Genomic DNA, 132,159 nt, shown 5'->3' on the forward strand with positions numbered 1-132,159 from the left:
ACATATATTTATATGCAATTATATATTGATTGTCCCTTGAACAACATGGGTTTGAATGGCATGGGTCCACTTACATAAGGATTCTTTTTTTTTTTTAAGTTGGGGACATCTTTATTTATCTATAGGCAATTAGTGTATCAAGTGACTAATTAATGTATCAAGTGACTCCCAGGTGCCAAGTCCCATGTGAAACTCCAGAATAGTCCTACTCAATGTCACTTATGTCTTTGTGGGAGAGAACTGATGATCAAAACTGTAGGAATGGAATGAATATCAATGCTTCCTTTCCCCCCCTTTTTTTCAATTATGAAGTCTCAACCTCATTATCTGTTTCTTTGATTTTCTTTCAGTTTCTTTCAGTTTGAATATGATATACTTAAAGTTTAGGACTTGTTTTGGGGTGTTTTGGGTATTCATTTTTTATTGAGGTATAAGTGACATATCACATTATATTAGTTTCAGATGTTTTTCTCTAAAACTTTTTCCCCTTTATTTCTTTCTCTGTGACTTGGTTGCATCTTTTCACACCCACCCTTACTGCAGAGTCTGTATGGTACAGAAGAACTGGTCTTCCAGGCCTCTTCCCGGACCGACCCACACTGCTGTCCATCGAACTCTCAGGCCTCATTAACGTTGGCAACACCATCCCTCAGAGTTTCCTATATCAGAGTCAGTCTTTTCTAGTTGCGTGTGATCTCCTTTTTCTGGGGGAGGAGGAAAATTTCCCTCAGTTCTTCTATTTTAGATGTGTGTGTGTAGTCAGTGGTGTCCGACTCTCTGACCCGGTGGACTGCAGCCCGCCAGGCTCCTCTGTCCATGGGATTCTCCAGGCAGGAATACTGGAGGGGGTTGCTCTGCCCTCCTCCAGGGGATCTTCCCCACCCAGGGATCGAACCCGCGCCTCCTGTGTCTCCTGCGTTGCAGGCGGATTCTTTCCGCGCTGAACCATCGGGGAAGCCCTGTGGCAGATAAGCAGGTCTTTGTGGAGAGCCGGTCTCCCACATCTTCGCGGCCGGAAGATCACGGCTGGAAACCCGCAGGTAACCACGCCCGGCCCGGGCGCCGTGGGGAGGGTGGAGGGGCAGCGTCTCCGTGTTGCACAAGCAACGCTTCCCCTTCTGCCGGGAAAGCGATGCTGGCACTCCGCGGCGGGAGGTCTCGGGCCCGGGCGGCTGGGTCGGCGGGGCAGCCGTGCTGGGCGGGCTGCGCGCGCGGGCGGTGCGGGCCGGGCATCGCCATGGCCCCGAGCGTCCCTCTTCTGCTCGGGCTCGGTGAGCGGGCGGCGGGCGGTCGTGTGGGAGGCTGGGGAGGGAAGAAGGCGCCGAGGAGCGGTTCGTAAGCGGGCTCCTCTGCTGGGACTCCCCTCTGTGAGGCCCCGGGACAGGGGACTGCAGTGTCGTCACCCGCGGGCCGCGTCTCTCCAGTTCGCTGAGCTCCAGGCGTCTGGGAGCCCACTGTGTTACTGGCCGACTTCTCTGACCACGTGTTTCTCCCTTGCAGTGTTCTGCCGGGACCCAGGGATTTGGGCGCAGACTGGTGAGTGGTACCTCCCTTTTTCTCCCAGAGAACTCCGAGTTGGGCCGCGGGGACGTGGGGGTGAACCTGTGCAGCCTTGACCGAACCTCAGCCTTTCACCTGCACCATCCCTTCCTCCACAGGCTTCGCTTCATTAATTTAAATGGTTTATTTACTATTTACTTTTTGGCTGCACCGGGTCTTCGTGGCTGGGCGTGGCCCTTCTCTAGCTGCGGTGAGCAGGGGCTCCTCTCTCGCTGGGATGCTCGGCGTCCCACCGCGGCGGCTTCCCTTGTTGCCCGAGCACTGGCCTTGGCTGCCTGGCTTCAGTGGATGCGGCTCCTGGGCTCTAGAAGGCGGGCTCTATTTGCGGCGCACGGGCTTAGGTGCTCCTTGGCAAGTGGGATCTTTCCGGACCAGGGATGGAACCGACGATGTCTACTGAATTGGCGGGCAGATTCTTTACCACGGAGCACCAGTTGTTGTTCAGTCGCTCGGTGGTGTCCAACTCTTTGCGACCCCATGGACTGCGGCACGCCAGGCCTCCCTGTCCTTCACTGTCTCCTGGAACTTATTCAAACTCACGTCTATTGAGTCAGTGATGCCATCCAACCATCTCATCCTCTGTCTTCCCTTTCTCCTGCGTTCAATCTTACCCAGCATCAGGGTCTTTTCTAATGAGTTGGCTCTTCGCATCAGGTGGCCAAAGTATTGGAGTTTCAGCCTCAGCATCAGTCCTTCCAATGAATATTCAGGACCAATTTCCTTTAGGATGGACTGGTTTGACCTCCTTGCTGGCCAAGGGACTCTCAAGAGTCTTCTCCAACACCACAGTTCAAAAGAACCAATTCTTTGGTGCTCAGCTTTCTTTATGGTCCAACTCTTACATCCATACATCACTACTGAGCCACCAGGGAAGACCTTAATTTATTTTTTGTATTTTAATTCTTCAGCATTTTGCCAATCTTTGGTAGAAAACCTCTTCCCCTCTCTAGAAAGCTTCCCAATCTCCAGCTATTCCCCATCGGCACAGGTGAGTCAAGGAGGAAATGCTTAGGTTTTCGTTTAATGCAGAAAGAGAACACAGCTGAGGTCGACATTCACAACGCAGACGCAGAGAACCGGGGACATCCGTACGGGCCCCAGGTCCCCCTGTGGGTTCGGGAGTGTCACTTGTTGGGGGTGCTGTGTGTCCTCTCCATTTGCGGTCACCTCACCTGCCTCCAGGTGGCTCAGTGGTAAACAATCTGCCTGCAAAGCAGGAGATGTGGGTTCGATCCCTGGGTCGGGAAGATCCCCTGGAGGAGGAAAAGGCAGCCCACTTCAGTGTTCTTGCCTGAGAATCCCATAGACAGAGGAGCCTGGTGGGCTACAGTCCATGGGGTCACAAAGAGTCGGACATGATTTAGTGACTAAAGAACAACAGTGATTGCCTCCAGCTCACTCAGCTATGGAAGTTCTGTTCAGAAGGAAGGCACTCTTGACTAGGAGACAGACTTGAAGTAAAATGAAGACATCAAGATTTGCTGGTTCTGTGACCTTTTGCAAGCAGTTTCCTCATTTGAGCCCCAGGTTCCTTCTTTCTAAAGTGAAATTATAGGAGTTCTCTGGAGGTCCAGTGGTTAGGTGCCATTGCCATGGCCAGGCTTCAATCTCTGATTGAGGAACTGAGATCCTATAAGCGGTGCAGCACAGCCAAAACAAAACAAAACAAAACAGAGTGTTGCATCAGGTAAGATACGATTCTGTCAAGCTCAGACAACAAGCTTTTGCTCAAAGTAGGCATTATTGTTTAATGTTAATAGTTGCTAGGTAACATGTGTTGAGGTTTTCTCATCTACCAAGTACTATTCTCAACATTTGTACATATGATTTTGTTTTAATCTTATGAATCTATCAGGAGGTAAGTTAGTTTTTTCATATTCCAGATATATTGAGCCCTGGTTGTGACCTCAACATTGTACTGTTTGGCATAGGTTTTTAGTAAGTTAATTGAAATATAGTTGAAGTACAATATTATAGCAATTTCAGGTGTCCCTGGTGGCTCAGGTGGTAAAGAATTGGCCTGCAATGCAGGAGACCTGGGTTCGATCCCTGGGTTGGGAAGATGGGAAGATCCCTTGGAGAAGGGGCCAGCTACCCACTCTAGTACTCTGGCCTAAAGAATTCCATGGACCACTGTCCATGGGGTTGGAAAGAGTTGGACACGACCGAGCGACTTTCACTTTCACACTGTATAATGACCTTATGAAATGATGACCAGGATACGTCTGGGAACCATCTGTTCTCGTGTAAAGTTATTATGTTATTATTGAGCACCTTCCCTGCACTGTGTATTTCATGTCTGTATTTTTTTATTCTATAACTTACGATTAGTACTTCTTAATTCCTTTGGTCATTTTGGCAGCCTCCTGGTTATTCTCTGGTTCTGTAGGTCTGCCCTTGTTCTGTTTTGTTCTTTAGATTCCACATGTGGGAGCCGATGGCATTTTCTTTCTCTGACTTATTTCACTTAGCCACACGCCCTCTGGATCCACTCGTGGTGTCACAGATGTGCAAAATTTTATCTTTAAAAAATTAACTGATTAATTTTGGCAGCGTTGGGTCTCTGTTGCTGTGTGCAGGCTCTCTCTTGTCGTGGAGCACGGGCTCTTCATAGTTGCAGCTCGCAGGCTCAGTTGTTGTGGCGTGTGGGTTTAGCCGTTGCGAGGCATGTGGGATCTTCCCGGACTGCGGATGGAATCCATGTCTCCCGATTGGCAGGTGGATTCTCAACCACTGAGCCACCGGGGAAGCCCAGGGTTGTTGTTTAGTCGCTCAGTCGCGTCTCACTTTGTGACCTCATGGACTGCAGCACGCAGGCCTCCTTGTCCTTCACTATCTCCCGGAGTTTGCTGAAACTCATGTCCATCGAGTTGGTGAAGCCGATCCAACCGTCTCATCCTCTGTCGTCTCCTTCTCCTCCTGCCTTCAATTTTTCCCAGCATCAGGGTCTTTTCCAGTGAGCCAGCTCTTCACAATAGGTGGCCAAATTATTGGAGTTTCAGCTTCAGCATCAGTCCTTCCAATGAACACCCAGGACTGATCTCCTTTAGGAAGGACTGGTTGGATCTCCTTGCGGTCCAAGGGACTCTCAAGAGTCTTCTACAACACCACAGTTCAAAAACATCAATTCTTTGATGCTCAGCCTTCTTTACGGTCCAACACTCTCATCCATACGTGACCACTGGAAAATACAGTAGATAGTTTTGTTGTATAATTTATCTCAATACGCAGAAGAGTAACAACTTCTGTGCGTTGGCTGATGCGTCTAGATTCTGTTATTGCATAGGTTCACCAGTTTCCAAAATATCCACCAACTTGCTCATATATGGAAGGTGACCAGTACATATACAGTAAATACAATACATATGTACTGAAAGGATGACTTGGTCCAGCCGGAGACCAGCCACAGATCTGTACTGTTCCCCAACTCCTAGACCTACCTGAAGTCTACCAAAACCCTCTTGAAGAAACAGCCCTTCCCGTCGTGTCTGGGAGTTCCGCCATCGGGCTCCTCCCTCTCCTCTTCGTCCTCCTCTTTATCCTCTGCCTGTGCTGCTGTGGAGGCCAACACGGTACGTTCTGGAAGGGGAAGGGTTCCTGGAAGGGGAAGGGGTCACCTGGGTGGGGGGAGCGTGGGGAGGGGCTTGGGGGGTCCCCTACCAGGAAGGGCTCTCAGCATTGCCTCTCTGTAGGTTCCGCTGATAATGAGACCAAGAGCCAACTGGATTTTAACAGGTAGGAAAATCCGGACTCTTCCCAGTAGAAAACACTGTTTCTGCCTCATTCCTCAGACCTGCCTTAATGCATCTATCTCCTTTCCCTCAGCTCCAACCCTGGCATGGACTTCTCAGAAGAAAATCCGCGTAAGAGGAGTGAGGAGGTGGGGGAGCCGGGCTGGGGGAAGGATGCCTTCAGGGGCAGATAGACGGCATCCTGGAAGAAGCTGAGACGCTGGGGGCAGGCCTTACCACATGTGATGTCACTGCCCTTCCCTGCTTCCAGTCGTCCGTCTGAAAGCGACTGGTGTCATTCCTGGGGGCTCTGAAGAGCTCTGTACCACAGCCCTTCCTGTCTCGGTGCAGAGAAGAAGTCAGTGAGAGCCAAGTGGTAGATGAGAAGTGATTTACTAGAGAAGGATGCTTGCGAGGCTTACAAGCGGGCAGATCTGAGAATTTACTGGGCTACAGTTTTATAATCACAGGAAAAGTGGGGAGGGGGAGAAGACCTTCTTTGAATTTCTTGAGTAGACATCACAGTTCCATCATCAGCTCCTCCTCCAGGTTGAGCAGGTTCCCCCGGCCCCTCCCCCAGGTGTCCCTACATGGTCAAGCAAGGTCCACAAATGATTGTTTTTTTTTTTTTTTTAATGTGTGTAGAGAGCATGTCCCATGGGTCATTAAATCTCAGGGCTCCCTGGGCAGGATGTGGGGCTCAGGCCACCGCTGTTTCCTTGTTGGGGGCAGGTCTCCTGCTTCTGTTGCTAAGCAAACCTGCTTTCTGGAGTCATCCACTTACAAGGGTCTCCCATACTGTCTGTACCTACCATTCCCTGGGGGACTAACTATTCAATCACCTCCTTGGTCCACTCACTCCACCCCGTCATGGCTCCGAAATACTGACGGCAGGACTGGGTGACCAGAAGGCCTTTCCTGGAAGCCTGTCCTCTCCTCTTTCCTTGCAGATGACGTCTCGGTGCACCTCCTGTTGGAGGAGGACAGACAGACGGACATGCACGTGAGTCTCCCCCCCTCCCCAGCTCCCCCGGCCCCTCCCCCAGGCGCTCACCCCTCACTTTGTGTCTTCCCAGGCCCACCCCGAGGAATGCCCATGGGGGTCTTCTGAGTCCTCCGCTGAGCCGCACCAGGACTCCTTCACGCAGAGTGAGCTTTCACTGCCGTCTTGCAGCCCTGAAGAGTCCTCAGTATAGCCCCACGTGGACCCACCTTCCCCTCATCTGGAGCGCGGAGCGGGAGCTGGCTGTGTGCACTCCATGGCGCAAATGCCCCTTAAGGAGCGTGGGGTTCCATGGGGTGAGCTGCTCACACGCCCACAGCAGCCGTCATCTTGTGTGTAAGTGAGTGTGTGTGTGTGTGCACGCACGCACCTGCCCAGTCATGTCTGACTCTCTGTGACCCCATGGACTATAGCCCACCAGGCTCCCTGTCCACGGGATTCTCCAGGCAGGAATACTGGAGTGGGCAGCTATTCCCTTCTCCATTTCCTTCTCCAGGAGATCTTCCCGACCCAGGGATCGAACCCAAGTCTGTTGCCTTGCAGGTGGATTCTTTTACCACTGCGCCACCTGGGAAGCCCCAGGCCTCATTTTGGAGCTCCCCGCAGACTCAAGAATACAGAAGCCTTGTCAGTCCTCAAGAAATTCTGGGATATGAGAGATGGAATATTTCCTGCCGTATCAGTGAACAAAGGATATCACAGTCACAAGCAATGACGGCCACCGCGGATGGTGAGCTGGTGAGCCCCGAGGGCACTCAGGAAGGAAAGAGCACGGCCATCTAGCAGTCGTCAGACTGTAGCCACCACTGAGGGTGAACCCGGAGGGACCTCAGGACATGAAAACAACAGGATCCTGGCCCCAGACAGCTGAGGCGTGCATCAAAGCAATGATTTCAGCGAGCCCAGACTTTTCCATCTTCCCATACGTAGAAAAGCGCTAAATTCCTTAACTTGGGATAGCTGGTTTTCTTTAATTGGCAGTAGCATTTGAGGTTCAGATTATCCACCTTTTGTTGTGAAGCTTCTATATAACCTGGCTTCTCCCCTTTTTTCCTTCAAGCAGTTCTCTTGGGGTTACTTGAGATGCTGCCTCCTGGGCTTGAGTCCTAAGAATATCTGACGAATAAAACATAACTCTCAACGTTTAGGTTGCGTGTATATTTTTGGCAGACAGATGCATCACACAACTCTCAGCAGATTCCTGGTTCTCACTAGAACGGGACTAAAGAACACCTGCTTCTCAGACTCCACTGAGGGTCAAATGAGGGAATGCTTGAACAGTGAGAAGCAGTGGTGTGGTGGTGGTGTTCAGTTGCTCAGTCATGTCTGACTCTTTGCGACCCCATGGACTGCAGAACGCCAGGACTCCCTGTTCTCCACTATCTCCCAGAGTTTGCTCAAACTCATGTCCATTGAGTCGGTGATACCATCCATTCAAGTTGGTGAAGCTGATTCAACCATCTCATCCTCTTTGTCCCCTTCTCCTCCTGCCCTCAATCTTTCCCAGCATCAGGGTCTTTTCCAATGAGTCAGCTCTTCACATCAGGTGGCCAAAGTATTGGAGCTTCAGCTTTAGCATCAGTCCTTCCAATGAATATTCAGGGTTTATTTCCTTCAGGACTGACTGGTCTGATCTCCTTGCTGTCCAAGGGATGCTGCTAAACCTCTAATGCACAGGAAAGTTCTCTTCTTGCCTCTCTTCTCCAACTCCAGCAAATAATCACCTGGTCCAAATGAACTTATTTACAGAACAGAAATACACACATAGAAAACAAACGTATGGTTACCAAAGGGGATAGCAAGTGGTGGGGGGAGATGAGCTGGGAGTTTGGGATTAACATATACTTACTGCCATCTATAAGACAGGCAAACAGGGACCTCCCTGGCGGTCCAGTGGTTAGGACACCACGCTTCCACTGCAAGTGGCACAGGTTGGATCGGGGAGCTGAGATCCCGCATGCCACACAGTGCAGCCAGAAAAAAAGGGAGGAATTACAATAAAAAATAGGTGAACAAGAAGGAGCTACTGGACAGCACTGGGGACTCGACTCAATGTCTTGTGTTAACAATAACCTAAAGGGAAAAGAGGCTGGAAAACAATAGATATATGTGTATAGAAGAATATGCATATATATGCATAACTGAACTGCTGTGCATACACCTGAAACTAACAACATTGTAAATGAACTATGCAAAAAGACAGAGTGAAAGTGTTAGTCACTCAGTCGTGTCCGAAACTTTTTAATCCCATGGACTGTAGATGCCAGGCTTCTCTGTCCGTGGGATTCTCCAGGCAAGAATACTGGAGTCAGGAAGGGTGGTTGCAGGGGTTGTCAGGAAAAGGAACTCAACCGCAAAGAAAAAAAGAACACTGGGGTGGGTTGCCGTGCCCTTCTCCAGGAGAGCTTCCTGATCTAGGGATTGATCCCTGGTCTCCTTCATTGCAGGCAGATTGTTTAGCACTGAGCCACCAGGATCCTTCAACTACACACACACACATATATATACTTCATATGTTTAATTATATACATCTATAATTATAACTGAAAGTAAAGAATTGCCCCCCAAGGCTGGTGCGTCCTGGCCCCGGCCCTACAGTCTGCAGTCAGGGCCCTGCCGGCTCATTCCAGCCACGCCCATCTTTCCTGCTCACACTTTCTGGGTGAAATGCAGGCTCTTTCCCTCATCAGGGCTTCAGGGCTGAGAGTGCTGCTTTTGCTCTGTTCTGATTTCTGACCCACGTCACTGCTCCAAAGAGAAGTTCACCGAAACCACCCATCACAGAGATTTGTCAGGTGATACTCCGTATGAGCACCTTGTTCAAACACGTCTCCAGATGTCCATGCGTTTTACCCTGTAGAGACACTAACTTGGTAATAACGCCCCGTTCTGCCTTCCTGAAGCCCTGATAACTTCCACTGAACTTTCTGTCTCTATGAACTGGCCTGTTCTTTTTTGTTTTTTTAATTTTTTAATTATTATTTTTTATGTTTTAATTGGAGGCTAATTACTTTACAATATTGTAGTGGTTTTTGCCATACATTGACATGAATCAGCCATGGGTGTACATGTGTTCCCCATCCTGAACCCCCCTCCCACCGCCCTCCCCATCCCATCCCTCAGAGTCATCCCAGTGCACCAGCCCTGAGCACCCTGTCTCATGCATCGAACCTGGACTGGTGATCTGTTTCACATATGGTAATATACATGTTTCAATGCTATTCTCTCAAATCATCCCACCCTCGCCTTCTCCCAGAGTCCAAAAGTCTGTTCTTTACATCTGTGTCTCTTTTGCTGTCTCTTATATAGGGTCATTGTTACCATCTTTCTAAATTCCATATATATGCATTAATATACTGTATTGGTGTTTTTCTTTCTGACTTACTTTGCTCTGTATAATAGGCTCCAGTTTCATCCACCTCATTAGAACTGATTCAAATGCATTATTTTTAATGGCTGAGTAATATTCCATTGTGTATATATACCACAGCTTTCTTATCCATTCATCTGCTGATGGATATCTAGGTTGCTTCCATGTCCTGGCTATTGTAAACAGTGCTGCGATGAACATTGGGGGTACAAGTGTCTCTTTCAATTCTGGTTTCCTCGGTGTGTATGCCGAGAAGTGGGATTGCTGGGTCATATGGCAGTTCTATTTCCAGTTTTTTAAGGAATCTCCACACTGTTCTCCATAGTGGCTGTACTAGTTTGCCTTCCACCAACAGTGTAAGATGGTTCCTTTTTCGCCACACCCTCTCCAGCATTTATTGTTTGTAGACTTTTTGATAGCAGCCATTCTGACCAGTGTGAGATGGTACCTCATTGTGGGTTTGATTTGCATTTCTCTGATAATGAGTGATGTTGAGCATCTTTTCATGTGTTTGTTAGCCATCTGTATGTCTTCTTTGGAGAAATGTCTGTTTAGTTCTTTGGCCCATTTTTTGATTGAGTCACTTATTTTTCTGGAATTGAGCTGCAGGAGTTGTTTGGATATTTTTGAGATTAATTCTTTGTCAGTTGCTTCATTTGCTATTATTTTCTCCCTTTCTGAAGGCTGTCTTTTCACTTTGCTTACAGTTTCCTTCGTTGTGCAAAAGGTTTTAAGTTTATTAGGTCCTGTTTGTTTATTTTTGCTTTTATTTCCATTACTCTGGGAGGTGGGTCATAGAGGATCCTGCTGTGATTTTTGTTGGAGAGTGTTTTGCCTATGTTTTCCTCTAGGAGTTTTATAGTTTCTGGTCTTACATTTAGATCTTTAATCCACTTTGAGTTTATTTTTGTGTATGGTGTTAGAAAGTGTTCCAGTTTCATTCTTTTACAAGTGGTTGACCAGTTTTCCCAGCACCACTATTAAAGAGATTGTCTTTTCTCCATTGTATATTCTTGCCTCCTTTGTGAAAGATAAGGTGTCCATAGGTTCGTGGATTTATCTCTGGGCTTTCTATTCTGTTCCATTGATCTATATTTCTGTTTTTGTGCCAATACCATACTGTCTTGATGACTGTTGCTTTGTAGTATAACCTGAAGTCAGGCAGGTTGATTTCTCCAGTTCCATTCTTCTTTCTCAAGATTGCTTTGGCTATTCAGGTTTTTTTGTATTTCCATACATATTGTGAAATTATTTGTTCTAGTTCTCTGAAAAATACTGTTGGTATCTTGATAGGGATTGCATTGAATCTATAGATTGATTTGGGTAGTATACTCATTTTCACTATATTGATTCTTCTGATCCATGAACATGGTATATTTCTCCATCTATTTGTGTCATCTTTGATTTCTTTCATCAGTGTTTTATAGCTTTGTATATATAGGTCTTTTGTTTCTTTAGGTAGATTTATTCCTAAGTATTTTATTCTTTTCATTGCAATGGTGAATGGAATTGTTTCTTTAATTTCTCTTTCTGTTTTCTCATTGTTAGTATATAGGAATGCAAGGGATATCCATATGTTAATTTTATATCCTGCAACTTTAGTATATTCATTGATTAGCTCTAGTAATTTTCTGGTGGAGTCTTTAGGGTTTTCTATATAGAGGATCATGTCATCTGAAAACAGTGAGAGTTTTACTTCTTTTCCAATCTGGATTCCTTTTATTTCTTTTCCTGCTCTGATTGCATGGGTATTTCTTTTCTTTTCTTTTCTTTTTTTTGATTGCATGGGTATTTCTTATAATTGGAATCGTAGTATGTATGTGTGATCTTTTGTGTCTGCTTATGTTACTTCCCTGGTGGCTCAGATGGTAAAGAATCTGCCTGCAATGCAAGAGACCTGGATTTGATCCCTGGGTCGGGAAGATCCTCTGGAGCAGGAAATGACATTCACCCCAATATTCCTGCTTGGAGAATCGCATGGACAGAGGAGCCTCATGGGCTACAGTCCATGGGGACACAGAGAGTTGGACACAAGTGAGCATATCTTTCTATCTAGGCGATTTCTTGTTGTAGTTTTGATTTGTATTTCAATAAGATTTCAGGATGTGGAGGCTTTTCATGTGATTTTTAAAAGAACAATGTGAGTAAAACTGACCTCTGGAGATTGGCCTCCTGACCCTCTGCACTGTTTTGAATTCTTTTTCCAGGACCTGCCCGAGGACATCTATTGAGGAAAGATGATTTTTTTCTTACATCCCCACAGGCCTGGTGATGACGTGTCCATCAGCACAGGTTTTCCTGTTGCTGTTACAAAATTGGAAGGATGTAGCATTTCTTCACGCTCCACTGGTGGTTTTCGTTTCTGGTTTTGGTAATTGATGTCCTCTTCATTATAGGAAACTGGAATGCAAAAGTAGGAAGTCAAGAAACACCTGGAGTAATAGGTAAATTTGGCCATGGAGTACAGAATGAAGCAGGGCAAAGGCTAAAAGCGTTTTAGTAAGAGAACGTACTGGTCATAGCAAACACCCTCTTCCAACAACATAAGAGAAGACTCTACACATGGACATCAACAGAAGGTCAACACTGAAATCAGATTGATTATATTCTTTGCAGCCAAAGATGGAGAAGCTCTATACAGTCAGCAAAAACAAGACCAGGAGCTGACTGTGGCTTAGATCATGAACTCCTTATTGCCAAATTCAGACTTATATTGAAGAAAGTAGGGAAAACCACTAGACCATTCAGATATGACCTAAATCAAATCCCTAATGATTATACAGTGAAAGTGAGAAATAGATTTAAGGCACTAGGTCTGATAGACAGAGTGCCTGATGAACTATGGATGGAGGTTCATGACATTGTACAGGAGACAGGGAGCAAGACCATCCCCAAGAAAAAGAAATGTAAAAAAACCAAAATGGCTGTCTGAGGAGGCCTTACAAATAGCTGTGAAAAGAAGAGAAGCTAAAAGCAAAGGAGAAAAGGAAAGATATTCCCATTTGAATGCAGATTTCCAAAGAATAGCAAGGAGAGATAAAAAAGCCTTCTTCAGTGATCAATGCAAAGAAATAGCGGGAAACAACAGAATGGGAAAGACTAGAGAGCTCTTCAAAAAAATTAGAGATATCAAGGGAACATTTCATGCAAAGATGGGCTCAATAAAGGACAGAAATAGTAGGGACCTAACAGAAGCAGAAGATATTCAGAAGAGATGGCAAGAATACACAGAAGAACTATACTAAAATACCTTCACAACCCAGATAATCATGATGGTGTGATCACTCACCTAGAGCCAGACATCCTGCAATGTGAAGTCAAGTGGGCCTTAGGAATCATCACTACAAACAAAGCTAGTGGAGGTGATGGAATTCCCAGTTGAGCTATTTCTAATCCTAAAAGATGATGCTGTGAAAGTGCTGCCTTCAATATGCCAGAAAATTTGGAAAACTCAGCAGTGGTCACAGGACTGGAAAAGGTCAGTTTTCATTCCAATCCCAAAGAAAGGTAATGCCAAAGAATGCTCAAACTACCGCACAATTGCACTCATCTCACACACTAGTAAAGTAAAGCTCAAAATTCTCCAAGCCAGGCTTCAGTAATACGTGAACCGTGAACTTCCAGATGTTCAAGCTGTTTTTAGAAAAGGCAGAGGAACCAGAGATCAAATTGCCAACATCTGCTGGACCATTGAAAAAGCAAGAGAGTTCCAGAAAAATATCTATTTTTGCTTTACTGACTATGCCAAAGCCTCTGACTGTGTGGATCACAGTAAACTGTGGAAAATTCTGAAAGAGATGGGAATACCAGATCACCTGACCTGCCTCCTGTGCAATCTGTATGCAGGTCAGGAAGCAACAGTTAGAACTGGACATGGAAAAACAGACTGGCTCCAAGTAGGAAAAGGAGTATAGTCAAGGCTGTATATTGTCACCCTGCTTATTTAACTTATATGCAGAGTACATCATGAGAAACTCTGGGTGGGATGAAGCACAAGCTGGAATCAAGATTGCTGGGAGAAATATCAATAACCTCAGATATGCAGATGACACCATCCTTATGGCAGAAAGTGAAGAAGAACTAAAGAGCCTCTTGATGAAAGTAAAAGAGGAGAGTGAAAAAGTTGGCTTAAAACTCAACATTCAGAAAACTAAGATCATGGCATCTGGTCTCATCACTTCATGGCAAATAGATGGGGAAACCGTGGAAACAGTGGCTGACTTTATTTTCCTGGGCTCCAAAATCAGATGGTGACTGGAGCCATGAAATTAAAAGACGCTTACTCCTCGAAGGAAAGTTACGACCAACCTAGACAGCATTTTAAAAAGCAGAGACATTACTTTGCCAACAAAGATCTGTCTAGTCAAGGCTATGGTTTTTCCAGTAGTCATGTATGGATGTGAGAGTTGGACTATAAAGAAAGCTGAGTGCTGAAGAATTGAAGCTTTTGAGCTGTGGTGTTGCAGAAGACTCTTGAGAGACCCTTGGACTGCAAGGAGATCCAACCAGTCCATCCTAAAGGAGATGAGTCCTGGTTGTTCAATGGAAGGACTGATATTGAAGCTGAAACTCCAATACTTTGGCCAGCTGATGTGAAGAACTGACTCATTGGAAAAGACCCTGATGCTGGGAGGGATTGGGGGCAGGAGGAGAAGGGGACGACAGAGGATGAGATGGTTGGATGGCATCACTGACTCGATGGACATGAGTTTGGGTGAACTCTGGGAGTTGGTGATGGACAGGAGGGCCTGGCTTGCTGCGTTCCATGGGGTCGCAAAGAGTCGGACACGACTGAGCGACTGAACTCAACTGAATAAGTGGAATCTCTACATTCATTCAAATGAACTGATGTGTAAAGAGAGACAGACTCACAGGCTCAGAAAACCAACTTATGATTATTAAAATCAAAAGACAGGAGAAGGAAGACATTAACAGGTTGAGATTAACAGATACACACTACCTGTTATCAGATGGATAATCCACAAGGACCTGCTGCTAGCCCGGGGACGTCTACTGAACATACTGAAAGAACCTGTGTGGGAAAAGACCCCGAAGAAGAATAGATCCACGTCTGTGTATAACTGAATCAAGTTCCTGTTGCCCTAAAACAAACTCAAGTTCAGAAATCAAATCTACCTCAACAGGAAATAAAAAATGTTACAAAAAAAAAAGAAATGGCTCGCAGGAATATGCTGCCTCCTTGTGTCGCCTTTGGTGACAACAACTGTAAAACCTGGGCTGATGGACATTTAAAATTCCCCAGGCCTGAGGCTGTAAGAAAACCACGTGTCCTCAGCAGAAGTCCTCCGGTAGGTCTGGGGAAAAGAAAGGAAAACAGGGTAGACGGTCAAGAGGTCACTCTGCAGAGGTCAGTTTTACTCACACTTAAAAAAAAAAAATCACATGGAAACCTTTCACCAAGGAGTAATTTTAGAGAAACGCGAATCAAAAGTAGAACTATGTCTGAGCTCACACCGGTCAGAATGATTTTTGCCAAAACTCTACAAAGAGGAAATGGTGGATAGGTTTTGGAGAAAAATAAACTCTCCTACACTGATGCTGGCAATGTCAGCCAGAACACAGAACAGAGTGGAGTTTCCTTAAACAAGCGAAACATTAACGAATTACGTCTCTCCCTAACCTTATACAGAAAAGAAATGCCAAATATATTAAAGAGCTAAATGAAGGGATGGATACTCTAAACTTCTCGAGGAAAATATGGGCAGAACAGGTTTTGAAATTAATCACAGCAACTTCTTCTTGGTTTCACTCTTAGAAAAATGAAAAATAAAATAAAACTCCACAAAACTAACCTCATGAACCTCAAAAGCTTCTGCACAGCAAGGGAAGCTCTAATGAAAGAAAAAACCCTTAAAATTGGGGGAAAAATGGTTACAATCAAATTTAAAAACAATTTATTCATCTCCAAACAAGCAAATAGTTCATTCAGCTCAATATCAAAAAGCAATCAACTCAATAGAAAAACAGGGCCAGAGATCTAAATAGACCTTTGTCTTCAGATGGCATCCAGATGGCCAAAAAGCACATGAAAGATGCTCCGTGTCACTGTTACAGAAATGCCGATCAAAACTGCAAGGCGGTATCACCTCTCACCCCTCAGAACGACCATCCTCCAAAAGACCTACAAAGATTCAATGCTGCCAAGGGCGAGGGGGACAGGGAAGCCTCCAACAGTGTGGGTGAGGATGGAAATGTGTGGGTGCAGCCACAAAGGAAAACAGTAAGGAGATTCCTTAAAACACTAAATATAGTTACCACCTGATGAGGCAAGCCCACCCACCTTGCCTTAGATCAGGAGAAAATAATAATTTAAAATGATAAAATGATACTTGTTCCCTTATTTTCGTGGCAGCATTATTCACAAATTCCAAGACACAGCGTCAACCAAATTGTCCATCAACAGAGGAATGAAGAGTAAGTGTTCCAACTAGACACTGGAATACACAGAGCCATCAAATAGAACCAAAAAAATGCCATCCACAGCAGCATGGGTGGGCTGAGAGCTTTATCCTACTGCAAGAAGTCAGTAAGAGAGGGAAAGAGAAATAGCATATCACTCACAGCCGGAATCTATAAATTCTTTCAAATGAACAAATTTGAAAGAGACTCATAGACTAATAAAACCCACCTATGATTATTTAAAAAAAGGTAGGAGAAGAGAGACATTTAGAGGTTGGATTAACATATACACACTACTAGATAATTATATAATAGAAAATCCAAAAAACCTTACTGACTAGCACAGCAAAGTCTACTGAAAATACTGAAAGAACCAATATGGGAAAAGACCCCTACAAAGAACAGAATAGATATACCTCTATGTACAAATGAATCAAGTTCTTGTCAACCTAAAACAAACAGCAACAGACATCGACTCTACTCCAAAGGAAAATGAAAGTGGGGCGCATGAAGGAATGCTGCCGCCTTGTGGCCACTTTTGGTAACAACAATGGGAAAACGTGTGCGGATGGGCACTTAATTCACCAGGCAGGTCTGCGCAGATACAAAGAAAGAACACCTGTCCTCAATAATGCCCTCGTTTAGGTCCTGGAAAGGGGCTTCCCAGGTGGCTCAGCGGTAAAAAAAAATCTGCCTGCAATGCAGAGACGAAGGTTCGATCCCTGGTCGGGAAGACCCCCCGACAGAGGGCATGCAACCCACCCCAGGATTCTTGCCGGGAGAATCCCATGGACAGAGGAGCCTGGCGCGCTACAGCCCATGGGGTCACACAGAGTTGGGAACGACTGTGGCTACTGAGCACGCACCCATGCAGGTCCTGGAAAAAGAATTCAAATCAGAGCAGTGAGCCCAGAGGCCAGCCTCGAGAGGTCAGTTTTATTCACACTGTTTAAAACACACACACACATGAACAGCCTCCACACCACGAAATCGTAGAGAAACCCAAATCAAAACTACAAGGAGACATCACCTCATACGAGTTAAATGGCCTCTGTCAAAAAGTCTACAAACAATAAATGCTGGAGAGGGTGTAGAGACAATGGAACCCTCCTACACTGATGCTGGGAAGGTAAGTTGTTAACAGCCCCGGTGCAGGGCAGGGAGGAGGTTCCTTAAACACCGAAAAGAGAATCAAATCAGCATACTGCCTAATACACATAGAAAAAAGAAACTCCAAATTGATTAAAGAGCTAAACATAATAATGATGACTCTCTAACTCTTGATGAAAATACAGGCAGAATGCCGTTTGACATAAATTGCAGCAGTTTCTTTTTGGATCAATTCCTATTAGAGTAATGAAAAATAAAACACAGGTCCACAGAAGAGACCTCATGGACTCTAAAAGCATTTGCACAGAAGGGAAAACTGAAACCAAAAGATAACCCTCAGAATGGGAAATAAATGTTTGCAAACGAAGATTCCCATGACAAATTTGTCTCCCAAACAGCTAATGCAGCTCATTATTAAAGCTACAAACAATCAATAGAAAAATGGGCCAAAATTCTAAATGATATTTCTCCAGAGAAGGCATACATGTGGCCATAAAGCACATAAAAATAACAACAAAACCTAGGCATCACTAATTATTAGAGAAATGCAAATGAAAACTGCAAGGAGCTATCAGCTCATAAGGGTGAGAAAGGCCTTTGTCTAAAAGTCTACGAACAATAAAGAGTGGAGAGGTTTTGAAGAAAAGGGATCCTTTCTGCAGTGATGCTGCCAAGGTAATTTGTGAACAGTCAGGATGGAGGGCAGGGTGGGGTTCCTTAGCAGGTGAAAGGTGAATGAAATGATGATGCCTACTCACTCAATACAGAAAAAGAAACTGCAAACCCATTAAAGAGCTAACTTGAGGGATGATGACTCTAACCCTCTTAGGGAAACTACAGAGAACACCATTTGACATAAATTGGAACAAATTCTTTTTGGATCCACACTTAGAAAAACGAAAAAGGAAATTAAACTGAACAAAAGGGACCTCATTAACTTCAAAAGCTTTTGCACAGCAAGAGAAGCTCGAATGAAACAAACAAAAAACAAACCCCCGAAAATCAGGAAAAAAAAATGTTTGCAACCAAATTTAAAAATAACATATTAAACTCCAAGACATGCAAACAGCTCCTGCAGGTTAATATCAAAACATGATCCGCCCAACAGAAGTACAGGCCAAGATTGAAAGGGATATATGTCCAAAGAAGCCATTAATATGGCCATAAAGCACATGAAAGGATGCTCAGCATCACTCTTATAGAGAAATGCCAATAAAACTGCAACGAGGTTATCTGTTCAACGACCTCAGAAAGGCCATCTTCCAAAAGATCTACGAAGATTAAATGCTGCTGAGGGTATGGGGAATGGGGAATCCTCCGACACTGCGGGGCAGGGATATAACTGGGTGGGTGGAGCCAGGAAGGAAAACAGTGTGGAGATGCCTTAAAGCAGTAAGTATAGTTACCACCTGATGAGGCAAGCCCACCCCTTGCCTTAGATCCTGATAAAATCAGAATTTAAAATAACACTTGCTCCCTTATTTCATGGCAGCCCAATTCACAAATTCCAAGACATAGCATCAACCACATGTCCAATAGAGAGAGTAACTGGTCCATCTAGACGCTGGAATACACTCAGCCATCAAAGACAACAACAAAAAGGCCATTGAGGGCAGCATGGATGGGCCCAGAGATTTACCCTACTGAGAAAAGTCAGAGAGAGAGAGAAATATTATGTTACTTAATGTGGAACCTATAAATTCTTTCAAATGAACAAATTCATAACCAGAAGGAGACTCACAGACTAATAAAGCCCACCAGTGATTATTTCAACAAAGGGAAGGGAAGGGAGCCATTTAGAGGCGGGGTTAACATACACGCTGTGCTGTGGTCAGCCGTGGCCGACGCTGCGACCCCGAGGACTGCAGCCCACCAGGCTCCGCAGTCCATGGACTCTCCAGGCAAGAACACCGGAGCGGCCGCCATGCCCTCCTCAACATACACACTCTACTAGATAGCAAGGAGATAATCCAAAAACCCCGCTGAATAGCACAGGGCAGTCTACTGAACACTCTCAAAGAGCCGGTCTGGGAAAGACTCCTAAAAAGAACAGAACAGATGCACCTCTATATAGAACTGGATCAAGTTCCTGCCAACCTAAAACAAACAGAGCAACAGACACCGACTGTAATCCAAAGGAAAAGAAAAACTTAATTCCCCCAAAGCGTGAAGCATGAGGGCGCCTGCTCTCGCCCTGAGCCGCGGCCGGTGGTTGGGCCGCCTCCCTCGACGTGAGCCTTGGGGTCGGACTCGATGGGGGCCGATCTGCCGGGGACGGTGGCCGGGCCCCTCCGCTGCGCGCGGGCCGGGCGGCGGGGCCGGGGCGTGGGGGCTCCGGGGTGGCCGGCGTCCCGGGAGCGCCACCGCGTGTGGCGGTGGGGCCCGCGCTTGCTGTCCTGCCGCCCCCGGGCGTGTCGCTCTCTCGGGGCCCTGTCCTCGGCCCTCGCTGCCCGTCGGGTGCCCACCTGTCCGGGGCCGTGGGTGTCGTCCCCGGCCTCCGTGCCGCTGGCATCCCCGGGCTGGGGGCCGCGGGGAGCTTGACTCGGCGGGAGAGCGTTCTCCCCGGCCCCCGCAGCGCTGCGGGTTGGGGCGGCGGGCGCGAGCCCCGCGAGCGGCCCGGGTCTGGGGAGGCCGGCCGGAGTCCTGGGCGCCGCGGGAGCTGGGGCCGCCTGCCGACTCGCGTCCGGGTGGTTTCCAACGGCCCGGGGGCCCCTCGCGGTGGCGCGCGCCACCTCTCGGTCCGTCCGTCCGTCCGCCCCATCCGCCGATCCGGGCCGCGCCCGGGTGCGTCTCGCTTCCCCGCCCGCCCGGCCCCGCTGGGTTGCCCGTCGCCGCGGTCTGTCCGCCGCCGTTGCTGAGCGCGGGGAGTGCGGGTGCCCCCGCCGCAGCCCGCGCCGGTGCGCTCGCCCGAGCGCGGGTCGGGTCCCCGGGCCGGTGGACGCGAGGGCACCGGCCGGTGTACCCGGTCCCGCTCCCGGGCGGCCAGGAGGGCGGGCCCGCGACGGGGGTCGCCCCCTCGTTCGACCATGCCGCCGCGGCGCGCTGCGCCCCTCGTGGACCGACGTGCGCGGGCGGGGCGGTCGGCCCAGGTGACCGCTTTCCCCCTTCCTCACTTCGTGGGTTTCCGCTGCCGCGCATCGCCCCGCGCCCGGCTCCTTGTGCTCGCTTCTCTGGAGAAGCGAACGGCAACCTACTGCAGTATTCTTGCCTGGAGGACCCCACGGACAGAGGAGCTTGGCGGGCTGCAGTCCGTGGGGTCGCTGAGAGTCGGACACTACTGGGTGACTAACTTTCATCCCTTTCACGTGGAGCATGGAGAAATTCTTCCGCCTTGTGGCCACTTTTGGTAACAACAACGGGAAAACATCCGCTGCGGGGCACTTGATACCAGGCAGGCCTGGGTCAGTCAATTCAGTCGCTCAGTCGTGTCCGATTTTTTGCGACCCCATGGACTGCAGCACGCCAGGCCTCCCTGTCCATCACCAACTCCCGGAGTTTACCCAAACTCATGTCCATAGAGTCGGTGATGCCATCCAACCATCTCATCCTCTGTCATCCCCTTCTCCTCCTGCCTTCAATCTTTCCCAGCATCAGGGTCTTTTCCAGTGAGGCAGTTCTTCCCATCAGGTGCCAAAGTATTGGAGTTTCAGCTTCAGCATCAGTCCTTCCAATGAACACCCAGGACTGATCTCCTTTAGGATGGACTGGTTGGATCTCCTTGCAGTCCAACGGACTCTCAAGAGTCTTCTCCAACTCCACAGCTCAAAAGCATCAATTCCCTGGCGCTCAGCTTTCTTTATAGTCCAACTCTCACATCCATACATGACTACTGGAAAAACCATAGCTTTGACTAGACGGACCTTTGTTGACAAAGGCCTGCGCGAATGTAAGGAAAAAACACCCGTCCTCAAATAATGCCCTCGGTTAGGTCATGGAAAAAGAATTTAAAACAGAGCAGACAGTCCGGAGGCCAATCTCCAGAGGTCAGTTTTATTCACACCGTTAAAAAAAAAAAAATCACATGAACAGCCTCCACATCATGAAATCTTAGAGAAACCGAAATCAAAACTGCAATAAGGCATTGCCTCACACGGGTTAAATGGCCTTTGTCAGAAAGTGTACAAACAATAAGTGCTGGAGAGATTGTGGAGAAAGGGGATCCCTCCTACACTGATGCTGGGAATGTAAATTGTGAACAGTCAGGATAGAGGACAGAGTGGGGTTCCTTAACAGGTGAAAAGTGAATGAAGTTACCCCACTCCCTAACCAATTACAGAAAAAGAAACTCCAGACCGGTTAAAGAGCTAGATGGAGGGACAATTATTCTAACCCTCTTGAGGAAAATATATTAATAGCAGAACAGGCTTTGATAAAAATCACAACAAGTTCTTTCTGGATCCACTCTTAGAATAATGAAAAATAAAACTGAACGAAAGGACCCTTATTATCATCAAAAGCTTTAGCATGGCAATGGAAACCCTAAATGAAAGGAAAAGACAACCCTCAAAGTGGGGGAAAATGTTTGCAAATGAACTTAAAAAGCAAGCAGTTCATCTCCAAAACATGCAGACAGTTCATGTGCTGGTGGTGGTTTAGTCGCTAAGTCTTGTCCGACCCTTGTGACCCTGTGGACTATAAAGCCCGCCAGGCTGCTCTGTCCATGGGATTCTCCAGGCAAGAATACTGGAGTGGGTTGCCATTTCCTTCTCCAGGGGATCTTCCCAACCCACGAAGCAATCAACCTAATACAAAAATGGGCCAAAGGCCTAAGTGGACGTTTGTCCAAAGAAGGCATCGAGATGGCCATAAAGCCCATGAAGAGGTGCTCAGGATGACTGTTAGAGAAATGTCAACCCAAACGGCAACGAGGTATCTGCTGACAGCCCTTAGAATGGCCGTCTTCCAGAAGATCTACAAAGATAAAGTGCTGCGCAGGGTGGGCGGAAAGAGTCCTCCCACTCTGTGGGTGGGGATGTAAATGGGTGGGTGCCCGCATGAAGGAGACGGTATGGAGACCCCATAAGACATGAAGTACTGAGTTACCACCTTCAGGGACAAACCCGCCTCTTGCCTCAGTTCTGGAGAAATTCATAACTTAAAGGGATACATGCACTGCTATTTTTAGGACAGCACTAGTCACAATATTTAAGACAGAGCATCAAACCAAAGTGTCCATCAACAGAGAAAAAGAGAGTAACTGGTCCGTCCAGTCGTGGGCATGCACTCAGCCATCCAAAAGAGGGAAGAAATGGTTTGGAAGCAGCGTGGCTGGACTGAGAGATTATCACGCTGCGTGACATCAGTTAGAAAGGGAAGGAGAAATGACATGTCACTTAAACATGGAATTTATTAATTCATCCAAATAAACTAATATGTAGATAGACTCAGACTTAGAAAACCAATTTATGATTATTAAAAAAATGGTAGGGGAAGGGGGACATTAAGAGGGTGGGATTAAGTAAATACACACTAATTATTGTCCGATCATCCAAAAGAACCTACAGGGGTAGCACAGGGAACTCTTGAACACACTGACATTACCTATTTCAGAAAAGACCCCCTTCCCCCCAAAATAGATATATGTTTGTGTATAACTAAACCAAGTTCTTGTACATCTAAAACAAACACCTTGGAAATCAACTCTACTTCAATAGAAAATAAATGTTCAATTACCAAAACCAAAACAAAAAACACCAGTGGAGCGTGAAGACATGCTGTCGCCTTCTGGTGGCTTTTGTAACAGCAAAAACCTATGTGTCCTCACCAGGCCTGTGGGGATGTAAGGGAAAACCCCTGTCCTCAACAGATGTCCTTGGGCAGGTCCTGGAAGAAGCGTTCAAAACAGGGCACATGGTCAAGAGGCCAAGCTCCAGAAGTCACTTTTACTCACACTGTTTTTTAAAAAATCACATGAAAAGCCTCCACATTCTGACATCTTATTGAAATGCAAATCAAAACTACAACGAGGAATCACCTAGATAGATAGATAGAGAGATATGCTCAGTTCTGTCCGACTCTCTGTGTCCCCACGGACTGTAGCCCACCAGGTTCCTCTGTCCATGGGATTCTCCAGGCAGGAATATTGGGGTGGGTTGTCATTTCCTGCTCCAGGGGATCTTCCCGACCCAGGAATCAAACCCAGATCTCTTGCGTTGCAGGCAGACTCTTTACCATCTGCACCACCAGGGAAGTAACATAAGCAAACACTAAAGACCACACACACATAGTATGATTCCAATTGTAAGAAATACCCAGAACAGGCCAGTTTATAGAGACGGAAACTACACTGGGAGTTATCAGGGCTTCAGGAAGGGAGAATGGGGCGTTATTACCAAGTTAGATTCTCTACAGGGTAAAATGCATGGACATCTGGAGACGTGTTTTGAACAAGGTGCTCATACGGAGTATCACCTGACAGATCTCTGTGATGGGTGGTTTCGGTGAACTTTTCTTTGGAGCAGTGACATGGGTCAGAAATCAGAACAGAGCAAAAGCAGCACTCTCAGCCCTGAAGCCCTGATGAGGGAAAGAGCCTGCATTTCACCCAGAAAGTGTGAGCAGGAAAGATGGGCGTGGCTGGAATGAGCCGGCAGGGCCCTGACTGCAGACTGTAGGGGCGGGGCCAGGACGCACCAGCCTTGGGGGGCGATTCTTTACTTTCAGTTATAATTGTAGATGCATATAATTAAACATATGAAGTATATATATATGTGTGTGTGTGTAGTTGAAGGATCCTGGTGGCTCAGTGCTAAACAATCTGCCTGCAATGAAGGAGACCAGGGTTCAATCCCTGATCAGGAAGCTCTCCTGGAGAAGGGCATGGCAACCCACCCCAGTGTTCTTTTTCTCTTTGCAGTTGAGTTCCTTTTCCTGACAACCCCCGCAACCACCCTTCCTGACTCCAGTATTCTTGCCTGGAGAATCCCACGGACAGAGGAGTCTGGCACCTACAGTCCATGGGATTGAAAAGTTTCGGACACGACTGAGTGACTAACACTTTCACTCTCTCTTTTTGCATAGTTCATTTACAATGTTGTTAGTTTCAGGTGTATGCACAGCAGTTCAGTTATGCATATATATACATATTCTTCTATACACGTATATCTATTCTTTTCCAGCCTCTTTTCCCTTTAGGTTATTGTTAATACAAGACATTGAGTCGGGTCCCCGGTGCTGTCCAGTAGCTCCTTCTTGTTTACCTATTTTTTATTGTAATTCCTCCCTTTTTCTGGCTGCACTGTGCGACATGCGGGATCTTAGCTCCCCGATCCAACCTGTGCCGCCTGCAGTGGAAGCGTGGCGTCCTAACCACTGGACCGCCAGGGAGGTCCCTGTTTGCCTGTCTTATAGATGGCAGTAAGTATATGTTAATCCCAAACTCCCAGCTCATCCCACCCCCCCCCGCCCCCCACCTGCTATCCCCTTTGGTAACCGCATGTTTGGTTTCTATGTGAGTATTTCCGTTCTGTAAATAGGTTCATTTGGACCAAGTGATTCTTTGCTGAAGTGGGGGAGGAGAGAGCTGTCCTACGCATTAACCACTAGATGTCACTAGCATGATGCTCCATCCAATTGTGGGACAACCAGAAAATGTCTTCCGACGTTGCCGGATGCCCCTGGGGAGGGGACAGAATCACTCCCAGTCAACAACTGTTGGGTTATATCATTCAGGGACTAAGAGGGAAAGATAGACTTGGGTGCACAGATACCTCTTTTTTTTTTTTTTTTTTAAATTTATTTATTTGGCTGTGTAGGGTCTTGCTTGCAGCACATGGGCTCTTTTGTTGCTCCTCATAGTACATGGACTTCCTTGCTCTGGGGCATGTAGGATCTTACTTCCCCAACCAGGGATTGAACCCACATCCTCTGCATTGCAAGGCAGATTCTTAACCACTGGGCCACCAGGGAAGTCCCAGATACCTCTTTATAATGCTGGAGAAGACTCTTGAGAGTCCCTTGGACAGCAAGATCAAACCAGTCAGTCCTCAAGGAAATCAGTTCATTGGAAGGACTGATGCTGAAGCTGAAGCTCCAATACTTTGGCCACCTGATGTGCAGAACTGACTCGTTAGAAAAGACCCTGATGCTGGGAAAGATTGAAGGCAGGAGGAGAAGGGGACGACAGAGGATGAGATGGTTGTATGGCATCACCGACTCAATGGACATGACTCTGAGCAAACTCTGGGAGGTAGTGAAGGACAGGGAAGCCTGATGTGCTACAGTTCATGGGGTTGCAGAGAGTCTGATATGACTGAAGCAACTTAGCATGCACACAAAATGAGCGCAGGACTTAAGACAGCCCAATTAGATGAACGAAAGAGAAGCACTTTTCTCTCCCTCACTGGAAAACTCACACACACACACACAGATGAAAACAAGTGGCCCAAACTGGCTGTGGTAGCCATCTCCTGACCCTCCACCAAAGAGATTGCATTAGGTTCCTCCAACCTCTGTAACAAATACCATCACCTTGATGACTTGTTCAGTCGCTAAGTCGTTTCCAACTCTTTGTGATCCCATGGACTGCGGCACAGCAGGCCTCCCTGTCCTTCACCAACTCCCAGAGTTTTCTCAAACTCATGTCCATTGTGTTGGTGATGCCATCCAACCATCTCATCCTCTGTCGTCCCCTTCTCTTCCCGCCTTCAATCTTTACCAGCATCAGGGTCTCTTCCAATGAGTCAGCTCTTCGCATCAGGTGGCCAAAGTATTGGAGCTTCAGCATCAGTCCTTCCAAAGAATATCCGGAGTTGATTTCCTTAGGACTGACTTGAGGCTGGAAGTCCAAATTCAAGTTGTCAGAGCCGGGGGCGGGGGTGAGGTGGGGGAACACACCCTCAGAGGCTTGTGTCTTTTGCAGCTTCTGGGGCTCCAGCCGCTCCTCAGTTGGGGCGGCGTGGTCCGTGTCTCTGCCCGCATACACTCCTCTCCTCCTCTGCTCTCTGTCTTCTCTTTTGAGGACACTTGTTGGAGCTAGGCTCCGCCCAAATAATCTAGGACAGTCTCATCTCGAGATCCTTAATTACATCTGCAAAAGCCTTTTTCCGGGGACTCCCCTGGCGTCCAGTGGTTAGGACTTCACCTTCCAATGCAGGGGGTGGGGGTTTGATCCCTGGTCAGGGAGCCAAGACCCCACATACCTTGGGGCCAAAAAACCAGAACACAAAAAACAGGAGCAATATCGTAACAAACTTAATAAAGACTTTAAAAGTGCTCCACATCAAAAACAATCTTAAAAAAACTCTTTTTCTGAATAGGCTCCATTCACAGGTACGGGGGGAGGGCCGGACGTACTTTTTAGGGGTAGCACCTCTGTTCAACCGGCCACAGAGCCCTGCCTCGGGGTGATGTTAGTAATTGTCGACTCCCGCCTTGCAGGAGGAATCCTCAGGATGTTGCTGAACCCAAAGCCTGCCACACCCCTGGGCTTGTACTTCCGTGAAATGGAATTCCTTCTTGCTTTTGCCCAGGGTGAAGGTCAGCTCAGCTTAAACCCTTTTTAAAAAATTGGAATATAATTGCTTTACAATGGGGTGTTAGTTTGTGCCAGACAGCAACGTGAATCAGATATACATATATTCCATCCCTCCAGAGCCTCCCTCCACCCCCATCCCGCCCTCTGGGTCGTCACAGAGCGCTGAGCTGAGCTCCCTGTCTACACAGCGGCTTCCCACTAGCCATCTACTTTACAGATGGTCGTGTGCACACGTCAGTTCAGTTTAAACCCTTCGTGTCCCGTGATCGGCAGTCCAAACCATCCCAACACAGCTCCCGAGCCCCAAAGGGCAGCATGAAGGATGTGACCCCGGCCTGGTCTCCCGTGGTGAAGAGCCCACCCGAGCACCCCGTCCACGGCGGGTCCATGCACGACTTTGCCACAGTCTGCTCTCTGGGCTCCTTCTGCAGGTTTGGGTTTTGTTTTGCCCCGTCTTGTTGTAGATCGGTTTGATTGTCTTCCGTCTGTCTGAAGGCGGTAGCTGGGTTTGTGAACCACCTCAAAGCCTTCAGAGAAGCAGCCGAGGGTGAAGCTGACGTGTGACTCAACACTTGTGGCCTTCGGGGTTTCTCAGTTTCAGAAAGGAAGTGGATGTTGGTTGTGAAGGTTTGTGGTTAGCATCAGCTGTGAGCCGCAGGTTGCTTGCATGTATGTAACAGACAAATCTCTGTGCGGTCAGAGGTTCTCATGGACATTTGGACCTATAACCCTCTCCCAGAAAGAGAGTGGGCTGTGGATTCAGACTCTGAATTCCAACCCCTCTTCTTGCTAACACAGCCCATTTTTTTTTTTTTTTTTTTTTGAAAACAGGGGACTTTAGTATAAATAAGAGGTCCCGGGGGACAGGGAGGGCCCCAAGGGGCTTCCATAATTTAACACTCTTCAAAAGCACAAGGAATAGCAGGGGCAGGGCTGGGGCCTGGGGAGGGGTGGGCCACCCCGTGCCCCGCGCACAGGTTGGAGGGGCACACTGCAGAGCTTTTTTTTTTTTTGAAAGCAGATAGTGGGGAGTTTGTGCTTTTAAAAATCTGTTCTTTTCAGTTGATTTGCTTGCCAACAACCTTGGTGAAGCTGATTCTTCTTAATTTAAGCAGAAAGGATTTTTGCTTAAGGATTTTGAAAAGAACAGTGTGGTCAGCAGAAAAGTGGGTGCCCCCCAAGGTGTTCCTAATCCACAGAAACTTCTACTTTATATGGCAAAGGGGGAGTGAGGTGGATGATGGGTTCAAGGTCCTAACAGCTGACTTCAAAGGAGGAAGACCATCCTAGATTGTCTGGATGGGCCAAGCGATAACAAGAGTCCCGGAGAAGACTCTTGAGAGTCCCTCGGACTGCAAGGAGATCAAACCAGTCAATCCTCAAGGAAGTCAACTTTGAGTATTTATTGGAAGGACTGATGCTGAAGCTGAAGCTCCGATACTTTGGCCACCTGATAGAAACAGCCAACTCATTGGAAAAGACCCTGATGCTGGGAAAGATTGAGGGCAGGAGGAGAAGGGGACGATAGAGGGTGAGATGGTTGTGTTGCAGGAAGGGGGACCCCTTCCAGGGCCCGAAACTGGGCTCTTGTCTAACACTCAGAAATCAATTGTCCGAGGAGACACATGCTGACAAAGCAAGAGGTTTTATTGGGAAAGGGCACCCGGTTGGAGAGCAGTAGGTAAGGGAACCCAGGAGAACTGCTCTGTCGTGTGGCTGGCAGTCTTGGGTTTTATGGTGATGGGATTAGTTTCTGGGTGGTCTTTGGCCAATCATTCTAATTCAGAGTCTTTCCTGGTGGCGTACGCATCGCTCAGCCAAGATGGATGCTAGCAAGAGGGATTCTGGGAAGTGGACGGATACGCGGTGTCTCCTCTTGACCTTTCCCGAGCTCTTCCGGCTGGTGGTGGCTTATTAGTTCCGTATTCCTTATCAGGATCGCCTGTCATAAACCAACTCATGCAAATGGTTACTATGGTGCCTGGCCAGGGAGGGCGGTTTCAATCAGTGTGCTTCCCCTAACAATTGGATGGCATCACCGACTCAACGGACATGAGTTTGAGCAAGCTCTGGGAGATAGGGAAGGACAGGGAAGCCTGGGTGCTGCAGTCCATGGGGTCGCAAAGAGTCGGACACGGCTGATTGACTGAACAACAACTTCTGCACTGGCAGGCAGATTCTTTCCCACTGAGCCAGCAGGGAAGCCCTACCAATGTACTTTTCCCTGTTCTTTTTAAGACGTTAATTTTTTTGGCCGTATCAGGTCTTGGTTGCGGCACGTGGGGTCTAGTTTCCTGATCAGGGGTGGAACCAGGGGTTCTGCATTGGGAGCTCAGAGTCTTAGCCATTGGACCACCAGGGAAGTCCCGACGTACTTTCTGACTCTATGGATTTCACTCACCCATTGGGGTGTTGATCTGTGAGCCCCTAATGAATGTAGGGGCTGCCGGAAGCAGCAGATGATGCCTCACGAGGCAGACTCGCTGGGACCTTGGGCTGGCGGCAGGAGATAAGCCAGGCTCCTCGGAGCTTGTGTGCAAGTCACACTACGGAGGGAACGGCTCCGGCTCGATGAGTGCCACCTAGGGAAAGCCAGGCTGACGCGGGAGGGCGGAGCGGGCCCTTCACCCCTGCCATCGCATCCTGTGTCCGGCTCCCGCCCCCACCCAAGGCGTCCCTCCTGGGCTGCAGGGCTCAGGGCAGGCGAGGAACCATGGCCCCAGCCCTGGCTGCCCTCTTCTGCCTTGGTGAGTCATTCTGGAAAATGCTGAGGGACAGGCAGTGGGCTAGGAGACAAAGAATTTTTTTTTTTAAAATTGCACCAGGGCAAGAGGTAGCTTTCAGGGCAAGAGGTGACCTACAAGCATCACCTCACTTATCTGTTGGGTGGGAAAACTGGGACCCAGGGGGAAGCTGCTTGTATGAATTATTCTAGTTTATTCGTGGCTGGGTCGAGAAATGAATACAGGTCTCAGAGTGTTGGGCTGCAACCTTCTTCCGCTACGCCATATTGTTTGTTTCTAATTAACTAATTAATTAAAGTCTAGTTGATTTACAATGTTGTGTTAGTTTCATATCTACAGCAAAGTGAATCACACATATATTGTATATATCATACATATAACCACACACACATATAATATCTCATATATATAACCACACACATATATAATATATCTCACATATATAACCACACACATATATAATATATATTCAGGTTCTTTTCCCTTAGAGGTTATTACCAAATATTGAGTAGCGTTTCCTGTACTCTATTACTATAGAGTATTATAATTTTTAATTTTGTTTGAGGTGTATTTGATATCAGTGCTAGATTATAGATTTAGCTTGTCAATATCCCTTATGGTTCTGGTGCCAACAATTTTGCTGTTTGTGACAATGTGATTGGACCTTGAGGGTATTATGCTAAGCGATATAAGCCAGATAAACGAATATTGCAGGATCTTACTTATACATGGAGTCTCAAAAAGTTGAACCCACAAAAGCAGAGAGTAGCTTGGTGATTGCCCAGTTGGGGACAGGTGGTTAAGGGTGGAGGTGGGGGTAATGGAGAGGTAGATGATGTGGGTCAAAAGGTATAAACTTCCACTTATAAGATGAAATCAGTCTTGGGGGTTTAAGTCATAACATGATGACAACAGCTAACCATTCTATAGCACGTACCTGAAATTTGCCAAAAGAGTAGATTTAGATTTCTCACCAAAAAAAATACCACCAAAGATATTTAATTATGTGAGGTGACGGATGTGTTAACTAGCTTGATTGTGGTAATTATTTCACAGGTCATCACGCCATACACCTTGGATATGTAAGATTTTTATTTGTCAGTCATCTCAACAATGCCGGAGTAAGGGTCTCCTGTAATAGGACTGGTGTGGAGGCTCAGATGCATTTTTTTACAGTCTCCTCCTTATCAAGCTCTATTCTGGGCACGCCTGCACATGATTTCCTTATTTCTTCAAAGGAATTTTATCACGGAAAAGGACAGAGGCTCCCGGGGCTAAGCAGGAAGGCAGAGCAGTTGTGTTATCGGGGATAAGAGTGCATTCTGTGAACACAAGCTGCCCTCAGTCACTCATGCCTTTATCCATCCTTGAGAGAGCTCATGGAGCTCTCACACATGCATCTTCTGTGCTTTTATTTCATTTTTGGCTGTGCGGGGTCTTTGCTGCTGCGTGCGGGCTTTCTCTAGCTGTGGTGATGGGGGCTCCTCCCTGGTTGCAGTGCAGAGGCTCCTCATTTCGGTGGCATCCTGTGGTGGGGCACACGCTAGGGGTCCGCAGGCTTCAGTAGTCGCAGCTCCTGGGCTCAGCAGTTGCAGCTCCTGGGCTCTAGAGCGCGGGCTCGGTAGTTGTTGAGCTCCGACTCAGTTGCTCCTGGGCACGTGGGATCTTCCCACATCAGGGATCGAACCCGTGTCTCCTGCACTGGCAGGCGGATTCTTTACCTCTGAGCCACCAGGGAAGCCCTCCTCTGTGTTTCTAAAAAGACACTCATTTAATCCCCATGATGGCCTGATGAAGCAGGGCCTCCTATTATTTCCATCTCACAGGTGAGAACACAGGCCCAGAGGGGTTAAGTAACTTGTTCAAGGTCACACAGCGCCAGGCTCAAATACCAACTAAGCAATGTTTGCACCAAATCCACATGCTTTACTGCAAAAATGTGCTGCCAGTGTTTAAATCTGCCTCCTGCCAGTTGCAGGACTATGGACCTCATGGGATCTACTGTGCAAAAAAAAATTATTTGTTGTTTATCTGAAATTCAAATTTAACTGGGAGCCCTGTGTTTGTTTTTTTAATTTTTACTAACTGGCCATGCCACAGGGCTTGTGGGATCTTAGTTCCCTGAGCAGGGATCGAAGTTCGGCCCCTGCACTGGGAGGGCAGAGTCCCGGTCACTGGACCACCAGAGACGCCCCAGGTTGCCTTCTTTCACTTCAATCACGTGCTTGTGTATCTTTGAAAAAAAAAATGACACACACACAATAAAGACTAAAGAAGGGGAACACTTGAAACTAACACAAAGTTGTTAATCAACTATCAGTTCTGTTTCGTTCAGTTGTTCCGGCGAGTCCGACTCTTTAGGACCCCAGGGACTGCAGCACACCAGGCCTCCCTGTCCATCACCAGCTCCTGGAGTTTACCCAAACTCATGTCCATTGAGTCAGTGATGCCATCCAGCCATCTCATCCTCTGTCGTCCCCTACTCCTCCTGCCTTCAATCTTTCCAGGCATCAGGGTCTTTTCAAATGAGTCAGTTCTTCGCATCTGATGGCCAAACTATTCAGCTTCAGCATCAGTTCTTCCAGTGAATATTCAGGACTGATTTCCTTTAGGAGGGACTGGTTGGATCTCCTCGCTGTCCAAGGGACTCTCAACTATATCCCCAATTAAAAAAAAAAAAAAGCACGCAAGTTTGCCTTCTCAGTGTGCAGCACGCAGGAGGTGTGGGTTCACACGAGGTCCTGGTGACTGGTCCCTTGCTCTTTCCCCAGGGCTGTGTCTGGGCCAGGTGATATGCGCTCAGGAAGGTGAGTCCAGATCCGTCTTCCGGTTCAGCCAGCGAGAGGGCAGGAGCTGGCGGTGGGCCCAGGACGGCAAGGCTCTGTCGGAAGCTGAGCTCCGCTGGATGTGCTTCGCTTCCAGGTCCTCTGTCCAAGCCCTCCCTCCAGGCCCTGCCCAGCGCCCTCGTGCCCCTGGGGAAGCCGGTGACCATTCGCTGCCAGGGGCCTCCGGGTGCAGAGCTGTACCGCCTGGAGAAGCTGAAATCCGGGAGGTATTTTGACCAGGCGGAGATCTTCATCTCGGCGATGGAAAGAGGCCAAGCCGGCCGCTACCGTTGCTCCTATCAAATAGGGATGCACTGGTCCCCTCCCAGTAGCCAGCTGGAGCTGGTTGCTACTGGTAACTGGGGGTGGGCTTGGCTAGACATTTAGGCTCAGGGCTCTGTGGTCCTCTGTTCCCGGGGGCCAAGAGGGTGAGAGTAGGGGGTGATGAAGACCCTAAACCCAAAGTCCTGGGATGAGGGCGGGAGGGGGGGGGGATGTTGGGATTAGGGTGGGGCAAGCAAGATGTGGGCCTTGAGTGCCAAATTTAGGGAAAGTGCCCAAAACTCAGTAACCCACATAAATAATATGTTAATGCAATATTAAAAAAAAAAAACCAAATCAATGCAAAAAATCCAGATGTTCACAATAGTACAATTTTAAATAAAGACAAATTCCTAGATTGTCATTCCAAGTCACATCCAAGCCTGACACGAGAGGAAAAAATGTGCACCCCTCTAGCCACGTTTATGCCTTAAAAAATATTTATTTTGTGGCCACATCCTTGAGGCATGTGGGATCTTAGTTTTTCATTCAGGGGTCCAACCACCTGGCTCCTTCAATGGAAAGGTGGAGTCTTAACCACCTTCTCTCGCTCTCCCCCCCTCCCCCAGTTTTAGTATTTTTCAATTGAAATATAGTTGATTTACAATGCTGTTAATTTCTGCTGTGCAACAAAGTGCTCCAGTTATATATATATATATTTTTTTTTTTTTAGAAAAATATTTTTCCATTATGGTTTATCATAGGGTATCAAATATAGTTCTCTGTGCTATACAGTGGTAGAACCTTGCTGTTTATCCACCCTACATATACACACTTATACCTGATAACCCTGACCTCCCACTCCATGCCTCCCCCAACCCTCTCCCTCTTGGCAACCACCAGTCTGTGCTCTGCGTCCATGAGTCTGTTTCTATTTCACAGATGGGTTCATTTGTGTCATATTTTAGATCCCACATATAACTGATATCATATGTGATTTGTCTTTCTCTGTCTGACTGACTTCACTTAGTATGATCATCTCTAGTTGCCCATGGCATGTTGTTGCAATGGCATTATTTCATTCTTTTTGGTGGCTATGTGGTATTCCATCATATATATGGACCACATCTTCTTTATCTGTTCCTCTGTTGATGCACATTTAGGTTGTCTCCATGTCTTAGCTCTTATGAATATTGTTGCTGTGAACACAGGGGTGCATGTATCTTTTCGAGTTAGAGTTTTGTCTGGATATGTGTCCAGGAGAGGGATTGCTGGATCATACAGTAATTCTAGTTTTAGTTTTCTGAGGAACCTCCATACTGTTTTCCACAGTGGCCACCATCTTTAATACTAAATTTCTCTCCTTTCCCAGGAACTTCCCCCAAGCCTTCGCTGTCAGCTCAGCCCAGCACGGCGGTGGCCGCAGGAGTGACCGTGACTCTACGCTGTCAGAGCCAGTATGGTTTTGACCAATTTGCTCTCTACAAGGAGGGGGACACCAGGCCCTTCAAGACACCAGAGAGGTGGTACCGGGCAGACTTCCCCATCGTCACGGTGACTGCCGCCCACAGTGGAATCTACCGATGCTATAGCTTTTCCAGCGCATATCCATACCTGTGGTCAGCCCCCAGCGACCCCCTGGAGCTTGTGGTCACAGGTCAGGGGTAGAGACAAAACCTTTTCTCCAGCCTTGGCAGTCCCTGATGGAAGTTTCCAGGGGAGGGAGCATGGGAAGTTGGAGGCTTTGGAGGGTGTTTGAGTGTCTGGGTGCTGCTGTAACAAGTGACCACAAGTTCGCTGGCTTAAATTTCACAAATGTATTACCTTACAGTTTTGGAAGTCAGAAGTCTGAAATGGGTCCTGTGGGGATAAAACCAAGGTGTCAGCCAGCCTTCCTTCTGGAAGAATTCATTTCTGGTGCCTTTTCCAGCTTCTAGAATCACCTGTATTTCTTGGCTCCCACGGTCCCTTCCTTCATCATCAAAGCCAGTTTCATAGCATTTTCTAATCTTTCTCTTTCTCTCTGACTTTTCCACCTTCCTGCTTCACTCTTAGGCTTTTAAGGACCCTTGTAATTGGACCCACCCAGATCATCCAGGATGGTCTCCCCAGCCCAAGATTTTCTTTTAAAAAAATTTGTATTGGAGTATAGTTGATTTACAGGTATTCTCAGCTAGTGTGGTGCTAGTGGTAAAGAACCTGCCTACTAATACAGGAGATATAAGAGACTCAGGTTCGATCCCTGGGTTGGGAAGATCCCCTGGAGTGGGGCATGGCAACCCACTCCAGTATTCTTGCTTGGAGAATCCCCATGGACACAGAAGCCTGGTGGACTACAGTCCACTGGGTTGCAAAGAGATGGACACAACTGAAGTGACTTAGCACACACGCACATGGTTGATTTACAATATGGTGTTAACTTTGGGTGTACAGCAAAGTGAATGAGTTATACACACACACACATACATATATCCACTTTTTTACATTAATTAATTAATCATTTTTATTTAAAAATTTTAGTTTATGTATTTTTTCTTTATTTTTTGCTGCACCTCTTGGCATGTGGGATCTTGGTTCCCTAATCAGGGACTGAGCTTGCATCCCCTGCAGTGGAAGCTTGGAGAAAGTGAAAGCCAGGAAAAAGAAATTTTTAATATTGTTTTAATTTGAATGCCATGAAGAATGCCTTGTGATTGGTCTGGGTAAACAAGCAGATAGCAGGGGTAGTGGGAGAAGGAGGGGGCTGATTTGTTCCCTAGGCAGTTCCCATTTCTCCCCACATAGGATGCCTGTCCTTCTCCGGACCTAGTCCATGGTTTCTGCCTCCTTGTCTGGTGCTCAGGAGACAAAAGCCACTTTTGTTCCCAGTATCTGTAAGATGGCAGGTCACAGGGATCCAGAAGAAGGCACAGGACTGAAGCTTGGAAAGCAGGGAAGGCAGCTACAGGGATCGTCATTAATTAGCCCCAGAATGTGCTAGGTGTGCCTTTCAAATGCTGTCTAAGACTCACCACAGTCCAGTGATGGAAGCATCTGTATTTTTATTTTCTAGGTGAGGAAACTGGGTTTGCTCAGGAACCACACCTAACAGTGCACAGATTTCTCTCTCTTATTTTTCTGATTTCTCAGGGACCTCTGTGACCCCCAGCTGGCTACCCACGGAGCCACCTTCCACCATAACAGGTAGGTTTTGGAACATTCACCCTGTGTCTGTGGCATAAAGGCACAGGAACCCCGTTATCCTTCTATTTGTCTAGATTTCTCAATTTACTTGGATACTGGAGTGGGTTCCCTTTCCTCCTCCAGGGGATCTTCTTACATAATTACAGTACAACAGAAAAAACAGAAATCTGACATTGGCACAATATATATGTATAGTTCTATGTTGATTTATCACACAGATTCCTATAACTACCACTGTATTCAAAATACTATTCCAAGAGAAAAAAACAAAAAATGATATTTCATCCTCACAAGGATATTTCTCAGGGTCCCCCCTTTATAGACACCCCTCCTCTCACATGATCCCTAACCCCTGGCTAATTTGTTCTTCCTAGATTTAATTTCGTCATTTTGAGACTGTTACATATAAATGGAATCATGCAGCATGGGACTTTTTGAGGTTGTCTTTCCGCCCCCCCCTCCTTATCATAATACTCCATGGACATGAGTTTGAGCAAGCTCTGAGAGTTGGTGATGGACAGGGAAGCCTGGCATGCTGCAGTCCATGGGGTCGCAAAGAGTTGGATTCGACTGAGTGACTGAACTGAACTGATCATAATACCCTTGAGATTTTTCCAAGTTGTTGCATGAATCAATAGTGCTTCCTTTTTAAAAAAAAATTAAAAAAATTATTTGTTCTTGGCTGTGCTGGGTCTTCATTATTGAATGGGCTTTTTTTCTAGTTGTGGAGAGCAGAGGCTACCCTCTAGTCGTGATACATGGTCTTCTTATTGTGGTGGCTTCTCTTGTTTCAGAGCACAGGCTCTAGAACATGTGGGCTTCAGTAGTTGCTGCTCCTGGGCTCCAGAGCACAGGCTCAATAGTTGTAGCACACAGGCTTAGTTGCTCGACAGTATGTGTGATCTTTCTGGACCAGGGATCGAACCCAGGTCTCCTGCATTGCAGGCAGATTCTTTACAACTGAACCAACAGGAAAGCCCCTACCCTCAGTATATACACTCAAGAAAATTAAAAAAAAAAAAAAAAAGTGTATTCACACAGAAGCTTGTATGTGAATGTTCATACAGTAACAGAATTCACAATAGCCCCAATGTGGAAATAACCCAATGTCCATCAGCGGATGAATGGAGCCATTTCTCAGGAAGCCACTCAGAAACTGAAGATGGCCGATCTTAGGCTTTCTGAGTTTGTCTTTCCTCTGTGTGTGTGCAGTGTGTGGTAGAGAAATGAGTTCCAGGGAGATGGGATAGCTCAGAAGGGGTCAGGGGAGTAGGGACTCACTGAACAGACCTGACTTTCTTATAATCCTCTGCTTAGAATTCACAGAGGCTTCCAGGAAACTGAACCACTCCGTTGTGAATGAAGCCGCCACAACCGGTGAGTAACCAGGCACTCAGAGCTCGCGCTTCCGTCATCTGAGGCTGTCAGCTTTCAGTCTGCTTCTCAAAACCACCTGACTCTTCCCACCAAAGTCCTCGGTTTGAGGGCGAGGGTGGGGTGGAGATGGGCTCTGAGCTTGGGGGCAGAGGAGCATTCTGGGTAAGTGGCTGCTTCCAAGATGGCGGCACCGAGGCTACCATGGGGACACCATTACTAATCCCTACACGCTGCTCTTCTTCTCCCTTTCTAAATTTACTTTTCATTGAGGGACAATTGCTTTAGAATGACCTGTTGGTTTCTTCTGTACAACAACGTGAATCAGATATACGTATGTCCCCCCCTCTCGAGCTCCCCTCCCATCCCCAGCAGTGTGATGTTCTTCTTTTTCTTTTGGACTTTCTGTCACTTGCTGTATTGCCACAAGAACTTTTCTACGCGGGTAGTAAGTTCTGAGTTTTTTTTTTTTTTTTTTTTTTTTAATTTGTTGGCTATGCTGCATGGGATCAAACGGGGATCAAACTTGCGGCCTCTGCATTGGAAGTGCAGAGTCGAAACCACTGGACCCCCAGGGAAATCCCTTTCGTGTGCTCGTCCAACTTGGGTCTGATCCATGTGTGTAGGCTTGTTCCCATTGCTTCCAGGCCCATGCTTCAACCCCACACAGATCATAGTTTTCTGGACACAGTACATCCTCCAGTCCAGTGCAGTTATGTTTCCCTCATGCTGTTGTGCTGTTTGCCCTTGGCTTCCCCAGGGAGAGTCTCCTTTTCCTTCAAGACAGAAAACCTTGGCAGATTCCCTGAGGATTCGTTAGCGCTCTCCATGGGGTCCACACACTTTCTTTAGGTTCCTGATGCTGGCAGGTTCTTTCTAAGACTCTGAGGAGATTCTTCCCCATCCTATGTTTAAAACCCTTCTTGGTTCCCAGTCACTCTCAGGAGGATTGGTAAAACTGACCCATAGGTATTAAGTCATTTGCCAGATGGTAAAGAATCTACTTGTAATGCAGGAGACCTGAGTTCAATCCCTGGCTTGGGAAGATCCCCTGGAGAAGGCAATGGCAACCCACTCCAGTATTCTTGCCTGGAGAATTCCATGGACAGAGGAGCCTCATGAGCTACAGTCCATGGGGTCGCAAAGAGTCAGACATGGCTGAGTGACTAACATTATCACTCTATCCGTATCTAATAAGTGATCAGGCTGAGGTTCAAATCCAAACACTCTGACTTTGCAGTTCATGTTGTTTACTCGCTCAGTCACGTCTGACTCTTTGCAACCCCATGGACTGTAGCTGGCCAGGCTCCACTGTCCATGGGATTTCTCAGGCGAGAATACTGGTATGGGTTGGCATTTCCCCCTCCAGGGGATCTTTCCAACCCAGGAATTGAACTCGTGTCTCCTGCATTGGCAGGCATTTTTTTTTTTTTTTTAACCACTGAGCTATCAGGGAAGTCCATTGTAGTTCACACTCTTCTTATAAACCTGGAATTCTGCCTCTCAGTGCAGCTGTTCAGAATTGGGGGTAGAAACAGGGGTAGAAGAGATGGTTCCACCTCTTTACACTTATCCTTTTTGGTTCCCAGAAGCTTCTAGGAATATCACTGTCCTTCCAAAGGAGTCAGACCCTCCAACTGGTGAGTAAGTGTCCTTCTCTGGACCAACTTCCTTCCCCCTCTAGCCCATGTCTTTACCCCAAACTGGCTGCTTTCCCTGCAAAGAAGCTGCGTCTCTCTGGTCTTGGGTTCTAATATGTCAGCTAAGAAGGGGAGGGGTAATGTTAGCATATGGAGCTCAGAATTGGGCAAAGACCAGTGTGAAGGTGGAGATTATCTCAAAGGTCAGAGGAAGGGAAATTTCATCTCTGTCCCACCCCTTATGACAGTCTCCTCTTCCACAATCAGCCAAACAACCAGGGAGTGTGTGTGTGTGGGGAGAAGTTGTATCAGAGGCCTGTGAGGGGGTGAGTGGAAGACGTGCTACTCAAAGAATGGGGCTTATCTAGTCCTGATGCTTGGTGAGAACGAGAGGAATCCTCGAGGAAGGAGGCTGGCATCCTAGCTTGTTATTCTTAGTTGTGTCTGACTCTTTGCAACCCCATGGACTGCAGCATGCCAGGCTTCACTGTCCTTCACCATCTCCTGGAGTTTGCTCAAACTCGTGTCCATGGGGTTGGTGATGCCATCCAACCGTCTTGTCCTCTGTTGTTCCCTTCTCCTCTTGCCCTCAATCTTTCCCAGCATCAGGATCTTTTCTAATGAGTTAGTTCTTTGCATCAGGTGGCCAAAGTATTGGAGTTTCAGTTTCAGCATCAGTCCTCCCAGTGAATATTCAGGGTTGATTTCCTTTAGGATTGACTGGTTTGATCTTCTTGCAGTCCAAGGACTCTCAAGAGTCTTCTCCAACACCACAGTTCAAAAGGATCAGTTCTTCAGCACTCAGCTTTCTTTATGGTCCAACTCTCACATCCATACATGACTACTGGAAAAACCATAGATTTGACTAGACAAACCTTTGTTGGCAAAGTAATGTCTCTGCTTTTTAATATGCTGTCTAGGTTTGTCATAGCTTTTCTGGCTAGCAGAGAGTAATAGGTTTTCAGATGAAAAGTTTGGCTATAACAACTCAATATGTGGCTTGGAATGGGTCCTGGAGATGAGCTTTTTCTTTTTTAAAGTTTTTTAAAACTATTTATTTATAATTTTTATTTTTGACTGGGCTGGGTCTTAGTTGCAGCTTGAGGTATCTTTGGTGTGGCACGTGGTTTTCTCTCTACTTGTGGTGCTTGGGCTCAGTAGTCAAGCCTTACAGGCTTGTGACATGTGGGACCTTAGTCCCCTGACCAGGGATCCAGCCTGCGTCCCCTGCATTGGAAGGCAGATTTTTAACCACTGGACCACCAGGGAAGTCCCAAGATCATTACCTGTTGGTCCTTTAATGGACAGGAACCTGGTGGTCCGGAGTCAACAATAAGAAAGTAAGAGAGAGAAAGAGGCTGACATCCCCTGGTTTATGCGGAAAGCCCATAGAGTCCTGTTTTAGGGCTCGCGCTGCTGCACGGAGGCACCAGGCGCCCTCTCGAGTGGGTGAAGGCGCAGTGCGCCTTCTCGAGAGGGTCTTAGAAGCCTGGGCAAGAAAGTGAGCTCAGCGGGCCTCCGTGCTCCAAGGAATTAGCCAGAAATAGAGAGATAGAGAGAGAAAGAAAGACACGGGGACCCAAGCTCTGATGGAGCAAAGGTGTTTTAATCAACAAGGTGTGGGCATATATAAGGTAGTTATTCTCAGCAAAGATAAAGATTAAAATTCCAGACTTAGAAAACATAAGATGATCCCTATCAAAGAGAGAGTTGCAATCACCTTTTACCATTTGGCTCTTTAAAAGGAGGAGGGTACTTATCACCGTAATGAGAAATGCCTGGATTCCTCAGCCCCGGGAAAGGCGTGCGTCTCCTCTTAATTCCTGAATATTCAGGAATTGATAAGGGCCAGAGGGTTCCTGACAGATCCAAAACAGCACACAGGAAGCCTCTTGTTAAATGCTTCCTGACAATTATCATTATTTTTTTGGATATGGACCACTTTTAAAGTCTTCACTGCATTGCTTCTGCTTTACGTTTTGGTTTTTTGGCTTCGAGGGATTGTAGGTCCCCAACCAGGGATCAAACCTGCACCCCTGGTGATGGAAGGTGAAGTCTTAACCCCTGGACCACCAGGGAAGTCCCCTTGGAGCTGGGCTTTTATCATTTACTCCTGTCTCTTCTTGTTCCTCCAGGTCTTGCCCTCCAGCGCTACACCAAGGGCAATCTGGCCCGGATATGCCTTGGAGCTGTGCTTCTAATTCTCCTGGTGGGGCTTCTGGCAGAAGACTGGCACAGCCGGAGGAAACCTCCGATGATGCACCGGGTCAGAGCTGCACACAGGCCGCTCCCACCCCTCCCGCAGACCCAGAAACCACAGGGGCGGCAGGAGAGGGGTCGACCAGATGGTCACAACAGAGGCTTCCATCACTAGGATCCCAGGCTTGGTTGCATTTAAGAGATTGGGCGTGCAAGTTGGGAGGGGACCTAGAGAGAGTGGACTGTGAGAGCCACAGTCTACTCACTGTTGTCTTGCTCATTGCCTTTTTTTTTTTTTTTTTTTTTTGGGTGGACTGTGAGGCATACGGGGATTATAGTTCTTTTTTTTGGGGGGGATTATAGTTTTATAACCAGGGATTGAACCCATGCCCCCTGCATTGGAAGGAAGAGTCTTAACCACTAGACTACCAGGGAAGTCCCTCCAGATGGACTAATTTTTTAAATTTTTATTTATTTTTAATTGGAGGATAATTGCTTTACAACGTTGTGTTGGTCTCTGCCATACATCAGCATGAATCAGCCATAGGTGTACACATGTCCCCTCCCTCTTGAACCCCCCTCCCACCTCCCACGCCTCTAGCTGTCACAGAGCACCAGTTTGAGCTCCCTGCATCACACAGCAAATTCCCACTGGCTATCTATTTTACACGTGGTAGGATGTGTGTTTCAGGGTTGCTCTCTCAATTTGTCCCACCCTCTCTTTTCCCCACTGAGGGCTGACTTCTGACATCAGCCCCTCTAGCAGCTGACCCAACCCATTCTCTGCCCCAAACTCTCCCATGTGTCCCCCTTGCCCACCTTCCTTGTGCTTTTTTTTTTAAAATTCTATTGACATATAGTTAATTTACAGTGTTGTGTTAGTTTCTGGTATGCAGCAAAGTCAATCAGTTCCTGAGGATTTTTCCCTTTCTGGTTATCCCCAAACAACTAACACTGTCTTAAGCTACAGTCTGAAAAAAATCTCTTTTTGTTTCTTGGGTTGTACCTGACTCTTTCAGGCTCTTGGGTACTCTATTCTTTCCCCTTCGAATATAATAATAATTATAACCAACATGTTAATGACTTGCCTTTATATTAGAAAAAAAGTCCAAAGTCCTAAGCTTATCCTGAAGGTTTGGATAGGTAAATCCATAGAGACGAGACAGACTGGTGGTTGACAGGGGTTGAGGCAAGGAAGATTCTTGTTGGTCAGTTGCTAAGTCGTGTCTGACTCTTTGCAACCCCATGGACTGCAGCACACCAGGCTTCCCTGTCCTTCACTATCTCCCGGAGTTTGCTTGGATTCATGTTCATTGAGTTGGTGATGCCATCCAACCATCTCATCCTCTGGTACCCACCTTCTCCTTGTGCCTTCAACCTTTCCTAGCAACAGGGCAATTACTGAATTGATGATTTTTTTCTTTTCTAATTTTGCAGTGATGAAAATGTTTTGCAACTAGGTAGAGGTGGTGGTTTCATAACAAAGTGTACTAAATGCCACTGAGTTGTTCACCTTAAAATGGTAAAATTTTATGTTACATGAATTTCACCTTTATAAAAAGAAAACAAAAAACCCCCAGCCTTGCTCCCTGACATCCATCCCTGTCTGTGTGGGGTCACTTGTCCTAGGGAGGTAAGTGACATAAGTCAGAAATACTTCCCTTTTCTTGTTGCCAGACTGCGGCATCTAGCTGGGCGCCCTCCTGTTAAACCGAAGCCACTCACAGTCTTCAGACGAAGTCCAGTCTGACTCTCCCATGAATATGACTCTGGTACACATCTGGGGTTCTAGCTCCTACCAGAGTGAACCCCAGACCCTGACTTTGTTAGGGAACTCTCTGCCAGGAGCTGTGAAGAAGATTGGCAAGATCTGGCCCCTCCCCCAACACTGCCAGCCCCCAGGTTGCCTGCCTTCCTGGCGACTCTGAGCTCAGAGTCCTCCCCCAGTGCGCCCTCTGTGCCACTTGGGCTAGAGGAACTATCTAGAAGGAAGTTAAGGTTAGGAAGAAAAATTAAAAAAAAAATAGTGCTTAATAAAAAAGTAATTTCTATAGAAAATAACATTAAAAGGAATGTATATATGTATATACCACTGAATCACTTTGCTGTACAGCAGAAATGGACACACCATTGTAAATCAACTATACTTGAATTTTAAAAAAGCAAAAAAATAAAGATTCTAATAAAAAAGTAATTCTTGCACTGCTGCTTTAAGGAATTTGGGGATTCTGTGTGTCCCAAGGGAATTCTGGGGGCTGTAGGAGGAAGAGCTATGCATACCATGAAGTTCTGTTTCCTGTGGAATCATTAAATCATTAACACGGAATCATTAAACGTTAATCAGAGCAATGATGTGATCATACATGTGCTTCATGTATGTGTGTGTGAGTTGCTCAGTCGTGTCTGACTCTGTGCGACCCCATGGACTGTAGCCCACCAGGCTCCTCTGTCCATGGCATTTCCCAGGCAAGAAAACGAGTGGGTTGCCATTTCCTCCTCCAGGGGATCTTCCTGACCCAGGGGTCGAATTCTGGTTTCCTGCCTTGCAGGCGGATTCTTTACCTTCTGAGCCACCAGGGAAGGCCATTGAAGCACCTAAGAGGGCTGCAAAGTATTGTGGGATTAGTAGGAGAAATATTCCAATGAGGAAGACTTGTCAGGTATCTAGCCACACAGATAAGAAATACCACATCTGGGCAATGACTTTGCAGACAAATCAATGTGATCACCAACATTTCTTTCCCATTCCCTCACCCCTGGGCTAAGTTCTCCCTGAATAAAATATGTTTTCTTTAAGTTCAGTTGGAACCCGTTCATAAATAAGACTCACTCATGAATGCTTTCACCTTTATTTTTCTTGATATACTCAAGATACAGACATTTCATCTACCACAGGGTTAAGTGATGAGTGTATGCTTTATGTAAACCAGAGGCTCAGCCATGGCTAAACTAACATCTGGCTCAGCAACTAACATCACCGAGAGGATCTTGGTAAGTTCACTATCACCTTGATGATCTAGGACTTTACTGGAGAATGAATGGCTCCAGGGGGATTCAGAAAATGAAGTCATGAGAAGAAGGCCTGTTATCTTTTGGGTCTCGACGATCACTCTCAATAATCAGCTCTGGGTTGCTTTCTTTCATTTCCCTCAGCAGCTTCTGGATTTGAGCATCAGATTCATCTATCTTCAACCTAGGAGGCAGAATGCGGGAGAGAGAATGTTTTCTTATTGCTTTGAGGAACTTCATTCCAAATGCCCAGGTGCCTGGCAAAGTTCATGATTTAGGAATACACGGAGCAAGGGCCATCTGTATTGGTTATTGTATGCTGCAAAGTAGAGTTCCAGATAGATTTGGTAAGGAAAAAAGATGCTATTGGTCTAACATTGGTGGTGGTGTAGTCATTAAGTCATGTCTGACTCTACAGTCATGGACTGTAGCCCACCAGGCTCCTCTGTCCATGGGATTTCCCAGGTGCGAATACTGGAGTGGGATGCCATTTCCTTCTCCAGGGCATCTTCCCGACCCAGGATCAAACCTAGGTCTCCTGCATTGGCAGGCAGATTCTTTACCACTGAGCCACCAGGGAAGCCCTGGGTTAACACTGTAATGGTATAAAGGCACTACATAGCTTTGGGTGCTTGAATGATCTTGGGTGATTATCATATCATGCTTGGCACTAGAGATGGAGTTGATGAATACCTCTGTGATGGCCGTCTAAAACCTACCTACTCCATAACATTGACAACTTCTACTTGGGGAATCCAGGATGAGGTAGACACACTTGAATCAAGTCATTGGGATTAGCTTTTTATCTTCCTTGGCTACAACCTTCTAGATAACTACCACCCCGTATGTGATCTGTGATAAGAGGAGTCTCATTTCTTGGATTTGCCTTTTAGTAACCATATTCAGTCATGTGTATGTGGAAATGGGGAGTGGGGAGGGAATAATTAAATTAAAATTACATATAAAAACAGGAGACCAAGAATATTGGCTGCTGTGTTTCTGATTGGCATTATAGTCCCAATTATGCTGGCATATTAATCAAAATCTGTTTTGTTGTTTGAGTTTCACAATATGTCCATGCAACAAACCTTCAGTTAAAGAAGAGTAAGTTCTGGGGGTCTCATGTACAGCATGGTGACTATAGTTAATAATACTGTATTATATACTTGATATTTGCTAAGAGAGTAGATCTTATGTGTTCACACCACACACACAAAGGTAATGTGGTGTGAGGTGATGGATGTGTTAATTACATTGATCGTGATGCTCAATATATACATACATCGATGTGTTAATTACATTGATCGTGATGCTCAATATATACATACATCAAAATATTACATTGCATACCGTAACTATATACAATTTTGTTAATCATATCTCAGTAAAGCTGACAGACCATCCCTGCCCCCAAACTTCATGTACCCAGTCAACTTTAAGCTAGCTTGAGCAGAAACCTTGTCAGCAATCAATATAACTTTTGCTAAAATATAGGCTAACTAGCTTCAGGATATTCAAAACATGACCCTTTAAGGTCAAACATAGTTGTGTCTATTCGTGATTGTCAGAGGTTGGTCATAGTCTTTGGTAGAAAAACAAAAAAATTGTCCCACAGATGATCTGTGTGTGGTTGAAAGTGTTGAAGGAATCAGAAATGGGGTGTGAACAACAGGTCAGAAGATACAAATGTGTTACTCTAAGAATGAGGATGGTGCTGGAGAAGATGCTTGAGAGTCCCTTGGACAGCAAGGAGATCAAACAGTCAATCCTAAAAGAAACCAACAGTGAGTATTCACTGGAAGGACTGATGCTGAAGCTGAAGCTGAAATACTGATGTGAAGAGCCAACTCACTGGAGAAGACCCTGCTGGTGGGAAAGACTGAGGGCAAAAGGAGAAGGGGGTGGCAGAGGATGAGACGGTTAGATAGCACCACCAACTCAATGGACATGAATTTGAGCAAAGTCTGGGAGATTGTGGAGGACAGGGGAGCCTGGTGTACTGCCGTCCATGGGGCTGCAAAGAGTCGGACATGACTTAGTGAATGAACAACAACAGAAGCCATTAATTGTCTAGGTTGCATTTGAGGATTTAAAAGAGTTCCCACACTCTTGGGAAGAATTTTATGGTTCTTTGTTACCACAGTAGCAAATCAACAATAGAGCAAGAACAATAGAACAGTGAGCAAGTAGAAGACAACCAGTTGGTGATAGCTTCTACGATCATAGATTACTTTGATTAGACAGCAAACTCACTCCAAAGAACATGCTTCTAAGTCTGACATGGACCCACTGGACCTCTGTAACTAATACAGTCCACAAACAAACTTTCCAAAAATACCATATGAGAGCTGTGATTCCATTTCCCTAATGAGACAATCGCTGGCTGCCATAACTCCCCCTCAGGTAGACAAACCCTAAGTCCAGCCTCCTGGTTTCCAGGTTGAGTTTTGGTCTTCTTCAACTCATCTTCTCTGTCAAAACAACAGAAGGAGCCTATGGGAAAATTATCTCACAACCAGACATCAATAAATGAAAGTTGAATGTGAGTATTAAATGTCTACAACAAATTCCTGTCGTTTGTGTTCCCCCAAAATCTAGGCTCATGGAGCAAACACTCAGGGGAGTAGGAGGATCATACCTGAGTGTCTGGAGGGGACAGATTTGAAGTTTCAAGGCATCACACAGCTTATTTACTCCACTGGACCCCAAGGAATTTTGGCCCAGGTCCAGCGTGATCAGGTTCTGATTGCTTCTAAGGGCAGATGAGAGTTCTGCACAACAGAAGGGAGTGATGGCACATCCCCACAACCTGTAGGTGAAGCACACACACTCACTGATTTACACAGCCAGTGCTCCTTGATACCACCCTGCTTGTTGATGCCATCCCTTGTGCCAGGCACACACTTGGGAGGCAGTGGTCTTTGTGGTCAGGGTCGATTTGGGGTCTTCTGTGGTTCACTGTGAATTTGGGGATTAAATTTTGTGTGTGGGTGTGAAAAATGCCATTCTGGTAGAATTTTTAATTTTTATTTATTTTTTAAAGATTTGCCTATTTTTGGCTGCACTGGGTTTTTTTTTTTGATGCATGTGGGCCTTCGCCAGTTGCCGTGTGTGGGGGCTACTCTCTAGCTACAGAGCACAGGCTTCTCATCGCAGTGGTTTCTCTCGTTGGGAAGCATGGGCTCTAGGCTGTGCAAACTTCAGCAGTTGCAGCTCACAGGCTCCAGAGCACAGGCTTTAGTAGTTGTGGCACATGGGCTTAGGCGTCCTGTGGCATGTGGGATCTTCCCGGATCAGGGATCGAACCCGTGTCCCCGGGATTGGCAGGTGGATTCTTTACCACTGAGCCACCAGCAAAGCCCCATCCTGGTTGAATTTTTTAAATGCTCAATGAAAACTGCGGGGGAGGTCTGCTATATCGATAGGACCTTTTAGGTACAGACTAAAGTTCACAAAACCGTAACTCACCATAGACATCTTAGTTTACACAGTGGTTTCTTCAAAGCCTCGCACAGAAACTTCAATCCAATAATTCCTATGTGATTCAGTCCCAGATCCAAGTGTGTGAGGTTTGAATTTTGCTGGAGGAGTGTCGAGAGATGAATGCAGCCATCGCTGGTTATGTTGCAACACCATAGCCTAGAAATCAGATCACATGATGAAAAAGTTTTTCTTTTCTCCCACCGATGAGACACATCAAACCCAGGACCATCTATCTCAAGCCACGGCTTTTTAGATGAGTTTGAAGACAATGGAGACAGTAACTAGAAACTGCCCTACTTGAATCCAGTATGCACGTATATACATACAACACACACACACACACACACACACACAGCCAGCACAGACTTACACCAGGGTTTGCAGTTGACACTCAGGGTAAGTCAGGCCCTCACACAGCAGTTTCACCCCACGATCTCCAAGAGCATTCTTGGCCAAACACAGGTGGGTCAACCTCTGGTTGACAATCAAAGCAGAAGACAGATCTTTGCAATAGGCTTCTGTAAGGTGACAGTTTTCCAACCTGCAAAAGCACCATGCAGGTAGCAAGATGGTGAAAACATTTCCAGGACCCGACTTTCTTGGCTGTCTTCAATGACTACAGTCCTTGGTCACACCCCTTTTTGTTAATTCTCTGCCCTCTCTCAATGGTGTGCTAGTGATCGTGGTCATAAAGGGACAGGAATGAGAGAAGGATGAGATACATGAGCCATTTGTCTGGGGCTGAAAATGGGAGCCAGGCATCTATATCAGTGGGGTGTTCCATTCTGGTCACCCAGCAATTCCAGGTGTTATCTCTGCTCTTCTCTGTGTGACCCTACATCTACCACAAAGATGCTCGATGGAAAAAGAGGAGCGACTTACGACAACCTCTGTAGGAAGCACGTCGGATATCTCAGAGTCATGTACAGCAACTTGGCTCCCTCATCCAGGAACTCATTTGCTGTAAGGTTCAAGCATGTGAGGGACTGATTGGTTTTGAGGCAGCAGGAGAGATCAGCCCACTGCTGAGTGGTGGCAGAACAGGACACCAGCCTGCAGGAGAAATGGCAACAAGTCATTCACGAGGACCAAACACTGGATACACAACTGTCTACAGTTTCGTCTCTCACTCTGTTATGCTAGGGCTTCCCAGGTGGTTCTAGTGGTACAGAACCCACCCACCAGTGCAGGAGACTAAGAGACGTGGGTTCAATTCCTGGGTCAGGAAGATCCCCTGGAGGTGGGCATGGCAACCCACTCCAGTATTCTTACCTGGAGAATCTCATGGACAGAAGAGTCTGGTGGGATACGGTCCATGGGGTCATAAAGAGTTGGACCCAGCTGAAGTGACTTAGCACGCCATTATGCTAACCCTGGACTAAATTATCTGGAGCAGAGGTTGTCCAAGTGTGATTCCTGGACCAGCTGCATCAGCAGCATCTGTTAACTGTGTAGAAATGCAAATCATCTAGAGACTGTAGATGTAGAGGCCAGTGATCTATGTTTTAAGGTATCCTGCAGTCACCTGGAAGATGTTTTTTTTTAACAAATTCCTGGACCATATACCCAGAATTTGATTCTGAACATCTGGGTGAGACCCAAGAATTTGGATCTTTTTATCAAGCTCCCCGGTGATGGTGCTGCTGCTGGTGGTCTGGAGATGACACATCAAGAACTACTTATTTAGAAATCCAGCCAACCAAGCATATTGTGCAACTATATTCTATCTGGAGATACATAGTCTATTCCTGGAGGTACACATTCTTTATCATGAGCAAATAAAACTTTATTGGAACATGATATATAGTATCATGATAAAGAATGTGCATTTCCAGGAGTAGAATACAGGTAACATGCTTTTCTTTCTTTGCAGGGCAGGGCCACACTGCCTGGCATGTGGGATCTTTGTTCCCTGACTAGGGATTGAACCTGCACCCCCTACAAGGGAAGCATGGAGTCTTAACCACTGGACCTCCAGGGGAGTCCCCTCCAGCTCATTTTCTATTCTTGGGCATGTGCCTTAAGTGGTGGTGGTTGTTTAGTCATTAAGTACTTCCGACTCTGTCCGGTCAGAATAAGGGATTCCTGTCCCCCTCCGATTTGCACAGAATTGCCGTGTAGGTTTGTGCCAGCTCTGTTCACAGGCTGAGGGTTTTCAGCGATGGTGAGGCTGATATACCTGAGATACTGCAGATTACATTTGGGGTTCCTCAAGACCTCACACAACGGGGGAAGCATGTCATTCTGGTTGTTTCCTTGAAGGGTCAGATGTGTTAAAGTCTTGTGACCACCAAAAGCCATGCAGAAGTTCCGATAAGCGTCAGCTGGGGAAATATTTTTAAGGCTAGGGAAAAGAAGCAGGTGTTAGTTTGAGTTTATATACCTATACTGCATGCACATAGAATAAAGAGCTGCCATGTGCTTAAATGTTAGAAGTAACTTTTCATATTTTTACCTTTATTGACATAAAATTGTGTATATTTAAAGCATATGACTCCAAGTTTTGATATACAAGTGCCTTGTGAAGTCACCCCTACTATCAAGCCACCACTGCACAGATCCCTTTCCTTCTTTTCTTCTGTGGCGAGGACACTTATGATGAACTGTCTTAGCAAATTTCAAGTATTCAGAGCAGTATTGTTAGCAGTCATCACATTGCTATCCATCAGGTCACAGAATTTACCATCTTGCATAGCTGAAACTATGTGCTGTTTAATGAACAGATTATTATAATTAGAAGCTCGAGTTTCATTTTTTTTAAAGCAGGAAAGCATTTTAGTTATCCAGTCCTTCTCACAGAAGCAAAAGATCCTAGCTGTCAGTAGCTGTCATGTCATAGATGGATAGGCAGACAGATAGATGATAGACAGATCTTATGAAAGTAGAAGCTCCAATTTCTTTAGTTGTTTCAAACTTTTGCCAAAGGGAAGTCAGTCATAAGCAGTCATTTTAGACAAAAGCTGTTCTCCTATGGCTTTTTGAGAAAGATAAGGCAGCATCTCTTTTTCTTGAAGTGTTACCAATGGATGCATTTTCAACAAGGCTATGTCCTTGATAGCATATTAAAAAGCAGAGACATTACTTTGCCAACAAAGGTCCGTCTAGTCAAGGCTATGGTTTTTCCAGGAGTTATCTACAGATGTGAGAGTTGGACTATAAAGAAAGCTGAGCGCCGAAGAATTGATGCTTTTGAACTGTGGTGTTGGAGAAGACTCTTGAGAGTCTCTTGGACTGCAAGGAGATCCAACCAGTCCATCTTAAAGGAAATCAGTCCTGAATATTCATTGGAAGGACTGATGCTGAAGCTGAAACTCCAATACATTGGCTACCTGATGCAAAGAACTGACTCATTGGAAAAGACCCTGATTCTGGGAAAGATTGAGGGCAGAAGGAGAAGCGGATGACAGAGGATGAGATGGTTGGATGGCATCACTGACTCAATGGACGTGGGTTTGGGTGGACTCCGTGAGTTGGTGATGGACGCGGAGGCCTGGCGTGCTGCGGTTCATGGGGTCGCAAAGAGTCAGCCATGACTGAGTGACTGAACTGATACTGATGTCCTTGATGGCAAAATTATAACAGAGTAATCACAGTTCAGGTGTTCATAATTGGAGTCAGGTGGCTACTGAGAATCTGGTCTCAGACACCTCTCTGCATCACTGAGAACTTGAAGTTTCTTAAAAAGCCCAAGGATACCACCCTCCAGCCCCAGCCTTATGGTCCCTCCAACCTCCCCTTGTAACTATGTAACCATTTCAGACCCCAAGCAATCCTTGGTCAGGGAGCACTCTTACTTCTTGCCAGCTCCAATTATAATTCTTGATAAACAATTCAGGTAAGTGACTGTAACCCTGCATTTTCTGCTTTATAAACCTCCTCAATTTTGTAGTCAGGTGGAACACAGTTCAATCATTCCCTGAATCTGTGTCTCTTGGGCTGTGGTCCTAAATGACCCCAAATCAGCGCCTTTTAATCTCAATCAAGTCTCCATTTTTGAAATGTTGGTTAACAGCCTGCTGAATACTTTGACTCCAAGGAATGCTCTTGGGCTTAGAATCAGGACTGCAGAGCCAATAAAACTCAAAGTGGGAAGAGCTCTTATTTCTCTGCGTTGAAAAAGAAAAATACCAAAAGAGGATGCCAGCAGCTTGGGAGGGTCTCACTGACATCAAAGGTAATGTAGCTGATTCAATCACTCCTTCCTCTTGACTCACTTGCCCAAACGGAAGCTTGCAGGGTTTTCCCAGAACACTAGCTACACAAACGAACCTCAGGAAAACTCTAACTAAAATGCTGTCTTAGGGGGACAAAATGTAAGAAGCTTGGACATGCCCTGGAGGCTTTGATCCAGGGACTAGCTGCTACTTACACCACTTTCTGGAGACTAGAGGCTGCAGAGACTATTTTTTCGCCAAGAATTCTCACTGAAGAGGCACTGAGGAAGCTCTGACTGATGTCCAGAAACAGCAGATTCCTGCTTGCGTCAAACACAGAGCAAAGATCCATCCAGAGGGGGAGCATGTGTTGATCATTCTGGGACCTATGGGAAAGAAATGAAGGAGAGGACTGAACAAATACTGCTGGAGAGAAAAGTGACATTTGTCCATCTTCATGAATGTACTTCAGGTTGCTCTGTGCATTATTGTTGTTTAGTTGCTCAGTTGTCTTCAGCTCTTTGTGATCCTATGGACTGTAGCCTGCCCGGCTCCTCTGTCCATGGGATGTCCCAGGCAAGAATATTGGAGGGGGTTGGCATCCCCTTCTCCAGGGGATCTTCCTGACCCAGGGATCGAACCTGCATCTTCTGAATTGGCAGGTAGGTTCTTTACTACTGAGACACCTGGGAGGCCCTAATAAGAAATTATAACTCTAAAAGTTGGGTGATTTAATTATTTAGCACAAGTATAAGACAACCTAATACCTAAGACATATTACTGGAGAAAGAACTTGAACTTCTCACATGTCAATTTAACAGAGGCTTAAAATAGTCAAAATTCTAACCATATCATTGATCAAAGATTGAGAACAATATACATCATTGATAAACACTTAAGAGCAGTGTACACATCAATGGAGGTTATTTGAATATTTGATGGTGTGTCCATATAAAACATTCAATCTAATTTATAACCATATTTGCTGACCTAAGATGATGCCCATAAAATTTTGAGAAAATACAATCCTTAAATGGTTGCCTATTCATGTACAAAGATTTCTCAAAGAATGGTTATTTTGTTCTGGTGATTGCTTTTGAGTGGAAGGATTTTTGTAGAGGAAAGATATGTCTGCCTGCAATGCAGGAGACCTATGTTCGATCCCTGGGTCAGGAAGATCCCATGGAGTAGGAAATGGCAACCCACTCCAGTATTCTTGCCTGGGAAATCCCATGGATAGAGGAGCCTGGCGGGCTACAGTCCATGGGATCGCAAGAGTCAGACACGACTTAGCGACTAAACAAAGATTTAGATAAATTAGTAGTGAGAGAAGAGGAAAAATTAGAATGTGAATATAAATGGATCCATAAGGTAGAGAAATGCTGATGTCAAGTTATCATGGTCCTAACACTTTCTGGAAGTAAATCAAGCTTATGACTTTACCAAGTGGTGAAGGAATGTGAGAGAACATTAAGGGAATATGTAAAACAGACACCTCCACCAGGGGGCTAATGAGGGCATTTTATTCTAGTTTAACAAATATCCATGAAGATTTCAGACACAGATAACAACCTAGGAGAGAGGAAGAGGTAAGTTGATAAGATAAATATCAGTATGTTGACAGATATTACGCATCACTATGAGGCAGTGATTTTAGATTGTGACCACAGGACTTTATAAGCCAATAGACTTGAGCTCTAATCCCAACCAAACATTCTTTTCTGAAGCCAGTATCTTCATCTTAACTTGGAATGTGACCTGTTTCTAGCAGGTGCCAAGTTAGAAGTATTTGGAAACTGCACATGATCTCAGTTGATGTTATTTGTGCCTAAATTGAAAATAACAAAGATTCATAACTGGCCATTTCATTATCTAAGTCTGTCAGGTGAAATTCCTGGGAGAAGAGTCTCCATGATCATGGGTGAGGTGTAGCATTCAGAAACTCGGCAGATTCAACTCCTGACTCCATCTTCAATGCTTTTCTAGAAGTTATGCCCCAAATGGGACCACCATGTCATAAGTCTCCCCAAATCTACACAGCCAACCTGCAGACTGAAACAGGTGGAGACATTTGCAAAAAATGGTTTGGCTAAAGGAAAATGGAGGTAGGTCTTAAAAGAAAGTCTGGTTTCAAAGCTCCCATTTCTAATGACATCATACCTCCTGCCTTGAATGTTAGGTTGGCAGGACACAAGGCCACTTACTGACCTTAAGCAAGAGGGAACAAGACACACTGGCCTTTTCTTAATGAACCATGGAATAAGGCAAACGATAGGAGAACTAGCCGGGAGAAAAATGAGTTCTCACCTTTCAATCTGAGTGCCTGATTCCAGTGAGGTATCATTATCCAGAAATATCCCCTCTTCTACCTGCAGTGAAAGCTTCTGCAAGTTTCCACAGTGCTTGAGGCAGAATGACGAGTGCACGACATCCGTTTTATTTTTCAAATGCAGGGACATCTCCTTGACGTGGGCCATGGCATCTTTTACGAGCTGCTCCTCCTGAGACTCGTAGAGACAGCGCAGAACCTCCTTCGTGTCCGTCACCGAGGAGGATTTCTTCCCCTGGGGCATCAATGTGTGTCTCAGTAGCTCCCGCTTGATCGCCGTTGATACCAGGCAGCCGAAAGTCGTCTCCAGCTCCACGGCCCTTCTTTCGTTGCAGAGGCCAAACAGGAAGTACCCGACGTGGGTCAGGCTGGGGTTCTTCAGCCTCTCCTCCTGGGACAGAAGTTTCCGCACATCCCCAACGCGCTGCCGGCGGCCGCCCAGCCCTGCCGCCTCCTGCTCTTCCGGCTCCAAGACGTAGAACACGGCGGCCAGAAACTGCTGGACGCTGAGATGGATGAAAGAGTAGCAGGCCTCGCAGTCTTCGCTCTTCTGCAGAATATTCCTGTCCAGGAAAGGACAGAGGGCAGACGGGTCCACCCCAAGTCGCCTGAGGTCTTCCCCATCGAACACAGAGCTCCGCGTCCACACGCCCTCAGCAGCCAGGAGGCACAGGGGCTTGAGCGGAGCCTGCAGGCCCGGCCTGGGGCCGCCGCCGGGCGGCGGGGGGAAGCGGCCGCAGAGGAAGCGCAGGAACAGGCCCGTGGTGGTCCGGCAGGTGGCGGCGGGGTCCGCCCCGCTCTCCATCTGCTGCCTCAGACAGGTGCAGACCACCCAGCACACGGAGGGCGCCGAGCCCAGCTGGAACAGGGCTGCGTTGTTCCTCATCAGGTCGAAAGCTCGCAGGGCCTGACTCTCCTCTTCAAAGTGTTTCAGGAAATACGCCTTCCGGTCCTCCTCCAAGAACCCCTCGATCTCTATGAAGAGCGGCTGTTCTGTTAAGAGCCGCAGCTCCCGCAGGGCGCCCGGTCGGGTGGTGATGAGTAAGGTGGCCTTGGGCAGCATCTTTCTCTTCAGTAAACTTCCCAGGAGGACGGGCACCGGCTTCTGCTCCTTCCAGTCACCACATAGGTCGTGGATGAGCGCCCCCGAGGGGACCTTCAGCTCATCAAAACCATCGAGGATGAACAGGACTTTCTGTGCCCCGGCGAGGATTGCCAGTATGTCGTCCTGCACATGTGGCCAGTTGGCAGATATCAGCTCTGCAAAGGTGCACGGCTCCCTGTGATTGAGCTCCTTGCAGCTGAGGTAGAAGGCGGAGTTGGAGGTCTCTGCCAGGTCATCCTGCGTCCAGTCCAGCATCAATTTCTTCGCCAGCGTGGTTTTCCCAACGCCAGCAGGACCGTGCAGTACCACAGTGTGTGGAAATGGCCCGGCCAGCGTTTTAGGATTACAGAATGGGATCAGGGTCTCATATCTTTGGCTGACAATACAAACATCTTCACTGAGTCTGGGCCAGAAGTTCTTCCAGCGTTGACAGAACTTCTTCTTCAACATATTTCTGTATTTATTTTGTTTACCTTCAGTGATAAGAGGCAGGGGGTAGATGGAATATAGTTGGTTATTCATTAGGGAGATGATGGTTTAAGTAGGAAAGGGGAAAAGAAGAAATGAGGTTTATAAAGAACCACCCGACACCAAACTCACTCCAGGTAGAGAGGACAGACCTGGCTTTTCTCCTTCCAAATCTTCTTTTGTTTCTCGTAGGTTTGTGGCATCTTCTTCCTGTACTTGGGCCAGCTCTGCAAAATACAAATTAAAGTGAGCTTGACAGAAAACCAGTGTACTTTTTTTTTAAACCAGAAATAGGGTGTTAAAGTAGACTCCAAGGAGTCCAGAATCTAAGTTTCTTGTCCACAGTGTGTGCTGGGATGTGTAAAGTTGGGTTTATAGTGATGAAGACAGCAAGTGAATCCATAAACCAAATTGCATGCCTCTACTTTGCAGAACCATAACAAGAAATACTGTAGTCTCTATCACAACTTAATGTGGTTTACTGAAACTATTTGTCTATCTTTTCCAGGGGACTAGAAGATGTGCCCGGCAAACAGGTAATGGATCTTCCCCATAATAGTCTCAAGTCATTATAGGAGCTCAAGTATTAAAGTACAGGCAATTCGTGAGTATTCACCCAAGATAAATGGGCATGTGTCTATACAAAGACTTGCACCCTCTATACAAAGAGTGCTCATGGCAGCGTTATTCAAGACAATAAACAAATAGATATGATTCAAACTTCCCTTCCCTGATGAATGAGCAACCCAAATGTTATATATCCACTCAATAAAATATTACTCAGCAGCAGAAAGGAATGGATCAGTGACACATGTAACAACATGAACCTCAAAAGCATTTTTTTGGAAAGTTGCTTGGTTGTGTCCAGCTCTTTGTGGCCCCATGGACTATACAGTCCATGGAATTCTCCAGGCCAGAATACTGGAGTGGGTTGCCATGCCCTCGTCCAGGGGATCTTCCCAACCTAGGGACTGAACCCAGGTCTCCCACATTGCAGGTAGATTCTTTACCAGCTGAGCCACAAGGGAAGCCCAAAGATACTGGAGTGGGAAGCCTATCCCTTCTTCAGCAGATCTTTCTAACCTAGGAATTGAACCGGGGTCTCCTGCATTGCAGGTGGATTCTTTACCAACTGAGCTATCAGGGAAGCCCCCCAAACCTCAAAAATGTTATTGTAAGTAAAATAAAACAGACACAAAAGACCACACGTTTTCAGAAAAGGAGAATCTAGAGAGACAAAAAGTTAATGGCTGCCTGGACTTGGGGGATAGAGACCAGGGAACAGGTACATGTGGACAAGAAAGATCTTTTTGGAGGTGATGGAAAGATTGTAAAATTGAATAGTGGTGATTTTTGTACAACTCAGTAAATTGACTAAAAGTTATTAACAGGTACACTTAAAATGAATGAAATTTATGATACATAAATTATACTTCAACAGAGCTGTTGAAGCAGACTTGAGAGTGAGACTAATGTTAAACTGACCTCCACATAAGTTGAGGCAAATCAGCTACCTACAATAGGTCTCAATTTTCTAATCTGTGAGTTGGTACTATCAAAGTTGTCTGAACAATTGGCAAAATCTAAGAAAACTCTATACGACATACTCCTGATTTTCCATGAACTGAATTCTTGCGGGGAGCCGGCCTGACTGCTCAGGCCCCTTCTCGGCCCTGAGAGAGATCAAAAGGTCCCTCTCTGTCCCGCCACCCCTGATTTGTTAAAGTGCAAATTGGCCTTTCTCACCTCCCTCAAGGAAATCGCTGCAGCCACCATTTGCCCATTTTCCTGACTCTGATAAGATTATCGGGCTCCTGTGAATGGCTTATGTCTAGGTAGTCTTTACCTGATTGTAAGACGCTGGTGCCATGCTCTGCTGGAGTTAAGATAAAACTCCTAAAACTAGTATCTGCAGTTCTGCACGTATGCAAGTCTTTGATCTAAAATTTGGTGAATCCTGTTAGTATATATATGTATGTTACCCCTCAATAAAGTCGTCAGAATCAGTCACAAGCTGACTCCGTCCCTCTCAACCCCATCTTTCCTAGTCTTTTATTTCTCAGGTGCTCTGGTGATTGCGTCCTTGACCCGTTCATCTAGCCGGCAGGCCCGGCAAATTCTGGCTTTCCCAAATGTTTATTTCCTCCCTTTATTCTTACATAATAGGAATAAGACAGGGAGGAAGGCATTCTCCATGAGACAACTGGGTACTATGAATCAGTTCAGTCCAGTCACTCAGTCGTGTCTGACTCTTTGCGACGCCATGGACTGCAGCATGCCAGGCTTCCCTGTCCATCACCAACTCCCAGAGCCTATTCAGACTCATGTCCATCGAGTTGGTGATGCCATCCAGCTATCTCATCCTCTGTTGTCCCCTTCTCCTCCTGCCTTCAATCTGCCTTCAGCATCAGGGTCTTTTCAAATGAGTCAGCTCTTCGCATCAGGTGGCCAAAGGATGGAAGTTTCAGCTTCAGCATCAGTCCTGCCAATGACTATTCAGGACTGATCTCCTTTAGGATGGACTGGTTGGATCTCCTTGCAGTCCAAGAGACTCTCAAGAGTCTTCTCCACACCATAGTTCAAAAGCATCCATTCTTTGGTGCTCAGCTTTCTTTATAGTCCAACTCTCACATCCATACATGACCACTGGAAAAACCATATCTTTGACTAGATGGACTTTTGTTGGCAAAGTAATGTCTCTGCTTTTTAATATACTGGCTAGGTTGACTATGAATATGTCTAGGGGACTATGAATAGTGATGAAATAAAGTTAGAGAGAGATGAAGTTCCCCCGAAGAGTGGGAGAGGACAGCCAGGAAGGGCCTGCTTCATTTAGTTTACTCCAACATTGGATGTCCTAAGATCAACCTGGCTCTTTGTCTTCCTCTTCTTCTAAATGCTGTTGTGTTTGTTCCGGGTTTTCACATTTTGTTATCCCTGAAGAAAAGGGAGGGTATTATGGTCTTGCCACTATGTCAGTATTGAAGCTTCTGTTTATAAGAGAGTGAGATTTCAAGAAGTTTCAAGTTCAACAATTGGGTCTCAATGTCTAAGCCCAGATTACATGAAAAGGGTGTTATTGAGGTTTTGGAGATAAAATTAAAGTGTCAGGCCATGATCTCGGTGTCATTTCTGACAATTCAATTCCTGTGCAGTTCAGAAATGGGCACACACAGAAAATGGCTCTTTCTGAGGGGCATCAGAAAGCCTTCAAGACAAATTCCCTAGTTTCTGACAAGGTACGTAAAGTTACATAGTCCTAGGATGCAACCTAGGAACAGGGAAAAGTCATACAGGAGAAGAAATACTTCAAGTGCAATATGGATAATGAAGAGGTGAGGGGGTTCTCTGATGGTCCAGTGGTTGGGATTCTGAGCTTTAGTGCTGAGGACCTGAGTTCAATCCCTGGTCAGGAAGCTAGGACCTCAAAGGTAAAACAAAAGAAGAGGTGAGTGTCTGGAACTTCTGAAAAGGTATCCAGGAGGCAACAGGATATGAGTATCTGAAGTTCAGGGAAATGCTGAAGATGTCACCTGGAGAGTCCTTGGCATATAAATAGCCAGTAAGACTCCAAGTGAGCTTTCCAGGATAAGTATACAGAGTGAAAAATGGCCAACCAACCATTCATTTTGAAGGTTAAACAGGAGAGCAGGGGCTCTGGGGAAAAAATATTTGTATACAGGTGATGTCATGTTGCCAAGAGTTAAGTTTTTTTTAAGGATTTTTTTTTTTTTGATGTGGACCACTTTTATGAAGTCTTTAATGAATTTATTACAATATTGCTTCTGGGCCATTAAGGTATGTGGGGATCGAACCTGCATCTTCTGCCTTAAGGTGAAGTCTTAACCACTGAACCATCAGGGAAGTCCCCAAGAGAAAGCTTTTTAGACAAGGAACTCTCTGATGCTAGTTTAGTTAGAACATTAAATTAAATATCAACTTTGAGGCTGGTACTATTCCTTAAAGCGTTGTCAAATGTCAGCTCTAACAGATCATTAGCTTACATTTGAATTTTGGTCATAACTGTAGGACATTTAACATATTTGTGTATCAATAGAAGCAGTTAGATTTTTGGTAGGGGGGTTATGTACAAATGTCTGTCTTCACTTTTCAAACCAGCCCCCAGTCTACAATTGCCTTGAACCCAAGTTATTTTTAAAGATACTGGGGATGTCAAGAGAAGATAATGTTGAAAATCACAAATTCAAAAATCCTTTTTGGCCAGGATTAGCAAACTTGTTTTTTAATCCCCTCTGCAAAGGAGCAGATAGTGAAGATTTTCTGTTTTGTGGGCAATATAGTTTGTTGCAATTACTCATCTCTGCCCTTGTGGGGCAGAAGCAGTCATAGGTAATATATAAGCAAATGACTATGCTGTATACAAATAAGTGTATTTACATTAATATGTAGTTAAATATGAATTTCACATGATTTTCATAGGCCATAAAATGCTTCTTTTTTAAAAAAAATTATTTATTGGCTGTATTGGATTTTGGGGTTTCCCTGGTAGCTCAGTTGGTAAAGAATACACCTGCAATGCAGGAGACCTGGGTTTGATCCTTAGGTTGGGAAGATCCCCTGGAGAAGGGAAAGGCTACCCACTCCAGTGTTCTGGCCTGGAGAATTCCATGGACTGTATAGTCCATGGGGTCACAAAGAGTTGGACATGACTGAGTGACTTTCAATTGGGTCTTAGTTGTGACATGTGGGATCTAGTTCCCAGCCCAGGGATTGAACCCTAGCCCCCTGCATTGACAGCCTGGAGTCTTAAGTATTCTTTTGATCTTCCCAGCCATTTAAAAATGCAAATACCATTCTTAGCTTGTAGGATCTACAAAAGCACACGGTGGGCTGGATTTGCTTTGGGAGCCATGGTTTGCCAACCCTGGCTTTAGGACCGTCTAAAATTCAGCCTATTCCGATTCCAAGAGGAAGCTCACTTTCTCTCGCTCATGTTTGTGTGTATTTACTGATTTCTGGCATAAACACTGCCTCATTGTAGCTTTCGATGTCTTACTGTTGCCCACCTGGACGACAGCAGAGGTGAGGTCTTCCGTTTCTTTGCATTCCTACTGCTCAGCATGATGTGTTTTCTAATTAAAACAATCATGAATTCTAAAATTTCACTTTTAGAAAAAGTGAGATTGTGAATGAGGCAACTTACCTAACGATGGAGGCTTATTTTCCTGAAGTGACTTCGAAGCTGTTTCTGAAAAAAAAAAAAAGGAAGAAATTAGCACTTTTCAGAGCCCAGACCTTTGTAGTTGTACAGCTGTCTGAGTTTCTTCAAGTGATTTTAAAATTTGCACCCTCCAGATGGTTTTCAGGGCTAAAACCATCACCTGACCTTTGAAGAGGTAACAGTAGGCTAAAAACTGAAGCTGGGACTTCCCTGGTGGTTCAGTGGTTAAGATTTCGTGTTTCTAATGCAGCGGGTGAGGGTTTGATTCCTGGTGGGGGAACTAAGGTCCTACATGCTATGTGGTGTGGCCAAAAAATACAGATAAAATAAAATTTAAAAAAAGCTAAAAACTGAATTTAAATTGGCAACTAAAGAAAATGCACTTTCTCCCCAACAAATTCATCAAAAGATCATTTGAATGCTGAGCAACTTCCACAAAACAACTTCTGAATGCTGGTGGAGGACACCAATTCAGTTCAGTTCAGTTCCGTTCAGTCGTGTCCGACTCTTTGCGACCCCATGAATCGCAGCATGCCAGGCCTTCCTGTCCATCACCAACTCCCAGAGCTTACTCAAACTCATGTCCATCGAGTCGGTGATGCAATCCAGCCATCTCATCCTCTGTCGTCCCCTTCTCCTCCTGCCCCCAATCCCTCCCAGCATCAGGATCTTTTCCAATGAGTCAACTCTTTGCATGAGGTGGCCAAAGTATTGGAGTTTCAGCTTCAACATCAGTCCTTCCAATGAACACCCAGGACTGATCTCCTTCAGGATGGACTGGTTGGATCTCCTTGCAGTCCAAGGGACTCTCCAGAGTCTTCTCCAACACCACAGTTCAAAAGCATCAGTTCTTTACCACTCAGCCTTTTTTATGGTCCAGCTCTCATATCCATACATGACTACTGGAAAAACCATCGCTTCACTATACAGACCTTTGTGGGCAAAGTAATGTCTCTCCTTTTTAATATGCTGTCTAGATTTGTCATAGTTTTAATTAATTTAAAAAATGATAGGATAAGAATAAGAGATATGTTAAATGCTCTTGCTGAGGGTGGGGAGAGAGAGAAAGAATGTTTATGGGGGAGGGAAATGTAGTGGGACTTGAAGACAAAATAGAGGGTTTATAACCCTAATCTTCACATTTTTCTCCTATATTTTTTACACAGAGGCAACTGTTTTGTGAGTAATTGGAGTAGGAAATGGCAACCCAGTCCATGGAAAATCCCATGGACAGAGGAGCCTGGTAGACTACAGTTCATAGGGACACAAAGAGTTGGACACAACTGAGAGACTGAGCCTGCATGCATGTAGTATTTTTACTTTTTTCCTTGAATTCTTTGAATTTCACTTCTTTTCATGTTTTTATTTTACTTTTTTATATACATAATACTGTATGCATTTAAAAATATACATAATACTATGAATGTTTTATGGAGAGGGAAATGGCAGCCCACTCCAGTATTCTTGCCTGGAGAATCCTGTGGACAGAGGAACCTGGTGAGCTGCTGTCCATGGGGTCGCACAGAGTTGGACACAACTGAAGCGACTTAGCATGCATGCATGCATTGGAGAAGGAAATGGCAACCCACTCCAGTATTCTTGCCTGGAGAATCCCAGGGACAGAGGAGCCTGGTAGGCTGCCATCTATGGGGTTGCACAGAGTCGGACACAACTGAAGCGACTTAGCAGCAGCAGCAGCATGAATGTTTTAAACAGAGGGTTGATAAGATCTTGGAGGACATATGAAAGAGTGAAATGAATCTACTCCAGAAACAGTCTTGAACAGGAGAAGAGTTGTATAGTGAAGTGGCCAGAGTAGGTTTACAACTTAGAGTAAAAATAGCTAGAATACAAGAACCTTGGAAGACACCACCAGACTTGACCAAGGTCTAGCACTTGTGTTCAGGTCAGCTAAGCCTCTCCATGCAGCAATATTATTTCTGTGTTTCTAAAACCACAGAGACTATTACTCCTCCCTCCCAGGATGCAGTGTGGGCTTGTTTCTGCTTACCCCGGGGTTCATCCTTTGCTCTCTCAGACAGATCCATTCGGTTCCTCTCATCAGAGACCTGGATGCATAATGGAGGAAGGAGACGGTGGGAACAATTGAGACAGTAGCATGGAAATATATACACTACTACATATGAAAAGTGGATAGCCAGTGGGAATTTGCTATGTGATGCAGGGAGGTCAACGTGGTGCTCTGTGATGACCTAGAGGGGTGGGGTGGAGTGGGAGGTGGGAGGGAAGTTCAAGAGGAAGGGGGCATATGCATACCTATGGCTGATTTATGTTGATGTATGGCAGAAACCATCACAGTAGGTCAAGTAATTATCGTCTAATTATATATATATAAAAAAAAAGACCTGGATGGTCACCTGCCGGGAGCCGGCACATGAGATCCCACCCATGACAAGGTCATGAGGGAGAAAACCTGACGGGCAAGGCGGATCAGGTTTTCAGGGATTCCGAAAAGCTGCCCCAAAGCTGCCCCCGGTGCTCACCTTAAAGATGATATCTGTTCTTCGGATGCTTGCTTTAATAGACTACTCCCTAATTTCTGTGACACAGGCAGAAGGCCTTCCCAGATTTTTTTCCAAATAAGAATCAATTTAGAACTTTAATCAATAAGTTTCCCAGGTGGTGGTATTTTATGAGATTATCCAGGGTGAAAGGAGTGTTTTAATTTAAACTCCTTTGCTGGTATTTTAGTTTGTTTGGCAAATGGATTTATGCCCTTGGTACTAATATGCATGATTGCTTATAATACCCTAATCATAAAACAGCATAAAGAACCTGATCATATAAAGGCCCTAGTAGACATAGAGCCCTTCGGGGAGTGAGGAAGTCCTATTAGAAAACATAAGAAAAATTATTCTATAGGTGGTTATTGGGTTGAGATTTGCTTGCTGTGTTTTGCTTGCTGTGTTTTTGCTTTTAATGTGCTAAGGTTGTGTTATAGAAACCATTGTTAATATAGTTAAAGATCTAGAGAAATAAGAACTTAGCCCTAGTGTGGTAACAATGAGATGGTTGTTGTCAGCCAAGAGTGCTAGGCAGAAGCTGCCTCACCAAAGTCGCAGAGTCAGTGTGGGGTAAACTTCTTAGATAAACGCAACTGACAACTTTTGCAGAATGATTAATTTTTGTATTAACAAAAATATAATTCTACTCTGTACTATTTCCCTATGACACTGTTACCTTTCAGTTAAGGTCACCATAAAAACAGAAAATAGGTTTACATTCACCTGACCTGCATAAAATGTTAATAGGCCCCAAGGCCAGAAGATAATGTACAAGACCCTCATAAACAAAGAAGTATGCAGAAAACACCCTGGTTTTGTGAAGGACAAGCCGACGTAATGTTAAACTATCTTCCCCTTAGAAATGTACTAACTTAGGGTATAAAAGCTATGGTAAAAAATAAAGCATTGCCAGACTCTGCCAGACTCTCTGCACCCCCATCTAGTCATTCTCTCTCTCTCTCTCTCCCTCGTAGACTGAGCCCTATCAAGGCTGATCTCACGTGTCTTCTATCTCTCGCCAACGCTGTTCATCCTGAGGGTACCCCCTGGATCCTGCCGAGGCTGGACCCCGTCAGTCACCATCTCTACCCGGTAGCTGGGGCAGCGGGCAGTGAGGAGGTTGGCCAGCTGCTTCCTGCCGGCCTCTTCCACCTCCGTCTGCAGGAGGTGCTGTAACTCCTCTTTCAGGGAATGGTCCCTCAGAAGAGATTTGAATTAGTTCAACTCATCCTGGCCGAGCTCCTCTAGTAGAGGCTGCTGATGAAAACCCAGCTCGGCAGAAGGCGCCACCTTGACTGACAAACGAGAGCTCAACTTTTGGCATTAACCACGTTTTAAGGGGAGGAAGGGAAAGACACAGGGGATTGGTGCTCCCCTCTCAAAGCTGGTTGTTTCTGTGTCAGGAAATAGGCTGTTTATTCTCATTGCCCAACCTGTTGCGTTAAGGACAAACTCCCCAGTAGAGGTAAAACCCACAGAGAACTCTTTCTTGGCTTTAGAGCTTAGGACCCCTCTGAGAAGAGGAGGTAGTTAAGGTGGGAAGGAAGTCCACACTGCTGGATCTCCTGTATGCAGCCGCTCATCTGGTATTTTTCAGTAAATTGATGTACAAATAAATTAATGAGAATTATTGACTTTAGCCTTTAGTAGCAACTTGATGTGTAGTTATCTTAGGATGTTTATGGAGCTTGACTACTAAATGAGGATCTTGAGTTGAGACTATCTTAACAGATATTCACTTTGCAGTTGAGTGGAATGCCTTTTCAATTTACTGTTCTTAAAGAGTCACTTCATGAACTCAACAGACCTGGATTTGAAGCCCTTTTAACAGTTGAGTGTTTGAGCCAAGGGTTCTGAGCTCCAATTTCTAATTGCCAATCAACTACACCATCACCCACCTTATTAAATGGCTAGGGGCATTCATCTATGCCAATAAAAGGTTCCTCTGGATGTCAGGAATTATTTTATTTTAAATAAAACATTTTATTGAGATATAGTTGATTTATGTTGTATTAATTTCTGCTTACAGCAAAGTGATTCAGTTATACATATATATGTTTTTATATTCATTTCCATTATAGTTTGTCATAGGATATTGACTATAGTTCTCTGTGCTATGTAGTAGGACCCTGTTGTTTATCCATCCTGTATATAATAGCTTACATCTGCTAATCCCAAATTCCCAATACATCTCCCCCCCGACCCCGACCCCCAGGAGTAATTTTAGAACTTAAGTGATAGCTGTAAAGATGGGTAAGAACTCTGCCTACTTGGCGTTTATACTCAATTTGAGTACACACACGGAGTGTAGGGGGGAGAAGTAAACATTTCACAGATGAATTCAAACAGAAGCAATGACAAAACCTGAATACAGGATGACACAGAGAAATAGAATAAGGGTCATGTACCATGGAATTTTCTCGGAGGAAATATCACTTCAGTTGAGGACCTGAAGAATAGGAGCTGCCGGTTAGGGAAGCTGGTGGGGGTTAGAAATTCTAAGCAGTGTGAACGACTAGTATCATTTCAGGGCTGAAATGAATACGGCAGGTTTGAGGCAAAGAATTTAGGTGTGTGTTGGCTGGAGCGGACAGACAAAGGCTGTGACTCCTACCCTAGGATCAGACATCCTGTCATGGAGGGGTTCCAGGTTAATGAGGATTTACAATTTGATTCCAAGTGCAGTAGCAAGCTGCTCCAAAATTTCCAGTGGGGAGACCTCACAGACTGCTGTGTTTTCAGGAGCACTTTCTCTTACTTCTTGGGGAGAGAGGGGAGTCACATCAAGGAGCTGGTTAAAATTTTTCGTGATGCTTGAAGCTGGTAAGGAAGACTTTGAGAGAGGTTACTGAATCGGGGGTTTTGAAGTAGGGGAGAGAGAGAGAACTTAACTCCAACTACAATAAAGACAAGTGGGAATTGAGAGCCAAGAAACAGGATTTACAGGGTGGGGAGGGGTTCTGTGGGAACCCAATTACTAAGAGGAGACATCAAAGCTAAGAGTATTCTTGCCAGATCGACTCAACAGTATTCTTGCTGAGGGCAGGTCAGGATGATCAGACGTCCCTCTGAGGGGTGACGAATTTGATCAGATATTGGAGGTGGGGATTTTTGCTCAACTGAATGAGCAGTGCTATACTGTGCTTAGTTGCTCAGTCATGTATGACTCTTTGCGACCCAATGGACTGTAGCCCGCCGGGCTCTCTTGCTCAAACCAGACTGAAACGGGGGCCAGGGAGAGAGCCCAAGGATGAGGTCTTGTGAAAAGCAACTCAGAGAATCCATGGCTGATTCATGTCAATGTATGGCAAAAACCACTACAATATTGTAAAGTCATTAGCCTCCAACAAATAAAAATAAATGAAAAAAAAAAAAAAAAGACTTAACCAGAAAATCAATACAGTTGGAAAAATAAAGAAAAGAGAATCCTGACTCGAGTTGGGTCAAGGAGAGTCTTTGTTGTTGCCTGCTGAGAATTCTGAACTCATCCAGGTGAGGGTGGGGCCAGAGAACACCTGGATAGCATCAGGCATTGCAATCAACCCTGTAGACTTGGCTCATTAATCTTATGATATTCCCAGGTACTATATCGTCCCTATTCCAGATATTGATAGTGGGTTAGCAGAGATGTTAGATAATCCATGTTTACTGAAGCCACAGGAAACCTCCTACAAGACTTCCTCTTTCTGCCAAAGCTCTGTGATTGGCCACTGGGACCCAATCCCATTGCCAAGAACATTCTGCAGCCACACAATGACTGACAGGTGGAGACCATTTCTTCAATTTGAGCATCAAGTTCTCCCAGACCAGCGGTTCTCAAACTTGACTGCCTTAAAACCATCCAGAAAGTGTCAGAACTGGGCTCTGAACCAGGTATAACAAACAGCTCTAGGGTCCATGCTTTAGTTAATTACTCTGCCATGATGGTTCTTTGCTCTTAGATGTAGTTGTAGAGGGGCTTCCCAGGTGGCTCAGATGGTAAAGAACCCACCTGTCAATGCAGGAGACGTGGGTTCCATCCTTGGGTTGGGAAGATCCCCTGGAGGAGGACATGGCAACCCACTCTAGTATTCTTGCCTGGAGAATCCATGGACAGAGGAGCCTGGTGGGCTACAATCCATAGGGTCGCAAAGAGTCAGACATGACTGAATCGACTTAGCACTCACACCTAGTTGTAGAGAACTAATTGAATTCAGGTTATATCTTTTGAGAGAAATCAATAGTGTTTGACTGGATATGGAAGGAGGAAAAAGAAGAATTTTCAAGAACCTAAGCACCCGCATTACGGGCCCTCCTTTGAGCTGGGTTCCTTCCACCTCCAACTGCTTGGGATTCCCATACAGCCTTCCCACTAAGGAAAGGGTTAAGTTTAAGGTTTGGGCCAAGAACTGGCACCTCTGCTGCACTCCTGAGGCACGTGGAAAGTTAATCCAATCTACATTATGTTCCTTGAGGAGGCTGAGCTTCAGCAAGAGAAAAGAACCTGTTTAAAGTTATGGAAGGAGCCCCGGGAAGGGGCTCCCCTCCAGGAGTGCTCCATCTTTGCACAAGCAGGAGTTTCACTTGAAACTTCAAGTCCTTCAACAGTTTGACATCCAAACATTCAAAGAAAAGGCAGAGGAATTTTAATTGTAGAGACTTAGCCGTTGAAAGAAGATAGAGAGGCATGAAGTCAAAGAAGCAGGATTGTTACTCACCTCTCCTATGCCTAACTCCTGCTCCATGACCTGCTCCCTGCCTCTGAGTGCTGAAGCCACAGGAAACCTCCTACAAGACTTCCTCTTTCTGCCCAAGCTCTGTGATTGGCCACTGGGACCCAATCCCATTGCCAAGAACTTCCTGCAGCCACACAATGACTGACAGGTGGAGACTATTTCCTCAATTTGAGCATTCCCAGACCAGCGGTTCTCAAACTTGACTGCCTTAAAACTCACCTGGGGCATCGTTTCAAAGTATTAATGCCCAGAGATTCTGATTTCTAGGTTGGATCAGAGATGCCCAGACACTGAGGTTCTTTAAAGGCACCCTGTTGTTGTTGAGTAGCTCAGTCATGGCCAACTCTTTGTGACCTCATGGACTGCAGCACGCCAGGCCTCCCTGTCCCTCACCAACTCCCAGAGTCAATGATGCCATCCAACCATCTCATCCTCTGATGCTTTCTTCTCCTTCTGCCCTCAATCTTTCCCAGCATCAGGGACTTTTCCAAAGAGTCATCTATTCACATCAGATGACCAAAATACTGTAGCTTCAGTTTCAGCATCAGTCCTTCCAATGAATATTCAGGACTGATCTCCCTTAAGATTGACTGCTTTGATTTCCTTGTCCAAGCGACTTTCAGGAGTCTTCTCCAGCACCACAGTTTGAAGTCATCAATTCTTTGGCATTCTGCTTTCTTTATGGCCCAGCTTTCACAACCGTACATGACCACTGGGAATATCATAGCCTTTACTATGTGGACCTTTGTCAGCAAGGTCTCTGGTTTTCAACACGCTGCCTAGGTTTGTCATCACTTTCCTGCAAAGAAGCAATTTTTTTCTGATTTCATGGCTGCAGTCACTGTCCACGGTGATTTTGGAGCCCAAGAAGAGGAAATCTGTCACTATTTCCACCTTTTCCCCTTCTATTTGCCATGCAGTAACAGGGTCAGATGCCATGATCTTAGTTTTTTTTTTTTTTTTTTTAATATTTAGTCTTAAGCCAGCTCTTTCACTCCCTTCCTTCACCCTTATCAAGAGGCTCTTTAGTTCCTCTTTGCTTTCTGCCATTAGAGTGGTATCGTCTGCATATCTGAGGTTGTTGACGTTTCTCCAGCCTATCTTGATTCTAGCTTGTAACTCACCCAGCCGGCATTTCGCAAGATTTGCTCAGTGTATAGGTTAAACCACAGGGTGACAGCAGACAGCCCTGTCGTACTCCTTTCCCGATCTTGAATAAGCCAGCTGTTTCATACAGGGTTCTGACTGTTGCTTCTTGACCTGCATGGAGTTTTCTCAGGAGACAAGTTCCCCTAGATGACTGTAATTGGTCAAGCTAGAGAACCACTGCTTAGAACTTTCAGCTGTTGATCAGTTGCCTCCTCCCATCAAACCAGATACATTAAAATCCATCCACATTTCACATTCAGTATAAGTAACACAGGAAGTGCATCAGGAACCTAGTTCATCAGTTTTACACTATTGCATAAAATATTAATATTTGCAATATTAATTTCTGTAGATTTATATTAAGACTTCAAATTTTGGGTTTTGAAGTCTTCATCTTTTAGAACCAATATATCTATATCTACATTTCTCTCTCCCCACCTCCGCCTATCTGCTCAAAATTGAAGTCTTACGGTGAAAACAATATACTATACAATAAATTGAATACAATAAAATAGCTTAACATACTAAAGTAATATAGCAAACATGTAATATTGACCATGCTTATAATTTAAAATTTTCTAATAGCCATATCAAACAAGTAAAAAGAACTAAATAAAATTGATTTTTATAATATATTGACTCCAATATATCCAAAGTATTATTTCAACTTGTAGTCAATATAAAAACAGTTGAGATATTTTCCCTTCAACATTTGGTACTGAGGCTTCAAAATCTGGTATTTCACACTTGGAGGACATTTAAGCTGACCTTAGCCACAGTCCTTGCTTTCAATAGCCACATGTGTCTATTGGCCACCGTATGGGTTAGGTCTGGACTAGAGGACAGGAAAGGGACCTCTGGCTTTAAACGTTTTTTATTATTATTTTTGGATGTGCTGGATCTTCATTGCTATGCCTGGGCTTTCTCTAGTTGGGGTGAGCAGGACCTACTCTTTGTTGGAGTGTGTGGGCTTCTCTTGCTGTGGCTCATGGGCTCTAGAACATGGGCTCAGTACTTGTGGCATGTGGGCTTAATCGGTCTGTGGCATGTGGGATCTTCCTGGACCAGGGATTGAACTCATGTCCCCTGCATTGGCAGGTGGATTCCTAACCACTGGGTCACCGGGGAAGTCCGGGACCTCTGGCTTTAAAAGAAAGGAGGGGTCAAGGGATTCAAAGGTTTGGATATCCTCTGAGCACCAGTTTTGGGAAGCGGGCCTTCCCTTTACCTTAAAGCCAGAAAAGGAGAACCTGTACTTTATGCAGACCCTGAAACACTGTAGTCAGAGGCCCTTCCACACAGGTCAGGTAAGCCATATTATTTAATAATGTGATACATAATAAACCTTTTAATGGCTAAATATTTTAGCTCTTTTAGATACTGTGAACTAGCCATCTTCCAAAAATATATTTTTTATGTAAGACTTTATAGACATGAAAAAATGAGGCAATGAATACTTTAAAGCAGATTTATTTTTATAGAAAGGTTACATCCTCCTGATTCCATATCCTGCTGTTTCTCCTTAAAACTATATCCCTAACATGTCTACATCTGCCTCTGTTCATATCTGTATCCATAGATGTGTGTGCTCAGTCACTTTAGTCGTGTCTGACTCTTCGTGACCCATGGACTGTAGCCCACCAGTCTCTCCTGTCCCTGGAATTCTCCAGGAAAGTATACTGGAGTGGGTTGCCATTTCCTCTTCCAGGGGATCTTCGAGATCCAGGGGTCGAACCTGTGTCTTTTGTGTCTCCTGCACTGACAGGCGAATTCTTTTACCGCTAGCACCACCTGGGAATGCCCTCAGACATCTATAGATATCTAAATAAAATGTATGAACATGAGTTATATGTAGAATCATGTGAATGATGAAATGGAAAACTACTCAATCATTTAAATTATGCACATGCACATTAAAAAATACATTATAAACAATAGATTATCATAATATATTGCATGTATAATATACTATACACAATATAAATATATAAACATGCATATTCAAATATATGCATAAATAATTCTTTCTATGTTTGTATATATAATGTGTGTAACATTAAATACTATATACATACATAAATCTATGCATGACAAGTAACTGAAGAGTTTTCCATTTGGTCATGTACATAACTATCTTTATTTTTCCCAAGATCTACTTTTATGTAATTTTTGTGTTTGTGTACATGTTCATGTGTGCATACATATGCTGCTAATTGTGTGTTTGTGAATGCGTGTAAAAAACTGATAAACAGAAACCTCAATTAACTGGAGTTAGGAGAGACCAGAAGGGGGCGCTCCCACACCCTGAGCTGATAGCTCATATGACAGGAAGAAGGAAGACCCCTCTTCTTAGTAACAACTCAACCAATGAAAAGCCACGGACTGTTTACTGCAGCCCTCCAGTTTCCTAGTCCCCTCTATAAAAGTGGTCTTCTCCTGCCCTTTGGGAACATGGGTCCCCGTGGCCATAGACCCTGAACTGTAATTCTCTAATTCTGTATAAACACATTTTTGCCATTGAAATAACTGGCAGTCCAATTTTTCAGGTTAATATGCATGTATGGTTTTCCTTTTTTTTTTTTTCTGTTTTCTTTTTAAAAATTTATTTTTAATTGGAGGGTAATTGCTTATTTAAAGGACACTGAACTGAGAATTTCCTGAGAAAACAGTTACATGTTGTGTAATGACCTCTTGAAGTCAAGTTTCTAAAATGGACTTGTTGAGTCAAAAGTGACACACATCTTCAGTTCTGAGACACGTTGCAAACTGCTCTCCAAAAATTCGGCATCAGTTGATGCTTCCCCCAACTTCTTCCTCTGACTCAACCACAGGAACCAGTCAGGTGGTGCAGCTTCTGTTCGCTACCTTCTGGGAAGCTTTGATATCTACTCCTTCCTTCCTGTGTGGATCAGATCTGACCTCTGACATGGATTCCCTCGATCTTTAAACAGCTTGCTTCTTTCAGTTCCTCCCCTCCTGTCCAGTCTCCATGGTAACCTCGAGGGAGCTCTTTCTCACATGCAGTTCTGATCTTGTCACTTCTCTATTCAAACCCCACCCTGATTCCTAATCCCCCTTTCTGTAAAATGCAGACTGAATGTAATTTTCAAGATTCATTTGAATCTGGTTTCAGCTGATTCTTTCTCTTTTCACATTTCTATCCACTTGGTGCCCAACCCAAGCAAAGTTTTGTGGTTCCTAACATGTGGGGCAATGTTGTAATAACTTTTAATCAAAAGTTAAGACAACTTTTTATCAAAGGGATGGTGGGTTTTTAAATTTTCATTTTAAAAATAGAAGTTGTATATATAATATACAAGGTGTACATAATGATGAGGGTTCCTTTGGCAGCTCAGTGGTAAAGAATCCGCCTGCCCATGCAGGTGACTCGGGTTCCATCCCTGGGTTGGGAAGATTGTCTGAAGAAGGAAGTGGCAACCCACTCCAGTATTCTTGCCTGGGAAATCCCATGGATAGAGGAGCCAGGTAGGCTACAGTCCACGGGGTCACAAAAGAGTTGAACATGACTTAGTGACGAAACAAGAACAACCACCACGTGTTGATGACTGAATCCTGGGATTATATCCTCTGCATTTTATGCCCACAGGTCCTTTGCTATGATCCCTGTGACTGATTTCTGTTCATCCTAATTTCCACGACCCCATTTTTAAAAATCACTTCAGATAACCTGACGCAATGCATGCGTTGTTACAGAATATTCTGTCTACCTAACTTTCTTCACTGTACTAGACCAGGATGTTTTTCAAACATCCTCTGTAAATGACAAGACAATAAATATTTCAGGCTTTGTGCACTATAGTTCTCTGTCTCAAAGACTCAACTTTGCTATCAAAGTGAAAAAGCAGCCAATATGTAAGTAAGCACAGACATGTTCTAATAAAGCTTTATTTAAAAAAAACAAGCAAGGCGATGGGCCAGATTTGGCCCATGAAGCATAGTTTGCCAATCCCTGGTCCAATGTAAGTGTTGGTAAAACTACAGCTTGAGGGTCATTCTCCTGTTTCTGTAAATAAAGATTTACTGGAACACAGTCATGCCATTCCTTTACGTATCAACAGTCCCCTAACTGCCACATTACATCACGGGTTTGGAGCCTTGGCTGTACATGGGAATAATCTGGGGGACTTAAGGAATTTTATTGCTGTTTACTGCAGCAATAAAAACAGTCCCATTCCAAGAGGTTTTTCCAGGGGGTGGGAGAGTGGGGAATCTGGTTCCCAGGATTTAAAATAATTCTTTAGTTGATTTGAAAATGTAACCAAGCTTGAAAATCACAGTACCAGCATCACATCTCTTTAAGTGGGTGCCTCTTAATTGTCTGTATTAGAAATAAGTGGGATTTTTTATAAATGATAACCATTTCCTGAGTACTGTCCTTGGTTGGCTGAAGAAGCCATAGAACCAATGTTTAATCCTCCTCCTCCATGCCCTCTTCCCATCCCAATAATTCTTATTGAAACTGAAGTTTTAGAACATTTGTAGTAAACCAGAAGCTGGCAGATGTTTTTGTCAAGGGCCAAAGAGTAAATATGTTAGGTTTTGAGAGCCATCTGGTCTCTGCTGCAATTCCTTAATGCTACAGGAATTACAGTGGGGGGATAGCTGTAGGTAATACATAAATCAACATGCATGGTTGTGTTCCAATAAACCTTTATTTGTGGAGGTTGAAGTCTGAATTTCAAATATTTTTTACATGTCATAAAATATTACTTTTTTCTAGTTGGCTTCCCCTGTGGCTCAGCTGGTAAAGAATCTGCCTGCAATGTGGGAGACCTGGGTTTGATCTCTGGACTGGGAAGATTCCCTGGAGAGGGAAAGGCTACCCACTCCAGTATCCTGGCCTAGAGAATTCCATGGACTAGTCCGTGCAGTTGCAAAGAATTGGACACAACTGAGCGACTTTACTTCAGTGCCTTGATTGTGGTGATGGTATCATGTCATTTGCATTTATCCAAATTCATCACATGGTACCCATGAAATATGTGCAGTTCTTTATAAATCAGTTACACCTCACCAAAACAATTAAAGTATTCTTCCTTTGATTTTTTTCAACCATACAAAATGCAGTGGTGCTGACTGTTGTATAACCATGTGAATGTATTTAATGTCATTTAACTTTATACCTAAAAACTTTTTTTTTCTTTTTCATTTAGCCATGCCCTGCAGCCTGCAGAATCTTAGTTCCCCAACCGGGGACTGAACTCATGCCCCCTGTGGTGGAAGTGTGGAATCTTAACCGCTGACATCCAGTGGGTCCCTAAAAATGGTTACAAAGTTAAATTTTGTGTCATGTATATTTTAGCTGCTCAGTCATGTCCAACTCTTTGTGACCCCATGACTGTAGCCTGTCAGGCTCCTCTGTCCATGGATTCTCCAGGCAAGAATCCTGGATACTGGAGTGGGTTGCCATGCCTTTCTCCAGGGGATCTTCTCAACCCAGGGATCAAATCCAGGTCTCCAGCATTGCAGGTGGATTCTTTACCGTTTGAGCCAGCAGGGAAGCCCACAAAAAGCAAAAAAGTATTGAAAAGTGTAAAAATGTAACATGTATGGTACAAAACAGGTGACTTGCCAGATTTGACCTGTGGGTTCTAATTTATTGACCCCTGCCCTAGACAACAAACTCTTCAACAAGAAGGATGGTTTTAGGATCTTTCCTGTGTGCCTACAAATAGTCAATTTGCAAAATAAAAAGCACCAATCATACAGAAACAATGAGAGTGAGGGTATTTATATCTGAGGACTTATTTGAACAGGAAACCCGATTTCAAAGTTATTTTCATGAATCTTCAGTTAATTGGCACCCAGTAGCCTCAAAGTGGAGACTTTTAGAGTAAACGTCAAAAAACTATCAGAATTTCCTATCAGTCACTCAAGACTTCTGATAGATTCCTTAAAAGCCAATGTTCAGCCCTTTCTCATTCCTTTATATAGATTCAAATTTTCATCTGGTATATTTTTTTCTTCGCTTAAAGAACTTCCTTTAGTATTTCTTATAGTAGGTTATGAACATTCTCAGCTTTTGTTTTCAGAAGGCTGTAGCATAAAACCTGGTGCCCAAGAGGATTTAAGTACACTTAATTAATCCCCTTCATGGATCACAGCCTTGTCATGGCAAAAGAAAATCAACCCTGAATATTCACTGGAAGGACTGATGCTGAAGCTGAAGCTTCATTAGTTTGGCCACCTGATGGGAAGAGCCAACTCAATGGAAGACTGTGATGCTGGGAAAGATTGAGGGCAGGAGGAGAAGGGGACATCAGAGGATGAGACGGTTGGCTGGCATCACCGACTCAATGGACATGAATCTGAGCAAACTCTGGGAGACAGTGAAGGACAGGGGAGTCTGGCATGCTGCAGTCCATGGGGTTGCAGAGTTGGACACGACAGAGACTGAACAACATCAACATTTAATTAATGAATAATGAAAACTTACAAAATATTACCCTGTCGCTCTTCTGACGACTTCAGAGGGTCTCAGGAACTTCTGGGCAATTAGAGATTCTGGGACTGATTGGATGATGTTACTGGGGTCTCTCGATTTCCGGGGGGAGGGTAGCAGGATCTTCCGAGGAATGTGGGCTCCCTCAACCAGGCTGATTCTCAGGTTTGGAACCTCAGTTCTAGAGGAGGGAGCTACCAGAGGTAGCTGTGAGTTCTGCTGCCCAGATGAAGTGCTGGCCCTGGCGCCTGGCTTATCTGAAGGCCAGCGTCACATACTCACTCCTCTGAGTCTGTCTGGGCACCCAGGAGGGTGTCCCAGCTGTCTCCTGGTGGGGGCGGCAGGTCACCTGGGAATAGGTGACCTCCTGCGGGTCCACAGCTTCAGAGGCCTGAGGAAGGAAGGGAGAATGTGAGATGGGGGTGTGACACGGGGGTCCAAGGGACAGTCTAGAGGAGGAAGCCCTTACCTGTCCATTCACCTGGCCAGCTGCCTCTGGGTGTCTCTCTTTCCTCGCAGAGTCTAGAAGGAAAGAGCAGGTTGTTATAGACTGTGTATCTGTGTCCCCACTCCCCCCCAAATTCATCTGCCGAAGTGGGGCCCTGCACGTGGTGGTGTTTGGAGATGGTGCCCCTGGCAGGAACTGAGGTTTCGATGGGGCCCTGAGGGTGGGATTCGCATGTTCAGCCAGAGCTCTTTTCGCCAGGAGAGGTGACCGTCTGCAAGAGAACCCTCACCGGGAACTGAATCCTAGCACCTACATCTCAGACCTCCCAGCCTCCAGAACTGTCAGAAATGAATGCTGGATGTTTGAAGCACTTGGTCTATGGTGTTCTGTTACAGCAGCTTGAACAAAGAGAGGGTCATTTCTTAAAAAACTGAAGTACTGTTGAATATACAATATAAGTTACTGGTATACAGTGTAATGATTTACAGTTTTAAAAGGTTAAACTCCATTTACAGTTATTATAAAATATTGCCATATTCCCCATTTTGTTGTTGGGACATTTGGGATCTTTTTTTTTTCCCCTAGTTGTGGCATGTGGGATCTAGTTCCTTGACCAGGGATCAAACCTGTGCTGCCTGCATTGGGAATGCGGAGTCTTAGCCACTGGACCATCAGAGAAGTCCCATCCTTGTAGATTATTTTATACCTACTAGTTTGTACCTCTTAGCCCCATACCCCTTAGTTACCCCCCATTAGTCACTGCTAGTTGGTCTCTAAAGCTGTAATTTTAAACATACAACATTATAGCCTGAACATTTCTCTTTGTCACTAGAGGTGTTTCCTGAACAATATTTTAAATGGCTATGTGAGCTGTACCTTTGTGTACGGTTTATATCCTGTTTTACGACACTGTTTCGGTATATGGGTTATATATTGTTTTATGACATTGTTTTGTAATATTGTAAATAATGCCATAGTCACTATGTTTGTGAATCCACCAGCAGCTTAAGAGAGTGTTTACAGCTCATCTTCCCCAATTGCATTTCCTCATCTTTTCATCTTTGATAATGAAAAATGACATGGCAAAAACAACAACAATCTCATGAACATAACAAAGGGAGGGTGATGTCTTCGGGGTGGTGGCTGCAGATTCCCCCCAGCCCTGTCTTCTGGAAGGCAGTTACCACAATCACAGCGTGAACCAGCAAAACAGCCCACCCCTCATTGCTTCTGGACCCCTCAGCCCCTCCCCCTCCCCCAGCAAATGCCCCTCCCCGTTTCTCCAGTGGGATATGCGCCCCAGGGTTCTCTGCACAGGCTCGCCCCCTCCTGCTCTCAAGGACCTACTGTTTTTGGCTTTGCGCAGACAGAGGATGAGGACGACTAGGAGCAGGAGACCCGCGGCCACCGGGACGCCGATCCAGATGCCCAGGTGTCTGTCTTGGGAGGCCGGGTTGTCAGACGGGGCTGCAAAAGGGGACACGGTGCTGGAGCAGGCACGCTGTGTAAAGAACCTTCGCACACACCACGGTTTCTGAGTATTTCCTCAGACCCCACCACAATCCCCAAGCTCAGAATTGTTGACCCGTTTTCTTAGAAAAGAGGAATGAGCTTTGACCACCTCGTTTGCTTGCTCCATGAAGTCATAGATAACAAAGCACTTGGAGGGACTTCTTTGGAGGCCCAGTGGTGAAGACTTTGCCTTCCAACGCAGGGGATGTGGGTCCCATCCCTGATTGAGGAGCTAGGATCCCACAAGCCTCGTGGCCAACCCCCCCCCCCAAAAAAAACCCCATAAATCAGAAGCAACATCGTAACAAACCCAATAAAGATGCAAATGAGAAGCTGCTCAGAAATGGAAATTTGTATCCTTATAGAATAAGGATGATGTTATCTCACTGGCACCTATCTTCTCAAAGCTGTGAGACCACAGATTCCAGACCTCTGGCTACATGACCATCCCTTCAGAGAAGTTTTCATTGGTGGGGTCTAAGAAGGACTCCATCAGAAACGGAGAATGCTGGTTCTCCTTAGGAGCCAGTCACCCCTCTTTTCCCTCTAATAAATTTCCTTTTCTTGCCTGACTGCCCGGCTCCCTCTCTCTTTTTCTGCACTTGCCTCAATTCTGGTGTTGAAACCCGGGAGGGAAGATCAGCCACAGCTGGGTGGGCGCCTCTCCTTGCCGGGAAACTGAGACGAGCTCCGGGACGGGACTCTCCACTTGCCTTGCTGGACTGACATCCACACAGCGGCCCGCCTTTCATCCACCGGTTACAAGGGTGAGTGAAACCCCATTCCCTCACATCCTCTCTCTCTCCCCACGGCCTTCGGGCCCTCTGCCTTGTGCCCTGTCTGACTTTGAGATAGGGGACGCCCATTTCAGAGCAGAGTATTATTACTCTCTGAGAAAGTCCCGAGAACAGGGACGCCTTTTCTCCCCAACCTTTCTTACTTCTCGCTTTCTCTTGCCCTTGTCTAACCTCTAGGAGGGCATGGTCAACTCAAGAGCGAGGAGTCCAAGGGCAAACCCCTCCTCTTGAGGACCCCTCCAGCTTTGCAAGCTCCATATAGGCATCTGTCTATGAATGGCCCCCCAACACACGCACACACACGCATGCACACACACATGCATGCACACATACACACGCACGCACACACACGAATGCGTGTGCACACACACATGTGCACGCACACACACGCGTGTGCGCAGACACAAGCACGTGCACCCCCCCCACCCCCCAGTACAGACTCTGAGACATGTCTTGGGACAGGAAGCAAGTTCATACTAAATTCTTCTCAAGACGTAAGAAGTGACAGTGGTTACAACCACAGAAGACCTTAACCCCACAGCCCTTAATCCTGTATGGAGTTTGCGTCTACATCCCTGAAGGAAATGAGGCTCAGAGGAGGGGAAAGACAACAGGGAATTTGTTGGAGGAACAGCTCTCATGATTGGTGTGTCCTCAGTGCAGCCTAGGGACGAAGTCACCAGTGACCAAGGCTACCTGGTCGTCTGGATTATTCTGAGCTGTTATTGACAGACTAACCCTTCTGGGAGCAGAGCTCAGTGGTGAGGCTACGAATTCTAGAGTATTGTCAATTACGGATCACTGATAACTGGTATCTATGGATCCTGTTGGCTTTATCTGCAATCCGTAGACCTTCTAATCCTCTCCTTTCCCTTAGGGAGAGCAGCCCTACCTGCTATATCTGTGTTCTCCATGCCCCAAGACATCAGAAGTCTTCTTAAAAAGCTGGCCCTGTCTCTAGTAAACCCCGTTCCACTCCAGGTCAGAGAGAAGGGAACAAAGAATCTCGTCTCAGTTTTCCACGTAAACTCAGTCACTCACCAGTTGCACGTCTGGGTTGTGTGTTGCTGGGAGAGTCAGTGGTTCCTGAAAACAGAGGTGAAGTGGGAGAGGTCTTCCTTATTTCTGCCCAGCCAGGTTCTTCCCTCCCAGAGTCCCAGGGACCCACGTGGCCCGGCCCCGGCCCGTCCCTTAGAGATGCGCATCTAAGCCGATGGTGTTCACACACCCCCATCTCTCGGTCCTATCCCCAGCCAGTGCTTTAACCGCACAGAGTCCGCGCCCAGGGCGGGGGTCAGGTGGGTGGACTGGGCTTCTTCCTCACCTTCGACCTGAAGCTGCAGTGGGTCACTGGGCTGAGACCACACATAGGGGTCGTCGAGGAAGGCACCGTAGCATCTGTAGGTCCCCGCCTGTGTGGAGGAGACTGGATTCAAGAGGAAGATGGTCTGGTGTCCTCCGTGCTGGGGGGTGGAGCTTTGGTTCTGGGTGATGTGATCTCCATCTTCTTTGGTGAGGATAAATACATCATAGTTCATTTTGGAGAAACACTGCAACTTCACATTCTCCCCTGGAACCACCGCTGTGCCAGCCACACTGGAGAGGGAGGGCTTCTCATAAGCTCCTGAGAAGGAAGGAAGTTCAGTGATGAAGGAAAGGGTCACGTAGACACTGTCCCTTTTCGTCCCCTGGGAGCAGACGTGGCTCTGGTCTCTCTCCCCTCCTTGTCCCCCTCCCCCTTGAGGAAGTCTCTCGGCATCATCTTGGAGACCTTCCCAAGGACAAGGCTTGGTCCTCCTGCTTCCTGTCCCCAAAGCCTTGTCCTTCCCTCGGCAGAGGGGTCAGTCCCGGCTCTGCTGCCTCCTTGTCCCACTCACCGGTCTTCACCAGCTGCAGGGGGTCACTGAACTGGGACCAGCGGCCTCCTCTCTGATAGGAGCAGTGGTACAGCCCTGTCTTGTCTGTTGTCATCTCTGTGAAATTCAAAGTGTTGGTCTTCCTGGGTGTGATCTGTTTCTCTTTGTCCATGGGCTCAGGACTTCCCACTTTTGATATTCTGTACCCCTCAGCTTGTTTAGGTCCTTGACACTGGAGGGTCACAGCACTCCTAGGTGGAACTATGGATCCAGGCAGAGCTGTGATACAAGGCGGGGGGAGGTTTCCTAGAACACAGGGAACAGGTGATAGACACACAAGTGTTTCTCCCTCCACCCTTCTATTTCTCCCCCTCTTACAGCCCCCAGTCTAGAGTCTGAGTCCCCTCTTTCCAGCTGCCAAGAGAGCTGATACCTGGCTTAAACGCTGCTGGGTCCTCAGGAGTATCATAGAGACACTCACCCGTCTGTGCCCAAGTGCTCTGGCTCAGACACAACCCTAGAAAGAAACACCCAGTGAGGACAGCACAGCCTTAAAGGACCCCCAGCCCTGCCCTCCTTAGCCGTCTATTTGCACCCAACCCTCTCTCCCCGACTGACCAAGACAGAGCAGCAGGAGAGGAACCACGGACATGATCCCGCATTCAGGCTGCCCACTAGCCTCAGCCCTGCTCTCTGGTGAAGGACACGCTGCTCCGTCGAGTGACCCACACTGACAGGAAGCTGTGCAGTTGCTTTCAGTTCTCAGCGCTGTAGTGAAGCAGTTCACACCCTCTTCCTCCTGGGTTGGGAGTGGGGCATACAGACATAGCTGACACCACGAAGACGTTGATCTGAATTATCCTCTGTGGGCATACTGGGTCACGGCTGGAGAGAACCATGGTGTCGGGGTTGAAACGTCAGAGGCCCGTGGCTCAGGAGGGCTTCCCTGAGGACTGAGAAGATGACTGAAGTTTCCAACTCAGAGCAAGAGGTTGCTGTTCAGTCGCTCAGTCGTGTCCGACTCTTTGAGACCCCATGGGCTGCAGCATGCCAGGCTTCCCTGCCCATCACTGTCTCTCAGAGTTTGCTCCAACTCGTGTCCACTGAGGTTAGACAGGGCTTGCTTTCCTCTGACACTGTGGAGAATACACATATCCATACCTATTTATCATTATGTGTCATTTCATTGTCTACTTATTTATCATTTATCATCTATCAATCATGCATTTGTTATCTATCGATCATTTATTATCATCTACCTACCTACAATTTATTTATCTAATTCTATCATCTATCTATGGAGTTCCGTGGTGGCTCAGTGGTACAGTATTGCCTGCAGTGCAGGAGATGTGGGTTCTGTCCCTGGGTTGGGAAGATCCCCTGGAGGAGGAAATGGCAACCCACTCCAGTGTTCTTGCCTGGAGAATCCCAGAACAGAGGAGCCTGGTGGGCTACAGTCTGTGGACTCACGACTTAGCGAGTAACAGCAACAGCAATCACTGATTTATATCTACATCTAGATATCATTTATGTATTCATAATCTCTTTGCTATTTATCTGCCATCTGTTCGTTCTCTACTGTCTATCAAGCAATCATCCATTATTTTATTTTTATTTTAAATATCCAGTTATTTGTGTGTTTATCTGATGGTACCAGGTCTTAATTGTGGCCCACGGGATCTTTAGTTGCAGCAGGCGAACTCTTAGCTGCTGCAGGTGGGATCTAGTTCCCTGACCAGAGACCAAACCCAGGTCCCCTGAATTGGGAGGAAGGAGTCTTAGTTACTGGACCGCCAAGGAATTCCCTACTTTTATTTTTTAAGACAGCCTGAAACTAGACTATTTTATGTACTTATTTAATTTTGGCCATGCCCTGTGGATGTGGGATCTTAGTCCCCTGGCCAGCGATTGAGCCCATGCCCCCTGCATTGGAAGCACAGCGTCTTAGCCACTGGACCAAAGGGAAGTGCCTGTCTATTATTTATATATATCATTTTTTTGCTTACCTATCTATCTATCTGTCACTATCTAATGCCCTCTATCTTTGTATCATTTCTCTTCCTCCTCCCCACCTCTTTCCCTCCATCCCAGGGCATTGAAATGGAATCCTGAGAACACCCCCATCACTGCTTTCTAGGAGAACCATCTCCAGACACTTTGCTTAGCATGTCTTTGCTCTCAAATTACTTGGACTCAACTGTTTGGAGGAAAGATTGTGAGAGAGGATTACTGAGTTTTGAAACCCACTGTCTGTTTTTGCATGGCCTCAGGAATTTTAAATGATGAAAAAAAAAAAAAAACAAAGAAAATTAGCATTTTGTAACTCATGAAAATGAATTAAAATTCACACTTTTGCTTTTTCAAACCAGGTTTTATAGGATTATGGCCTTGCTCATATGGTCATACATCATCGCTACTGCTTTTGTGCTGTATGTGTGCTCATCAGGTCTGACCCTTTGTCTGACCCGTGGACTGTAGCCCACCAGGCTCCTCTCTGTCCATGGGAATTCCCAGGCCAGAATACTGGAGGGGGTTGGCAGTTCTTTCTCCAGGGGGTCTTCTTGACCTAGGGACTGAATCTGGGTCTTTTCCATCTCCTGCATGGGCAGGTGGGTTCTTTAGCCCTAGTGCTCCCTGGGAAGCCCTATGAGAGCAAAACTGAGTGACTGCAAAGACAGCAAATGGCTCACGATATATATTTACCACTTTATAGAAATCAGTTGTCATTTAGAACATGACAGACACATAGCCAACTCTGAGAAGGCATTCAGAGAAAACACCCAAGGAAAGTTACACCTATGCTGACACAGAAAAAAGTAAGAAACAGGCAGAAGGAGGGGACTTTGGTGAGGGAACAGCAGCCAGTGGCAGACAGCTGAGTCTAGTCTTGGGGCAGAGGTGAGGCTGAAGAGCACGTGATCACTTAGTCTCTCTGTTTTTCTGTGCGGTATCCACAGAGATTTCAGTCCAAGGGTATTTATTATTTACTGAAACAGCTTGGCAGAGAAGGAAAGGCAACCCACTCCAGTACTCTTTTTTTTTTTATTTTTTATTTTTTTTTCGTGTAAATCTATGGCTGATTCATATCAATGTATCACTCCAGTACTCTTGCCTGGAACATCCCATGGATGGAGGAGCCTGGTAGGCTGCAGTCCATGGGGTCGCTAGGAGTGGGACACGACTGAGCAACTTGACTTTCACTTTTCACTTTCATGCATTGGAGAAGGAAATGGCAACCCATTCCAGTGTTCTTGCCTGGAGAATCCCAGGGATGAGGGAGCCTGGTGGGCTGCTGTCTATGGGGTTGCACAGAGTCGGACATGACTGAAGCGACTTATCAAAAGCAGCAGCAGCAAACAGCTTGGAACTAAGAAGTCTCCAGACTATTTCATCAGGTCAACTGTAACAGGGGGTGAGTTAGCCTTTCTGTGTTCTGTTGTTTTAGTCTCATGCTTTGAAAGATGTTTTTTCTCAGAAACAAAAAAACAAAACCCTGAACCCCCAAACCCAAAGAGGAAAAATGGCTAACATCACAACCATCTGTTTAACTTAAGTCCCCAAACCAACCAACCAATATAAATGTTCATGCTTTTATACTTGCTTTCTATCATTTTTAAATTCCGCAAAGAGTCAGACACGACTGAGCGACTTTCACTTTCACAAGGGCTATACTGAAGAAAAAAGAGTCAGCATTTCTGGTCCTAGACCCGTTTCCCACCCTGCACGAACAACCACTCTAAGGAATTTACACATTACACATAAAGTTTATTAAGCATCATCTCTGTTTGAATCAAGTCCTGTTCTAAATTCTAAAGAGTATTAAAACATATATTCCCAGGTACTTCCCTGGTGGGCCAGTGGTTAAGACTTAACCTCCTAATGCGGGGGCTGTGGGTTCAATCCCTGGTCGGGGACCTACGATCCAACATGCCTCATGGCCCCAAAACCAAAACGTAAAACAGAAGCAAAATTGTAACAAATTCAATAAAGACTTAAATATTAAAGCAAAACAAAAACCCGTGCTTATTTCCGAGTCTCTCCTGTGAGACAGGGCATAAAAGCAAGGATTTCTGGCTCAAAGATCAGACTCAGTGATCTCCAGGAGGCAGGGTGAGTAATAGCCCCCTAATTACAGTTTTGCAAAGCTACCCAGAACCTCCACGTCAAAAGGGATACTAGAGATGTGGTGAAATTACGGTTCTTGGGTGGGGGCTTATCGCAGGTTGTCACGGGCGGGGGGGCCCAATGTAGTCACGTGTCCTTTTTTAAAATGTAATTTTACTTATTTATTCATTTGGTTGCTGCTCACAGGCTTAGCTGCTCTGCAGCCTGTGGAATCTCAGTTCCCTGACCGGGCATCAAACACATATCCCCTGCATTGCAGGGCGGATTCTTAACCACTGGACCCCCGGCAAGTGCCCAGAAGTGTTCGTTAAAAGGGAGGGTGGGGGTGTGTGAGGCAAAACGGGAGGAAGGAAGCAGAGGTCAGAGAGGAGAAGAGGCGCTCCCCTCCTGGGTCTGGAGGAGGGGGCTACACGACAGGGAACACAGGCCGAGTCTAGAAGCAGGAAAAGGCAAGAACGGCAACGGGAAAGTAGCAAGTAGTGGAGGCTTGGGGACAGGTTTAGGCTTCTGCTCTCTAGAACTGAAGGAGAAGTAACACTGGGCTGCCCTCGTCCGCGGTGCCCCTGGGGCGTCGTTTCCGGTTCCACAGGAAGCGTTCCACAGGAAGCGCATACGCGGCTGTGTGGCCCAGGGCCGTCTCCGCCCCAGAGGAGGGCACAGTGCTTTGATACCAGCGGAGGGTCATCGGCGCTCGCCAGTCCATTGGGGCGGGGGCTCATCGGACTTCACTGAGGGACCCCGCCCCGCTGCACCAGGCTTCAGTCAACAGGACGACCATGACCAGGAGAAGCAGGGCAGCCAGGCTCAGGCGGACTTGAGTCTCCACAGAAGGACGCCAAGCGGCAGGCGCTGTGGGAGAAGAGGCATAAGGTGCCGATGCCCCTGTGTGGTTGTTGGTTAGTCAGTTAGCTGTGTCCTTGTGACCCCATGGGCTGGCCCACCAGGATCCTCCTCATGGGATTTCCCAGGCAGGAGTACTGGAGTGGGTGGCCACGCCCTTCTCCAGGGCATCTTCCTGACCCGGGGATTGAACCTGGGTCTCCTGCTTGGCAGGCAGATTCTGTACCACTGAGCCACCTGGGAAGCCGTCCATGCCCCTAAAGGACCCTAAAACCCAAGCTCATTTCTGCAGACCTCTGGACCTGGTGGGAAGCCCGCCCAGCCCACCCCCTTGGGGTAAGCAGTTAAGCACCTTTCTTTCCTCCTACATTCCGGGCGCTGTGCTGATACCGTCGGGGGCTTCTGGGGTCAAGAAAGACAGGACTGGGGCTCTGGAGGTGGCCAGTCCCCGCCCTGAGCCCGGCCTGCTCCTCCCTCGGTGTTTCCCTGTGATTCGACCGTTCCCAGCAGACACGCCGCCCTCTGTTACCCGTGAGCTCCTGTGTGCCTCTTGACCTCTGGGTCTTGGCCCAGGGCTGGTTCCTCTGCCTGTCCTGCGCTCTCTACAAGGATCAGCCCTCGGATTTCATCCCAGTGTCTGTTGAAAATAGACCCATGAGGGACTTTCTCCTTGAGCTCTCTTCTGAAACACTAGCCCTTTCTGTCGTTTTTATTCTCTTACACTATGTGACTCTGTTTTTCCCAACTAGTCATTATGTGACACATTTTTATTCTGACAAAAATGAAAATACATATAACACATGTGTTAATATAATATATATAAATATTTTTCTGCAAAGCATATATGATATTTAATAATAGCTATATATATATGTATGTATGTATGTGTATATATATATATATATATATATAAAACACACATATATACATGGAGTTCCCTGTAGCTCAAACAGTAAAGAATCTGCCTGTGATGCAGGAGACCAGGGTTCCATCCCTGGGTCAGGAAGATCCTCTGGGGAAGGGAATGGCAACCCACTCCAGTACTCTTGCCTGGAGAATCCCATGGACAGAGGAGCCTGGCGGGCTACAGTTCATGGGGTTGCAGAGTCGGACACGACTGAGTGATGAACTCACACATACATACATATAATATATAATAAATACATCTGCATCCATGTGGTTAACACTCTGGGTCAGAGAGAAGGGAACACGGAATCTCGTTTCAGAGTTCCACCTAAGCTCAGTCACTCACCAGTTGCACATCTTGGCTGTGTGCTGCTGGGAGAGTCAGTGGTTCCTGAAAACAGAGGTGAAGTGGGAGAGATCTTCCTTATTTCCACCCAGCCAGGCTCTCCCTTCCCAGAGTCCCAGGGACCCACGTGGCCCGGCCCCGGCCTGTCACTTAGAGATGCGCGTCTAAGCCGATGGTGTTCACACACCCCTCCCTCTCACGGTCCTATCCCCAGCCAGTGCTTTAACTGCACAGAGTCGGCGCCCAGGGCAGGGGTCAGGTGGGTGGACTGGACTTCCTCCTCACCTTCGACCTGAAGCTGCAGTGGGTCACTGGGCTGAGACCACACATAGGGCTTGTTGAGGAAGGCACCATAGCATCTGTAGGTCCCTGCCTGTGTGGAGGAGACTGGATTCAAGAGGAAGATGGTCTGGTGTCCTCCGTGCTGGGGGGTGGAGCTTTGGTTCTGGGTGATGTGATCTCCATCTTCTTTGGTGAGGATAAATACATCATAGTTGATTTTGGAGAAACACTGCAACTTCACATTCTCCCCTGGAGCCACTGCTGTGCCAGCCATGCTGGAGAGGGAGGGCTTGTCATAAGCTTCTGAGAAGGAAGGAAGTTCAGTGATGAAGGAAAGGGTCACGTAGGCACTGTCCCTTTTCGTCCCCTGGGAGCAGACGTGGCTCTTGTCTCTCTCCCCTCCTTGCCCCCCTCCCCCTTGAGGAAGTCTTTCGGCATCATCTTGGAGACCTCCCCAAGGACAAGGCTTGCTTCCCCTGCTTCCTGTCCCCAAAGCCTGGTCCTTCCCTCGGCAGAGGGGTCAGTCCCGGCTCTGCTGCCTCCTTGTCCCACTCACCGGTCATCACCAGCTGCAGGGGGTCACTGAACTGGGACCAGCGGCCTCCTCTCTGATAGGAGCAGTGGTACAGCCCTGTCTTGTCTGTTGTAATCTCTGCCATACTCAAAGTGTTGGTCTTCCTGGGTGTGATCTGTTCCTCTTCGTCCATGAGCTCAGGGCTTCCCACTTTTGATATCCTATACCGCTCAGCTTGTTTAGGTCCTTGACACAGGAGGGTCACAGGACTCCTAGGTGGAACTATGGATCCAGGCAGAGCTGTGATATGAGGCAGGGGGAGATTTCCTAGAACACAGGGAACAGGTGATAGACACACAAGCGTTTCTCCCTCCACCTTTCTATTTCTCCCCCTCTTACAGCTCCCAGTCTAGAGTCTGAGTCCCCTGTTTCCAGCTGCCAAGAGAGCTGATATCAGGCTTAAACCCTGCTGGGTCCTCAGGAGTATCACAGAGACACTCACCCGTCTGTGCCCAAGTGCTCTGGCTCAGACACAACCCTAGAAAGAAACACCCGGTGAGGACAGCACAGCCTTAAAGGACCCCCAGCCCTGCCCTCCTTAGCCGTCTATTTGCACCCAACCCTCTCTCCCCGACTGACCAAGACAGAGCAGCGAGGGAGGAACCACGGACATGATCCCGAGTTCAGGCTGAGCGCTGGACTTGCTGATGCTGAACGGACTTGTCCGGAAGAGACACAGACCTGCAGGAAGTGAGGTTGTGGCCCTGCTATCGCCGTGAGAACAAAGGCAGTCAGCATCCTCATTCCCTCTAGTTCCTCTGGGTGAGGCTTAAAGTATCTGCCCTTAAGAAGAGGTTCACCATCTGTACTTCAGCCTGAGGGATCTTTCTTGTGTCACGTGGCATGTGTGAATTGAGTTCCCGGACCAGGGGTCGAACCCACAACCCCTACACTGCAAGGCGTGCATCAGATTATCATCGGTCTAATCTGATTCCTCTCTTTCTTCCCCAATCCCGTGTCAGCATTTTATTTATTTATTGCAGGAAGTGTCAAAAGCTTTTATTCATTAGTTTTTTTTCATTTATTTTTATTAGTTGGAGGCTAATTACTTTACAATATTGTAGTGGTTTTTGCCATACATCAACATGTGTCAGCATTTTAATCTTTACATAATGCAAGGGGTAAAAGACTCTCAGTGTAAAAACAGGAGGGAAATAAATTCCACTGTGAGGATTGCTCTGAAATCCCCTGTGTATTCAGGGCCCTTGCCTCTTAACGCTGCATTCCAGTTCTTTATATGCAAATCTGGGGGAGTGTTGAAGAGTTCCCAAAGCTACAATCACATGGTATGTGGCAATTGTCCGAAACAGACCTCGCTGGAGAGATTGTTGCAGAGTCACTAGGAAAGCAACTCTTCTGCCCTTTCCTGTTTGCCCGTTCTGGTTTCCCCAGCCCTAGAAGGACCTATGAGTAATGACAGAAATGAGATCACTGGCCAGTTTAACCTAACTGCTGATTTACGCTCTACTGAAGGCCCACCATGTCTTGCCAGCCCTGTATATTCTTTTCCTAGATTAAAAGAATAATGAAGAATTAAGTCCTTAAAGAGTGACTAGCTCTCTACTTCCTTAGGGATCCCTCAGGCTGATCACATGGGCAAGATAACTTCTGAAGAAAGATCTGTGGGAGTCCCTGGCGGTGTAGCGGTTGGGACTCCACCTTCCAAGGCAGGGGCTGTGGGTGTGACCTCTGAAGGGGTAGCTAAGATCCCATTTGCCTTACAGGCCAAAAACCACAACATAAAACAGAAACAATATTGTAACAAATTCAATAAAGACTTTAAAAATGGTCCACATTAAAAAAAAATCTTATAAAATGAAGAAAGATCATGAAGAGTCAGACAGTCAGAGGCGTGCAACAGAAAAGGACGCAGGGACTAACCTGCCTCGATGACTTACTGAGATTCTTTGCCTTTAAAAGCTGTCTTAGCCACACAGAATCTGCAGAGTGGATTCTGGGACATGGGTCCGTCTTCTTCCCAGATGGCTGGCCTTCTGATGAAAGCAAATTTCCCTTTCTACCAACACTTGCCTCTCCAGTACATTTTTTTTAAACATATTGTTTGATATGGACCATTTTAAATGGTCTTTATTGAATTTGTTACAATATTGATTGTATGTTTTGGTGGTTGTTTGTTTTTGGCCATGAGGCATGTGGAATCTCAGCTCCCTAACCAGGGATCAAAGTCACCCCCTTGGTGTTGGAAGATGAAGTCTTAACCACTGGACCACTGGGAAAATCCCCCCAATACTGGTTTTAGAGTGGCGAGCAGTTGAATCCAAGCTTGGTAACAATTATTCCACCATCCCCACCCACTTCTGCAATGTTCCCAACATTATGTCAGCATTGATTATCCACTGGTGTCAATTTTGAACCTAAATGAGATACGTACATACCAGGTGGTTCAGTGGTAAAGATTCTGCCTGCCAACGCAGGAGACACAGGAGACGCAGGATCCATCCCTGGGTTGGGAAGATCTCCTGGAGGAGGAAATGGCAACTCACTCCAGTATTCTTGGCTGGAGAAGCCCATGGACAGAGGAGTCTGGCTGGCTGTATAGTCCACGGGGTCACAAAGAGTCAGACAGGACTGAGCGACTGAACACACACACACACACACACACACACACACACACGTAAGGTTAAGTCACGACTTTGTTCTTAAACTTTCATTCTGGCTGAAACTTACTGAATAGGTATGACACCTATTCTGGATATACAAGTTCCATTGATTTAAAGTAGTCCCTATCATATTGTGATAATGCTATCTTTGCAAAAATCTAAGATAACTTAAGACACCCTGGGCTTCCCAGGTAGCTCAAACAGTAAGGAGTCTGCCTGCAATTCAGGAGACCTGGGTTCAATCCCTGGGTCAGGAAGATCCCCTGGAGGTGGGAATGACAATCCACTCCAGTATTATTGCCTGCAGAATCCCATGGACAGAGGAGCCTGGCGGGCTACAGTCCGTGGGGTCACACAGAGTTGGACCCGACTTAGCACGCATGAACAGATACACGTAGTCACATTGTAGATCTAAAACTTTTCCAGTTAGAATTCCCTCAGGACTTAAGGACTACTGTGACATGGGATACAGGTTTTATTACAGGGATTGGACTTGATGGGACTGTGACCATGGAGGAAGAAATTTGTGGAAGGCCACTGGTTGCATCTGTGGTCCTCCTGATGTCATGAAAAGTTAGCCAGACTGGGTGTTGAGAGGTGAATCTGGGTGTGTGTGGTGGGGGGTGGGGCGGGGGCAGATCAGGGCCAGAACTAGAGCGCTCGAGAGGACCAGTGTCAGCCTGTCCATCTCTGGCTCCCTTCTCAATGAAGCCTAGGGCTCTTCATTGAAGGTCTTCAAAAAGGCAGGTGCAGGTGCTGGCCTCGTTGAAGGAGCTGGGGGAGTTGGAGGCGCTGGGCTTGGCTGTGAGCTCGCACTGGGCCGGCAAGTCCCATATAAGGTGTGTGGGCTGAACACAGGCCCCCTGAGCGTGATCACGTTCAGCATCTGGGTGTCAGCAGGCCTGCAGCTTCACTTCCACCTTTGGTGCCTTGCGTCAGTTCCTGTTGCGGTCATCCCTAACCCAGCGCTGGAGGGGGAAGAAAATTCTAGGAAACGTAGTACAAATTTAGTTAAACCGACAGAGGGGAAAGCCACAGTTGCTGCTTCTCGTCAACGTGGCTTCCAAAACACATCCTTTAACCACACTCTGGGCTTCCCTGATGGCTCAGTATGTAAAGAATCTGCCTGCAGGGTGGGAGGCACGGAGACGCAGGTTCGATCCCTGGGCCGGGAAGATCTCCTGGAGGAGGAAAATGGCAACCCACTGCATTACTCTCGCAGGAAACATCCCAAGGACAGAGGAGCCTGGCGGGCTACAGTCCATGTGGGGCGCAAAGGAGCTGGACACAACTGAATGACTAAGCACAAAAGCACACAGTCGCACTTCCCTTTTGGATATAGACGTGGAAAAACCAGGGTTTCAGTTGACACGAGAATGCAATGTTCCTCATACAACTGGAAGCATGCCGCTCATCTCCCGGTAGAGGGTACGAAGGCTTTTATCCATCGTGGGGTGAGGCTCAGTCCTCTCCTAGTCACGCTCTTAGTTTGACAACCGGTCAGGTATCAGAATCACTGATGTTTGTGCACTTTGACTGGTGTCTCCCTTTTCCCCACCTCCCCAGCCCCTGGCAACCACTGTTCTACTCTCTTGTCTCCACAAGTTCAGTGTTTTTAGATTCCGCATATGGGCGATACCTTTCACCATGTGACTTTCCTTGTCTGGCTTAATTTCACTTAGCAGAATGCCCTCCAGGTTCATCTACGTGGTCACAAATGGCAGCATTTGGAGACCCAAATTAGAAGCAGACGATCTATTATTTATTTATTTTTCAACTTTTTCTTTCGTATGGAGGGTTATAGCCGGTGAACAATGTTGTGATCATTTCAGGTGGACGGAGAAGGGACTCAGCCCTACCTTTACGTGTATCTGTTCTCCCCCAAACCCCCTCCCATCCAGGCTGCCACATAACAGGGAGCAGAGTCCCCCGTGCTCTACAGAAGGTCCTGGTTGGCTCTCCATTTTAAATACAGCAGTATGTATATGTTGATCCCAAACTCCCTAACTATCCCTCCCCCAGTCCTTCCCCCTGGCCACCATAAGTTCATTCTCCAAGCCTGTGAGTTAGAAGCAGGCGGTTCAGATGGTGGGTTTTATTTCTCCTTCTCAGGGTTACAGTCCTGCCTTGTCCATGACCATCACCTGCCTGTCTACAGAGACCCATGGTCTGGCTTAAGTCAGTTGTAACGGCACTGGATATGCTGTTGAAGTGTTTTTGAATTGTGGCTTCTTATCAACTTAACCAGTGCTATGTTCTGGCCATGGAGTTCCTCTTTTGAATATCCGACCACCTCTGCGGGCTTGGTCTACCCTCCCCAAACTCACTTATTCCAACAGAGGGCTGTTTAATTGCACCCCTCTCCCCTGCCACCCACGAGTTATATGGACTTCGGGGATGTTGGCTGACATTTCAGCCTTAGTTTCTTCACTCATAAATGAGAATGTTGAGAGCACATGTAGGGTTACGGGATGATTAAATATAATTATGTAAAGACTGGTTCACAACACGTATGATTCCAGGGATACATATGAGATTGTATCTTTTCCAGCTGTTTTTCTGAATTCTGAAATATGTGTGTGCATGTGTGAGTAACCGGAAAAGACCCTGATGCCGGGAGAGATTGAAGGTGGGACGAGAAGGGGACGACAGAGGACGAGATGGTTGGATGGCATCACTGACTCAATGGACATGAGTTTGAGCAAGCTCCAGGAGATGGTGAAGGACAGGGAAGACTGGCGTGCTGCCGCCCTTGGGGTTGCAAAGAGTCAGACGTGACTGAGCAACTTCAACAACAGCAGCAACAAATGTGTGAGTGAACAACTACATACTTGGTGATTTAGTTGGTTAGTTAGCTATTGGGCTTAGCTCATAGTTCAGGGCACTGGCTGGCACGCCTTATTGTCTTGATTTGAATCCTGGATCAGCCAATTATAATCCTATAGCTAACTGAGCGTTACTTAAAAAAAATTTTTTTTGGCTGCGATGGGTGGCATGTGGGATCTTTGTTCCCTGACTAGGGATCAAACCAGTGCCACCTCCATCATTGGAAGTCCAGAGTTTTAACCACTGAACCACCAGGGAATTCCCCTGAACATTACTGTTTAGCATTCAAAATACTGAAATAATAATAGTACCTACTTCATAAATTTTATGAGATTTAAAGGGTGTAATATGTGCAATGTCGTGACAATGGTTCTAAGTAATAGTTTGTTCCACAATTTTATTGTTATTAACAAAATAATAGTTTTATTATTAATAAAATTAACACTATTATTAATTTTCATTTAAAAACCAATCATTGATATTTCCCTTTAATTATACAGGCTGTTAAACCATCCTTTAAAATGCTGAATGGCGCTGGAGCCCATGGCTAACATAACCTGTTTTGGTAGCTATTAGTTTTCTTGGGCATTTGTTTAATTTGCACAAGTGTCATCTCTCCCAGGGGTGTATGAACGTGTCCCCATTCTTTATGAGATGGGCTTCCAATAAACACCATTTTTGGTTTAATTTGTACCCACTGTTTATTGGTGAAGTTAATCATCAATACATTGGCTGGATTTGTATTTCAATATTTCTGAATCATAAGTGTGAGTGTTGAAAAGAGGATGTGAGATGCGAGTTTTTACAGAGTGAAAGAGAAATACATTCTTAGGGTTTGTTTTGTACATGTATGCATAGAAGCATCAAATTGCCAGATGCTGTTTATAAATAGTAGGTTGATACACAGCAAGATGGGATTTCAATTCCCATTTGCTTAGGCTTATTGATTGATAAGACTAAACAAAATACTATGTAGTTTATTTTGTGGGGAAACAGAAAGAAAAGTTGACAACAGTAATCAAGGTTTTTCTTCTATGTTTTCAGTAAAAATATCCAGAAAGTCTCTGGCCAAAAATCTTCCAATTTCAGCAAATCAGGGCAAAATAGAAAACACTTCTTACACACACACACACACACACACAGTGTGTGAAGTGATGGATATGTTAGCTTGATGGTGGTGATTATTTCACAGTGTAAACATATATCAAAATATCACATTGCACACCTTAAATATATAAAATGTCTATTTGTTAATTATGTTTTCAAAAGCTGGTAAAAAATAAAACAAAACCTGACTCATGAAAAAAATCAACAACAACAAAAAAAACAGAAAGAAACTTGCATGTGCTCAGTCGCTAAGTCAAGTCTGACTCTGCAGCCCCACGGACTTCGTCAGGCTCCTCCGTCCATGGGATTTCCCGCAAGAATACTGGAGTGGGTTGCCATTTTCTTCTCCAGGGAATCTTCCCGACCCAGGGGATTGAACCGGGTCTCCTGCAGCTCCTCCATTGGCAGGTGGATTCTTTACTACTAAGCCACCTGCGGAAGCCACAAAGAAACTATATAGGACTAAAAATAACCATGTACATGTGCAGTTGGGTCAAATTCTGGACAAAAGATACAAAGAGATCCAAAAGCCCAACTGCCAATTTTGAAGAGCCTGGAGCAAAAGCAGAGGCCTGTGTCGTTCCCCCTACACTCAACACCTCCTTAGAAGGGGGCAAACCACGCAAGCCACCCCTCCAGCCCGACCCCTGGACACTCTCCCCTCTCCCCATATAAGGAACCAGCTCACCCTCCCCTCCTCAGGAATAAGCAGGCTGTCCAGGGAAACTGTTTTTTGTTCTCGCTTCCCCGTGCTGCAGCAGGGACCCCGGTCAAGTCACGCCTGAACTTCCTGTCTGGGCTCTGATCAGTTTCTATTAGTGGGGGAAGGTCAAGGGCTCTGGGGGATGTAAGAATCACCTGAGGAGCTTTGGAAGCCTCCTGGCTTCCTAAAGCCCACCCCAGACCAATTCAATTAGGATCACCAAGGGCAGGACCGGGGTGATTGCAATGTGAGTAGCATTTTCAAGATTGAGAACCAGCCACTGTTAGTAGGAGGGCCATTTCAGCCTGGGCAGGAAGTCCAGCCCTCACCCCGGGGCCTAGGGGCCAATCCCAGAGCACAGGCTGGCAGGGGACTTTTCTTATTGGAGATTTCATTTGTGTGAAATACCCACAGGCTGCAACTGGGTCCTAGCTGGAGGGAGGTGAGTACCAACTCTCCAGGCTGTTTCTCTGTCTTGTCTTTTAAGTCAGTGGCAATCATTGGTCGAGTCTGTAGCACTGAACATTGCAAGATTTAATGGCTGGCATAAGGCTTTTGTTATTTTTTTTGGCCAAGCAGCAGCCCCTGGGATCTTGGAACCCATGCCCCCTGCAGTGGAAGCACTGAGTCCTAACCACTGGAGTGCCAGAGAAGTTCCTTAGGAGGATTTTTTTGCAGTCCTCAAGCTGAGCTCTCTCTTTATTAGGTGGAGAAAAGACTTGGACGGGGGTAGCTGCCAATGACTTCCTATGTAATTTTTTCCCTTCTGATTGTCTTGCTTTAATTGGCACATTTCAGGTGTGGTGATGCTTTTCAATTATTGTGCTCTTCTGATTTAGCATTTTAATTTTTTAAAAGTTTTTTTGATGTGGACTATTTTTAAGTCTTTATTGAGTTTGTTACAATATTGCCTCTGCTTCCTTTTTTTTTATGTTTTGGTTTTTGTGGCCATGAGGCATCTGGAGATCTTAGCTCCCTGACCAGGGATCAAACCTATGCCCCCTGCATCGGAAGGCAAGGTCCCAACCACTGGATCACCGGGGAAGTCCCAGCATGAGTGTTTTTACGTTAAATATCTTCTAACGATCATGCGCCCTTATCATACATTGTGTTTTGAAATATTTTGCATAATAAATCTTCTGATTGGGTGTACTTTTTCCCCACCCTACTGTGTACTTACTAAACTGTTTTTCATCTTGTGAATCATCCCTGAGTGTTGCCCATTTAATGCATGAGGATGTAAGGATTTTTGTTTATTTGCTTCTTGTTTCACTGAGGCTTCCCTGATAGCTCGGTTGGTGAAGAATCCACCTGCAATGCAGGAGACCCTGGTTTGATTCCTGAGTCGGGAAGATCTGCTGGAGAAGGGAAAGGCTACCCACTCCAGTATCCTTGGGCTTCCCTGGTGGTTCAGCTGGTAAAGAATCCTCCTGCAATGCGGGAGACCTGGATTCGATCCCTGGGTTGGGATAATCCCCTGGAGAAGGGAAAGGCTACCCACTCCAGTATTCTGGCCTGGAGAATTTCATGGACTGTATAGTTAATGGGGTCACACGACTGAGTGACTTTCACTTCAGTGAGGAAATGTCAGTGATTGAGAGCACAGATTTTTTTTTTTAAATTTTTAATTTTTTATTTTTTGTCATACATTGATATGAATCAGCCATAGATTTACACGTATTCCCCATCCCGATCCCCCCTCCCACCTCCCTCTCCACCCGATTCCTCTGGGTCTTCCCAGTGCACCAGGCCCGAGCACTTGTCTCATGCATCCCACCTGGGCTGGTGATCTGTTTCACCATAGATAGTATACATGCTGTTCTTTTGAAATATCCCACCCTCACCTTCTCCCACAGAGTTCAAAAGTCTGTTCTGTATTTCTGTGTCTCTTTTTCTGTTTTGCATATAGGGTTATCATTACCATCTTTCTAAATTCCATATATATGTGTTAGTATGCTGTAATGTTCTTTATCTTTCTGGCTTACTTCACTCTGTATAAGGGGCTCCAGTTTCATCCATCTCATTAGGACTGATTCAAATGAATTCTTTTTAACGGCTGAGTAATATTCCATGGTGTATATGTACCACAGCTTCCTTATCCATTCATCTGCTGATGGGCATCTAGGTTGCTTCCATGTCCTGGCTATTATAAACAGAGAGAGCACAGATTTTTGAGTTAAGCTCCTGGATATAATCTTGGCTTCAACTTGAGCAACTGTGAGAACCTGGGTCTTTGTTTCCCTATGCTCATGATCCTGTAACTAACATTTATCATAATCACCTGGAAGGTTTGTTAAAAACATATAGTTTCCTGAGCCCATCTCCAGGGATACTGATTTTATAGGCCTGGGATAGGGCTTAAGAGGAGAAGGGTATGGCAACCCACTCCAGTATTCTTGCCTGGAGAATTCCATGGACAGAGGAGCCTGGTAGGCTGCAGTCCATGGGGTCACAAAGAGATGGACACAACTGAGCGACTAAAACAACAACCACCATGATTCTGGGAACAGGGTCTCTATCACCAGAGATGTCTGCAAAGAACATGGGTGGAGGACAGTGGGAGAAACCAGCAGGACTTGGCACTCAAGAGTCTGCCCTGGGTCCCATCATCTCTGCTGGCCCCACAAACAATGCTTTACCAAACATTTGCTTTTTCATCTTCACCTGTATTTCCCTCCTCCCCTTTGAGTTCCAAGCTACTACCTTCAGCAGCCTCTTTTTGTTTAAGCTGAAGATAATTTTTAAGGGGAGGGTTTCAGCCATTTTGGTGGTATTTTCCTGGATAATTCAGTTTTCCTGGGTTTTTGTTCTTGTATATGTTATTAAATTTTTTTTTTTTAATTCTCTTGTTAATCCATCTAATGTCAATTTAATTCTTAGACCAGTCAGAAGAACCCAGGAGGGGGGAAGCCCATTTCTTCCTCCCTAACGCTGGTCCTTTACAGTATGAATGTTCCTGTTGAGTATAATCACTTTCACTTCAGTGCTCTCCCCTTGCACATCAATACAGGTGAAGAGGAGAGACGGAAACACGATGGAGAAATTCTCAGTCTGGAAGGATATACTGTGGTCAGGAGATGATGGTGGTTTCCACTACAACATCACCCAGAGAAGCCCCAAGCTGATGACATACCTGAACCCGCAGCCACTCACAGAGTTCACCCCACTCACCATGGTGCTGCACGGTCCTGCCGGAGTCGGGAAAACCACGCTGGCCAAGGAGCTGATGCTGGACTGGACGCAGGATGACCTGGCAGAGACCTCCAACTCCGCCTTCTACCTCAACTGCAAGGAGCTCAATCACAGGGGGCCGTGCACCTTTGAAGAGCTTATATCTACCAACTGGCCACATGTGCAGGACGACATACTGGCAATCCTCGCCGGGGCACAGAAAGTCCTGTTCATCCTCGACGGTTTTGATGAGCTGAAGGTCCCCTCGGGGGCGCTCATCCACGACCTATGTGGTGACTGGAAGGAGCAGAAGCCGGTGCCCGTCCTCCTGGGAAGTTTACTGAAGAGAAAGATGCTGCCCAAGGCCACCTTACTCATCACCACCCGACCGGGCGCCCTGCGGGAGCTGCGGCTCTTAACAGAACAGCCGCTCTTCATAGAGATCGAGGGGTTCTTGGAGGAGGAGCGGAAGGCGTATTTCCTGAAACACTTTGAAGAGGAGAGTCAGGCCCTGCGAGCTTTCGACTTAATGAGGAACAACGCAGCCCTGTTCCAGCTGGGCTCGGCGCCCTCCGTGTGCTGGGTGGTCTGCACCTGTCTGAGGCAGCAGATGGAGAGCGGGGCGGACCCCGCCGCCACCTGCCGGACCACCACGGGCCTGTTCCTGCGCTTCCTCTGCGGCCGCTTCCCCCCGCCGCCCGGCGGCGGCCCCAGGCCGGGCCTGCAGGCTCCGCTCAAGCCCCTGTGCCTCCTGGCTGCTGAGGGCGTGTGGACTCGGAGCTCTGCGTTCGATGGGGAAGACCTCAGGCGACTTGGGGTGGACCCGTCTGCCCTCTGTCCTTTCCTGGACAGGAATATTCTGCAGAAGAGCGAAGACGGCGAGGCCTGCTACTCTTTCATCCATCTCAGCGTCCAGCAGTTTCTGGCCGCCGTGTTCTACGTCTTGGAGCCGGAAGAGCAGGAGGCGGCAGGGCTGGGCGGCCGCCGGCAGCGCGTTGGGGATGTGCGGAAACTTCTGTCCCAGGAGGAGAGGCTGAAGAACCCCAGCCTGACCCACGTCGGGTACTTCCTGTTTGGCCTCTGCAACGAAAGAAGGGCTGTGGAGCTGGAGACGACTTTCGGCTGCCTGGTATCAACGGCGATCAAGCGGGAGCTACTGAGATACACATTGATGCCCCAGGGGAAGAAATCCTTCTCGGTGACGGACACGAAGGAGGTTCTGCGCTGTCTCTACGAGTCTCAGGAGGAGCAGCTTGTGAAAGATGCCATGGCCCACGTCAAGGAGATGTCCATTCACTTGACGAATACATCTGAAATGATGCAGTCTTCCTTCTGCCTTAAACATTGTGCCAACTTACAGAAGATCTCACTGCAGGTAGGAAAGAAGATATTCCTGGAGAATGATCCCGCATTGAAATCAGACCCTCAGAATGAGATGTAAGAACCCATTTTCGTTTTAAACTTTACTAGTTCTCCCATCTTCAGCTTCACACTGTTTTAGGAAGAGGACAGAGTCTCCTATGACTCCTTCTGGTTTGGGGTCTGAATTCTCACTGAAAATTCTTCTTGCCACCTTGCCATTAAAGTTGAGACACACGATATTCAGATGAGGAACGGGGGCTTTGGAACCTATTACTGTCATTGTTGACATGTGGGCTCAGCACGCTCTAGACATTTCATATAATTTCCCTCCTGCCAATTCTTTTCCAGAATTTTGTTTTCATATATAGTCACCATGCCATCCATTATATCCCAGGACTTTGTTATCTTACGACCGGATGTTTGCGCCTTTTGAAGAGCTCACCAGTTTTTCCGCCACCCCTGCCCTTTTGTTGATGGTTCTCTTTCACAGATGTTCCTGTCTGTGTGTTTCTCCTAGGTCACAGCACGACCATCATTCTCTCCAACTCTGGGCGGATCTCTGCTCTGTGTTCAGTTCAAATGAGAACCTGAACTTTCTGGATGTGAAGGAAAGCTTCCTGAGTCACTCCTCGGTGAGGATTCTTTGCGAGCAGATAACCCACGTCACCTGTCATCTCCAGAAAGTCGTGTAAGTGGCAGCTGATCCTGCAGTTCAGTTCAGTTCAGTCGTGTCTGACTCTTTGCAACCCCATGGACTGCAGCACTCCAGGCCCCCTTGTCCATCACCAACTCCTGGAGTTTACTCAAACTCATGTCCATTGAGTCAGTGATGCCATCCAACCACCTCATCCTCTGTCGTCCCCTTCTTCTCCTGCCTTCAATCTTCCCCAACACCAGGGTCTTTTCCAATGAGTTGGCTCTTCACATCAGGTGGCCAAAGTATAGGAGTTTCAGCTTCATCATCAGTCCTTCCAGGGAATATTCAGGACTGATTTCCTTTAGGATGGACTGCAATGGGGATTTAAAATGTGAGAGCAGTATTGGAATGTCAGATTAGGCTCCATCCAGCCAGGTGGTCAGAATACAAAGAATTGGAGTGGTTGCTTAAAAAAAGAGATTTATTTATTTATTTATGGCTATGATGGGTCTTTGTTGCTGCACAGGCTTTCTGTGTTGCACAGATCAGGGTCTTCTCATTGTGGTAGCTTCTCTTGTTGCAGAGCATGAGCTCTAGAGTGCAGGTTCAGTAGTTGTGGTGTGTGGGCTTCGTTGTCCCATGGCATGTGGAGTGTTCCTGGACCAGGGATCAAACCTGCGTCCCCTGCATTGGCAGGTAGATTCTTAACCACTGGACCGCCAGAGAAGTCCCCCTCGCAGCCTTTAATGGTCCATATGTTCAAGGAGTCTGTAACTTATTTGCTGACTTATAGTCCATAACTTACTGTGGCTTGAATGAAAACTGTCTATGGAAATGCAAATGACTACATGGGGATATAGTTGGAAGTAATTTATTTTTTTACCAGAAAAAATCAGGCATTGAGGAGAAGGGAAAGTTGTGTGTGGACTGAATGCTGAAAGAAATAAAGGACATAATGCTATCTGAGAGGAAGAAAATTCTCTCTATACTTCTGGCTGGTAGGAAAATGAAATTGATATGAAACAGATTAGGAAAAGAAAATCAAACATTTAATAGCATCTATACATGGGAGAGACCCAGAAAAACTGAGCAACTACCCCAGTAACTGAAATCCTCATGTTAACTACAACCTTCCATTAAAGACAATAAAGGATGATGAAGGTTGTGGTTTGGGACCCCAAAGGGGAGGAAGGCAATTCACTTGGAGATGGAAATCAAATGTTTGGTAGACAGAGGGTGAGATCTGTATCTCCTCCATTGGCAGGTGGATTCTTTACCACTGAGCCACCTAGGGAAGCCTAGTTACAGGAACAGAACTATCTAAATTCTTCAGGAAGTGAGGGGAAAGATCAAAGTGTCTTCCCGAGTGTTTTCAGTCCTTGTTTGTTCTCAACTTGAAATAATCTTCATGTCAAAGGGACATCTTGGGGTGACAAATTTTGTTCCCCTACAATATAAAAGGATAGGGATAGTTTATCTGAAGATCAGCATAAACAAAGAAAAGAGAGCGCCAACCCTTTACCATCCAATTCCATCTTCCTTCTTGTCATCATATACTGCTTCCACTAGTGGTCTGTCCTTCTCTTCTTTCCAGCTATCACTCCATTGACTGGTTCTTCAAGTCAGTTCAGTTAAGTCACTCAGTCCTGTCTGACTCTTTGTGACCCCATGGACTGCAGCACTCCAGGCTTCCCTGTCCATCACCAACTCCCGGAGCTTGCTCAAACTCATGTCCATTGAGTTGGTGATGCCATCCAACCATCTCATCCTCTGTCATCCCCTTCTCCTTCTTCCTTAAATCTTTCGCAGCATCAGGGTCTTTTCCAAGGAGTCAGTGCTTCACATCAAGTGGCCAAAGTACAGGAATTTCAGCTTTAGCATCAATCCTTCCAATGAATATTCAGGGTTGATTTCCTTTAGGATTGACTGGTTTGATCTCCTTGCAGTCCAAGGGACTCAAGAGTTGTCTCCAACACCACAGTTCAAAAGCATAAATTCTTCAGCACTCAGCTTTCTTTATAGTCCAACTCTCACATCCATACCTGACTACTGGAAAAACCATAGCTTTGACTAGACAGACCTTTGTTGGCAAAGTAATATCTCTGCTTTTTAATATGCTAAGTTGGTCGTAGCTTTTCTTCCAAGAAGTAAGCGTCTTTTAATTTCATGGCTACAATCACCATCTGCAGTGATTTTGGAGCCCCCCCCAAAATAAAGTCTGTCACTGTTTCCATTGTTTCCCCGTCTATTTGCCATGAAGTGATGGGACCAGATGCCATGATTTTCGTTTTCTGAATGTTGAGTTTTAAGTCAACTTTTTCACTTTCCTCTTTCACTTTCATCAAGAGGCTCTTTAGTTCTTCTTCACTTTCTGCCATAAGGGTGGTGTCATCTGCATATCTGAGGTTGCTGATATTTCTCTCGGCAAGCTTGATTCCAGCTTGTGCTTCATCCAGCCCAGCATTTCTCATGATGTACTCTGCATATAAGTTAAATAAGCAGGGTGGCAGCATACAGCCTTGATGTACTCCTTTCCCAATGTGGAGCCAGTTTGTTGTTCCATGTCCAGTTCTAACTGTTGCTTCCTGACCTGCATACAGATTTCTCAGGAGGCATGTCAGGTGGTCTGGTATTCCCATTTCTTTCAGAATTTTCCAATTTGTTGTGATCTACACAGTCAAAGGTTTTGGCATAGTCAATAAAGCAGAAGTAGATGTTTTTCTGGTATTCTCTTGCTTTTTTGATGATCCAGTGCATGTTGGCAATTTGATCTCTGGTTCCTCTGCCTTTTCTAAATCTAGCTTGAACATCTGGAAGTTCATTTGAAATAGCTCAACTGGAATTCCATTGCCTCTACTAGCTTTGTTCATACTGATGCTTCCTAAGGCCCACTTGACTTCGCATTCTAGGATAGGATGTCTGGCTCTAGGTGAATGACCACACCATCATGGTTATCTGGGTCATAAAGATCTTTTTTGCATAGTTCTTCTGTGTATTGTTGCCACATCTTCTTAATATCTTCTGCTTCTGTTAGGTCCATACCATTTCTGTCCTTTATTGTGCCCACCTTTGTGTGAAATGTCTCCCTGTCCCCATCTTGACTTGTGACTTCTCCTTGCGCTCTGCGTTCTCAGCACCATCCATCTACAGCACCCAAAACAGAACCGCTTCATTTTATATTCCCTATCCCCGGGTCAGGAAGATTCCCCTGGAGAAGGGAATGGCTACCTACTCCAGTATTCTTGCCTGGAGAATCCCATAGACAAAGGAGTCTGGCAAGCTAGAGTCCATGGGATTGCAGGAGCCAGACACAACTGAGTGATGAACACTTTCACTTTCAGGATTAAAAACGTCTCTCCTGCCAGTGCTTACCGGGACTTCTGTCTGGCTCTCGTTGGTAAGAAGACTCTGACACACCTGGCCCTGGAAGGCAGTTTCCATGGTGATAAGATGCTGCTGCTGCTGCTGTGTGAGGTCCTGAAGCACCCGAGATGCAACCTTCAGTGTCTGAGGTGGGTCTTATGTCACTGCTGTCCTCAGCATGAGAAGGATGCTGTGAGTTCTGAGCAAAACAGAGGACTGCCATGCTGATCGGGCACCATGCTAAACAGGGGAGCATGTTCCCAGATATTAACAGAATATTGATGGTATGTCAGCCAACAATCTTCCCCTAGCCAGCTAGTCTTGAATAGTGAGCCCTGAATGCAAAGAAACACTCAGAATTTCATTAAATTAGAAAAAAAAATCTATTACTCTGTTCAGTTCAGTCATTCAGTTGTGTCCAACTCTTTGTGACCCTCTTTGTGACCCCATGGACTGCAGCATGCCAGGCTTCCCTGTCCATCACCAACTCCAGGAGCTTATTCAAACTCATGTCCATTGAGTTGGTGATGCCATCCAACCATCTCATCCCTTGTTGTCCCCTTCTCCTCCTGCCCTCAATAAATGATGTTTCAAAGTGGATTACCAAATCTCCAAAATGACAAATGGCCTGTGCACAGTCTCCTGGTTTTGCTCATTGACTTGAGACACTTTACATTTTGCCTTGTATTCAAATTATTTAAGTGAACTTACAGTGTCCTTTTTATCAGTTAAACTTTGAGGGAGGAAAGGTACTGATTTTTAAGAACTCCAGGTTTACTTATGACATATATTCTAGTAGGCAGAATATGGATTGATTATATTCTTTATTTGACTGACCTAAAAGGTATCCTCTCTCCCCAAAGTACAGATGAAGGAAGAAAAAATGAATATTAAAAAGTTCAACTAACTTGTGAACTTGAGCAAACTCTGGGAGATAGTGAAGGATGGGGAAACCTGGTGTGCTGCAGTTCCTGGAGTCAAAGAGTCAGACGTGACTTAGCGATGGAGCAATAACAACAACTTGTAAATATTGTGAATGTAGTAAGGGGCGGAGCCAGGATTCAAACAAGCTTGTCCTAAAGTCCTGTATTCTAATCTGTATCTACAAGAGCAGCTGAGCTTCAGACCCCGTGTGATGGGTTAATGGGTTGCCCCAATGTTCTCTAAAATAGCTGTATCACATTCATTTTGATCCACAGAAGTTTCCAATTATTCTGGCAACACAGACTTCAAACTTTTGGACCCAGCTGCCTAAGTATCCAATTGTTCCTCCTTGTTTTAGTTAGCATATTCCCTAATAACTTCTGAAGTTGAAGTTTGAGTACCAGGCATCAACTTTTTCCCAATAGAGTCACGTTTAAATTTAAGTGGAAGGTGGGAATATGTGGATATGTATCATTGATTCATTTGTCATACAGTAGACTAATATAATATCATAAAGGCAACTGTACTCCAATAAAGATTAATTAAAAAATATAAGTGGAATTAGGACAGACTTAGTTAAAGAAAAATGATGATGTAAAAGGTGGGGTTTGAGAAATAGCAGACCATGTTGGTGAAACTTCACGTAGAATTGTATCATGGAGTTTTTCTCTTCTTAGCGATGAGGCTGGATGCTGATCCAATGGCATGGTGCTACTTGAGCAAACAAAGGAGATCCGTTTTCTAATAGTTCAGTCCAGGGTTTGACACATGTTGGAGTAGAACGAGATAAGAGTCAGAGATACAGTCTTCAGGGAAGGATAATAAGCTGACAGGGTCTCTGCCCTCCCAGAAGAATGACTTGCCCCTGTTTATCCCACAGGCTGGGGTCTTGTTCTGACACCATCCGGCAGTGGGCTGACTTCTCCTCAGCGCTCAAAGTCAACCAGTCCCTGAAATGCCTGGATCTCACGGCCAGTGAGTTCCTGGATGAGGGTGTCAGATTGCTGTGTTTGACTCTGAGACACCCGAAGTGCGTCCTGCAGAAATTGTCGTAAGTCCCTCTTTTCCCGGGGAGCATCTTCATCTTAGGCCTGGAGTCACATAGAGAAGCTCAGTGGTAAGACCAGACTTACAGGGCGCATCCTCTGGGATTTCTTACTGGGGGAGAGTCCTGATTCCCCTTTTTGGTCCCAGGTGGGTGATGCATGCTCTAAAAAAAATGTGTGTATGTGTGTGCGCGTGCACGCTCAGTTGTGTCTGATTCTTTGCGACCAATGGACTATAGCCCACCAGACTCCTCTGTCCATGGGGTTTTCCTGGCAAGAACACTGGGGTGGGTTGCCATGCCCTCCTCCAGGGGATCTTCTCAGGGATCAAATCCACATGTCCTGCATCGGCAGGTGGATTCTTTACCACTGAGCCACCAGGGAAGCCTGCATTTAAAAAATATTATTAATTAATTAGGCTGTGCTGGGTCTTAGTTGCTTACAGCATGTGGAATCTTAGTTTCGCTGATCAGGGATCAAACCCAGGCCCCTCGCATTGGGAGTGCAGAGTCTTAACCACTGGACCACTAGGGAAGTTTGCCTGCCTTTCTCTCATTCCTGATCCTTCAGGCTTTGATCACTAGCATAGGATAGAGCAGGTGGGGACTCTCAAGAAGGGCTGTCAGCTGAGAAGTTTGAACTTTGGAAATGTCTCACCATGTAGGTGGTGCTTTTTCGCAGGTTGGAGAACTGTCAGCTTACAGAAGCCTGTTGTAAGGAGCTGTCTTCTGCTTTGATTGTCAACCAGAGGTTGACCCACCTGTGCTTGGCCAAGAATGACCTTGGGGATGGCGGGGTGAAGATTCTGTGTGAGGGCTTGAGTTACCCCGAATGTCAGTTACAGACCTTGGTGTAAGTCCCTGCTGGCTTCTGTGTGTGTCTGTGTGTCTGTCTGTGTGTTGTATGTACATATACACACCTGGATTCAAGTAGGACAGACCCTGGAGCACTTAATAATTCTCCTTGAATGAAACCAGCAAGATCCTGGTGGAAATTAGGAAAAGAACAGGTAGAAACAGATGCCAATGTCTGCATGTCTTTAAAGAGTAAGGTTGACCTGCCGGCTTCTTTCTATTCTGAGAATTCAAGATAAGCAGTTAATTCTCAGGTCTGATGTTCTGTGTATATTCTGAAAATTCACATGACATCTGGCAGCAATTGGGGTGGATTGAGTTACACAGTAGGGTTTAAGACTGGAAAGCAGAATCAGGAATTCAGTTTATAGTGGCAGAGAGAGAAAAGGAAAAGGTCATTTCTGCCTCAATAGTGTTCATTAGAAGAATATAAAACTTCCTCTATGATGTCACACAGATTGGCCTGTTTTTTTTTGAATTTTTAAGAATTTATCATTTTCATTTTTTGAATTTTAAAAAATGTATTATCATTTTCATTGTGATTACTAATTTTATTGTAAGAATGCTTAACATGAGATCTAGCCTCCTAGATTTTTACTTTTTAAACTTTATTCTATATTGGAATATAGCCAACCAACAATGTTGTGATAGTTTGTTTCAAACTTTTCATTTCGTATTGGGGGGTTATAGTCAATTAACAATGCTGTGATAGTTTCAGGTGAGCAGTGAAGGGCCTCAGCCCTACATATACATGTATCCGTTCTCCCACACTCCTCTCCCACCCAGGCTGCCACACGACCCTGAGCAGAGTTCCCCGTGCAGTACAGGGAACTTGCTTGTTGTCTATCTTAAACATTGCAGCGTGTACATTAGACTTCCCTGTTCTAAAGGCAGAGATGATTTAGGTGTCTAATCAACACAAAGTGTCTGGTACTTAGTACTTACTGTGCATCAGGTATTCTACTAAATTTTACAAGAATTTAAAAAAAATCCTTACAAGCACATGCCATAGTTACCTTTGTTTCAGTTGTGCTAACTAGCTAATTAGAAAACCAAAGTTTAGTCCCTGAGTTTGCCCATGGTTGCATCTTTGTAGCAGGTGTGAAGCCCCCTGTATCCGTCGAGTTGTCAATGATCATTATCTTAAAAACATAAAGGCATTATTTGACCAGACCTTCATTTTGTAGGCTGTCAAAACTTGGAATTTTGAATTTTGCTTCAGCTCCTCTCCCCAAGCTCCCCAGGTTCAAGTATGACTTTTTTAGGGTCTCACACAGTACAAATCGTGGCATCTTTTGGTCCAGTTACCATCCACCTGCTCCTTGTCATGTCAGTTCAGACTCTACCCTGCTGCTATTGCGCCATGCTTGGGGCACAAGGTATTCAGGGGAGACCTGTCTAGTTGTATTATGGGAACACCCTTCTCTGTGGTCAGGAGGACTTGTAGGTGTCTAAGCTTGTTGGAGAGTCTACAGTGTTTAAATGAGAAACACAGCCTCTCAATGTTAGGAATGTGGAGATTTTGGTGTACTGCATTGTTCTGGGACAAATACAGGGCTTGACATAAAACATGAGACAGGGAGCATGGATCCCAAAGACCTGATCATGCAGGAAAGAAAGGAGGCTTCAGATTCTGTCTCAGGTCTGTCTGAACCCAGAACCCTTCACCTGCATGACATACTGTCATGGAAGGAAAGCCTGTATCTCGGATGTGTGTTTTTTCCTTCCAAAATGAAAGGGGGCAGAAGAGGCCAGCTGAACACTCTACCACCTAGGCAGGGTGGAAATGCTCATCATTCCCTGTAGATGTTTTTTTTTTTTTAAACGTATTTATTTAATTTGGCTGCATCTTGGAGCGCAGGCTCAGTAGTTGTGGTTTGGGGTATGGGGTAGGGGGGCTAGTTGCTCCACAGCATGTAGGATTTTAGCTCCCCCGACCAGGGATCGAACCTGCGTCCCCTGCATTGCAAGGCAGATTCTTAACCACTGGGACACCAGGGAAGTCCTTCCATTTGCATGTCTTTATGTACAAGCCTACTTGAAAGCGTGTGACTCGAGATAGAAAATAAGTATTAATAGCTGGATGTAACTGCCATATCACAGGGTATATGTCACAGAGGGATAACAGAATTTCTTTATACAACTGTCATGGCAGGCTGCGTCATTGCAACATAAACAGACATGGCTGCAAGTACATCTCAAAGATTCTCCAAGGAGACTCCAACCTCACCAGCTTGGACCTGGGTTTCAACCCCATAGCCACTGGACTGTGTTTTCTCTATGAAGCTTTGAAGAAACCAAATTGTAACCTGAAATGTCTAGGGTAAGTCATTTTCTTCATTTTAAAGATGTTTGAAAATATTGTTGGTTTTTCTCTTTTGCCAGCAATGAACAACTGAAATTTTGTCTTTTCATGACATTATAGCTCTTTTTCTTTCTTTCTTTCTTTTTTTCTTTTTCATTTATTTTTATTAGTTGGAGGCTAATTACTTTTGATTTTTCTTTTTTTTAAAATTAATTTATTTATTTTACTTTACAACATTGTATTGGTTTTGCCACACATTGACTTGAATCTGTCATGGGTGTACATGTGTTCCCCATCCTGAACCCTGCCTCCCACCTCCCTCCCTACCCCTTTAAAAAGATTATTGAGTATAGTTGATTTACAATGTTGTGCTAATGTCTACTGTACAGCAAAGTGAATCAGTTGCACATATATCCCCTCGTTTTTAGTTATCTTTTCCTGTATAGGTTATTACAGAGTATTGGGTAGAGTTCCCTGTGCTATACAGTAGGTCCTTATTAGTTATCTATTTTATACATAGTAGTGTGTCTGTATCAATCCCAAGCTCCCAATTTACCCCCCTGCAGCCTTGTTCCCCCTCTGGTAACCGTAATTTATTTTCTATATCTGTGGCTCACCTTCTGTCTTGTATAGGCCCTTTTGTACTATTTCTTTGGGTCCCACATGTAAGCATTATCATATGATGTGTCTTTCTCTGACTTGCCCCAGTCAGTGCATCATAGTGATTATGGCATTGTCTCTGAACTAGTCTGCAGGTTTTGATTCTTGATTTCCTAATGTTGGGTCTCAACCCATCACCCCAAGATGTCTTTCAACCTGCAAGCCAGGCCACAGCACGTGTCTTTCAAGACACAAAAGTTCTTTGGGTCACTGTGGATAAAAATCTGAAGGTTTTTTGTGTTGGCTTTTTTCCACCTGGGTTTTTTCATAACGTCTTTCAGAAAAACCCAAATAAACTTTTTTGGCCAACCCAACATAATAGCCCACAAGAGTCTATGTGCTCAGTTGCTGAGTTATGTCTGATTCTTTGTGACCCCATGGACTGTAGCCCACCAGGCTCAGACTCCGTCCATGGGACTTCCTAGGCAAGAATACTGCAGTGGGTTGCCATTGCCTTCTCCAAGAGTCTATGGGATCCTATAGTTAGTTATGAGCCACTCTTTCTTTTTTAAATTGTTTATTGGATACTTTAAAACTTTTATCTTTAATTGGAGGATAATTGCTTTACAATATCGTGTTTGTTTTTGCTACATATGAACATGAATCGGCCATAGGTGTATGTATGTTCCCTCTCTCTTGAACCTCCCTCCCACCTTCCAGCCCCTCCCACCCCTCTAGGTTATCTCAGGGCACTGGATTTGAGCTCCCTGTGTCATATTATAAATTCTCACTGGCTCTCTAATTTTACACATGGTAATGTATATGTTTCAATGCTGCTCTCTTCATTCGTCCCACCCTCTCCTCCCCCCACTGTATCCAAAGGTCTGTTCTCTACGTCTGTGTCTCCATTTCTGCCCTGCAAACAGGTTCATCCATACCACCTTTCTAGATTCCATGTATATCGATGTGTTAGTATAAGATATTTGTCTTTCTCTTTCTGACTTACTTCACTCTGTGTAATTGTGGGCCACTCTTTCTACTGCCCTGCCAGCTTGGCATCTCAGCTATACTGGCTTCCACCCCTTCAGTTATCATCATGGTTCACTCTGTATTCTATTTCTTTTTTCTCATATCATCTTTCCAATGTGGAATTCATGGACTATCACCAATCTAGCCAATCCTCCTCTGTTTTATTAATCCTATTTATTTTGTTTCAGTACTGTTATCCCATCTTCAACACAACAGGGCCTGATGTGGCTAAAATAAGCTCCACAAAGAAAATAACTTTCATGTCTTCCCTACTAGGTCCCCAGGGAGTAAGGGTGTGCCTGGCCACCCGGTATGTTCTCCGTTAAGAACATGCTTACATGAGTGGCTTTCTCTACTTCCTCAACAGGCTCTGGGGCTGCTCCATCACCCCTTTCAGTTGTCAGTATCTCGCCTCCGCTCTAGTCAGCAGCCGGAGCCTGGAAACGCTGGACTTGGACCAGAACGCCTGGGGACAGAGTGGCATCGTGGTGCTCCTTAAGGCTTTAAAGCAGAACAATGGCCCCTTAAAGACACTCAGGTTGAAGATGGACAAATCTACCGTGGAAATCCAGAGGCTGTTGAAGGATGTGAAGGAGAACAATCCCAGACTGACCATCGAATGCAGTGATGCCAGAACAACCAGATCCTCATGTTGTGACTTCTTTTCCTGAATGCTCTGAGATATTTCTCTCATGTGTCCTCAAAGCGGGTGATCCGATATCTCTAGGACATCTCATTCATGAAGGCCAGAATGTCAAATGTCAATCACTGGACCAGACTGTAGAACTGAACACTGGTTTTTCACTCTCTGGTTTCTGGGAATATCTGCACAAGTCACGTACCCACTTGATGTTAAAATGTTCTCTCTCACAAGGATAATAAAAGGCAAAGCAGTTTGTTTGATGCTGAATTTATTCACACACCCAACAGATAACTTAGAGTAAACATCATTCCTGGCGTACTTAGTCTAGGAAAAAATATTACAAAGTTCATAGATGATTCTGTGCATTCCTTCTGTTTTTCTTCCCTATGCATGTGTGTTCAGTCATGTCCACTCTTTGTGACCCCATGGACTGTAGCCTGCCAGGCTCCTCTGTCCATGGGATGTCCCAGGCAAGAATTCTGGAGTGGGTTGCCATTTCTTCCTCCAGGAAATATTCCTGACCCAGGGATCAAACCTGCATCTCCTGCATTGGCAGGTGCATTCTTTACCACTGAGCCACCAGGGAAGCCCCTGTAGTAACTTGAATAAGACTTTTGGATACCAGTGTTTAGGGGGACACAGCTAGGTAAGGATTTCAAAGCAATAGATGATGGAGGAATTGAGTATGGATCAGGACTGCTCAGGTTATTTGAGGCAAAGCTGAGTGATTAAAAATTCAGCCTTCTACTTGAGTACAAAGCTCATGGGTAGGATTTACATTTTTAAAAAATGATACAATGGAGGGAGGTTGTGATGGACTGTGTCTGGGTCACACCCTCTTCTGGGTATTTTAAATACATTCTGATGGACACTTTGCAGCAGTTCATGCCCCTCCCAGCTATCTTGTTATTTTTATCTATCTATAAATAAGGAAACAGTAAGAGGACTCAATACCCCTATATGGCATGGCCTCTGAGAAGCAGACTGAGTTTTGAAAACAAAGTTCTCACAAATTGGAAAGCCTGTGACTTGTCTTAGAGCTCACTTTGTGCAGAAATTTTTAAAAAGTCTTATGGAGTTTAGGACATTGAAGATCAGTGGTTCTCACTAGGGGGGATATTTTGCCACCCAAGGACACCTGGGCAGTGTTTGCAGGTATTTTTTGTTTGTTTGTTACAACAAGGGGGCGCTCCTGACATTCAGTGGGTAGAGACCAGGGGAGCTGCTTGACATCTCACCATGCACGGAACAGCCCCGCCACAACAAAAAACTACCCCACCGAGAATTTCAATAGTGCTGAGATTGAGAGACAATCTCAATTGAGATTGGCTTACAGTCTAGCCATTCATTGCTATAGAATAAGACAGTGGTCCTCAACGAAGCCTGATTTTGCCGCCCCCGCCCCTCAATCTGGCAAAGTCCAGAAACTTAAAAAATTGTGGGGCAATACACATCACATCAACATTACCGTTTTCGTCATAAAGTACACAGTTGAGTGGCATTAAGGGTACTCACATCACTGTTGTGACCATCACCGCCATCTAGTTCCAGAATGTCTCAGTTCACTTCAGTCGCTCAGTCAGGTCCAACTCTTTGTGAACCCATGGACTGTAGTACACCAGGCCTCCCTGTCCATCACCAGCTCCTAGGGTTTATTCAAACCCATGTCCATTGAGTCAGTGATGCCATCCAGCCATCTCATCCTCTGTCGTCTACTTCTCCTTCCGCCTTCAATCTTTCCCAGCCTCAGGGTCTTTTCAAATGAGTCAGTTCTTTGCATCAGGTGGTGAAAGTATTGTAGTTTTAGCTTCAGCATAAGTTCTTCCAGTGAATATTCAGGACTGATTTCCTTTAGGATGGACTGGTTGGATCTCCTTGCAGTCCAAGGGACTCTCAAGAGACTTCTTCAACACCACAATTCAAAAGCATCAATTCTTTGGTGCTCAGCTTTCTTTATAGGCAAACTCTCACATCCATACATGACTACTGGAAAAGCCATAGCCTTGACATCTACATCTCCCCAAAAGGAAACCCCATATCCATTCATCTACTTTGTCTCTACAGATTTGACTACTCTGGATTTTGGAGGGAGGTCACAACTGGCTATGCTACGAACTTCTAGTGGGCACAGACAAAGGGTGCTGTGAAACCTTCTACAGCTCACACCACAGTGCCATAACAGTCATCACCCAGAGGCTGAAAACCCCATGGCAGATGGAGAGTGAGCGTTGTCTTCAGGATATCGCACCTCCCACGGGCCCCTGGTTGGATAGAGATCTAGGTGGGGGCGTGACTCTTCCTTTGGCAGGTGTTAAAAACCTCAGCCTTGTGGTATTAGGTGGGCCTCCCCCTCTGTATCTGGTTCCTCTCCTGGACCCCTCCCCCTCAGCCTCAGTCCCATTGTAGCTCAGCTCTGCTGGGGCCAGAGGGCCAAATGGTTCCAGAATCATGTCTCCTCCTCTCACCCTCCTACTGAGTCTTGGTGAGTCCCAGAGAGAAGATGGGGATCCCTTGATGCCTCAAAGTAGAGGCAAACTCTTGACTTTGGGGTTCACCTCACCAGGGCTCTCTTCCAGAGCTGTGTGTATGAGCCAGGAGATCCAGGTTTGGGAAGGTGAGCCCCTCCTCTGAAGTTATAATTATTTAACTCATTTTGCACAAGGTGATGGCGAAAGAGAGATCTGCGGTTCAAAAGTCACTTCTGGGGCCTTCTCTGGTGGTGTTAAGCATGTTAAGAAACTGCGTTCCAATGCAGGGGATGTGGGTTTGACCTTGGTTGGGGGACTGAGATCCCCATGCCACAGGGCAACTAAGCCTGCACACCCTAGGGCCTGTACTCTGCACCTGGAGATGCCTGCGAGCCACAGCAAGGAGCCCCTGTGCCACAGTGAAGACCCAGTGCAGCCAGAATGAAAAATAAAGACCCCTGGGCTCACCTTTCAGTTGAGTTTCCCCTGACTTGCTCTGTCCCAGCCATGCAGGGTGTCCTGCTACTCCTCTGCCTCGAGCCCTGCGCCTGTGGTTGTTTCTGCCTGGGGGGTGAGGCTCCGGGAGGCGTTCCAGCGTTTCACATGGCTGTCCTCAGCACAGTCAACACATTCTCACCTAGCTGACCGCCGGATCTCACGGGGGCCCCTCCCCCATCACAGCCACCTCCTTCCATCACCCCTATTTATATCCTTCCAAGCCAGGGGTTCTTAACTGGGTAGTTCCTCAGTTTGTCCTCAGGGTGATATTTGGCAATGTCCATGGAGACTTCTCCCACGTGGCATGGTGATAAAGAACCTGCCTGCCGATGCAGGAGACGCAGGAGACGCAGGTTCGATCCCTGGGTCAGGAAGATCCCTTGGGGAGAAGGAAATGGCAACTAACTCCAGTATTCTTGCCTGGAAAGTCCCATGGACGGAGGAGCCTGGCTCGCTACAGTCCACGGGGTCACCAAGAGTTGGCCACGGCTGAGCACACATGCTTGCTTAGCTCAGCTCATGGAGATTTCTTGGTTGTAACAGGTTAGGTGGCTGGTGGTCCAGGCACATAGAGCATAGAGGCCAGGGGTGCTGCTCAACACCAAGCTCAGGATGGTCCCTGCTCTGGGCTGACTTGCGTCCCCCTCGAATGCACATACTGAGGCCCTAACTCCCTCCCCCCATCCCCCGCCCACCACCAATGTGACTGTAATCAGAAGAGAAACAGATTTGGGCATCTGATTGTAGAGAAATCGAAACCATGGCGTTAAATGAAGTCAACCCAGACTTGTGTCCAGAGAAACGTTAAGTCCACCACAGAACCTCAAAACTCTGGCCCTGGAGAGCCCCCCAAACCCAGCAGTGTAGGGAGAGTCAGAGTGAGTAGGGGGAGGGGTCAGAGAAAGCCAGTGAAGTGACTTTTTCAGGAAGGAAGTGGTCATACATAATTAACAGAAGAGCAAAGATAAGGGCTGAGAGGTGTCCACTGAGAGTTCCAGGAAACTTATTATGTTACAAAAACAACTTCAGAGGAAGTGAGGGGTGAGAACCAGCTTCTAGTGGTTGAGGACTCAGCCTGAAGGGGTAGAGTATAGCCTTGTCCAGGTGGGTAATGTCTCAGGGCAATCAGTCACCCCATCCACAGACCAGGAAGAGTGGAAGGGGGTGGACCTTCTCCGAAAGAGCATATCCATGCTCTGAAGATTTTGTTCCTATTCCTGACTCAGGGTGAGAGAACTCTGGTACTGGTGGTGATGTAATAACTGTGGAGCACTGATAAATTCCTAGAATGAGGACTTCCCTAGTGGTCCGGTGGTTAAGGCATCGCCTTCTAAAGCCAGGGGTGTGGGTTAGGTCCCTGATCAGGGAGCTAACATCCCACATGCCTTGGGGCCAAAAAATCCAAGACACAAGACAGAAGCAATATGATAACAAATTGAATAAAGACTTTAAAATGGTCCACATTAAAATTTTTTTTGTTTTAAATCTGTAGAATGATGTCATGAGCTCGTGTATCACTGAGAAGGAGTTATCGACCCCACCTTTTGGCCAATGGAAGGTGAAAACAGAAAGGACAGAGTTTGCCTCAGGAACACAGATGTTAATGGAGCTCAAATTCCATCCTTTCTCCCTGCCTCCTGATTCTGCAGTGCGCCTGTTTTATGAAATGGAGTGAAGAAAGGCAGGAAAGGCAAGCTGGAGATCCTGTCTTATTGTTGTAATTTGGAAAATGAAATAAACTGGGGGCAAACAAAGAAGGAAGAGAGGCTGAGCTGAGGGAGGAGAATGAGATGCCCTCTCAGTCTTCAAAGCTCACCTTTCCCCATCTCCATGAGACCAGCATCAACCAGCAGGAACGGATCTCCAAGCACGTGGGCGCCTTGAGAAGTGAAGATGGATTAGACTGCTCCTGGGCTGGAGTGATGAATGTGCCTCCTTAAAAATATAGATTTCTTTGGGATCGTTCAGTTGCTACATCGTGTGTGAATCTGTGACCCCACGGACTGTAGCACACCAGGCTCCTTTGTCCTCCACTATCTCCTGGAGTTTGCTCAAACTCATGTCCACTGAGTCAGTGATGCCATCCAACCGTCTCATTCTCTGCTGCCCCCTTCTCCTTTTGCCCTCAATCTTTCCCAGCATCAGGGTCTTTTCCAATGAGTCGGCTCCTGGCATCAGGCGGCCAAAGTATTGGAGCTTCAGCTTCAGCCTCACTCCTTCCAATGAATGTTTGGGATTGATTTCCTTTAGGATTGATTGGTTTGATCCTAAACTCCTTGTCGTCTAAGTGATTTTCAAGCGTCTTCTCCAAAACCACAATTAGAAAGCATCAGTTCTTCAGTGCTCAGCCTTCTTTATGGTCCAACATAAAGATATATTATATTTATATATGGTAAAAATATGTATAATTCAGCCATGAGAAAGAAGGGAATCTTGCCATTTTTGACAACAGGGATGGACCTTGACAGCATTATGCTAAGTGAAATAAGTCAGAGAAAGACAAATACTGTGTGATATCCCTTAAAGGTGGAATCTAAAAACAAAGCCAGGCTCATAGGAACAGAGGGCAGAATGGTGGTTCCTAAAGACTGGTGGGAGGAGGAAACGGAGAGATGGCATTTAAGGGAACAAACCAGTAGATGAATAAGTCCTGGAGCCCTAATGATCAGTGTGGAAATGATACACCACAGTGTCACATGATAATCCTCAAACTTGCTAACAGACGGTATCTTAATCATTCCAACCACAAAAAAGAAATGTTGATAATGTGATGAGAGAGGTGTTAGCTAACACTATAATGGCAATCCTTTCACAATAGATTAATGTATCAGATCAACAGATTGCACGCCTTAAACCTCCAGAGAGTTCTATGTCAAAAACGTATCAATTAAAAATTAAAAGACACTTTTCAGTTTGGGAAGACAAAGGTTCTCCGGAGTCTGTTGATGTTGCCCCAAATGTATCCTTTTCTTATCACACCTGTCATGGTTCATTTACAATAGCAATGGGTGGGAATTGACTACTGGCTTGTTGCTTCTCTAGCTCTTAACGTCTTTTCTGTACTGGTGGTTAAATATTTTGAATGACATCTGCAGAGACAGCAAAGAAGAAAGAGGGGTAAATAGCCAGGATGTGGAAGCAACCTAGATGTCTGTCGACAGATGAATGAATAGTGAGTTGTGGTACATATATACAAAGGAATACTCCTCAGCCATAAAAAGGAACGAATTTGAGTCAGTTCTTGTGAGATGGATGAACCTAGAGCCTGTTATACAGAGAAATAAGTCAGAAAGAGACAAATTTCATACAGTAAAGCATATACATATGGAATCTAGAAAAAATGGTACAGATGAACCTATTTGCAGGGCAGGAATAGAGACGCAGACACAGACAATGGACGTGTGAACACAGCAGGGGAAGAGATGGTGGGACAAGTTAAGAGAGCAGCATCGAAACATGACTACCATGTGTATAAGAGATCCCCAGTTGTAATTTGCTGTTTGATGCAAGGAGCTCAACACGGGGCTCTGTGACTACCTAGAGGAGTGGGCGGTGGGATCGAGGTTCAAAAAGGAGGGGACATATGGATACCTATGGCTGATTCATGTTGATGTATGGCAGAAACTATCACAACATTGTAAAGCAATTATCTTCCAGTTAAAATTAAATACATTTATAAAAAGAAGTAAGGATAAAGACAAAAGGAAGAAGGAAATATTCCCATGGCCGTGATGTTAAAGGTGTTTTCAGGAAAGATGGGGGTGGTTGAAAATTTGGCTTGCAGGAAGGAAGCACAAGAGTCCTTCGAACCTGGAGGAGACAATGGGATTGGTCTTCAGGAGAAACGCGCCGCTTGCATCTCCCTCCGCCCAGCTGCACGCAGTCCTCCCTTAGTTCTCTGCAGTGACTCCCTTCCTCCATGGGTTCCACACGGAGCTCCCACAGCCCAAGGTCGGGGCCACTTTCAGGTCCACCTGTGGCTTCTGGGCCTCTTGGTCATGAATTCAGAGCTCTCTGTGCTCAGAGCCGTCTCCTGCACCCCCGATGTGAAGCCCCATGGGTTCTCTCTCTAGACTTCCTCCTGTGAAGCCAGTCTTCAAGCAGGAGCCCCATGAGGGCCATCAGGACCAGGACAGCCAGGCCAAGCCGGATGAGATTCTGGACCGTGTGATTCCAGAGGAAATGGTCTGGGTCAGAAGAACAGAGCGATTGCTCACGGGGAGCTACCAAGACCACCTCACCCAATGTCTCTCCCCTTTTCTGCGAGGGCTAACAGGCCCTGCTGCCGGCTTACCTTTCTGCAACTGGGTCTCTGTGGTTAACTCGTAGGAGTCCCAGTAGTCTGCAGAGGATAAGGAAGTGGAGAAGTGAGGAAAAGAGATGGTGTGAGGGACTTCCCTGGTGGTCCAGTAGCTAAGACTCCGTGCTCCCAGTGCAGGGGGCCTGGGTGTGATCCCTGGTAGGGGAACCAGATCTCGCCTGCCCCAACTAAGAGTCCCCTGATGCCGGGAAAGGTTCAGGGCAGAAAGAGAAGGGGACACCAGAGGATGAGATGACTGGATGGCTTCACTGACTCCATGGACACGATCTGAGCAAACTCTGGGAGATGGTGAAGGACAGGGAAGCCTGGTGTGCTGCAGTCCATGGGGTTGCAATCAGGTTGGACCTGACTGAGTGACTGAACAAGGACTTTGACTCTAGGTTATGAGCACCATACCAGCAAGGGTCTTGCTGACAGAACTGCAGTTGATGGCTTGCTCTGTGCACTCAAGGGATATTGTGAACGAACGCCCGCTTTTTAGCATGGTTGGGAGGCTTTGAGTCCTTGCCCCGAGTTTAGAAGTATCTGTTACTCACCAGAAGAGGTGTGCTCAGTGGGCGCGAAGGTAGTGTCCCCGGTGTCTCCTTGCCGTGGAGATGAGGAAATCAGGGGGTCTGGTCTTCCCAGCTGTTTCCTCTCCCTTCCCCACTCCTCTGTCCGCCATCTCCCTGGTGATGGTCCTTGTGCTTTCCCTAGCACCTGGACCTCTGGGAATCGATGTGGATGAGGGCACTGGTGCAAAGCACCCTCTCTGTGTCTCCCCACCTGCCTCTTTGCTGCCATTCCCATCTCTGTTTGCTGGTCACTTAGAGATCCAGAAAGAACATGGGGGAACATTGAGGGGCAGGTCCTCACCTTTGACCAGGAGCTTCACAGGCTTGCTGGGGAAAGACCACGCGTGGTTGTTGTAGGAGCCGAAGCATCTGTATGTCCCTCTGTGTGCTGGGGTCACAGGGCCCAGGTGGAACTCTGCCCGCAGGTTCCCGTATCTGAGCTGGGGGCGGCCGGATCGTCCCCCCTTGAGCAGGAAGAACGTGCTTGTAGCTGTCTCCAGCTGGCAACGGAAGGTCACATTCTCTCCTGAGGTTACCTCAGACCTGGGTTCAACTGAGAGCGTGGGTGTGTCATACAGTCCTGTGAGAGAAGGTGGCTAGTAGGGTAAGAGCATCCTTTTCTTTTTTGGCCATGCGCCATGCGGGATCAGAGTTCTCCCGTCAGGGATCGAACCCGAAACCTTTCCACTTGAAGGGTGGAGTCTTCACCAATGGATCACCAGGGAAGTCCCGGTACAGAGCATCTGTATCCTGTTTCCTGCATCTCTGAGCATCCCTCTAGTCCTTAGGGCCAGGATATCACTGTTCAGAATCTCGGTCTCTTCCTCTATTTCCTAGATTTGTCTTGGTCATGGATACACCCTCCCTGAATTCTCCCTTCAAGACTGAGAAGGTCCCTCCCCCAGCTGCCAGGAGAGTTAAGAGGAATCTCTTTCTGGGAATTTCCCTACATCACTGGTCCTCAGTGTTTGGTCCTTGGGACCAGCAATGTCAGCATCCTGGGTAAACTTGTTAGAAATGCACACTTCCAGGCTCTACCCCTGAACTATTCCATCAGAAACCTGGGGGAGGGGCAGCCACCTGTGTTTTAAAGACTTTTTGTTGGGGCTTCCCTGGTGGTCCAGCGGTTGAGACTCCACCTTCCAGTGCAGGGCGTGCAGGTTCGATCCCTGGCCGGGGAGCTAAATCCCACACGCCTCGTGGTGGCCAAAATTCCATAACATAAAACAGAAGCAGTATTTTAACACATTCAGAGAAGACTTTAAGAACCGTCCACATAAGAAAGAAAAAATCTTTAAAACCTCATTGCTGCTTTTAGTTGTAGTAAAATATACATAAATTTACCACCTTAACTATTTTCAATTGTATAGTCCCGTGATATTAAATACATCCACACTGTTGTACAACCATCATCACCATTAATCTCCAGAATGCTTTTCATCTTGCAAAACTGAAACTCTATATGTTAAACATTAACTTTTCATTTCCCCCTTCCCCCTGGCAACCACCATTCTACTTTATGCCTTTGAATTTGACTATTTTAAGTACCCCAAAGAAGTGGAATGTACATTTATTGATCCTTTGATAATGGGCCTATTTCACTCAATAAAACATCCTCAAGTTACCAAGTCTCAGGATTTCCTTCCTTTTTAAGGCTGAATAATATTCAGTTGTATGAATAGACCACATTTTCTTCATCCACTCATTCACTGGTAGGCAAAGTTGTTTCTACCTTTTGTCTGTTGTGAATACTGCTTCCATGAATGTGGGTTTACTAAAGTCATCTGTGCTTCTGCAAGCCCACAGGAGACTCTGATATTGACTTAAACTTGAGACCCACAGCCCTCAGTGGAAGGGAACTGCCTGGCCCAAGATTACCTGGCCACCTCCACCCCATCGACCTTGCTTTTTCCACACCACCATTCCACCCTCACGTGCTGTCTCACTGATTTGAATTTCCTGACTTTGACTCATAGTCTGTCTTCTGCTAGAACCCAAGAACCACAAAAGCAAGACTATTTGTCTGGAATCTCCCTAGGAGTGGTTCTCACACAATCCCTGCCTGATAGGAATACAGAACTTCTAGCCTCATTTCAAGACTATGCTGAAAGGTCAGCCAGGTCCAGAGATCCACATTTGCTTGGTTGAAGTCTCTGTCCTTAAATTTTTTATTTAAAAAATATTTCTGGCCATACCACACGGCATGCGGGATCTTAGTCCCCTGGCCAGGGATCGAACTCTCATCGCCTGCATTGGAAACATGGAGTCTTAACCACTGCACCGACCACCAGGGAAGTCCCTGAGGTCTCCCGTGGAGCTGCACTGCTGTTCAACTGCCCTTTCTGTGAGCAGTGAGGGCCTGTGTTTTTAAGGACACTCCACGGTGATTCCCTCTGGGCACAAACATCCATCTTAGAGTCTCTTTTCCGAAGAACCTAAGACCAGTCTGCTTCTAGGACATAGAGACAATTCTCTAAAGATAACCCCGTAGGCATTAACCAACCCCCTGCGTTGCCCCCAAGACAAACTAATATCTGAGTGAGGCTTGGGAGAGACAGAGGGAGATGAGCAAGTGAGGACGTTCTGGAGGACTCAGGTTGACGAGATGACCCTATAGCTGCACCATGGGACAGATACCTGTAACCACCAGCTCCAGGGGGTCGCTGAGCTCTGACCAGAGCTCCCCACTTCGGTAGGAGCACCTGTATTGCCCTGCAGTGTGCGAGGTCATGGCCGGGATGGGGAACTTCACCAAGTTCATCACTGGGGGTGACTTCGGTCTCTCCAAGGCAGAAAGGCCCCCCTCAAAGTGCAGTTGGTACTCCACGGCCTCGCCAGCTCCCCGACACCCGATGACAGCTGGTCTTCCCTTTGGGATCATGAAACTGGGTCTGACCCAGATGGCAGGTTTCGAGAGCATCTCTGGAAGGGAATCAGAGGTGGGAGTCCCTGAGAAAGGCCCCCACCCAGCCTCCCGCCCACCCAACTGCTGGCTGCGAGCCTTCCTAGCCAGTCTGGGTCCCTGGCCTTTCCTCCAGCCATTCTCAAGCAGACACAGCGGCTGAATCTGACTTGGGGGCTTTGAAGGAAGGACTTACGCTTCTGGGTGGTGGTCTTCTGGCTCAGACCCAGCCCTGGAAGACAGGAACGATGAGATATGTTGCCCCATCTGCGCTAGACCCCTCAATTCCATCTCTCTTCCATGCGAGAACTCACCAAGGATGAGAAGGACAGCAAGGATGGAAGGCATCGCTCAGATTCTGCCCGGTGAATGTGGACAGCTGGGTGGAGACGGAGCCCTGCAGGCCAGGGGGATGCGCAGGATGTGGTAAGTGAAGCCCGGGAGCAGTTGCCCAGGGGCTTTCACACTGACTTGTTTACTGATGATTCAAAGGTCTCCCTCCACCTCTGGCCACTGGCAGTAAGGAAAAGATGCAGTTCCCATGATGCATCTGAGTGTATCTGTGGTTTCTAACCAGAGCCTCTGACCATGGTCTGGTACCCGGCTGAAACTCATTTCTAGGTCAACTGGTAAATTTTGAAATGGGGACCTATGCCCAGGGCATAGGGCAGTGTACAGAGCAAAACCCTTAAAGTCATTTTAAAAATATATACTTGACTTTGGCTCCTCTGCGTCCAGCATTCATGTGCGGGGATGTTAATTGATTTCATCAGAATGCAATGATAGGGGGACTTCTCTGGTGGCTCAGCGGCTGGGACATCACCTTCTGACGTGGAGGGTGTAGGTTCCATCCCTGGTCAGGGAGCTAAGATCCATGCCACATGGCCAAAAAGCCAAAACAGAGAACAGAAGCAATATTGTAACAAACAAAGACTAAATAAAAAATTAGCCTTTCAATAAAGACTAAAATAAAATAAAATAAAATGATAAAACTGTCTTCTTCAGATTTATTACAATGTTTTAATAAAATACTATTTTTAAGCAAAAATAGATTTCTTACATAATAATATTCCTTTAATCTGCTATAAAGCAGAATATTAAAATATTAAGTACATTAACATATTTTAAACAAAAAATGTGTCTGTTGTTCTTTTTTAAAGGGTCTAAATAATTTTTAAATAAACAAATTGTTTAATTGAAGTATAGTGGATGTGCAATATTCTATTAGTTTCAGGTATATAGCAGTGATTATAGTCCATAGTAATTTATTACAAGATAATGACTGTGGTTCCCTGTGCGATATAGTCTATTCTTCTTGCTTATCTGTTTTCTCCATGTTAGTTTGTATCCCTTACTCCCATATCCCTAGTGTGTGCCTATCCACTTTCCTCTCCCACTTGGTAACCATGAGTTTATTTTCCATTATCTGTGAGTCTGCTCCTGTTTTGCCTATACATTCATTTATATTATTTTCTAGTCTACATGTAAGTGATGTCATACAGCACTTGTCTTTCTCTGTCTGTTGGATCTTACTAAGCATAAAGCCCTCAAGGTCCATCTATGCTGCTGCACAAGGTAGAATTTCATTCTTTTTATGGCTGAGTACTATTCCATCGTATATGTATATAGCCCATCTTCTTAATCCAATCATCTGTAGATGGGCACTTGGATTGCTTCTATGTCCTGGCTGTTGTGAGTAGTGTGGCTATGAACGTTGGGATGCATGTATCATTTTGTTTCTTTTGCATTTATTTCTGGCCTAATTTTTAATATTTCTTTCCTTCTGACCTTGGGGTTCGTCATTTCTTCCTTTTCTAGTTGCTTTAGGTGTAGAGTTCGGTTATTTATTTGACTTTTTTCTTGTTTTTTGAGGTAAGCCTGTATTGCTATGAACCTTCCCCTTAGCACTGCTTTTATAAGGTCCCATAGGTTTTGGGTTGTTGTGTTTTCATTTGTTTCTATGCATATTTTGATTTCTTCTGTGATTTGTTGGTTACTCAGAAGCATGTTGTGTAGCCTCCATATGTTGGAATTTTTAATAGTTTTTTTTTTTTTTTCTGTAATTGACATCTAATCTTACTGCATTGTGGTCAGAAAAGATGCTTGGAATGATTTCAATATTTTTGAATTTACCAAGGCTAGATTTATGGCCCAGGATGTGATCTATCCTGGAGAAGGTTCTGTGTGCACTTGAGAAAAAGGTGGAATTCATTGTTTTGGGGTGAAATGTCCTATAGGTATCAATTAGGTCTAATTAGTCCATTGTATCATTTGAAGTTTGTGTTTCCTTGTTAATTTTCTGTTTAGTTGATCTAGTCATAGGTGTGAGTGGGGTATTAAAGTCTCCCACTATTATTGTGTTATTGTTAATTTCCCCTTGCATACTTGTTAGCATTTGCCTTACATATTGTGGTTCTCCTATGTTGGGTGCATATATATTTATATAATTGTTAAATCTTCTTGGATTGATCCTTTGATCATTATGTAGTGTCCTTCTTTGTCTCTTTTCACAGCCTTTATTTTAAAGTCTACTTTATCTGATATGAGTATTGCTACTCCTGCTTTATTTTGGTCTCCATTTGCATGAAATATCTTTTTCCAGGCCTTTACATTCAGTCTGTATGTGTCCCTTGTTTGAGGTGGGTCTCTTGTAGACAGCATATATAGGGGTATTGCTTTTGTATCCATTTAGCCAGTCTTTTGTCTTTTGGTTGGGGCATACAACCCATTTACATTTAAGGTAATTACTGATAAGTATGGTCCCGTTGCCATTTGTTTAGTTACTTTGGGTTCACGTTCATACAACCTTTCTGTGTTTCCTGTCTAGAGAAGATCCTTTAGCCTTTGTTGAAGAGCTGGTTTGGTGGTGCTGAATTCTCTCAGCTTTTGCTTGTCTGTAAAGCTTTTGAATTCTCCTTCATATTTGAATGAGATCCTTGCTGGGTACAGTAACCTGGGTTGTAGGTTATTCTCTTTCATCACTTTAAGTATGTCCTGCCATTCCCTTCTGGCCTGAAGAGTTTCTCTTGAAAGACCAGATGTTATCCTTATAGGAATCCCCTTGTGTGTTATATGTTGTTTTTCCCTTGATGGTTTTAATATTTGTTCTTTGTGTTTGATCTTTGTTAATTTGATTAATATGTGTCTTGGGGTGTTTCACCTTGGGTTTATCCTGTTTGGGGATTCTCTGGGTTTCTTGGACTTGGGTGACTATTTCCTTCCCCATTTCAGGGAAGTTTCAACTATTATCTCCTCAAATATTTTCTCACGGCCTTTCTTTTTGTCTTCTTCTTCTGGGACTCCTATGATTCAAATATTGGGGCATTTAACATTGTCCCAGAGGTCTCTGAGGGACATTTCTTTTAATTCTTCCAATTCTCATTTCTTTTAATTCTTTTTTCTTTTTTCCTATCTGCTTCATTTATTTCTATCTTCTACCTCACTTATCCTATCTTCTGCCTTTGTTATTCTACTGTTGGTTCCCTCCAGAGTGTTTTTGATCTCATTTATTGCATTATTCATTATTGATTGACTCTTTTTTTATTTCTTCTAGGTCCTTGTTAAATCTTTCTTGCATCTTCTTGATCCTTGTCTCCAGGCTATTTATCTGTGACGCCAATTTACTTTCAAGATTTTGGATCATTTTCACTATCATTATTCAGAATTCTTTTTTAAGTAGACTCCCTCTCTCCTCCTCTTTTGTTTGGTTTGGTGGGCATTTATCATGTTCCTTTACCTGCTGGGTATTTCTCTGCCTTTTCATCTTGTTTATATTGCTGTGTTTGGGGCAGCATTTCCGTATTCTGGCAGTTTGTGGTTCCTCTTTATTGTGGAGGTTCCTCCCTGTGGGTGGGGTTGGACAAGTGGCTGGTCAAGGTTTCCTGGTTAGGGAAGCTTGCGTCGGTGTTCTGGTGGGTGGAGCTGGACTTCTTCTCTCTGGAGTGCAATGAAGTGTCTAGTAGTGAGTTTTGAGATGTCAGTGGGTTTGATGTAACTTTGAGCAGCCTGTATATTGAAGCTCAGGGCTATGTCCCTGCATTGCTGGAGAACTTGCATGGTATGTCTTGCTCTGGAACTTGTTGGCTCTTGGGTGTTGCTTGGTTTCAGGGTAGGCATTGAGGCTTTTGGATGAGCTCTTATTGATTAATGTTCCCTGGAGTCAGGAGTTCTCTGGTGTTCTCAGGTTTTGGACTTAAGCCTCCTGCCTCTGGTTTTCAGTCTTATTCTTACAGTAGCCACAAGACTTCTCCATCCATACAGCACTGATGATAAAACACCTAGGTTAATGGTGAAAAGATTCTCCACAGTGAGGGACACCCAGAGAGGTTCACAGAGTTACATGGAGAAGAGAAGAGGCAGGAGGGAGATAGAGGTGGCCAGAAGAAGAAGAGGGGGAATCAAAAGGGGGGAGAGCAATCTAGCCAGTAATCAATTCCTTATGTGCTCCCCACAGTCTGGACCCCTCAGAGAGGTTCATGGAGTTACATAGAGAAGAGAAGAGGGAGGAAGGAGAGAGAGGTGAGCAGGAGAAGAAAGGGGGGAATCAAAAGGAGAGAGATAGATCTAGGCCATATTCTGCTCCCTAAGTGTTCTCCACAGCCTGGAACACACAAAGAGATTCACAGAGTTGGGTAGAGAAGAGAAGGGGGAGGGAGGAGACAGAGGTGACCTGGGGGAGAAAAAGGAGAGTCAAAAGGGGGAGAGAGTAATCAAGCCAGTAATCACACTGCTAAGTAAAAATGGGTACTGAAGATTAAATTCTTAAAGGTACAAAATTGATAACAAATACCAAAAAGCAAAGATTAAAAATCTAGAGTAGAGGTTAGACTCTCAAAAACACACTATTAAAAAAAAAAACCAAAATCACAAAAATTATAACAAAATATATATGAAGTTTGCTTTAAAAATAGGTTTTTTTTGGCAAGATAATAGTAGGTTATAAAAATGAAAATTAAAGGATTAATAGAGAACTTAAAAATAAAATTTTTTTTAATTTAAAAATGATAATAGTAAAAATATATCTAGGAATATGTATATATATCTGGAGCTGTTGCAGGCAGTGTGGGGTCAGTTCAGTGTCAGATAGTTCCTTGTTGCAGCTTATACTTCTCAAGGTCTATAGGCCCCTTCCAGTGTAGTTGGTGCTAACTACAGGGCTTCAATCTGTTGCACCTGTCACTTCCAAAGCGGCTCCCTCTGTTTATTTTGGCTTCTTCTGTTTGCTGGTCTCTTCAGTGTCTAATTTTTGCCCTGACAGAGGGGGCGAAGGTGGTCACTTATTTAGGCTCACTTGTTCAGTCATGCTGTGGGGAGGGAGGGGCACTGCAAACAAATATCACTGGCGTGTGGGGGGTGCGCGCAGTGTCTCGGCCACACTGGGTTTGCCCCTGCTCACAGCGTGTGTGCTTTCCCAGTCTACACTCCTTAGGCTCCAGGTTGCTCTGCAGGGAGCGGCCCCTGGGTTGCCTGCACTTCCCAGGTCTAAGCCGCTCAGGTTCAGGTTCTCGGGCACTCCACAGAGGCACAGACTCGGTTGTGTCTGCGTTTTGTGTCCTTCCCAGGTCCAAGCAGCTCAGGCAACCAGGTGCTTGGAGAGTGCATTCTCCCCAGGTGGGGGCTGCGTCTTATCACCACCCCGGTCCCAGCTGCTTGGTTTTCTGGGTGCTCAGTGGGCACGCCTTCTCAGATGTGCTGTGTGTCTCCTCTGGGGAGCTGATCTCTGGCTGCTACCCTCCTGGCACGGGATAATTCTCTCTCTCTCTCTCTCTTTTTTTTCTCTCTCTCTCTGGCTATCCCACAGTTTGGGTTGCTATCTCACATTAGCTCCCTCAGATTGCCCTCTGGGCATTCAGGCCCGGTCCTTACCCTAAGCAACGCAGCCTGTGCCTCCCTGTCCAGCCCCCACTTGCTGGTGGCGGACACGAGTATCTGGGCTACTTTTCTGCTGGGAATTGCGTTAGACACATAATCACTGCAGATGGTGATTGCAGCCATCAAATTAAAAGATGCTTACTCCTTTGAAGGAAAGTTACGACCAACCTAGACAGCATATTAAAAAGCAGAGACACTACTTTGCCAACAAAGGTCCGTCTAGTCAAGGCTATGGTTTTTCCAGTGATCATGTATGGATGTGAAAGTTGGACTATACAGAAAGCTGAGCACCGAAGAATTGATGCTTTTGAACTGTGGTGTTGGAGAAGACTCTTGAGAGTCCCTTGGACTGCAAGGAGATCCAACCAGTCCATCCTAAAGGAGATCAGTCCTGGGTGTTCATTGGAAGGACTGATGCTGAAACTGAAACTCCAATACTTTGGCCACCTGATGCAAAGAGCTGACTCATTGGAAAAGACCCTGATGCTGGGAAAGATTGAAGGCAGGAGGAGAAGGGGATGACAGAGGATGAGATGGTTGGATGGCATCATCGACTCGATGGACATGGGTTTGGGTGGACTCCGGGAGTTGGTGATGGACAGGGAGGCCTGGCGTGTTGCGATTCATGGGGTCGCAAGGAGTCGGACACGACTGAGCAACTGAACTGAGCTAAACTGACATGATCTGTGAATTTTATTTATTTATTTATTTATTTTGTCTGCCTGGTTATGTTGCCCTCTGAGATTCCAAAACTCCCCACAGACCCTACGGTGAGAGGGTTTCCTGATGTTTGGAAACTTCTCCTCTTTTAAGACTCCCTTCCTGGGATGGGTCTCTGTCCCTAACTCTTTTGTCTCTCTGTCTCTTATATTTTGTCCTACCTCCTTTTGAAGACAATGGGCTGCCTTTCTGGGTGCTTGAGGTCCTCTGCCAGAGTTCAGAAGTTGTTTTGTGGAATTTGCTCAGTGTTCAAATGTTCCTTCAGTGAATTTGTGGGGGAGAAAGAGGTCTCCCCGTCCTATTCCTCCGCCATCTTAGGACCCCTCTAATCCTTCTCAATGCTTTAAAAACCCCAACTGTATTGAGACATAATTGACATACTCTACAATTTACCATCTAAAGTATATAATTCTCTGCCTTTTTAAATTATATCTCCACAGTCACTCAACCATCACCACAATCTAATTTCAGAACTTTTTAAACCCCCAACCCCCCAAAAAACCCTATTACCCACTATCACTCACTGTACAATACCCTGTCTCTCCCAGCATTGGGAAACCACTAACCTACTTTCAGTTTCTATAGACCACAAAGAACTTTTAAAAAATTGTGGTAAGACATACATGACCCAAAATGTACCATTTTAACCATTTTTAAAAAGTTTTTTTATTATTATGGTAACCCCCCATACATGAAACATAATGTCTTAAGCATTTTTAGGTGTACAGTTCAGTTGTGTGAAGTACATTTCCATTGTTGTGAGGCAAAGTTGAGAACTTTCTCAACTTATAAAACTGGAACTGTATACCTCCAAAGGAGAATTGCTATTTAATGAGCATAGAGTTTCATTTTAACCATTTTTAAGTGTACATTTCACTGGCATTCTGGACATTCATATCATCATTCAACCAACATGACCATCTATCTCCAGGACTTTTTCATCTTCCCGAACTGAAACTCTGTATCCACGCATTTTACCATTATTCAAATCATATGATTTCTGAGCCTCTGTTTGCTCATGTGATTTAATTGGTTATCACATGATTGACTGAATTAGAATTGATTAAATTCAAATTCAAAGGGTTACAGTGTGTGCGTGTGTGTGCCAAGTCATGTCCAAGTTTTTGCGACCCCACAGATTGCAGCCCTCCAGGCTCCTCTGTCCTTGGGATTTCTCAGGCAAGAATCCTGGAGTAGGTTGCCATGCCTTCCTCCAGGAGATCTTCCCGACACAGGGATGGAACCTGCATTTCCTGCATTGGCAGGTGGATTCTTTAACCACTGAGCCACTTGGGAAGCCCAAAAGTCTATAGAGGGAGGGTAAAAAACAGCAAGGAGAACTGAGGATGCTTTTCATTATTTTTTATCACAGGAAATGAGTTCAGCCAAGATGATACTGAGAATATTCTCAACTATGTCTAGAAAGGTGGAATGCAAATATATCAGATGCATATAAGAAAATACCATTTGATTGGTTTGAAAGGGGATCCAAGCTTCTTCATACCTCCGTCCCCCTTGTGCTCTCCAAGCAGCTGCATAGGACTCCACAGATGCTGGCTCTTCTAAAAAGGATCCACTCTAGGAATATCCCTGGTGGTCCTTAGGAGTTAGTCTAAAGGTCCATTCTGTCTGACTTTCCTGTCGACTCCAGCTCAGGTCAGGAAGATCTTGCTGGTCTTTCTGGTGTAGAACCTGAGGGCCAAGCTGATTTTCAGCCAGAATGGCCAAGAGGACTATGAGGACCAGCCCTGCCATGCCCAACCGAATCCAGTTCTCTGTCGTGTGATCTTGGCTTGTGGTACCTAGAGATGTCATTAGAAGGAAATGAATGATCACTGGTCACGTTTCATTCCCCCCTGACCAAGAGCCCTGGGAAGGGAGCTCATAGTTTGTGTGTTCGCTGGGACCCCCTCCTCAGGCAATGCATGCATTCATGAGCACCATACTTCATCTTGGGCTTCCCTGATGGCTCACTGGGTAAAAGAATCCACCTGCAATGCAGGAGACACAGGAGATGCGGGTTTATCCCTGGGTCAGGAAGATCCCTGGAGAAGGAAACGGCAACCCCCTCTAGTATTCTTGCCTGGAGAACCCCATGGACAGAGGAGCCTGGTGGGGTATAGGCCATGGGGTCACAAAGAGTCAGACACGACTGAGCACGCAGGCACCGCACGGCACTGCTAAGCTGGTTACCCCTGTGTGTGAGTCTCTATACTTCACCTTAAACCCGAGTCCAAAGCTGTGGTCCCCAGAGGTATCTTGTAAATGGGGGAGGAGGTGGTTATGAGGATGTTCTGTTTGCTTGTCATCCCCTCCCTATGTGGCAGTTTCACTGAATATATAATCATATCCTCAAAACATTTTCATAGATCCAGAGCCCCAAACTCTCTCCTCTACATCATCTCACCCTGCGGAACAGTGTGTGTTCCTTTCTCATACAATGATTGGTATCTGGGAAACAAATAGGAAAAAAAAGTTAAGAAAAACCTAGGAAAAATTTGGAAATTTCCTGGCGATCCAGGGATTATGACTGAGCACTTCCACTGCAGCAGACATGGGTTCAATCCCTGGTCAGGGAACTAGGATCTCTGAATGCCATGTGGCGTAATCAAAACACAAAAAACTTAGGGAAGCTAAGTGTGACCTTGGTCCACTGGTGTGTGACCTTTCATTAGTTATTTCTGTTCATTGCACCTTTAAAAAATTTATCCATTTATTTTATGGACCTCATGGGCTCAAGGATGTAATAAAATATTGTGAAATTACAAAACTCAGAAATCCTAGTAACTCTCTTCTGTTAAAACATAGAAATCAGTTCCAAGTGGATTTGGGCAGGTGGATTCTTTACCATCTGAGCCAGCAGGGAAGCCCAAGAATACTGGAATGGGTAGCCTATCCCTTCTCCAGGGGATCTTCCCGACCCAGGAATTGAACCAGGGTCTCCTGCATTGCAGGTGGATTCTTTACCAACTGAGCTACCAGGGAAGCCTTGGAATCCAACATGAATTCCTAATTGCAAACTGCAAAATATTTCAAGTCTGGGAAGATAATATAAGAAAAGATCATCCTGACATTGGGATAAGAGGTGATTTCTAAAACAAGATACAGTGACTGTCTACATTAAAGGAAAATGCTAATAAATTCAGCCCTCCTCCACAGGTGACCAGTTGTCCCTGTATCATTAATTGAAAAGACCATTTGGCCATATGAGCTTATAAGGCCATGACTAATACATTCACTTAGCTTGCAGAATGACTGGACAAGACAAATGTGAGAGACAAATGTGGTCATCCCACTCAGTCACCAGAGGTTGCTTTCCTCTGCTATAACTCCTGTTTGCTCCCTCTGGGCAGAGTGATGCATGCAAACAATATAAAAATGAAGCTCTTTTTAAATTTTTTTTTTTTACACTTCACTGTGGCTTATGGGATCTTAGTTCCCCAACCTGGGATCAACCCAGGTCCACAGTAGTGAAAACCTTGAGTCTTTATATATATGTATAATTTTATTTATTTATTTTTGGCTCTGTTGGGTCTTCCTTGTTGCTTGGGCTTTTTTCTAGTTGGGGTGGGTGGGGGCTACACTCTAGTTATGGTTCTCCAGCTTCTCATTATAGTGGCTTCTCTCATTGTGGAGAACAGGCTCAGTAATCATGGCATAGGCACTTTGTTGCTTCGAGGCATGTGGGATCTTCCCAGATCAGGGATGATTCCCGTATCTCCTGCACTGGCAGGCAGACTCTTTACCACTGAGCCACCAGGGAAGTGTCTCCCCCGTTTTTTTTCCTTAAATATTTGCTTATTTATTTGGCTGTACTGGGTCTGTAGTTGCAGCCTGTGAGATCTTTAGTTGCAGCATGTGGAATCTAGCTCCCTGATCAGGGATTGAACCCAGGTCCCCTGCACTGGGAGCTCAGAGTCTTAGCCACCAGACCACCAGGGAGGTCCCAAAGTCCTAAGTCTTAATCCCTGGAGAACCAGTGAGTTTCCCTAAATGAAGCACTTGATAGAGTTTTTTAGAGTCTTCCTGATGAGTGGTAAGTTACCAGTCAACCTCTCCGAGTGGCTTCTAGTATTAGACGTCAATGTCAGGATTCCCTGTTACGACTAAGCATGTGATAAAAGAAAGTGAGTTCATCAAAGGTTGTGTCTGGTATCTGCTGGCTCAATGACACTCCTAAAGATGATTCTGAACGCAGGCCTCTCCTTTCTTAATAGGCCATGTGTCTTGAAGGACACTGGAGAGCTCCGGGACACGCTGTGAAAGTCACATGTCACATGGGTGAGAAGGCCTTCTCTCTTTGTGGTCCTCTGAGCCATGAGTCTCTCCTGTCCCGATCTTCTTTCTCGGTGCCTCTCTGTTCTCCTGCTTGATGCCAAGGCCCTGGACAGCCAGCTAGAGCCCTGAGGAGGAGGACGGAAGTCTCTGGCAGGGGTGGGGGGGATACCCTTACCTGTGACCACCAGCTCCA

General features: G+C 45.9%; 8 protein-coding genes and 1 pseudogene across 23 annotated transcripts in view; 3 read left to right on the forward strand and 6 right to left on the reverse strand.

Moving 5' to 3' along the window:
- Positions 1 to 1,111: 1,111 nt before the first annotated feature.
- Positions 1,112 to 7,441, forward strand: LOC122692567. Of its 5 annotated transcripts, none has more exons than XR_006340684.1 (8): positions 1,112 to 1,271; positions 1,501 to 1,536; positions 4,995 to 5,132; positions 5,253 to 5,295; positions 5,386 to 5,423; positions 6,242 to 6,294; positions 6,368 to 6,590; positions 6,838 to 6,960. XR_006340684.1 is itself a non-coding variant. In XM_043900249.1 (8 exons), the coding sequence occupies exons 1-8, from the start codon at positions 1,133 to 1,135 to the stop codon at positions 7,007 to 7,009; spliced, it is 903 nt and encodes a 300-aa protein (XP_043756184.1). In that variant the 5' UTR covers positions 1,112 to 1,132; the 3' UTR covers positions 7,010 to 7,441. The 5 variants fall into 5 exon arrangements, 4 of the variants coding, with proteins under 4 accessions (XP_043756184.1, XP_043756185.1, XP_043756183.1 ...); XM_043900249.1 differs by having other exon boundaries at positions 5,386 to 5,440; positions 6,368 to 6,634; positions 6,838 to 7,441; XM_043900250.1 differs by having other exon boundaries at positions 5,386 to 5,440; positions 6,368 to 6,630; positions 6,838 to 7,441.
- A 21,941-nt stretch (positions 7,442 to 29,382) lies between these two features.
- GP6 (glycoprotein VI platelet) lies at positions 29,383 to 41,070 on the forward strand. Its single transcript, XM_043900687.1, has 8 exons — positions 29,383 to 29,416; positions 32,185 to 32,220; positions 32,336 to 32,593; positions 33,872 to 34,156; positions 35,629 to 35,682; positions 37,000 to 37,059; positions 38,646 to 38,696; positions 40,832 to 41,070. The coding sequence occupies exons 1-8, from the start codon at positions 29,383 to 29,385 to the stop codon at positions 41,068 to 41,070; spliced, it is 1,017 nt and encodes a 338-aa protein (XP_043756622.1).
- A 2,681-nt stretch (positions 41,071 to 43,751) lies between these two features.
- On the reverse strand, positions 43,752 to 67,889 carry NLRP2 (NLR family pyrin domain containing 2). The gene is made up of 12 exons (XM_043897930.1): positions 67,848 to 67,889; positions 62,637 to 62,694; positions 60,608 to 60,652; positions 55,596 to 55,670; positions 53,849 to 55,448; positions 51,757 to 51,927; positions 49,567 to 49,731; positions 48,270 to 48,440; positions 47,758 to 47,928; positions 47,373 to 47,543; positions 46,543 to 46,713; positions 43,752 to 44,088 (listed from the first exon to the last, which is right to left on the reverse strand). Exons 1-12 carry the CDS (start codon positions 67,872 to 67,874, stop codon positions 43,950 to 43,952), a joined length of 2,964 nt encoding a protein of 987 aa, XP_043753865.1. The 5' UTR covers positions 67,875 to 67,889; the 3' UTR covers positions 43,752 to 43,949.
- LOC122691440 lies at positions 64,148 to 67,433 on the reverse strand (annotated as a pseudogene).
- Positions 67,890 to 75,426: 7,537 nt separating the features above from the next.
- On the reverse strand, positions 75,427 to 80,842 carry LOC122692569 (leukocyte immunoglobulin-like receptor subfamily A member 5). Of its 3 annotated transcripts, none has more exons than XM_043900257.1 (8): positions 80,709 to 80,842; positions 80,572 to 80,607; positions 80,112 to 80,396; positions 79,559 to 79,858; positions 79,276 to 79,320; positions 77,273 to 77,392; positions 75,947 to 75,999; positions 75,427 to 75,868 (listed from the first exon to the last, which is right to left on the reverse strand). In XM_043900257.1, exons 1-8 carry the CDS (start codon positions 80,740 to 80,742, stop codon positions 75,731 to 75,733), a joined length of 1,011 nt encoding a protein of 336 aa, XP_043756192.1. In that variant the 5' UTR covers positions 80,743 to 80,842; the 3' UTR covers positions 75,427 to 75,730. The 3 variants fall into 3 exon arrangements, with proteins under 3 accessions (XP_043756192.1, XP_043756191.1, XP_043756193.1); XM_043900256.1 differs by having other exon boundaries at positions 80,524 to 80,607; XM_043900258.1 differs by lacking the exons at positions 75,427 to 75,868; positions 75,947 to 75,999; positions 77,273 to 77,392 and adding an exon at positions 77,400 to 78,182 and having other exon boundaries at positions 80,524 to 80,607.
- A 10-nt stretch (positions 80,843 to 80,852) lies between these two features.
- On the reverse strand, positions 80,853 to 87,977 carry LOC122692571 (leukocyte immunoglobulin-like receptor subfamily A member 5). 4 transcript variants are annotated; one of them, XM_043900263.1, is made up of 6 exons: positions 87,743 to 87,977; positions 87,560 to 87,641; positions 87,146 to 87,432; positions 86,593 to 86,892; positions 86,308 to 86,352; positions 80,853 to 81,226 (listed from the first exon to the last, which is right to left on the reverse strand). In XM_043900263.1, exons 1-6 carry the CDS (start codon positions 87,774 to 87,776, stop codon positions 81,168 to 81,170), a joined length of 807 nt encoding a protein of 268 aa, XP_043756198.1. In that variant the 5' UTR covers positions 87,777 to 87,977; the 3' UTR covers positions 80,853 to 81,167. The 4 variants fall into 4 exon arrangements, with proteins under 4 accessions (XP_043756198.1, XP_043756194.1, XP_043756197.1 ...); XM_043900259.1 differs by lacking the exon at positions 80,853 to 81,226 and adding an exon at positions 83,835 to 85,097 and having other exon boundaries at positions 87,743 to 87,974; XM_043900262.1 differs by lacking the exon at positions 80,853 to 81,226 and adding an exon at positions 83,835 to 85,097 and having other exon boundaries at positions 87,146 to 87,430; positions 87,606 to 87,641; positions 87,743 to 87,971.
- LOC122692568 (NACHT, LRR and PYD domains-containing protein 2-like) lies at positions 84,980 to 110,609 on the forward strand. Of its 4 annotated transcripts, none has more exons than XM_043900254.1 (8): positions 84,980 to 85,085; positions 97,431 to 99,028; positions 99,471 to 99,641; positions 102,932 to 103,102; positions 104,758 to 104,928; positions 105,605 to 105,775; positions 107,933 to 108,100; positions 110,079 to 110,609. In XM_043900254.1, the coding sequence occupies exons 2-8, from the start codon at positions 97,455 to 97,457 to the stop codon at positions 110,380 to 110,382; spliced, it is 2,730 nt and encodes a 909-aa protein (XP_043756189.1). In that variant the 5' UTR covers positions 84,980 to 85,085; positions 97,431 to 97,454; the 3' UTR covers positions 110,383 to 110,609. The 4 variants fall into 4 exon arrangements, with proteins under 4 accessions (XP_043756189.1, XP_043756187.1, XP_043756190.1 ...); XM_043900252.1 differs by having other exon boundaries at positions 84,997 to 85,391; XM_043900255.1 differs by lacking the exon at positions 84,980 to 85,085 and adding an exon at positions 92,556 to 92,595.
- Positions 110,610 to 116,648: 6,039 nt separating this feature from the next.
- On the reverse strand, positions 116,649 to 121,562 carry LOC122692572 (natural cytotoxicity triggering receptor 1). Of its 3 annotated transcripts, none has more exons than XM_043900265.1 (7): positions 121,412 to 121,562; positions 121,294 to 121,329; positions 120,833 to 121,117; positions 118,497 to 118,748; positions 118,178 to 118,348; positions 117,615 to 117,662; positions 116,649 to 117,507 (listed from the first exon to the last, which is right to left on the reverse strand). In XM_043900265.1, the coding sequence occupies exons 1-7, from the start codon at positions 121,443 to 121,445 to the stop codon at positions 117,341 to 117,343; spliced, it is 993 nt and encodes a 330-aa protein (XP_043756200.1). In that variant the 5' UTR covers positions 121,446 to 121,562; the 3' UTR covers positions 116,649 to 117,340. The 3 variants fall into 3 exon arrangements, with proteins under 3 accessions (XP_043756200.1, XP_043756202.1, XP_043756199.1); XM_043900267.1 differs by having other exon boundaries at positions 118,178 to 118,225; positions 118,497 to 118,775; XM_043900264.1 differs by having other exon boundaries at positions 118,497 to 118,775.
- Positions 121,563 to 129,037: 7,475 nt separating this feature from the next.
- Positions 129,038 to 132,159, reverse strand: part of FCAR (Fc fragment of IgA receptor) — a 10,183-nt gene continuing 7,061 nt past the window's right edge. For both annotated transcript variants that reach the window (XM_043897937.1, XM_043897935.1), the window contains exons 4-5: positions 132,142 to 132,159; positions 129,038 to 129,490 (exon numbers count right to left, since the gene is read on the reverse strand). The exon at positions 132,142 to 132,159 is cut by the window's right edge and continues 270 nt beyond it. In XM_043897937.1, the coding sequence (XP_043753872.1) occupies positions 129,267 to 129,490; positions 132,142 to 132,159 (242 nt within the window). In that variant the 3' untranslated portion in view covers positions 129,038 to 129,266. The remainder of the gene's footprint in view (positions 129,491 to 132,141) is intronic.

This window comes from Cervus elaphus, chromosome 4, assembly GCF_910594005.1.
Source record: "Cervus elaphus chromosome 4, mCerEla1.1, whole genome shotgun sequence".
Lineage (NCBI taxonomy): Eukaryota > Metazoa > Chordata > Mammalia > Artiodactyla > Cervidae > Cervus > Cervus elaphus.

Bases quoted from the DNA above. Each gene is read 5' to 3' on its own strand.
- GP6 (XM_043900687.1), top strand. From the start codon at position 29,383: ATGGCCCCAGCCCTGGCTGCCCTCTTCTGCCTTG. The intron at 32,594-33,871 runs GTAACTGGGGGT...CTCCTTTCCCAG, and splicing joins GCTGGAGCTGGTTGCTACTG to GAACTTCCCCCAAGCCTTCG. The intron at 38,697-40,831 runs GTGAGTAAGTGT...TTGTTCCTCCAG, and splicing joins GGAGTCAGACCCTCCAACTG to GTCTTGCCCTCCAGCGCTAC.
- LOC122692568 (XM_043900254.1), top strand. From the start codon at position 97,455: ATGGAGAAATTCTCAGTCTGGAAGGATATACTGTGGTCAGGAGATGAT. The intron at 99,029-99,470 runs GTAAGAACCCAT...TGTTTCTCCTAG, and splicing joins TCAGACCCTCAGAATGAGAT to GTCACAGCACGACCATCATT. The intron at 104,929-105,604 runs GTAAGTCCCTCT...GCTTTTTCGCAG, and splicing joins TGCGTCCTGCAGAAATTGTC to GTTGGAGAACTGTCAGCTTA.
- LOC122692569 (XM_043900256.1), bottom strand. From the start codon at position 80,742: ATGTCCGTGGTTCCTCTCCTGCTGCTCTGTCTTG. The intron at 80,608-80,708 runs GTCAGTCGGGGA...GTTTCTTTCTAG, and splicing joins TCTCCTGCTGCTCTGTCTTG to GGTTGTGTCTGAGCCAGAGC. The intron at 79,321-79,558 runs GTGAGGAAGAAG...CTCTGTTTTCAG, and splicing joins ACTGCAGCTTCAGGTCGAAG to GAACCACTGACTCTCCCAGC.
- LOC122692567 (XM_043900248.1), top strand. From the start codon at position 1,133: ATGCTGGCACTCCGCGGCGGGAGGTCTCGGGCCCGGGCGGCTGGGTCG. The intron at 1,537-4,994 runs GTGAGTGGTACC...CCCAACTCCTAG, and splicing joins AGGGATTTGGGCGCAGACTG to ACCTACCTGAAGTCTACCAA. The intron at 6,295-6,367 runs GTGAGTCTCCCC...GTGTCTTCCCAG, and splicing joins ACAGACAGACGGACATGCAC to GCCCACCCCGAGGAATGCCC.
- LOC122692572 (XM_043900264.1), bottom strand. From the start codon at position 121,445: ATGCCTTCCATCCTTGCTGTCCTTCTCATCCTTG. The intron at 121,330-121,411 runs GTGAGTTCTCGC...CCTGTCTTCCAG, and splicing joins TGCTGTCCTTCTCATCCTTG to GGCTGGGTCTGAGCCAGAAG. The intron at 121,118-121,293 runs GTAAGTCCTTCC...ATTCCCTTCCAG, and splicing joins GAAGACCACCACCCAGAAGC to AGATGCTCTCGAAACCTGCC.
- LOC122692571 (XM_043900259.1), bottom strand. From the start codon at position 87,776: ATGTCCGTGGTTCCTCCCTCGCTGCTCTGTCTTG. The intron at 87,433-87,559 runs TGATATCAGCTC...TCCCTGTGTTCT, and splicing joins GACCCAGCAGGGTTTAAGCC to AGGAAATCTCCCCCTGCCTC. The intron at 86,893-87,145 runs GTGAGTGGGACA...CTTCCTTCTCAG, and splicing joins CCTGCAGCTGGTGATGACCG to AAGCTTATGACAAGCCCTCC.
- NLRP2 (XM_043897930.1), bottom strand. From the start codon at position 67,874: ATGGAGCAGGAGTTAGGCATAGGAGAG. The intron at 46,714-47,372 runs GTGAGTTACGGT...CTTCACCTACAG, and splicing joins TGTAAACTAAGATGTCTATG to GTTGTGGGGATGTGCCATCA. The intron at 44,089-46,542 runs GTATGATCCTCC...TCTGCCTCCTAG, and splicing joins TGTCCCCTCCAGACACTCAG to GTTGAAGATAGATGAATCTG.